General features: G+C 43.1%; 2 protein-coding genes and 1 long non-coding RNA gene across 3 annotated transcripts; 2 read left to right on the top strand and 1 right to left on the bottom strand.

Annotated features, from left to right (window-relative positions):
• Positions 1-81,971: 81,971 nt before the first annotated feature.
• On the top strand, positions 81,972-114,254 carry LOC113901110. The gene is made up of 4 exons (XR_003513306.1): positions 81,972-82,400; positions 89,540-89,682; positions 111,730-111,953; positions 113,113-114,254. It is a non-coding gene; the product is annotated as an uncharacterized LOC113901110 (long non-coding RNA).
• A 10,036-nt stretch (positions 114,255-124,290) lies between these two features.
• On the bottom strand, positions 124,291-126,851 carry LOC113900698. Its single transcript, XM_027554381.1, has 3 exons — positions 126,812-126,851; positions 125,000-125,973; positions 124,291-124,390 (listed from the first exon to the last, which is right to left on the bottom strand). Exons 1-2 carry the CDS (start codon positions 126,849-126,851, stop codon positions 125,033-125,035), a joined length of 981 nt encoding a protein of 326 aa, XP_027410182.1. The 3' UTR covers positions 124,291-124,390; positions 125,000-125,032.
• Positions 125,955-134,811, top strand: LOC113901109 (cytochrome P450 1B1). The gene is made up of 3 exons (XM_027555033.1): positions 125,955-126,687; positions 127,113-128,144; positions 130,976-134,811. The coding sequence occupies exons 2-3, from the start codon at positions 127,114-127,116 to the stop codon at positions 131,562-131,564; spliced, it is 1,620 nt and encodes a 539-aa protein (XP_027410834.1). The 5' UTR covers positions 125,955-126,687; position 127,113; the 3' UTR covers positions 131,565-134,811.
• Positions 134,812-144,179: the final 9,368 nt, after the last annotated feature.

Raw genomic sequence — 144,179 nt, 5'->3', positions numbered from 1 at the left:
GCCACCTCATGCGAAGAGTTGACTCATTGGAAAAGACTCTGATGCTGGGAGGGATTGGAGGCAGGAGGAGAAGGGGACAACAGAGGATGAGATGGCTGGATGGCATCACCGGCTCGATAGACATGAGTCTGAGTGAACTCTGGGAGTTGGTGATGGACAGGGAGGCCTGCCATGCTGCGATTCATGAGGTCGCAAAGAGTTGGACACGACTGAGTGACTGAACTGAACTGAAATGATATCTAGCAGTCTGAATTGCTATAGCTTTATAGTTAGTATTGAAATCAAGTAGAATAAATCTTCCAACTATGTTATTTGTTAAAATTGCTTTGGTTACTCTAGGTTCTTTGAATTTCCATATAAATCTTAGAATTGGCTTGTCAATTTCTGCAAAAATTTTTGTAGGAATTTTAACTGAAATTATATTGAATGGTGGGGAGAATTGGGACAGCATTGTCATTTTAACAGTATCTATTAACCTTTCATGGTGACTTGAAAGTCTCATGTCAAAGAAGTGATAGCCCAAGAATGGAAGGGGCATGGATCTCCAAGTAACATTTGAAGAATAGGAAAGCTACTCCACCAGGGGTGTTCACATTGAACTTTGTGTGATACAAAATTAAAGATTAATATGTAAATTACTGAGATTTTGGAGCTGTTTGTCCTAGAAGGTAGAATAGGTTCATAAATAACCATTTTTGTTTTTTATGATAAAGCCCTTAGAGCCAAAGAAACAGTAATAGCTTAGGCTTGTTTACTTCATAACCAAAGAGAAATAGACTAAAATTAAATGCTTGGCTTATGACCTTGAAGGTGACTCTATCTAGTGAGCCATACAGACTTTCTTGGATTTTATTCCAAAGAGTAAAAAAATACACACTTTGGTCTTTAGTAAATCTGGGCTTAGATTCTGGCTCTTCAAAGTTCTTGCTGGGTCCTAATCTCTTTGTGCACTGGCCAGTGACTTTCATTTTAGTTTTTCTACTACCCTCCTCCCCAGCATATGATTATTTTCATGCTCAGCCCATCAACTGAGCTAGTGCTGGGTTCATATTGATACCTTCCCTTTGGGCCTCTCTGTCTTTTCATGTACAAGTATCTCAAGCCTAAATGACTAATACTAACCTTATTACTTTATGTAAATATGCCTTTTTCTTGAGTTCTTGATTTCCATTATTGGGCTGAGAACATTCTATTACTATTAAAACTACATCACTAATTAGATAATCTTGACTATTTAAATGAAAGGAGAGATCTAATATGTATCGATGGTCGTTTGGATCTAGATTTTAGCTTTATATAATATATGTGGATCTATTAAATGAGCAATTTTAATAGTATTTAAATTATTACTTGTAAATAAATAACTCATTTATTACTTTTATTTAAAAGATATATGGTAGATAGTAGACTCTTGGTATGTGTGCATTTAACATTTGTGACTTTAATTCTTCACTTGTGATCCTGAGAACACACAACATAGAGTCATTTTCCAGGAATTTGAGTCTTGAATTTGTGGGTGAACCCAGCTGACTATCTACCTATTAAATCTTCGGGTTCTCTACTCATTCATGTGCATTTAATAACTCTTATGAGGTAATGAAAATTCCACTTTTCTCCTTCTTTAAAAAAAAAAAACTTGTTTTACTGAAGTATAAGCTTCACCAATGGCTCAGCAGGTAAAGAAGCTGCCTGCAATGTAGGAAACACAGGAGATGCGGGCTTGATCCCTGGGTTGGGAAGATCCCCTGGAAGAGGAAATGGTAATCCACTCCAATATTCTTACCCAAAAAATCTCATGGGTAGAGAAGCTGGAGGGCTACAGTCTAAAGGGTTGTAAAGAGTCAGGCATGACTGAGCGACTGAGCTCACACCATAGTTGATTTACCATATTGTATTAGTTTCTAATGTACAGCAGAGTGATTCTGTTATACATATAAGTTTATATTCTTTTTCAGATTATTTTCCATTATGATTTATTACAGGATTTTGAATATAATTCTCTGTGGTATACAGTAGAACTTTGTTGTATACCCCTTCTATATGTAATAGTCTGCATTTGCTAATCCCAAACTCTAAATCCATCTGTCTCCCACCCTCCCTCATCCTTGGCAACCACAAGACTGTTCGCTACGTCTGCAAGTCTGTTTTTGTTTTGTAGGTAAGTTCATTTGTATCTTAGAAAATTCTATATATATATATTTTTTTTTGATGAAACATAGCCTAGAAAAGAAGACTAACTTCTAGTGTTGATGATAGAAGTGAAATGAAACAAAAGCAGCCTGAGAAAAGTCTGATTCTTATTCAGAAAATAAGAATTAAATATAAATGAAAGAATGAAATATCTAATTTTGTGATAATACCAAATTAGGTGAACAAGTGTACCACATATTTTATAAAGACATAAATTGATTCATTTAAACTGGTTCATCAAGTGTTTAAGAATTTCTTTCATGAAATAAAATACTGATAAATTTTATAACTGAGTTTAGTTCTAATAAATATAGAACATATATAAACCTTGGTCACATTCATACTCACAAGGACTCATTTTTCCTAAATAAGTTTACCAAGTCCATTTCTCTAAAGAGATGGGTCTCTCCCTAAAATGGATTCTAGCATTAGCCAGTTTAGATTTTCTCTACTATATTACTCCTGAATTCTCCGTACATGGCAAACTGGTGAATGATTGTAGACTATTCCATAGATATCTACTGAAAACGGGCAGCTCTGAAATTTTCTAGATACTTTAGGTCGAAGATCCTGCTCTTAAGTCAAAAGTAAGTTGTTTTGCAAAAATCTTTTTTTTTTTTTTTTTTAAAAATCTAAAATCAGCTTCTGCTGAATAATCTCTTAATTCATCTCTTCATTTTGGCTTCACAGGAATAATATATAGACTTATTTTAATTAGCATGAGAAACAAAATTTTATTCAAATGGAGTATATTTTCTTCAGAAAATTTGCTGTGGATTTCTTTGTTTTTGTTTCTTTTGTAGAATTCTGGTTGAGTAGATCAACAGCCATATTGTTCATATCTTTTAATCAAACTGGAATACTTTTAATATTCTAAATATCAAGACATTACCCAAAGATTCTTGCTTCTGATAGTCACACTTATAAATAATCCCCTCCCACACTGAATTGGGCTGACCTGCATAACTACTTGGGTACTGGATATGATGGTGCTTGACTTCTGAGGCTATGTTATGAAAGTTCCCCGTTTCTCTCTCTTGGATTATTGCTCTGAGGGAAGCTACTGCCATGTCCCATGGACACTCAGTCAGCTCTACAGAGAAGCTGGTAGGCCTCTGTAACACAGTAGGCACTAATTTGGCAGACGCATGAGTGAGCCAGCTTGGAAGTGAATCTTCCATCCCCAGACAAGCCATCACATGATATCACAGCACTGGTCATCATCTTGACTACAACCTTGTGAGGTTGCCCACAGAGACTTTGTGAAATAGTAAAAGTGAATTGTTGTTTGAGCCACAGTGTTTTGTGATAATTTGTTATGAAGCAATTGATAACTAGTACAACTAGTTAGGAAAACTTGAGAAAAATTTTCCTAAGTATTCTTATAAAAACCCTTGTATCATCTTATTTAATACAGTAATAAGCTGTTTTTATGAGGTTATAAAGGACAGGAATGGTATGGACCTAAAAGAACATAAAAGAAGCAGAAGATATTAAGAAGAGGTGGCAAGAATAAACAGAAGAACTATACAAAAAAGATCTTCATGACCCAGATAACTGTGATGGTATGATCACCTAGAGCCAGACATCCTGGAATGTGAAGTCAAGTGGGCCTTAGGAAGCATCACTACAAACAAATCTAGTGGAGGTGATGGAGTTCCAGTTGAGGTATTTCAAATCGTAAAAGATGATGCTGTGAACTGCATTCAATATGCCAGCAAATTTGGAAAACTCAGCAGTGGCCACAGGACTGGAAAAGGTCAGTTTTCATTCCAATCCCAAAGAAAGGCAATGCCAAAGAATGCTCAAACTACCACACAGTTGCACTCATCTCACATGCTAGCAAAGTAATGCTCAAAATTCTCCAAGCCAGGCTTCAACAGTATGTGAACCGTGAACATCCAGATGTTCAAGCTGGATTTAGAAAAGGCAGAGGAACCAGAGATCAAATTACCAACATCTGCTGGATCATCAAGAAAGCAAGAGAGTTCCAGAAAAACATCTACTTTTGCTTTATTGACTATGCTGAAGCCTTTGACTGTGTGGATCACCACAAACTGTGGAAAATTCTTCAAGAGGTGGGAATACCAGACCACCTGACCTGCCTCCTCAGAAATCTGTTGCAGATCAAGAAGCAACAGTTAGAACTGGACATGGAACAGACTGGTTCCAAATCGGGAAAGGAGTACGTCAAGGCTGTATATTGTTACCCTGCTTATTTAACTTATATGCAGAGTACATCATGCAAAATGCCAGGCTGGATGAAGCACAAGCTGGAATCAAGACTGTTGGGAGAAATATCAGTAACCTCAGATACGCAGATGACACCACCCTTATGGCAGAAAGTGAAGAGGAACTAAAGAGCCTCTTGATGAAAGTGAAAGAGGAGAGTGAAAAAGTTGGCTTAAAACTCCACCTTCAGAAAACTAAGATCATGGCATCTGGTCCCATCACTTTATGGCAAATAGATGGGGAAACAATGGAAATGTTGAGAGACTTTATTTTTTTGGGCTCCAAAATCACTGCAGATGGTGACTGCAGCCATGAAATTAAAAGACACTTGCTCCTTGGAAGAAAAGCTATTAGCATATTAAAAAGCAGAGACATTACTTTACCAACAAAGGTCCATATAGTCAAAGTTATGGTTTTTCCAGTAGTCATGTATGACTATGGAGAGTTGGACTATATGTGAGAGTTGGACTATAAAGAATGCTGAGTGCCAAAGAATTGATGCTTTTGAATTGTGGTGTTGGAGAAGACTCTTGAGAGTCCCTTGGACTGCAAGGAGATCCAACCAGTCTATCCTAAAGGAAATCAGTCCCAATATTCATTGGAAGGACTGATGCTGAAGCTGAAACTCCAATACTTCGGCCACCTGATGTGAAGAACTGACTCATTGGAAAAGACCCTGATGCTGGGAAAGATTGAAAGTGGGAGGAGAAGGGGCCGATAGAGGATGAGATGGTTGGATGGCATCACTGACGTGATGGCCATACATTTGCATAGGCTCTGGGAGTTGGTGATGGACAGGAAAGCCTGGCGTGCTGCAGTCCATGGGTTGCAAAGGGTCAGACAAGACTGAGCGACTGAACTGAACTGAACTGAACTGATAAGGCTATATTACTATATTTGCAAGACATGGGTGATTCTTGTAATTTTAAATGAAGTGGCAAATGGACAGGTATTACTTCGGTTATGCTGGAGAAGGAGTTGAGATGAACTGTAAGAGTTTTGATCTCATCTTCATCTCTAGTACAAAATAGCGGGGCAGGGCATCCATAAAGGTGGTCTTTTTTCAAAGGTGGGTCTTTTTCCAGACATTAAATGAAGACTCAGAGAACTTTAGGGTTTCTTCTGTGAAATGTCTCTGTCTCAGTAAATGTTGGACAAAGCAAACAAAAATCTGGTTCCATTTCTCCACTGTTTCATGGATGCATTCTGATGTGGCAAAAATCCTTCCTTTGTGCCACATATCAGCACTGAGAATGATTAAGGTGTAGACCCTTGTGAGGCTTTCATTTAATTGCACATGAAGCCCCATAGAATTTTGCCCACAGAACAGTGGGGTTGTTTTGTCGAGTGTTCAAGACCTAAATTTGCCGTTGGCTCACCCCCAGCGCAGTCATGCGATTAGTCACGCAAGGAGTCACAAACCCCCTTGCCATGAAGAAATCCTAGCTGACGGCCCCACCAGTGCTCTTTTCCCAAAACATGTCTCTGGAAACTAAACTCAAACATGTGTGTCAGTTTGGACTTATTTTTCGTGTTTGTTTTGCCCAAAGCATGGACCATGTCAGAGAAGATGGAGACACCTTCACGGCCTGTTAGTCACATCTCACCAAAGCTTCTCAATGGGCTGTCAGACAAAAAAAGGAGCCTCATGTAGCTACCTTAATCAGCATCCCCCATCTGTGAGGTCATTGGGATGTTTCAAACAATTTTCAGCTCTCATTAGTTGAGCGCGTTCCACAGGCAAGTCCTTATCTTTTGTAACTTTTGCTGCCACATCCTGAGAAAGCCTCTGCTGAATGACACTTTCCCCATGGGTCAGCCCCCAGTAATGAGTCACCAATTGATGTGCCCTTTGCACTCACTAGCGGTATATGTTGATATTAACCTTTCGTGTTGTGAGATGTCGCTTTTACCCTTGGCTTCTGCCATGTAAGTCTCATTATTTCTAATAGGCTGTGGCAATTAGGGTCTTGGGGCTGTTGGTCACAGCCATTCGGAGCGGGGAAGGGGCGCTCGGGGAGAACAGTCGCTTTTTCTTTACATGAACAATGTGATGCATAACTCAGCCCGAAGCTGCACACAGTGAGGCCGTGGCGGACCTCCGGCCATGGATGGGAAACGCCTCAGTCAGTCCTATTCACGTGTTCTTCCCTCAAACCAGCTGCTGGCTATTTTCAACCCCCTTTTGTGCAGCATGACGTGCTTGGCAGATATTTCAGGGCATTGGATTTGGCCTAATAGGGAATTCATTAAACAGAATTATTTGGGAAAGAAATGGGTGCGTTCCAAGAGGCCCTTTTTGTTGGTGCTGGTGGCTGGAAAAGGAAAAGGATGGCACTGATGACCACCCGTCTTGGGTAGTTTGTGGTGGAAGAAGAGCCAGCATTGAGCCCAAAGCACCCAGGAAGGCCCCTTGGACTTGTAACTGGGAAACCGTGACTTCTTTTACACATTATTTATTCATCTAGTTTTGGCTGTGCTCTGTGTTAGTTGCCGCGCGGGCTTCCTCTAGTCCGGCGGGTGGAGGCTGCTCTCTAGTTATGGAGCGTGGGCTTCTCATCGCGGTGGCTTCCCTGCTGTGTTCAGCGCGTGTGGGCTTAAGTAGTTGTGGCACAACGCTTAATTTCCCCCTGGCATGTGGAATCTTAGTTCCCGTACCAGGGATCAAACTTGTGTCTCCAGCATTGGCAGGCAGAGTCTTAACCACTGGACCACCAGGGAAGTCCAGAAATCTTGACTCCTGATGGAACTCTACGGCTGTGAGAATCTGGTGGGCCTCTCATGACTGTAGGTAGGTTACGAAGCTATTTCTTCAAGGTCAGAACAACATTTGAGAGGAAAGGGATGAAGGGTGGGGGAAGTCCACAAGAAAGTAAGAACAGAAGGAAACCAAAAGTAACTAAGGCAATGGCACCCCACTCCAGTACTCTTGCCTGGAAAATCCCATGGACGGAGGGGCCTGGTGGGCTGCAGTCCATGGGGTCACTAGGTATCGGACACGACTGAGCGACTTCACTTTCACTTTTCACTTCCATGCACTGGAGAAGGAAATGGCAACCCACTCCAGTGTTCTTGCCTGGAGAATCCCAGGGACAGGGGAGCCTGATGGGCTGACATCTATGTGGTCGCTCAGAGTCGGACACGACTGAAGTGACTTAGCTGCAGCAAAAGTAACTAAAAATGTAATACAGTCAGCATTCACATCCTCTCTAGTTCTTTGACCTGAAATACTTTCTATATTTTGAGGAAAACAAAACAAAACTAAGCCTGCTTTTTGTGCTTTAGACAAGGGGAGATTGAAGTCTTAGGAGTAACAACTCAGAAGAAAGATTTTCCCTTCTTTGTGGGCAGTGGAGCTTGAATGTACTACATCAGGACAAGATTTTTCCAAATGAATGCAAGAAAAAGCCCCTATATTAATCTGACTGTTTATGAAAATAACACTTGGGAAAGCCCCTCTGATAAATCAAGGGCATGCAGTGTCCAGAGACCCTAATGTCTGCTGCTGAAGTAATCACTCTTGGTGGTGTAGCAGTATGGTCTATTTCTGGGAGCCTATTCCTGATTTTTTTCTTTGCTCTGAAAAATGACACAGTTAACATGTAAGTTCATTTCAGTCGGATTGGTTCACAGTATAAATGTATGGCAGTTGTGAGGTGGAGAGTTCAAAATGTATGACCAATAATCACTGAAACTTAATTCTCCCTGGAATAAGTAAGAAGTCTCCAGAAGAAAGCCATAAGAAGCTCTTTTCCTCTTTTTTCCTTCCCTCTTTCCTTCCATAAATGTTTAACTGGCTTGTGCTATGAGTAGGTGTTGGGCTGGGAGCTGTTGACAATCTGCTTAGCTAATGTAGCATAGCCGTATTCCCAGAGGACTTCAAATGGGAAAGAAGGAGAGGACACTAACCCAAGGCAACAGGAAAAGAATTATACAAAGAGTGAACAATAAGATATCAGAAGAGAGGTAAGAAAAAGCATTATTGCCAGTCTCTGAGGTCCTAGAGCTAGAACTAAGAAAGAGTACCTAGAACAGTGGCCGGCACAGAGAAGTTCTCAGTATTTATTAATGAAAAAGCATTGACAGCCTGTTACTGAAGCCTATGACTTTTAAAAATGAGTATTTTATTTATCAGAATTTATTATTATTTATTTGTTTATTTTTGGCTGTGCTGGATCTTCGTTCCTGCACGAGGTACTTTCTCTAGCTGCAGTGAGCATGGACTGTTCTTAGTTGCGGTGCTCGAGCTTCCATTGTGGTGGCTTTTCTTGCTGCAGGGCATAGGCTCTAGGGCAAGTGGGCTTCATCAGTTGTGGTGCATGGGCTTCATTGTCTCATGGCATGTGGGATCTTCACAGACCAGGGATCAAACCAGTGTCCCCTGCACTGGCAGGTAGATTTCCAACCACTGGACCACCAGGGAAGCCTGCCTATGACTTATTTGCATTCATAAAGTGCTTTCCCCAGGTTACTTTCTCTGTTCTCCATTCCCCCACCACAACTCCATTGCTGAGAAAGTGGAGTGTGACCCATATCCAGCGACAGAGTACTATTAGGGGAATTTGAAGGCACTTACATATTTATAATGTTGATTCTTTGGTTTTTCTTTCTTGCATTGTTTTCCTCCCATTTGGAATCCTACTCTCCAGGCTCTGGAGCAGTACAAAGGGCATGGAGCTGCCTCCCATTTGGGAGTGTCTGATTCTGGGAAGGCCAGACAGGAACGGATCAGGGTACAGGGGGTGATGACTTGGAGCAGCTGCTGTCAGCCTCCAGGAGAAGAGCTCTTGTTCCTGGGTTCATCCTTCCTGTTTTTCAAGTTGTTAAGACCTTAGCACCACCTTCCCCCAAACCCCCACCCCAGGTGAGAGTGTGTGCCAAGGGAAGAGGCCAGGGTAGCTCCTGTGCTGCTCTTGGTCTGGGCTGTTTAAATCTCCTGGGCAACTGAAGTCCTCCCTGTTTACATGTCTGGTCCACATCAGCTAGGACTCAGGCCCCCGGTCCAGTTGGCAACAAGGCATTTACATCATTTTGGAGTTTCCTGTTTTCATAATTCCCTTGTGAGCCTTTGGAAACAGATGATGGACTGAAAAAATAGGGATTTGGAATCCTCGTGTGACTCTCCAGCTCTTTACATTTTGAAAATGCAACCCAAGCCTTTGTAATATTTAACACAGTCACATAGAGACTATTGACTCTGCCAGGACAGCTTTACCAAAAGGGATGCTCCTTACTTGGGTTTGCTCACTTTGAGCACCAGAATCTTTAAAAAAAGCAGGTCTATCTGGGCCAGGTTATCCATCTATCTATCTGTCTATCTATTTATCTATCTATCATCAATCATCATTTATCATCTATCCTAGTTTGCTAGGGCTTCCATAGCAAATTACTATAGACCGAGAGGCTTAAATAATAGAAATTTATCTTCTCATAGTTCTGGAGGCCAGAAACCTGAGATTAAAGTTGGTTTTGTCTTAGGACTTTCTCCCTGCCTTGTGAAAGTCCACTTTCTCTCTGTGTGTTTCTGTGTACCAACCTCTTATTCTTATACAAACACTAGTCATTTTAGGTCAGGACCCACCAAGTGACCTCTTTAACCCTAATTACTCAAAGGTACTGGGGCTTAAGACTCCAACATATGAATTTGGGCAGGGGGACATAGCTCAGTTCATCATGCTTTCTATCCTCCCATCTACCCTCCCATCTCTTTCATCCATTGTCTGTCTATCTATCTATCATCTGTCTATCTATTAATCCACTCACTCAATCTATCACAATACCTAAAGGGAACTTGAAGAGATAATAAAAATGATTGCGAAGGACTGAGCACATTGAACAATTCACAGATGAGAAAACTAAAGCTCAATGAAAGCAAGCAACTTTCCAAGAGAAACAAACCCAGTATCTGGTGGAAACTGTATTCAGTCCTAAATTTTTAGTCTTTAAAGCTAGCATTTGTTACCCATAATGTTGTAAGTCCTGGAATAGCTATTAAAATTTCCCCTCTTTATCTCCAATTAGGATCCCATAAGTGACACTTATTAAGAAAAGTTTTCTAAGTTCAAGAAGAGAGGACACGTGGGAGGTGGTGAATTATGGAGCTGGATCTGGAAAGAATTCAGTGGCGTGACTGTGCTGCTTATACTTGTCAGCTATAATTCAACAACAGTTCTTACAGAGAAATTTCTTAAATTATGAGACAGAGAATTTAAAGTTCCCTCCCAGGTACTGTGTCCATAAATGGCTGGATTATATGGGACCTTTTCTTTGGTATGTTAATAGTTAGCTTATGTCAATATGTGAAGTTGGAGTATTTTTTTTTTTTTCCAGAAAATTAAATTTTGTATGTTTTGGTAAACTACTATTTGCTGCTATAGCAAATTATTATAGACTGAGTGACTTAGATAACAGAAATTTATTTCCTCACAGAGCGATGGTGAGTGAGCTTTTCCAGCCACAAGGGTACTACAGATGGCAACAGAGAGGTCACCAACCCTCTGACCTTGGAAGAACTCTGAGGAAGAATGCTGGAACCTTATAGGAGGATGTCATTTTCTCTGTAGCTTTTCCCACAATTAACATCTGTCCTTTAGGGACCATAAGACGTTTTTCAGTTTAATTTCAAGCTTCTGACAACTGTGAGAGAATTCCACCGTTTTACAACCTAATCAGTGGTCTGGACTTTTGATTATTTGATGACTAGAATATTTCATGAAGAAGGATTTTAGATAGAAGGTTCACATTCACTTGTATTTCAACTGAGTGGTTGAAAATTCAGCAAAATTCAGTGCTGCCACATCTCACAATGAACAGATTCAATTTGACAGTGGGTAAACATTTGCTCCCTGGATTTCAAGTCTTAAACTTCCAAAGTGAAAAATAAGTCTTGTATTGAAATGACTGTTATTTCATGGAATCTAAAGGACCCAGGAAAAGGCAGAGGTGAGAGAAATGAGGGTGTTTGGTGCAAGGAGGGAGGGTGTTTGGGGACAAAGAAGGTAACTTCTAAGAGGCAGGCAGAAGAATGCAGGATGCTAAGGGGTCCAGGCCAGATTTAATCCTGACTCAGTGCTTGTTGACATGGTCTGAGTCCTGGGGCAGAGGTGCACTCAGAGTTTCTTGGAAGTTAGTTGATTCCACTCTTGGGACAGGAAAAGCAGTCAGGCTGGCTTGAAACATCTTGTTAATGTGGCCGAAAAACAAGGATATTTCAAAAATGTCAAAGCAATGCTTAAAGGAGTTTCTATTAGCAAAGATGTGCAAATCAAACAATAAAACCAGTAATGGAGGATTGGTACGGGCTGAGTCTGTGAAGGCTATGAGTTCATAATAATACTCTAAAGCAATCTATGTATAAAATGTAGTTATAAAAGAAAGGTGAATATATTTTTGCTGTTTAGTTGCTAAGTCATGTCCAACTGTTTGAGACCCCATGGACTGCAACATACCAGGCTTCCCTGTCCTTCACTATCTCCCTGAGTTTGCTCAACCCCATGTTCATTGAGTTGGTGATGCCATCCAACCTCCTCATCTTCTGTTAACCCCCTTTCCCTCCTACTCTCAATCTTTCCCAGCATCAGGGTCTTTTCATAATCAGGTGGCCAAAGTATTGGGAGTTTCAGCTTCAGCATCAGTCCTTCCAATGCATATTCAGGACTGATTTCCTTTAGGATTGACTGGTTTGATCCCCTTGCAGCCCAAGGGACTCTCTAGAGTCTTCTCCAGCACCACTGTTCAAAAGCATCAATTCTTTGATGCTCTGCCTTCTTCATAAAAGAAAGGTGAATATAGTAGAAGAGTATATTAGAATATGTAGGTATTATTTTAAAAAATATTAAGCATATGTTTGTTTTAAAGTATTGACTTGTATTTTTTCCTCTCTGCCAAAGCAGGAGAGAATAAACAGAGTCCTGGGAGTCAGCAAGGTGTCCCGAACAAAGTAGAACTTGTTCTGAGAACAGAAAGACTCACCAGCATCTGTGATCATGTTTAATGATGAGGGAGGAAGGGATTAGTGAACAGAAGGAGAGCTTCAGGACGTGATACACACTGATGAATTATCTAATATCCTAGAGAGGGGAGGCAATCTTTCAGTCCTTCAGAGCTGGAATCTCAAAATGACCCGTCAATGAGAATAAACTACTAAAAAAGAAGACATTCATTTTTTAATAAAGCTAACAGACCAGGGTGATATACCACAATCATAGAGCAACACACTAATACAGCCAGTCATGCAAATTTAATGACCACTTTATTTCTGAAAATCAAGTCACATAAAAACTGAAGATCTATCTCAAAATCAGGGACATAACAGTGCCATGTTGTGATAAGGGAAGTATATTAGTTATCCACAGGCATATACCTTACCTGCCTCCTGAGAAGTCTATATGCAGGTCAAGAAGCAACAGTTAGAACCAGACATGGGACAATGGACTGGTTCAAAATTGGGAAAGGAGTGCCTCAAAGCTGTATGTTGTCACCCTGCTTATTTAACTTATATGCAGAGTACATCATGTGAAATGCTGAACTGAATGAAGCACAAGCTGGAATCAAGGTTGCCAGGTGAAATATCAACAACCTCAGATATGCAGATGACACCACCCTTATGGCAGAAAGTGAAGAGGACCTAAAGAGCCTCTTGATGAAGGTGAAAGAGGAGAGTGAAAAAGCTGGCTTACATTCAAAAAACTAAAATCATGGCATTTGGTCTCATCACTTCATGGCAAATAGATGGGGAAACAATGGAAAACAGTGAGAGACTTTATTTTCTTAGGCTCCAAAATCACTGGCAGATGGTGACTGCACTGTGAAATTAAAAGATGCTTCCTCCTTGGAAAAAAAGCTATGACAAACCTCAACAGTATGTTAAAAAACAGAGACATTACTTTACTAACAAAGGTCTGTCTAGTCAAAGCTATGGTTTTTTCCAGTAATCATATATGAATGTGAGAGTTGGGTGATAAAGAAGGCTGAATGCCAAAGAATTAATACTTTGGCATTAAAACTGTGGTGTTGGAGAAGACTCTTGAGAGTCCCTTGGACTGCAAGGAGAGCCACTTGCAGTGGCTTTCCTAAAGGAAATCAATTCAGAATATTCATTGGAAGGACTGACGCTGAAGCTGAAACTCCAATACTTGGCTACCTGCTGTAAAGAGTTTACTCATTAGAAAAGACCTTGATACTGGACAAGATTGAAGACAGGAGGAGAAGGGGATGACAGAGGAGAAGATGGTTGGGTGAGCAAGCTCCAGGAGGTGGTGAAGGACAGGGAAGCCTGGCGTGCTGCAGTCCATGATGTCACCAACAGTCAGACACAACTGAGCAACAACAACAGAAGGCACACATTGTTTTATTGCACTTTGCATTTCAAAGATACTGCATTTTTTAATGCATCAAAAATTTGTGGCAAGCTGGTGTCGAGCAAGTCTACAGGTGCCATTTTTCCAACAGCATTTGTTAACGCCATGATCTCTGTGTCAGATTTTTGCAATTCTCATGTTATTTCAAACCCTTCACCAGCAAAAACAGTATGACTCATTGAAGGCTCAGACGGTGGTTAGCATTTTTTAGCGATAAATTAAGGCATGTCCATTGTTGTCTTAGACATAATGCTATTGCACACTTAATAGACTACAGTATAGAGTAAGCAGAACTTTTCTACACACTGAGAAACCAAAACCCTTGTGAGACTCATTTTACTGTGATTGTCTGGAACCGAATCCACAATATCTCCGAGGCATATGTCTACTGCTGCGTAACAAATTTCCCGAAAACGTAGTGAAAAAGGAAGAATGAGAGGAGCCAGAGGAAGAAAATCACACGCTCAGTCTGGCAACAGGAATATTACCCAAGATCAAGATAAAAAATAAGGTCAACTACTTTGGATATTTAAAACTGGGAAAGGATTAGTGGCCCCCAGACATGAATACTTTTAGTTTTTTTTTTAACTTTTTATTTCGTATTGGATTGTAGCCTATTAATGATGTTGTGAGTTTCAGATGAACAGCGAAGGGACTCAGCCATACATAAACATATATCCATTCTCACCCAAACTTCCCTCCCATCTAGGCTGCCATATAACATTGAGCAGAGTTCCCTGTGCTATTCACTAGGTCCTTGTTGAGTATGTATTTTAAATATAGCAGTGCAGACACGACTACTTTTAAAGTCCCCAGGTGATTGTATTGTGCACCAGGGGTGGGGGAGCACTGTTGTGTATGACTTCCTACTCTGAACCTACTTGAGTTGCAGTAAACATGGTTAGTGGTGCTGGTAGCAGGCACTGGTAACATTTATTGAGGCCCAGTTACGAATCAGTTTCCAAGTGAGGAATTTCACATCTATCTTATCCTCACAGCACCTCCAGGGAGCAGACAGTGAGTCATTTTTATCACTATTTCACAGAGGAGGAAATAGAGAAAGATGGGGTAAATCAGACTGTCATAAACAAGGTTTGTCTCTTATGCCATATTGTTACCGAGAGTGGTAAATAGTGAGTCCGGATGCTTGGCAAAGAGGCCAGGTTGGTGGAAAGGAAAGTTTGCTTTATTTTGGATGCTGTCTACCAGCAGGGAGGGCGGATGCCTGTCCAAAACCTGACTCACTTCCACTGACAATGGGTGGGCAAGAACTTTTATAGGCGGAGGGACCTCCACACAGAAACAGCATAGTCAGCTCTGACAGTCATCTTGAAATTGGTCATTGGTGATCTGACCAGCATCATCTTGATTGTTTTAAATACAGTTAATGTTCAGTTCCAGGGTTGGTTTGTTTCCTTTTCTTTGAGGCCAGTTCTCAGAATTGTGGCTGCTTATGTCATGGCTGTAGTCTGCTCATCATGTAGCTAACTTCTTCTACCTGGTGGGGGTTTCAATATCTATAAGACAGCTCACAAGATATGGCTCAGAATGTTATCTATAGCCCTTGGGAAGGAACTAAAGGTCCTTGACTATGCTTAACAACTACATTATTTTTATGTGGTCTCTTTCAACTGTTTGCCTTTGTTTCTGCATGTTCTCATTTCTCTGATTAAACTTATTCATGGGCTAAACTTTTTTCACAGTCGAAAGGTAGGCTGAGGACATGGGGTAGGGTTGGGGGGCAAGGACCACAGGGTCCTGCTGCATTTCAATATCAAACTGTATTAGAAAAGGCCCCAGTGAGAAAAGGATCCTAATGAGAAAGCAGATAGAAGATAAAAGAGTTGGCTTGGTAAATTTAAACCTGAGCTTGAAGGGGATTGAGGGCTTCTCAGGTGACGCAGTTGGTAAAGAATCCACCTGCCAATGCAAGAGATACAAGAGACGTGGGTTCAATCCCTGGGTCAGGTAAGTCACCTGGAGCAGGACAGGGCAACCTGCTCCAGTACTCTTGCCTGGGCAATCTCATGGACAGAGGAGCCTGGCGGGCTACAGTCTATGGGGTCACTCAAGTCGGATATGACTGATGGACTGAGCATGCACTCACGGGATTGAAAACATGAAGCATTACTGCTGAAGTTTCTAAACTGTGTAGAGTCTGTATTTGGCTACGAAAGGAAATGGCACGTGCGGGGCGGCAGAGAGCAGGGTGTGCAGAAGGGGTTCAACCAAGGCCAGCAAGGGTTGGTGCGGGTAGGGGATGGGCAAGGTTTGGCTCACTTTCCCCTTCTTCACTCCCTGGTGGCAGTGCAGAGGGAGCCAGACAAACAAAGGGAACATGTGGTGGGAACAACCCCTGCTGGGCATTGAATAACTTTGTATGACAGAAGCAGAGAGGCTGGAAAAATAAGGCTGGTAAAGAAGGCTCAGGACATCCAGACTTCAGAGACTGGGGAGGCCAGGCCAGAGAGGGCAGGGATGAGCCCACGGAATACCTCGACTGCTGCTTAGGGGCATACAGGCCATTTCAAGGTGGGGAGAAATTAGGGGTCTGGTTTCTTAGGAGTGTCTATTGTCAGCAGTTACTAAAAAAGATTTTAATTTAAAAATAATTTTATACTGATAATTTAAATATTTTTAAATACTTCAAATCAAATAACAAACTTATGGTTAATGAAGAGGAAGGTGAGGAAGGGATAAATTAGGAGTTTGGGATTAGCAGATACCAACTACTATACATAAAACAGGTAAGTAACAAGGTCTTACTGTACAGCAGAGGGAACTGCATTGCATATCCTAGAATAAGCCATGAGGTTTATTATATACCATAAGGTATATAAATGTACATGTTGTTTGTTCTTTTAGTTGCTAAGTCATGTTTGACTCTTTGTGACCCCATGGACTGTAGCCCGCCAGGCTTCTCCATCCACGGGATTTTCCCAGGCAAGAATACTGGAGTGGATTGCCATTTCCTTCTCCAGGTGATCTTCCCGACCCAGGGATTGAACCCGGGTCTCCCCCATTGCAGGCAGACTTTTTACTGTCTGAGCCACCGTATATATATATGGTGGCCCTCCAGGGCTTGGGGCACAATTGGTTCCCAAGCTATATATATGGACTTCCTTGTAGCTCAATCGGTAAAGAATATGCCTGCAATGCAGGAGACCAGGGTTAGATCCCTGGTTTCAGGAAGGTCCTCTGGAGAAGGGAATGCAAGCCACTCCAGTATTCTTGCCTGGAGAATCTCATGGACAGAGGAGCCTGTCAGGCTACAGTCTGTGGGGCTGCAAAGAGACAGACACGACTGACTGACTAACACACACATATATATGTGTGTACAGAATCACTTTGCTGTACACCAGAAACTAACACAGCATTGTAAATCAACTACACATCAATAAAAAAATAAAACAAATATGTGCATGGCCACACATCCACACACACGTGTTCATCCTAAATACACACTGAACTTTTTTCCTGTAAAGGCAAAATACCTACAGATGGGCCTCTGCACTTCATTCACTCTGAGAATAACATAGGAGGATTCCTTCCTTGAAAGAGCTGCGTGTTTGCCTTGGAATACAAGCAGTTGATCACGCTAGACCCACACTAGCTTTCCCTTTTCTGAGCATATGGCCTCATTCAAGCTTCACTTTCAGACAATCTTGTGGCTGTGTCTCTCCTCATGGGGCTTCAAGACCATGTCTTTTGGGGGCATTTCTTCACTCAGCTAATTCACGAGGCAATCGGAGCCATACTGGAGAACAGCATGAGAAAGACATCAGGAACCACTCGTACCCAAAGCATGGTTGGAGTCAAGAACCAAGACAAACATGGAATGATGACCATGGTACCTGGTACCAGATGAAATAAATGAAAGCAAACCAACCACAGAATCAGCCTCCCATCCCTGAATAGTGCCTCAGAGCCCATGGAATAGTGGCTCTGCTTCCAAAATCAGAAACCCTTCACCCCGTAAGAGCTGCCCATGTCAGGGGCTGCAATCTGCCCTTCCCCATGTGGGGTCATTATCAGGAGTGTGAGCCTGCGGCCAGAGCACCTCCTACCTCTGTGATACTGGGCTTGGGAACCAGTTGTGCCCCAAGCCCTGGAGACCTCCACTTGGCCAGATCTTGTGGCCTCTTATTGCCTGAGCTGTTCCCAAGCACCATAGGCCTCTTGGGGAAATTAATGGAGGTAAGAGAGGAACCCAGCTCTGCAGTCAAGCTGGGGATATTCTAGAAGCCAAAGATGAGGAAATAGGGGAGGGTATGAATTAGAGACAGAAGATTGAGGATTTCCTTGGTGGTCCAGTGGTTAAGACACTGCCTGCCAAGGCAGGGGACGTGGGTTTGATCCCTAGTCCAGGAAGATCCCACATGCCATGAAACGACTAAGCCCATGTGCCGCAGCCACTGAGTCCATACGCTAGAGCCCCCAAGCCACAACAACTGAAGCCTTTGAGCCATAGATCCTGTGCTCTGCAACAAAAGAAGCCGCTACATTGAGAAGCCCTTGCACCGCCACTGGAGGGTAGCCCTCGATCACTGCAACTAGAGAAAGCCCAACGAAGCAACGAAGACCCAGCACAGTAAAAAATAAATTAAGAAAAGAGAGACTTATTGGGATTTACTGGGGTTCTGGTGACTGGAGCAGGACTCGGCCAGATCTAAACTCTATGAAACTATTATCTACTAAACGGAGAACTCTGTCCTGATCTGAAAGCTTTAACAGTTAGTACTGAAGGTAGCTTTGAACCAGCCATCTAGAGGTTCTCACCTGTGTACATTGTCAGAGTATCCATTTAGGGGAGAGCCCAGAGGGGTGGCATACGTGTCCATCTCTCAAGATGACCATTAGTGAAAAGCCTTTCCTAAGTGTCTGCCTTTGCTAATGCTGACCTGGGCTGTGCTGAGAACACCTACCTGTCCACTGACTTCATCTATCCCAGGACGAGATATTCCCTCCTTCCCTCAGTCCATGGTCTACCCACTGGGGAGCAAATGGCCAATCAAGCAGCAGGTAGGATGAACCATAGGAAACTTCCATTTTGTATAAAAAGACCATTGAAAATTATTGCTCTTCTGACCATCTTCAGACCTATAAAATGGCTCTTCCATTTGTTCTAATATTTTCTATTATTGTGTGCCAAGGTCTGTGCTTGGCACTGTAGGGGTACCGGAAATATTAAAACACCTTTTTCTGTGGAGGGGTTTATGTTGCACCAGGAGTCAGCAACTGTGACCCAGGGACCGGATCCAGTCCATCACGAGCTTTTGTATGGATCTATTGGAACACGGCCACAACCATTTGTTTACTTATTGTCTGAGATGACTTTCCTGCTACCAGAGTTGAGTAATTAAACAAAGACTGTACCATCCACAGAGCTGACACATTTACTGTCTGGCCCTTTACAGTACAGTGTGCTGACTCCCAGGTCACACGGTAGAGAGAGACAGTGATCACGCATTCAGACCACCGTTTTTCTTATTGCTGTCCAACACCTCTCCCTGTTCTGCCTTACCTTTCCTATTATTATTTTTTCTTCTTCTCTTTGAATGGCCCAAATCTCTTCTTTCTTCAGACTCCTTCACTATTCTTGCTTGTTCCTGGTCTGTTATTTCACATCCTCATTACTCCCTATTTTCTTCTTTTTAAAAATAATTTTATTTATTTTTAAAATAAACTTTAAAAAATAATTTTATGTATTTATTTTTGTTTGTAGCTTGGTCTTGGGGGCTGCATGGGCTTTTCTCTAGCTGTGGTGAGCGGGGGCTACTCTCCGGTTGGTGTGCAGGCTTCTCATTGCGGTGGCTCCTCTTGTTGATACGCTAGGTATGCATGCGTATCGGTGGTTGTGGCACGTGGCTCTAGAAAGCCCCCCTATTTTCTTCTGTTCATTTTTCTTTCCTCTCTTCCCCTGCTTCTGCTCTGCTGTCCCAGTCTCTTTCCTCCTACCTCTCACTTGTGCTTCTTTCGTGTCTTTCCTTTCTTGGTTTCATCTGTGCCTCTTCCTTGGGATTGGTTGTCCCTGTTGACTTAGGATGAGCTTGCTCCAACACCATCTTGTGTTGGTTTCCCTCTTTATTTTTACAATTTTATTCACTTATTATTGGAGTGTAATTGCTTTACAATGTTTTCTTAATTTCTGCTATATAAAAAGTGAATCATTTATATGTATATGTATATGTCCCCTCCCTTTTCAGCCTCCCTCCCACCCTTCCCCTAATTTCCCTCTTTAGATCTCAGTCCACCCAGCTGGTATTTCACTGTTAAGGAAAGGCAATCTGTAAAGACCCGTGTGTACTTGGGTTGGTTGTCCATCTGCCCTGACTGGTCAGTGTCGAATATTTTGAAAATCATTCCTGCCACGAGATCATCTTCCTCATCTTCCAGACATCTCGAAATTTAGAAATGTGGTCCAGATACCTACCTTTCTCTTAGGAACTCCAGTAGTCCATGTTTGTGGGCTCAGCCTCAGGAGTTTAAATGAGGCTTTTACTATTTTTAATAGCTTTGTGAGGCAGTGTCTAGAATTTAGAAATTAAGCCCATTCAAAATTAGGATGGGTGTGTGTGCTGGGTGGCGCCTTTCTTCCCGCAAAGTAATATGTTTTGAATCTAAGACACTTGTGGTCAAATGTTTCTCAGAAGCATGTACCAGTGGTTGCTAAAGACTTCCTTAGGCAATGGTGTAGGAAAAAAAAATAGATAGGTAGTTTAGAGTCATTCTAAAGTAATTATCAGAGCAATGGCACCCCACTCCAGTACTCTTGCCTGGAAAATCCCATGGATGGAGGAGCCTGGTAGGCTGCAGTCCATGGGGTCGCCAAGAGTCGGACGCGACTGAGCGACTTCACTTTCACTTTTCACTTTCATGCATTGGAGAAGGAAATGGCAACCCACTCCAGTGATCTTGCCTGGAGAATCCCAGGGACGGGGGAGCCTGGTGGGCTGCCGTCTCTGGGGTCGCACAGAGTTGGACACAACTGAAGCGACTTAATAGCATACCAAACCTTGCCACACCACTCATCATTGATGTCAGAGTGACAAGAGTCTTCATAATGTAGGGTCATCAGTCACCAAGCCAGCCCACAACTGAAGTGAGGGGAAAAGGCCCCAGCACACAGCACCTCCAGACATTACGTGACTTTAGAGAACACTGCCTAAGATGTTTTTCAGGGGCAAAGACTTGGTTTTATTTGCCTACAGTTTGACTCTATTCATGCTAATTACTTTTCTTCCCCTTTAAAACATGTTTGTTAAACCTGATGTATTTCTATATGATGTATTTTTGAAACTTCTGGGCAAACTATTTAATCATTGTACCTAACACAAAGGCTATAAACTTGATGTTGAAATAAAGAGATTTAGTCAAATAACATGTAATAGACATTTTCGGTTGGCCCTGCAGCTTCTGTTGTCTTTTTTCCTAATAGCCCTCATTTCAGTTTGAGGATCCATCTGACTCTAAGAAACCTGATTCCAGGAATGCAGCATGTGACCCAGATCAATATAGTTGACTTCCTGGTCATTGTGATTGCTTCTGAGTGGATGTGTGAATAATCAGATCCAATTACTAAATCTTAAGACTTTTACTTGGAATTCCAGAACAAAGATCTTCTCTCCTTCCTGCTAAATATGAATGAATAAACACACACGCAGACAGGGACATGTTCACACTCATCTTGGAAACACTAATGGTGTTGAGCAGAAACGAGACAAAAAGAAACTAGGCACTTAGTGACCTTGTTGAGTTGCTGAACCAAGCCCCACTTGAAGTCTCTGGACTTTAAAGATATATGAACCCATTATTTTCTTCATTTGCTCAAGTCAAATTGGGTTGGGTTTTCTGTCACCTGCAACCAAAAGATTTCTAGTTTTTGCACAAGACAACTGAACAACGATCATAAGGCAGAAAGAACCAAGGGACCAAGCAGTGAGTACGAGTGTATGCTTCATGTTAACTAGCTGTCAGAACTTCAACCAGTCTTTCAACCAGACCTTTGACTCTGGGCCTCAGTTTTGTCTCTGAAATACATAGAGGAAGTAGAAAGTTGGGCTTTGTGTTTTTTTTAAGACCTGTTCCAGCTTTAAGATTCTCTGGGTTCAACCCTTTACTTGATTCATTGCCAACTGGCTCCTACAACTGGTTTGCTACTTCTGTCAATGGTCTCTCAGATCTCTGGGTAGAAACCTTGCTATCATTCCTGTATCCCATTCACCTCTCTTCTTTATCCCCTATATCTGCTCAATTATCATGGCTTCTCAATTCTTCTTTCTAAGCATTGCTTCTTCCTTAATCTGCTCCCTATAGCTCTCTAGAGTGCCCACTCCTTTGAATACATCGTCCTACTCTTGCTGGATTAATGTCTTCAAGTAGACTTTTAGAACTTTACTGAATACACCATTAATGGAAAAAATTAAGTCTACATTGTAATTTTCCAGGCAGCGCTAGTGGTAAACAATCCACCTGCCAGTACAGGAGACGTGAGTTGTGGGTTCGATCCCTGGGTCAGGAAGATCCCCTGGAGGAGGAAATGGCAAACTACTCCAATATTCTTGCTTGGAGAATATTCCATGGACAGAGGGGCCTGGTGGGCTATAAGTCCATGGGGCCACAAAGAGTCGGACATGACTGAGCAACTGAACACAAAGTCTGCATCACTCAGCATGGCATTCTTCATGATCTTTTCACTGCAGCCATTCTAGTTCCTTAACATAGATTACCTACAGGTCCAACTGAAACAGAAGAATAGAAAGTCTTTTTTGAGGATGAAAACTTTATGCATGAATTGTGTTGATATTCCCTTCCAAGGACTTTTTCAAGAAGGGTTAAAATCAGAGCATAAATCTGTGGCTGGACCCAAGTTATGGGGCATCTATACTGGTGAATAACAAACCTATGAGCCTTAGAGCTAACAACCCGGGGCCTTTATAGACTCATGCAGAACAGTGTGTCCTAGGAAAATGTGAATTGGTTTCAGATGTTAAAATTATTTATTACAGCAATACATATTTTGCATGCAGTTCACTCTGAAATGGTGGCCATTTTAAACACGTGTGACTTTAGCATAACCCAAACAGGTATTGGTTAATATCTACCAGATCTACTCCTTAAAACATAATATATAATGAACATATATTAATATAAAGTCTTATACCTCATTGGGATACTCTGTAGGAGGAAGCCATAGGAAAAGAGACTATAGACTTATTGTAACCTTGGAATTAGCTGTGGATTGAGAGGAGAGAGTGTCTATTTGCCTTTTTTTTTCTTAAATAACAGAAACCCTGGCCCACGAAGGCCTGGGAATGTGCTGAGACAGCCTTGTTTTTCTCCTGTTTCCCGTGACAGGGCACTCCTCCTGATGAGTTCTTGCCAAGCCCTTATACATGTTGAGTCAAAACATTTTTAATATGAGCTCATTGCATGTGAGAAGAGTTTAAACAACAGTTCAACATGTAAATGTATTATGGGCTTTCTCAGTCCATGTTTCAGTTCAAATTTCCTGCAGCTTGGAAAACTGCATGTAGTTTATGCAACATCTCAGCATTCTCCCTGTGGACTGAAGTGAGGCAGTTGGCTTTCTGTTATAGACTAAACAAACGAATAAAGATTCATTTGAAGGAGTCATGTTGATAGAGTATATACAGCTCCAGGCATTGTCTATTTAACTGACTGACTTTGGGTGGACTCAGATATACAATAGCCCATGGTGCTGATTTGGTGGTCAAAATAAGAAAGAACCATTCCTTAAAACCACCTCATCTGGCCAGTTTTAATTTCAGCTAGAAATCAAGTCAACTTGAACATCTAAAAGAAGAACTAAATATGCTTACAGTCTTATCCTTCATTTTTGTGGAGAAAAGGGGGGAACTGGAGGTGAATTATGATTCTTCTAGGATAGCTTAGGGTTAAGGGGAAGCAGATGAGAGCATATGAAGAAGAATGGCTTGGGAAGGCTCAGTGGGAAGCTGGGTTGTGAGTGAATGAAAATGGAACTTAACTGCTTTGTCATGTTGTAGACTGGATATCAGCACCTGCTTGGGATTCTCTCTTATTGTTCTCTCTGAGGGATGTTTAGCCTAGAACCTAATGACCACCCCAGTCAGGTCATCTTGTGGTCATGTAGTTGATTCTCAAATAACTGAATTTGATTTTCTTTTTTTATTATTTATTTTGGCTCTACTGGGTCTTTGTTGCAGCACATGGGCACAAGAGCTCTGGAGCATGTGGGCTGGGTAGTTGTGGTGTATGGGCTTAGATGCCCCATGGCATGTACGATCTTAGTTCCGCCCCCCAGCCAGGGATCAAACCTGGACCCCCTGCCTTGAGAGCTCAGTCTTATCCACTGGACCACCAGGGAAGTCCTTGAATTTGATTTCCTTCTGAGCTGCTCTAACTGAAATTGTAGTGATGTTGATGGGATTGTGGAGTAGTATCCTTGGGGGTGGGGGCTTCCCCAGTGGCTTGGTGGTAAAGAATCTGCCTGCAATTCAGGACACCTGGGTTCTATCCCTGGGTCAGGAAGATCCCTTGGAGGAGGGCTTGGCAACCCACTCCAGTATTCTTGCCTGGAGAATCCCATGGACAGAGGAGCCTGGCAAGTTATAGTCCATAGGGTCGAAAAGAGTCAGACACAACTGAAGCTACTTAGCATGTGTGCATGCTTCCTTGAAAGTGACCCTTACTCCCAAGAGTTGTGAAAAGGAAAGGAAGAGGATGGTTAAAGGTGATTCAATGACCAAGGACTTATAAACTGTATTCATTTTTCTCAACTAAATTCAATTTAATTTGGTGACTATTTATTCAACATATGCTCTGTGATAAGGGATGTAACTCAGCATATTTACCAGCACAGAGTATATATACAAGAAATATTTGTTATCATTAGTTTCCCAGTGCAGAAAATTAAGAGAGAAGAATAGAGATTGGGAGGAAAGAGAGATTTAGAGAGAGGAAAAAAAAATTCAAGCCTTAAAAAAACTTAAAAAGTATTGGAGGGTAAAGGAGAGCCATATGTAATAAAACAAAGCTTACTCTACAGTCTAGCATTAAAGGGGGCATTATAGTAATTGGTGATACTAAGAAAGACGAAAGAGAGAAAGACTTGTGGGCAAAAGTTTGTGGGATAGATTCATTGTGGGAATTGAACTTGTAGTGGGGCCTTAAATGACAAACCAAATGGAAATTCCAGGCCAAGAAGTCAGCATGAATAAAAGCACAGGGATAGGAATGAGCATAAGATCATCTAGTAGGTTCTCATATCCTCTCCAGTCTCCAGGAGCCAAGAACAGACTGACCCACTCAACACAGCCTGCAGCCTGTTTATTAAACTACATTAATTTTAATAGTAGATAATACACAGAGGCCAATTTCCTCCTCTGAATCATGCTTGTATATCAGTTTTATGCAGATGTTGATGGCCTTTTCCATATCTAAAATTTTGTGCTTTTATAGTACTTCTCTTAAAAATGTCTCTCTGTCAAAGTTGAACAAGTTACTGAGTTGAAGTTAGGATAAAGAGTGGTAAGACTTGCAGAAGGCAGACGTGACCTCAGTGGAATGTAGATTCCCGGATGAAGAGTCTATGAAAATGTGAGACTCCTGGAATATGCTATATATCTTCCCTTTTTATCTTTGCCTTCTCTTTCAACTGTCTAGTTTCCAAAAGAAAAAAAAAAAAAAGCGTGTCTTCTTTCGATGACTCTGAAATGATGCTTACCACCAAGCATAGAGGCAAGAGATCTATTTCTCCTTGATAACTTGGGGTTCTCCCCCAAACCCCAATGTGTAGGGCTCTTTGGGAGTCTGATATGGCTGGTGCCTTTCCAAATACATTGGTGGGTTGAGTTTCTCTCTGGGTCATGAGAAACTTTAGGGACTTTAAATTCCCTGATGATTATGCCCAGCTTGGTAGGATAAAACTGGAATCCATGTTCTAACAGAAGACACTTTTTACACTGAGCTGGGCTTTCTAACTTCTTGGATTCTGTCTCTTTTTCCAAATTACATTTGCAATCCTTACTGACCTTAGAGACACTTGTCTTTTTATCCAGCCCTAATCTTGCTGGGCAGAATTTTGCTTGTTTTTTTTTTTTTCTCCTTTCTGGATTAAATAAGGAGAAAGAAACACCCAATTCTAGATAAACATACTTCCTATTTATATAGTTTTGTAAACTATAGTAAAACCTCGTTTCTTTAGATGTAAAATGATTGAAGGGCAAACTAGGTTAGTGAATGACATGAAATGCTGATAACTACAAAAAAGGATGCATTGTTATAATTAATATGTATATATAATGACATGAATTAGTGGCTCAGAAAGTGCCCTCAGCATTCCCAGGTTAAGATCTTTGCCGATTTGCTTTAATGCATTGAGAAATCTCATTTGCATTTAGCATGTTTCTTTTTGATATCAAATATTTACTGCTAAACTATTTGAAAACATCTTATCCTCCTGAGTAGTTTAGAATTCCTCTTTTTTACATTATTTCTAACAGTAAAGAACATGTTATAAAACCTTTGATGGTATAAACTTTAGACCACTTTGGTTAGCACATTATTGAGGACTGGATTAACTGGACTTTAGCATGGATTTTGTATTGGGAAGTTGCTAAGACTCCGCTGAGGAATGTTTAAGGAAGGAGAGAAGTAGAGTCAAAGCAGTCAACAAATGTTTGTTTAGTCTTTCTCCTTCCTGCCCAAACAGGACTTTATGTGGTAAATTGGGGTAATACGGGTACAGTAGCTAAAAACAAAAATAAACAACAGCCACATGTTCTACAAACCACAACTTAGCCACAAGCACCTCTTCACCTCCATATCTCTTAGCTGAAAGGCCAAACAATGGATAAAATACAGTGATTTGAATTTCACTTCCTCTACCTTATTCAGCCAAACTCTGGGAATCAGGAATACGCAGTAGGAGGTAGTAAGAAGCGAAACACAATCTGAACCACCACAAAAACAAATGGCTTTGGGGTGAATTCTAAAGTAGACCACAGGAAACGGAAATCATTAAAGTATTTGTGTTTAGCTGTGTGTAAGTGTGTGTGTGTGTGTGTGTGTGTGTGTGTGTGTGTGTGAACCTCTATCTGAATCCCACTTTTTCAAATACCATCCAGTCTCTTTCTGCAGGTGCTGCCCTGCTCATAATTCCTCCACGTCTTGAATGGGTCCCATGTTCTTCTCTGAACATTATTTTTGTTTGAAATTCAATTATTTTTCTTCAACTTAGTTAAATAGCAAACACTTTTGAATTTCTTTCCCTTCTCTACTCCAGTTTCAAATTTTTTTTTTTTGCCAGCTTTTGAGAAGTCAGTCATAATAAAAATTCTGAACTCCATTTTCCTTACCCCTCCAATTTCTCTTTCTCAAAGTTCAAATTTTGGTCTACTGCTCTAACTCATTCTGTGTATACAGAGGCTTTTTTTTTTTTTCCCCTTCTTTTTTCGTCATGCATCATGTGGAATCTTAGTTCCCTGACCAGGGATCAAACCCACACCCCCTGCATTGGAAGCTCAGAATCTTAACCACTGGGATGCCAGGGAATCTGAGGCTTTTTTGTTTGTTTTTGCTGTGATGGATCTTCATTGCTTTGCATCTCGGGTTTTTGTTGTTGTTTTGTTGTGGTGAGCGGGAGCTACTCTTCATTGCAGTGAGCTGGCTTCTCAGCGTGGTGGCTTCTCTTGTAGAGAGCAGACTCTAGACATGCATGCTTCAGTAGTTGCAGCACGTGGGCTCAGTGGTTGTAGTGCAGGGCTTGGTTGCTCTGTGGAATGTGGAATCTTCCTGGAGGAGGGGTCGAACCCGTGTCCTCTGCATTAGCAGGTGGATTCTTATGCACTGCACTACCATGAAAATCCCAAGGCTTTAGTTTTGATTGTTCCTCCTTAATAAGTCCTCTGACCCAAAGGCTACACTACACTCATCTGAAACCAAAGAAGAGAGGTGGTAGAACAAAGAAGTGTCAATGTGGTGTCATTTTGGGGTGAGGACAAAAGATCCTGACTCATTCACAGAGCATCAATACTACACCTGTGGATGAAAACTTGTGACTCGCCATCTTGCCTCCGTAAGGATGAAGTAGCCAGGCACTGCCATCGCTGACCTTTCACGCACCCTTATTTCAGGTTCAAGATCAGGAATGAGGCACTCTATGCTCTGGGAAAAACTGGCTGAACAGACAGGTATTTTGAGGAGAACATTTTATAAGCCCAGATTCTTGCATCTTCTCATATCTAGAAAAGCACTAAAATCATTAACAGCAACACATGCCCCTGGTGACGGGCAGCAACCTTCTGCCAAAATGTGTACTTGACTGCACATGTCCCCCCCCCGCCCCCGCCACACCAAAACCACATATATACTAACCTCCCCTCTTATCTCTTTGGAGCAATTCCTTGGACCTACTTGAGAGGCTGTCTCTCTGGCTCTAGTCCTCATAGAACTTGTTACTCTTATGTTGTAAATTTTTTTCAGTCAACCATTCCAAATGCAAATTCAGAGAATCCGGCTGGCATAAATAGCTTTCAGCATAAAGGATTCATAGATAGGGCAAGTCAAGGAGGTAAGATCTTCCCATCATGCCTCCCTAGGCCTCCTCATTGCCCCCGCCCCACCACTTTTCAAGGTCTCAGGATTCTGAGGGCCACACCTGTAATTTCTATTGTTGAGAATGCAAACAAGCTGCAGATTCCCATATTAACTTTGGTATCAGGATCAAGAATATTGCCCTGATGAGTTCCTGTTTTCTTAAGAGCTACCTCTCTGAAGCTGGGAGCTCGTGCTGATACCAATGGATGACTTGGTGGGGTGAGTGTTAAAGTCCCAATCTTTCAGTTCAGTTCAGTTCAGTCACTCAGTTGTGTCCGACTCTTTGCAACCCCATGAATCGCAGCGCACCAGGCCTCCCTGTCCATCATCAACTCCCGGAGTTCACTCAGACTCACATCCATCGAGTCAATGACGCCATCCAGCCATCTCATCCTCTCTCATCCCCTTCTCCTCCTGCCCCCAATCCCTCCCAGCATCAGAGTCTTTTCCAATGAGTCAACTCTTCGCATGAGGTGGCCAAAGTACTGGAGTTTCAGCTTTAGCATCAGTCCTTCCAAAGAAATCCCAGGGCTGATCTCCTTCAGAATGGACTGGTTGGATCTCCTTGCAGTCCAAGGGACTCTCAAGAGTCTTCTCCAACACCACAGTTCAAAAGCATCAATTCTTTGGCGCTCAGCCTTCTTCACAGTCCAACTCTCACATCCATACATGACCACAGGAAAAACCATAGCCTTGACTAGACGGACCTTTGTTGGCAAAGTAATGTCTCTGCTTTTCAATATGCTATCTAGCTTTTAAAACACCACTCACAATAAGCATGTAGCAAAGTATGTGGTCAAAATGAACACATAAAACAAAATGAACACATAGCAAATACATAAAATAATTGGCCAAGCATGTGACTAAAATATATCTCACTTGTAATTTTCAGAAGGAGGGCACTAAGGAAACGTTGTACTTTGCTGCTGCAAAAATGGATTGTTCCAAAGGAAGAACTAGCCTAGGTTTGGATTCTATCAAGTTCATTCAAGAAGCCCTGTAGGTGGATTTGTAACTGGTGGTGTTTGCTGGACAGTGGGCAGGATAGTGATCACCTCCACCAGATAAACTCAGCTGCACTTTGATTCTCCCAGCAGTTGGTTCTATGTTCCACAACCCAGGCCCATTGTCTTCCCAAGTGTCCACCAAAAAAGTAATGCAGGAGGCTGCAAGGAAGACAAGAATTTATATGGCATCCCAAGAATTGCAGTTTCAGAGACACAAATTCTAGTAACCCAGAAAGGGTGTTCCAGGGAAGACAAAGAGTCAGAGGCTTATCAGGACAAGAAACTGCAAGGTTTTAAAAGTTGCCTGGTGAGAATTGTGATCAACTCTGATGCAAGTCAGAAAAATATTTGTCCTTAATGAATCAGGAGGTTTTGTTTCTTAATGGTTAGGGTCTGATTAGTTGATAAACTGTCAGGAGTTATTTTAGAGTAAGGGTCTGATAAGTAGATAGGCTGTCATGAGTTTCTGGCAGATGTTTTGGATAACTTTGTCAAGTCCAAAGGTCAGATTCCATCTAGGCTGAGATGTGGCTAACCCACATTTCCTTAATGGCCTCCTGGTTCCATTTCAGAGCACTCTTAGCTTCCCTGATAGCTCAGCTGGTAAAGAATCTTCCTGTAATGTGGGAGACTTGGGTTTGATCCCTGGGTTGGGAAGATCCCCTGGAGAAGGGAAATGGCTACCCACTCTAGTATTCTGGCCTGGAGAATTCCATGGACTTCTGCATAGTCCATGGGGTTGCAAAGAGTTGGACTCAACTGAATGACTTTCACTTTCCCTTTCTTAGCAATACCAACTCCATTTTGCTTTTCCTGTCACACAAGCTCATCTTATTCAACAATTCTAGAGCTTCCACTGGCTGTAGATGAGCAGCATACATGGAACCAAGGCCGTGGGACACTGAGGGCAGAGAAGGACTCTGTGATGGGTGGAGTCTAAGAACTTGGGAGTCAGCTTTTATTTCTGCTGCTGCTGCTGCTGCTACTGACCGACATTTATTAGATATTTCCCATGTGCTAGGAACTTCACTTACTTCATCAACTTTGAATGGGAGTTTTTTTTTCTTTCCATTTTCTTGAGGTGAACTCAAGGAACAGACAAGTTAAAACACATAGAATATAGCACATCTAGTAAGATGTCTGACCATAAACCTGACCCCTTTATATTGTACCCATGTCTGTCTAAGGATCATGGATTGACTTGCAGTGTATAGAAACCCTTGCAATCATGAGACGGTTTATGACAAAATTTTTCCTGATTTTATGTACAATTCCATCTGATTATTCAGAGATAAACTCTCATTTCCCTTTGTGGGCACAAAAGGCCATCTGTGCAGCCCAAAACAACATTGTAAGCTCCTATCCAATTTCCTGTCCATATATTTTTTGGAGTAATTATGGCTCATTTCTCTAGGTTTTCCACTGATTTCTGTTGTGTTGATTTTTCTCCAGATGCATTGGGGGCACATGTCCAAATTAAATATCATTTATTTCCTGCCTCTTATTTTGAAGTTCCTTTTATCCTTTACTCTCTGTGGGTTTTATGTTATATTCCAATTACTATTTCACAAATCTGGACTGCAGGATATTAACTACATATTGGCATTACTAGCCAATAAACTGAAAGGACTCAATTCTACCTGTTGCTTAATCTTGGACTTCTCCAGATTAGACCCTGACCATAGATAATGCTTGAAAGAACACATCTAACTAACTTGCGCATCCAGTTCATACCACTCATCTTCCTCAGTCCCCCAGGCCACTAGGCAGGGCATAATTACCTACAGCTCATAAATAAAAGTCAAGGCCAGCAAAATTGGAAGGCTTGTCCAGGCTCATACAATGATATAACCATGAACAGGACTAAAAGCTTTTGTGTCATGACTATAAAAGATCAAAACCATTCATGCTTCACATGCATTTTCTATAAAAATGATTGACAATTATTTATTAAATTGCACTTTGTTGACATAAAAAAACAGATTTCAGGCTTTGATTTTAAGTGAGTTATGCTCACCTTGGAGTGACTCTAGGCAAAGGTCTGACATTAATGAAGCAAGTTTTCAACCTTTGCAGCTTCCACTTGAAGTTCCTTATTTCATGTCCAGTTCCCACTACCTCACTCCTCTTCTGGGTTATCCTCTGGCTGCCAACTCCATCTTCTAGGTCCCAACTTTGAAACTCTGACCCCCTGATGCTCCTCAAACCCCAGTCTGATGATGAGAGTCCTTTGCCCCTCAAGTCAGAGGTCCAGTTTTTTTTTGTGGAACCTCTGTCTGGGCCATTTAAGCTTAAAATTCCTTCAATAGAGAATAAAGCTTTTCATTCTTAAATCCTAGCTGAGATGCAGGCATGGGCTTGATTTAGAGCTATATGAAGAGGTGACTGACTAATGATATATCTGCTCTTATGCCGGTTTTAATGAGCAAAGAGAAGGGAGGGAAAAGTCATGAGTAACTGAGGGGGCTGATGCCAAAGGGATGCCCCCAGAGAATGGACAAGGGACATGGAGGGGTTGGGGAGGGGAGCTTGGGAATGTTTGTTTCAGAATGAGTGGCAACAAGTGGGTTTAAAAATGCTGCTGACTTCACCTTGATACTGAGTGGATCCCTTTGTGGAGCACCACTTCTCTCACTGATCACTCTTCCTAAGAATTCTTGGTTGTGACCAAAAAAAAAAAAAAAAAAAAAAATTCAAGTTCATTGCTCACTAAAGAGGGTGTGGCTAAATAGTAGAAATTAGTGCATCCTTCTGAAAAAAAATTGTACAGCTGGCCAAGAGTCATAAGGATGTTCATGCCCTTTAATCAGTGTTCCTTAATTCTTTTCCTGGGAACATAGCTTAATGAAAGAGTCCCCCATGTCACCTGCAAGTCTGCTCCACAGTGAGGGGGTATACGACTACACATTTCCTAGTTGTTGCTTGGACTGCTGATGCTCTATTAGCAGGAAGTTGAGAGCTGAGTTTCTGAGGGTCCACCCAAATAGTAAGTAGGTATGCTCTGCCATGTTCAACTCTTTGTGACCCCATGGACTGTAGCCTGCCAGGCTCCTCATCCACGGAATTCTCCAGGACAGAATACTGAAGTGTATTGCAATGACCTCCTCCAGGGGATCTTCCCAACCCAGGGATCGAACCCTCATCTCTTTTGTCTCCTGAATTTTCAGGCAGGTTCTTTACCACTAACCCCACCTGGGAAGCCCCTACCCTCTACTTTTATTGGTCAAGAATACTGGGAGCTTGTTTACTCTCAAAAGGGACAGAGAAGAAGAAAACTGGACTAGTCCTCAGCAGATCCTCCAGTGTCAGTCAGCCTTGCTTTTGTCCCTACCATCTGCTTCACTGTTGGAAACAATCTAGGACATCACTAATTTCACCCCCGAAGGACTGATGCTGAAGCTGAAGCTCCAATACTTTGGCCACCTGATGCAATGAGCTGACTCATTGGAAAAGACCCTGATACTGGGAAAGATTGAGGGCAAAAGGGGAAGGGAGCAGCAGAGGATGAGATGGTTGGATGGCATCACTGACTCGAAGGACATGGATTGAAGCAAACTCTGGGAGATAGTGGAGGACAGAGGAGTCTGGCGTGCTACAGTCTATAGAGTTGCAAAGTGTCAGACACGACTTAGCGACTGAACAATAACAAGGACATCCAAGGCCAGTATTGTACTAGAGTCCCATCTGTCCAGGCAAAGACTGAAGGAGTTCTCTGAAGCATGATGACCCCATGCCTCAGGGCTGAGATTATTAACAGTCTCCACAGTTTGGCTCCCAAGGTTCCAGCTCAGAGGCCCTCGCTGCCAAGTTCAGTCATCCTTCCCAGCGCATTGCAGCAGGGCAGCTGGGTCCAGAGAAGCTTCCAGCCTCAGCACCACTGAGTCAAGTCTCCAGCATGGCACACTGAGTCACTCATATCATTCTTTTTCTCATGAGACTTAGCTTCCGGGGCCTCCTTATCTTTCCTGGTCACAGGACCTTGGCAGATCACACCAGTTCACCCTTCTGGACCTCTCCACTTCTGATTGCGGGGAGTAGATTTTAGATATTAGTTTCTTCTCTGTTACAAGCTCTTGCTCGTCAGACAAATTGACTGCCTTCTCTTCAAAGATCAGCTTTGTGCCATAATTGCTGTCAGAGGGTAACAGTTTTCGAAGAGTCCTGTGATACCTGAACAACTAAGGCAACCACTCAGTAATTTTTTATTGAAAAAAAAGTCAGCTTCTCTATTTTAAAAATAAAACACCTCTGTGTGCAAGCAGATAGTCATTGCACAATTGTTTATAGAAGTCAAATACGAGAAGAATCTGGAGATGCAGCATCAGGCAGCTTGTAAAGTAAATTAGGATGTGTCTACTCCATGAGACAAGGTGCAGCTATAAAAATGGTTATTATAAGATTATGAGGGGAAAAAAGATTATAAGAAAATATGGATTTTTTTCCCCTGATTTCCCAAACTTTCTTTTTGTCAAGCTAACAAGAATAAAAAGACTCTACTAATTAGCTATTGACATGCAGCTGTTGCCAATAGGACTCGCCAATAATTCATCTGGGAAAGTGACAGCTTGCTCCTCTGCTGTTGCTTAGTAGCTAAATTGTGTCCGACTATTTGCAACCCCATGGACTAAACCCACCAGGCTCCTCCGTCGGTGGGATTCTCCAGGCAAGAATCCTGGAGTGGGTTACCATTTCCTTCACCAGGGGATCTACCCCACCCAGGGATCAAACCTGCAACTCCGGCACTGGCAGGCAGATTCTTTACCACCGAGCCACCTGGGAAGCCCCAAAAGTGAGGGACACAGGACTTAAAGATGACTTCTAAATATTTGTCTTCAACTATAGGATGACTATTGGTGCTGTTTATTGAGATGGGGGAGGCAAAGTTGGGGATTGGGAAGCCAAGAGCTTTTTTTTGTCTACTCTAAGTTTAAGATGCCTCTTAGATGTCCATGTGGTGATACAGAGCAGGCAGTGGCCTGTGGGACTTGAGCTTTAGGGAGAGATCAGCAGTATTGAGACTAGAAATTTTAAACTCAAGAGTTATCTGAACATAAGATAGTATTTAAAACATGAGATGAGGATAGGGTATTGATGGATGATAGTACAAGATCTAAGACAGAGCCTCCAGTCATTGCGACATTTAGAGAGCAGATAGAGAAGGGGTAACCAGCAAAAAAGCCCTGAGGCAATGCAGCCAGTTAGGCAGGAGGGAAAAAGAAAAACATTGCACTGCGGAGACTGGCAGAGAAGAGGATTTTAAGAAGGAGGGAGTGGTCAGCAGTGCCAGATATTATTGGGAAGTTGAGTAAGATGAACACACTGAAGGGACCTTTGGATTGGCAAAGGAGGTTGCTTATGACCTTGAAATAAGCAGATCCAGTGGCATGGAGAGGAGGAAGTCCTGCCTGGAGCTGGCTGAGCTAAGATTAGAAGATAAGGAAGAGGGCACTGACTATAGACAACGAATTTCTCAGGAAGCTGTGCCATAAAAGAGCTAGGAAATGGGATTATCCTGGAGGGCCATATGAGTTGAAGGGATTTTTATTTTTTAAAGGAAGCACTAAAACATGTCTGACTGCTCCTGGAAATGATTCAGGCAGGAGGGAGAAATTATTCATGGAGGGGAGAGAGAGGTTAATTGCAGGAGGAAAGTCTTTGGGAATGACGCAGGGATGGTTTCCAGAGCAGAAGTGGAGAGATCGGCCTTTAATGAAGTGGGCATGCACACAGAGTCCTTGGCACAGCACCTGTACACATAGGCGGAGTTCGTTCAGTACTTGCCACTGTTATTACAAGTATCTGTCTCCTTGAGTAACCAAAGAGAACAACAATTGGCTGGTCCAACTCATAGCTCATAAGTTAGGCTGTGAATAATTGGGTCAGCTGTTGATATGGCCTGGCCAAAGAGGAAAAGTATGAAAAGATGGAGCAGTCCATTCTCTTCCACAGCACTGCTTTGACAGGGTAGACTCCCACGAGAGGGGTGTTCCTGTATACTTGTACAATGGAAAGATCCTACTAACTGATGAAAAACTGATATGATTGTCTTAAAAAAATTTTTTTTACTGTCGTAAAAGTCACATAATATAAAACACTATTTTAACCAAATTTAACTCTACAGTTCAGTGGCACTAAGGGCGTTCACATTGTTGTGCAATTCTCACCATCATCCATCTCCCAAATTTTTCACCTTCCTAAACAGAAACTCTGTTTCCATTAAACATTAACTCTCCACTCTGCCACCCACTAACCCCTGGCATCTACCAATGTGTTTTCAGAGTACGAATTTGTCTATTCTAATTATCTCATGTAAGTGGAGTCAAATAGTATTTGTCTGCACCTGATGTATGGTTGGCGGCATCACTGACTCAATGGGCATGAGTTTGAGCAAAGTCTGGGAGATGATGAAGGACAGTGAAGCCTGGGGTGCTGCAGTCCACGGGCTGCAAAGAATTGGACACAGCTTAGTGACTGAACTGAATGTATATTGGAATGCATTTTTAAAAAGATTTATTTGCTTCATTTTTGGTTGAGTTGGGTCTCTATTGCTACGCCTGAGCTTTCTCTAGCTGTGGTGAGTGGGGGCTGCTCTTCGTTACGGAGCGCAGGCTCTAGGTGTGTGGGCTTCATGTTTCGGCATGTGGGTTCAGTAGTTGCTGTTCATGGGCTCTAGGACACAGGTTCAATAGTTTTGACACATGGACTTAGTTGTTCCGAGGCATGTGGGATCTACTCGGACCAGGGACTGAACCCTTGTCCCTGGCATTGGCAGGTGGATTGTTAATCACTAGCCCACCAGGGAAGCCCTAAATGCATTTTCAAGGTTAACTCAATACATGTCCTACAAACAGATGGTACCCTCTCTTTTGACTCTTCATTTTCTTTTTCACTGGTTGATGTTTACTGAGGAATAATGTTCTTCAGATTTCCTCAGAGTGATAACCAGGGCAATGGGGAATGTAGGAAAAAACCATAGCCTCAAAACCTCTGTTCTTGTGCAATCAAGACACAAACCACCCTAACTGTTGAGACACATACTCAGGAGCAGTTGTTTCACTGGTTCATGCAGAGAAAACCTCCTAACCAACTTGCATAGCAACCCAAGGGACCCCAAGTTAAAGTTGTTATTCCCGAAAATACTGTATTTAAGCCAGCAATTCAGAGCTTTATCTACACAAAATGTTGTTTTTGACCATTTGGTCTTGCTGTTGAAACAGAGTGAGTTGATGTTCATTGCCAAATAGCTGATAAAGAAAATGCCAATGTCTTCCAAAGCGTTGTTAAAAAGGAAGAATTTCTACAAAAGAACACAACTCTCTGGTTATTTTCTCACTCAGTAAAAATGTCAAATTAAAACAAAAGAGTATTAGATAGCCAGTGGAAATTTGCGGTATGATGCTGGTGCTCTGTGACAACCTAGAGGGGTAGGGTGGGGTGGGAGGTGGGAAGGAGGTTTAAGAGGGAGGGGCCATACGTGTACCTATGTCTGATTCATGTTGATGTATGGCAGAAACTAATGCAATACTGTTAATCAATTATTCTCCAATTAAAAATATATTTTTTAAAAGGAATGAGAAAAAACAAAAGAGTATTAGGCAGGATTCATCAGAAACTAGCTTTAACAGAGTTAAGCAGAAAAATAAGATATTAAAAGAGTAGTGGGAGTCACCCTGATGTCCATTTAAGTAGAATGGACAAATTAATGGTGATATAGTCAAACAATGAAAAATGAATGGATCATCAATACATAGAACTGTATGGCTGTATCTCTCAGATATAATATTGAGAAAATGAAGCCAGATATTATGTCCTGAGTATGTACATATATTTCTATTTATATAAAGACCAGAAACAGGCAAAATAAATCTATGGTGTTAGTGTCATGATAGTGGTTAATCTTTCGTGGTAGTGTAGCTGAACAGACCTCTATGGGATCTTCCTGGACAGACTCCCTCCCCATGTCCTCTGTCTGCCTCTTGTTTTGTAGAAAAACTTCAGCCCCCTTGACCTTCCTTGAACTCCAAAGAACAAATTAAGTCAGAGAAGAGATAATGCAGAAACAAAGGAAAACATTAAAGCAAGACAGGATATTAATAGTTTAAACATTAAAGTTAAGGACTTTTATTTCCTCCTCAAAGGCTATAGATAACATTCTGAGCCATATCTTAGAGCTCTTTTTGCAGATACTGAAAACCCCACGAGGTGGAAGAACTGCATATTGACCATAAGCACGTAGGCCCTAGACCAGTTGGTAGAACCATTTAGTAGAAGGTTGATGATGTTAACTTCGGATTGCCTCACCACCAACCAATCAGAAAAATGTCCATGAGCTGATCACACATCCTGCAGCCCTCTCCCTCAGCCTGTTCTTCCCTGAAAGCTATTGAGAAGTGTGAGTCTTTTGAGCATTAGCTAGCTGCCTATACTCCTTGGTACCCTGCAGTAAATGCTCCACTTTCCTTTACCAAAACCCAGTGTCAGTAGATTGGCTTTATTCCTTCTGGGGTTGGGAGGCGGGCAATGGCGAGCAGACCCAAGACCCCTGTGTGGTTCAGTAACAGTAGAAGGGCTGAACAGGGACACGAGGAGAGATTCCGAGTGCTGGTTACCCAGGTGTACTCTCAGATAGGAAGTTTATTTAGCTGTATACTTTTGATAGGTACTCTTTTCTCTGTGTATGTCTTCATGAAAGTTGCACAGGAGGAAGACAAAAGAAAGGCTCTTGGCAGGTTAAAGAAAGAAAGTGAAAGTCGCTCAGTCGTGTCCGACTCTTTGCGACCCCATAGACTACACAGTCCATGGAATTCTCCCAGGCCAGAATACTGGAGTGGGGAGTATTCCCCTTCTCCAGGGAATCTTCCCAACCCAGGGATCGAACCCAGGTCTCCCACATTGCAGGCAGATTCTTTACCAGCTGAGCCATGAGGGAAGCCCAAGAATACTGGAGTGGGTAGCCTATCCCTTCTCCAGCAGATCTTCCCAACCCAGGAATTGAACTGGGGTCTTCTGCATTGCAGGTGGATTCTTTACCAACTGAGACAATCAGGGAAGCTGGCAGGTTAAAATATCACTAGTAAAAGTTGGAGATGCAGATCCAAGTCTGTAGATCCAAGCATACTTCCTAAATCAGAACTTGACGAAGCGCATCTCTGCTGCTGTGGCCAGACACTCAACATTGTTGTTTGCTCTGAGGACCGTGTTATGTATCACTGCCTGCGATTTGATTATACATTATTTCTTTTCTGTCTCCCCAACTAGAATGTGAGCTCACTGCTGGTGCATAGTAGGTATTTATTGAATATTTATTAAATATCCAATATTTAAAAATTTAAATATTTATTGAACACAGTTCTCTTGTTGATAACTGAGCAGAAATCCCCTTCTCATGGATGCATTTTTTTTTATATTAATCTCATCAGTCAAGGTCCAGTCCAGCCTTGCTGTTCGAGGAACACATTTGCTCCTTAAAGTGGTTTCCCATACTTATTTTCTGATTCACCAGCACTGAGTTGAAAGGTTTAGTCTCAGCAGGCAATCTTATTTCCCGTAGTTCCAAGTTCATAGCGGGGGAGTCATGCCACCGTGAACCCTGTTAACCCCTAGCAGAAACATGCAATATCCTTCTGAGCATGCAACTTGATCCCAAAATTGCTGAGGCAAGTTATGAGGAAGACAGTAAACTAAGAGATGAGAAGCTGTCCACCAACAGGAGAGCAATGAGGTCTCCTGGACCTACATGGGATTTCACGGACTCCTAGGTTTATCATGGGACCCTACTGACACCAAGTCTTTCGTTTGTCAGGCTTGCTGGGGAATTCACCAGTGGAATCTTGCCCTTCCACTGCACTTTCCTTTGTTTAGGATGTTTTAGGAAAGAACTGACTCCTTAGATGGAGAATCTCAGGGGATGCAGCGCATATCCTGCCAGCTTTAAGTCTCATCTTGTCTCTTAAACAAGGCTCCCCTGAGCTGTGTGAGCCCCTCCAAGCCTGTCCCACGCAGTAATGCACAGTGGCTCCCTGGGACACCGGCCAGGACTTCAGGCCTGAAGATGGACACCCTTGTCTTATCCTGTGGGATGACAAAGTAAAGAGTGGATTGTCCCTTATAATCTTTTTTAAAAATGTGTTTATTGATTTATTTTCAGCTGTGCTGGCTCGTCATTGCTCGCAGGCTTTTCTCTAGTTGCACTGAGTGGGGCTACTCCTTACTGAGGCGTGTGGGCTTCTCACTGTGGTGGCTTCTCTTGTTATGGAGCATGGATTCTAGAGCGCGGGTTCAGTAGTTGTGGTGCATTGGCTTCATTGCGCCACGGCATGTGGAATCTCCTCAGCCCAGGGATTGAACCTGTGTTCTCTACTTTGGCAGGCAGATTCTTATCCACTCCACCACCAGGGAATTCTTCCCCTTATAATCTTATTTAGAAGCCTCATACTTCAACTAAAGCTGCCTTTATTCTTCCCAACAATGGAAAGCCATGGGGAGGTGTGGAGGTAGTTTGGGAGGGAATGGCTGACTAAACTCAAAAGGCATCTCTGTTTTCAATTTACCAGGTAGAAAAAACAAAACCAAAAGCAAAACCCTGAGATGAGTTCCTTCTGCTACCTTCTCTTACCTATTGACCTCTCCACAGCTTGGTCGTGGGGTCTCAATTTCACTTTCTACCACTGTGTACTCCTTTTAGCAACCAAACTATGTTTCCCAGTGCCCCATAGGTATTTTTATTGGTGTTTACTCATGGCATCTCAGATTCAAGAGAGCTAAAAGCAAATTAATCATCTTTTATCCCATGGCAGGTTTTTCTTCTGGTTTCCTTATTTAGATTAGTGATGGAATTACCCTTCTTTTTACCCAGGCTCTGAATCAAGTACTTTCGAAGGCTATTATTTACTAAGTCTTGTCAGTCCTGCTTCTCAGGAGTTTTATCCCTTTTCTCAGTTACTATCACCACCTTCTTAATTCAGATCCTCATCTCCTCCCATCCATTCTAGCCTTCATAAGCAAGAGTCATGCCTAGTGATTAAGAGTAGGTAAGAATACTGCTTCTATTGGACAAGGTACTTAAACACTGTAAGCCTCAATTTCTGTATCTATAAAGTGGGGTAAACTAACTTTTGCTACGATTGATTAATTGGAGTATATACGTACACAAAGTGGTACCACGGGCTTCCGAGGTGGTGCAATGGTAAAGAATCTACCTGCCAATGCAAGAGACACAGGAGGTGCAGGTGTGATCCCTGGCTCAGGAAGATCCCCTGGAGCGGGAAATGTCATCCCACTCCAGTGTTCTTGCCTGGAGAATCCCACAGACAGAGGAGCCTGGTGCGCTGCAGTCCACAGGATCACAAAGAGCTGGACATGACTAAGCACGCATGCACTAAGTGGTACCAGCAAAGTACTCGATAACAGTAGTGATTATGACCATCTGTCCTCTCAGTTCTCCGATTCAGCTTACTCATCACTGCTGGATTTACCAGCAGTGCCTCAACAAGGCAGCTCTGACCCTTTTTAAAAAGCCCTCAGTGCCCACCCTCAGTATCTACCTAATACTTCCATCCTGGTATTCCAGATTTTCCATAAGGAACTTGTTCTATCATCTGACCTCTATTCCCTTCTATTTTTCCTGTGTTCCTGTCAAATGGACCTCTTTGCCCTTTTCCATACCAATTTCTACATCACAGCCTGAGTGTATGTGCTTGTGCTATGTATTCTGTTTTATTCCTTCCCTATCCTTCCAAGTCTAACTCAAAACAACTTCTTTCTTATGTTTGAATGTCTTTTTCTCTCCTTTGGAAGTCTCATCATATAATACACCTTTCTCCAGATGGCTTACTTTCTTCCTGATCGTGTAGTTGCCTCTGTGTTCATCAACCTCTCCAGCTGGAGGAACCTCCATTCCCCTGACCTCAAGTCTCAACATTGTGAGGGCAAAAACTCGGACATTCGAGCATTCGTTTCCGCTTCTACCAACAAGATTGCGAAATAACCAGTTTGAACAAATTCTTCCCTCCATCAGTTGGCTAGATTAATGTTTGATGGACAAGGTCTTGCTCAAATAAGAGCGGAAGCTGGTAAAATAATTGTGACATTGAGAAAGGGAAAAGATTCATTTGTTCTAGCTTAAGCAAAGTCCTGCTCGCCTCATCTCGTTCCCTGTTATTTTCCTGCTTCTAAGTGCTCTGCTTTAGTGATTAAGAATGCAAAATTCCATGCAGGATGAGGGAGGTCAATTCCAATTTCTTGAATGTTTTTCAAATGAAACTTGTACTTCTAGCAACAATTGGATATAAATGTCAGTTCTCTTTAAACTCTTTTAGGACTCTCAGCAAGTTTTTTGATTTTTCCAGTGGCTGCTTCTTTCAGAATCCATGTTAGTTTCTTTAAATCCCTTAAATTTAAAATAAAACCCTTAAAATTGTAAGTAGCAATACTTTCTTCCAGGCACTGGCCACAGACTGGAGGGTGTGGAAGGAAAACTATGCATCCTGCCAGAAAGCAATTCTTTGAAAATATGAGGTTAAATTTCATTTTGAAAAGTTGTAACACAAATTCCCTTCCTCTGAGAGCACTACCTCAATCACTTCATACTATTTTTTAAATTCAATTCAAGAATGTTTTTTTTTAACTGTTTAAAATTTTAAATAAAGAAATCAAGAGGATATTGCCAGCTTTAGGAATATTTTATGAATAAGTCTAGGCCATTCAAGCTTAACAGAATTATAAATGCTTAACATGTTTATGTGTATGATTGTGCATTTATAATTTTAATAGTTGAACTGAAATATAACACAAAGCACTGTTGACTCCTGGTTCCATGACTGGCATTCAAACTTGTTAAGTTTGTTTGATGGACTTAACTGTCTACAAAATATTTCTTTTAGTATTGTTTTAATATACATGTCTTGATTTATTTTTGCCTTTGCTTATGATGTTCTGAGTGTATTTGTATTGCTTTCCTCTTTCTCTTTTTAAAAAATAATTTTCTTAGGAAAAAATTTCAAGCCTATACAAAAGCAGAGAAAACAAAAAACAACAAAAAAAGCAGAGAAAACAGAATAATGAACTTCAAATATCGATCACTCAAATTTTAGAATTATCAGTATCTCCCCCTTTTGCTTCATCTATACCTTTATCTTTTTTCTCCTTGTCTTTTGGCTGAAGTATGTTAAATCCTCAAATCACATCATTTTGTCCTTATGTATTTAAGTGTGAGTTGCAAAAATATCCGTGGTTTCTTATGTAACCACCGTATCATTATCACATCTATCAAAACCAACAAGAGTTTATTGGTATTGTCTAGCACATAGTCTGAAATAAAATTTCCCTTATTGTCTTTAAAGTATTGCATTACAGTTGGCTTGTTCATATCAGAACCTAAGTAAGGTCTGTGCATTTTACTGAGCTGTTCAAGGCTGGAGAAGAGTTTTAGAATTTGGTAAGAGGGGGCAGGTGAAGGATGGGAGAGTGTTATGAGCTGGAGAAAATGCTTTTGAATCATGACCTTCAGGAGGCACAAGTAAAGGTTGAAAGTATTCAGCTGTTAGATAGCACTTTAAATGTAACTCCCTGCAGAGGCTGAAATTTGAGGGAATCCAGGATTTGTTCTGTTCATGGATATGACTTCTGCAAGAGCAAATCTACATCCTCCATCCTTTCTTACTCTGCTGCTGCTGCTGCTGCTGCATCGCTTCAGTCGTGTCTGACTCTGTGTGACCCCATAGATGGCAGCCAACCAGGCTTCCCCTCCCTGGTATTCTCCAGGCAAGAACATTGGAGTGGGTTGCCATTTTCTTCTCCAATGCATGAAAGTGAAAAGTGAAAGTGAAGTCGCTCAGTCGTGTCCGACTCTAGCAATCCCATGAACTGCAGCCTAGGATCCTCCGTCCATGGGATTTTCTAGGCAAAAGTACTGGAGTGGGGTGCCATTGCCTTCTCCGTTTCTTACTCTACTAAATATCATAGAATACCCTTCCCAGACAGAAAAAATATTTAGCAACTCCAAGAAAAGGCATTGCCGCAGCGTTTGCTAGCCATCCATTACAAAATCTGTTGTTCCTATTCCTGAGACGTATCGTGTGTAATCTCACTCAATCTCTACCTACTACTCAGTTCTCAGTGAAATAGACATTGTGTTTGATAGGTCTGAACTTGCTCTGTGTTGATCTTAATGGTTTCTGGGTCTGCTAACCATACTCGGATATATGTCAGCACCTCTAGTGTTAACAATTTTTTTTAGTCTATAAAAGTCAATTTGAATGCAATCTTGGAGTATCGTGCAACCCACCTGTTCATGAATATTTCACCATCTGCGGATCCTAGTGAAAAATGGTTCTAACTCAAAGGGTTCACTTCAAATATATTTCCTTTGGCTCTGAAGACAAAAGTAATTGGCAATGAACAGTGGCAGGGGGAGCTTCTGTCAATGCACAGGGAAGAACTCTCAACTCCCTCCTACAGTTCTTCCCAGCAGATTTCAAACACATATTTTTCATCCAACAAGGAGCCCTCCAGGCTCCTAATCACTAACCCAGTGGGATCCCAAGTTGCTGGGAATTTCATAAAGCAAAATTCCCCAGGGAGTTTCAACAGAGGTGCTCAGGAAGCCAAAACCCCATTAGCTCTTTGGCCCAATTTAAAAGCCCAGCTGCAGAAGAGCCTCCCACACTCTAGGCTCTCAGTCACTCTCGTTCAGTAGCCCCATTGTTCTCAGTGTCAACTGCTGTTTTTCGCAGGGTAATTCTTGAAAGTGAGAGTAGTCTAGATGGGGCGGGGTTGGGGAGAAAACACCACCACACCCATTGTCATTTTCATGCCACACATTTCTGTAGTACCCTATGGTTGCAAATCATGTTCATGAACATGGTACTCTTGATCCTCATACTGAGCCTGTAAGGTAGAGAATGTAAGAGAATCTTTTAGCTGTTTTATGTGTAAGCCAACTGAGGCTCACTGAGGTCAAGGGCAATGTCCACATCCTACAAGTGGCAGAGCTAGAACCAAAGTATTGGTCTTTGGCCTCCACTCGAGTGCCTTGTTCCCCACATGTGGCCTCAGTCTAGGCTTGGCCCAGGCTTTGACTGAGCTAGGGTGGACCTAGGGTGGCACAGATCAGCAACCTCTACCTCAAATGACCTCATCCTTTTACCTTAGTGCCATAAAATTTTTATCATTTTCTGTGTGCACCACTGTAAACCATTATCTTAAAGGAAAACTTAAACCTTCCTTCTTTCTACTGAACTTTACATCTGACAGCCAATTTGTATGCCTGGCCCTGAAGAGTCAGGTTCATCAATCATAAGTAGAAAATAAAATTTACAATTTATCAGAGAATTTTTAAAATGAGCCTTTGGGAACATACACTGTGTATTGAAGTGTTATTTGAATGCTTCTTTTTGAGAACTTTATGGTCAGTTGCCATGGAAAAACTTTTTTTCCTTTTCTCTCTCTCCTCCAATGGAGTAATTAGTCTCTATCTCCCCCACCTCTGGTATATTTAGGCCAGGTTCTCTGACCTACCCTCTACTTCATGATATTTAGTTCGGAAACAAAATGAGTCAGTCCCATTGCGTGAAATAATTTCATTGTTTATACTTCAAATTGGATTAGCTCATGTCATTACTTTCACTTGGACTATTATGAAAAATTTTTTCTCCATGGGTTTTGTTTTTACTAGATTTTTCAGTTCTGCTAACTCTTGATTTGGGTCCAAAAGCCAATTAATGAAAATTTGACCTTAGACACAATTAAGATGTTCATTTTTTTAATTAAAAATTTTTTTAATTTTTAAATTTTTTATACAATTTTAAAAGGTTACCCTGGCATTTACAGTTATTATAAGATATTGGCTATATTCCCCATGTTGTGCAATACGTGGGGAGCCTGCCTTACCCCAGTCATTGTACCTCCCATTTCCTTACCCTGTGTTGCCCCCACACCCACTGGTAACCACTAGTTTGTTCTCTATACCTATGAGTCTGCCTCTTTTAAAATTTTTTATAAATTTATTTTTAATTGGAGGATAATTGCTTTACAATGTTGTATTGGTTTCTGCCATACAGCAATGTGAATCCGCCATAATTATACATATATCTCCTCCCTCCTGAGCCTCCCTCCCATCCCCCTATCCCACTCTGCCTGCTTTTTGTTTGTTTTTTTCGTTTTGTTTTTATTTGGCTGCACTGCATGGCATTCAGAATCTTTGTTCCCTGAGCAGGCATGGGACCCGTGCCTTCCACAGTAGAGTCATAGATAGATTGCATATGGACTAAAAGTGGAGTAAGAATGGTCCCCTAAAGCAGTCGAGGTGCCAGGAAGGCACAAAACACTTGTCCACTCAATTGGTAATGAGGACATTTAGATGGCCAGTCTAAGAAGGATGTGCACAGACACGCAGCTCACCTTGAGGTGGGAGGGAGTCCAAGTGTTTGGTAGACCTATCTTTTTTTAATGCTCTTGGTACCAAAAAAAAAAAAAAAGAAGTTTCTGACCCAAGCTCTAGAGAATTTGTTCTTAGTTTGTGGTTGGACAAACAAGTACAAAGAAGTGGAGGCAGAGGAGCAAAGAGGGCCGCTGTGAGAGACCTGGAAGACGGGCTTCCACATATACATGATGTCAGGGCATTTAGAAAAGACTAGAGCACAAAGACACCGTGTTTGGAACCTAGTTAGAGAACCACAGAATTGGCTGGCAAAGACCTCTCTTATCTCAGAGAGAGCTGAACCAAGGCCATGAGAGCGATAAGGGGGCTTTCCTAGTGGTTAAGAAAGTGGTTAACCACGCAGTGGTTAGGAGTCCGCCTTGAAACTCAGGGGACACATGTTCCATCTCTGGTCCAGGAATATTCCACATGCCGAGGAGCAGCTAAGCCCCTGCACCACAGCTACTGAGCCAGCTCTCTAGAGCCAGTCAGTGGCAACCACTGAAGCCTGCACACGCTACAGCCCATGCTCTGCGTCAAGAGAAGCCACTGCAGAGAGAAGCCCATGTATCACAGTGAAGACCCAGTGCAGCCAAATAAGAAATAAAGCTATGTAAATAAAAAGAGTGATAAGGTCAACCGATGTGGGGACAAATCTGATGAAAGCACAGAAAAATGGTAAGACCGGGCTCAGTGTCACAGCAAGGTCAGCCAGGACAGCAGCAGCAACCAATGATAAAGCACAGCAGCTAATGGTAAATAGTTCTGGACCCAGATGCACCTTGACTCGTATTCTAACACTTCCTGACTGTGTAAACCTGGACACGTTTCCTCCTCGGTTAAGTGGGGATAATGATATCATCAGAGAAGGCAGTGGCACCCCACTCCAGTACTCTTCCCTGGAAAATCCCATGGACCGAGGAGCCTGGTAGGCTGCAGTCCATTGGGTCGCTAAGAGACGGACATGACTGAGCGACTTCACTTTCACTTTTCACTTGCATGCATTGGAGAAGGAAATGGCAACCCACTCCAGTGTTCTTGCCTGGAGAATCCCAGGGACAGCGGAGCCTGGTGGGCTGCCGTCTCTGGGGTCGCACAGAGTCGGACACGACTGAAGTGACTTAGAAGCAATGATATCATGCCTCCCTCATTGGGTTGTGTAAGGACTAATATCTCAAATGTTAAATAGCTTAGCAAAATACTCAGTGAAGAGCAGCTGGTGGCAACTAGATGTTAAGATTTTTGAAGCTGTCATTTTAAGTTCTCAGAAGTCATTTTTGGGTGAATAATGTCAGGAATTCTGGGAAGAACTACTTGAATGGTCCATTTAGGGTTTGCGATTTTAAGGCAATTACCTATCTCTTGGAGGATATATTTTAAATTTTAACTTAATTAAAATTTTTAAATTGGAGTAATTGCTTTGCAATGTTATGTTACTTTCTGCAGTACAACAACATGAATCAGCTATAGGTATACTTATATGCTTTCCTTCTTGAGCCTCCCTCCTAACTCCCATCCCCGCATCCCACCCCTCTAGGTCATCATGGAGTACTGAGCTGAGCTCCCTGTGCTATGCAGCAGATTCCCACTAGCTATCTCTTTTACACATGGCAGTGTATATATGCCAATGTTAGTCTCTTAATTAGTCCCACTCTTTCCTTCCCCAGCCTTGTGTCCACAAGTTCATTCTCTATGTCTCTGTCTGTATCTTGGAGGACATTTTTGATTTGGGGTTTAGATGCTGTTTCTTATGTCATCAGGCTGTGCTGTTTCCTCTCCACCCCTGAATCTATTTGGTGACACCAGTTTAAAGAAGGAGAGGGATCCTTCTGAGGAAGAAGAATTTGCAGTTCTGAAAAAGAGAGGAGGGGAGCATGGACTAACAACTCTTAAGACCAGGGTCCACCTCCAATACAGATGATGTGTCTTAGAGAAGTGTGTGTGTGTGTGTGTGTGTACTGAAAGAATCTATTACTTGGAGTCAGAGCACTCCAGTCTTCCACATTTTGCTCAGAACACCTGGAACCTAGCCTGTCACAGAAGGAACAACCTTTCCTTCCAACAAGATCAGCTGGAGCTGTTGGGAATGGGGGCAGCAGCAGCCCCTGCTTTGACATGACTGTGAAACACGTCAAAGAGGAAGCAGCTCTGTCTGGAATTTCATCTTACTCTTCTGCCTTTAGCAGCTGAGGTCAGATTTAACATTGCTTTAAAAGAGGGATTCATTTGATCTTTTAATTTGCCCAAAGACAAATCTGAGAGTCATTATTCAATGATATTGAATAGGACAAAAGTCTTTTACGAGTCTCTAACTGAAGTGATGGCATATTAACAATCCTTATTGGTTATGAAATCAAACTTGAGAAGAAATGGCAGTAATTAACATTCCTGATGCTGTGCTGGCACCATTACTGGTAAATACTTTCAATCACTGATATGCCTGCTAATTAGAATAGAATGACTTCCAACTTTCCATTGCTTCTTTGACACTACATGCCACAAAAATGAAAAGTCAGAAGAGAATAAAAGTTGAAATCCCTATCCTGAAATAATATTTAGAAACCTCAGGGAAGATCAAGATTTAAAAAATCAGCTTGATGCTGGTCCAAGAGTCTTCCTCTTGGAAATATGTAACAATAGGTCTAGAAGTTTCTCCATTGCCCTTTACTCCCAGAGTGCTGGATAAGTGATGGCCAGGAATTAAGTGGTAAAGAGAACCAGGTTGAATCTTGCCCTTTATCACCTATCTAGTCTGACCTTAACCCTCACACCACAAACTCTTTTGAACTAGGAGATTAGAGGAGGAAAAAAGTCAAGAGCAGAAATCCATTCTCTACATCTGTGTCTCTATTCCTGTCCTGAAATAGGTTTATCAGTACCATTCTTCAAGATCCCACATATATGCATTAATATATGGTATCTGTTTTCTTTTTCTGACTTCACTCTGTATACCAGGCTCTAGGTTCATCCACTTCTGTTCAACTGATTTAACTTTTTATGGCTGAGTAATATTTCATTGTACCACAACTTCTTATCCATTCATCTGTCTATGGACATCTAGGTTGCTTCCATGTTCTGGCTACTGTAAACAGTGCTGCAATGAACATTGGGTACACATGTCTTTTCAAATTATGGTTTTCTCGGGGTATATGCCCAGTAGTGGAATTTCGGAGTCATATGATTGATTCATGTTGTTGTATAGCAGAAACCAACACACACTGTAAAGCAATAATGCTCCAACTGAAAAAAAAAAAAAAAAAAAACTTAAAGAAGTCAAGAGCATAGAAGTATGGGAGAAGACAGGCAAATATTCTGAATCAGTGATGCTTAAAGTTGGCTATACTTTGGAGTCATCTGGGGAGCCTTAAAAATACTAACTGCCTGAATCATATCCCCAAAAATTCTGATCTCAATGATATAGGATATGGCCTGGGCATCGGGACACATACTGGGCTGATGGGCAATTTGGCACAGGTGTGAGGGCACAGGTGGGGCACAGAGCACTTTCCTGCTGCTGCTGCTGCTACTGCTAAGTCGCTTCAGTTGTGTCTGATTCTGTGCGACTCCAGAGACGGCAGCCCACCAGGCTCCCCCATCCCTGGGATTCTCCAGGCAAGAACGCTGGAGTGGGTTGCCATTTCCTTTTCCAATGCATGAAAGTGAAAAGTGAAAGTGAAGTCGCTCAGTCATGTCTGACTCTTAGCGACCCCATAGACTGCAGCCTACCAGGCTCCTCGGTCCATGGGATTTTCCAGGCAAGAGTACTGAAGTGGGGTGCCATTGCCTTCTCTGGTGCACTTTCCTAGAGCCCCTGAAATCTCCCCTTGATGGTAACAAAATTGTTCCATGAGTTACTTTCAAGTTCCTTTAAGTCAGAGATTAAGCTGGGCAAACAGCAGGGACATAATAAGTAAATGTACAATCAAATAAATGAGACAGCAGAAACTTTTCTTTAGCTTGAATAAAGCTGTTAAGAGGGAAGCAGGGTGACAACTGGAACCCTGGAGTCCAGGTGTGGTCAGGACAAGCCTTTGGAACCCAGAAGACAGGGTGTATTTTCACATGCAGGGTTGATCCAAGCAGGGTTCACACAAACCCTTTTGTTTTGGAATCCTGAATCAAGGAGAGTCTGTCTCTACAGATCAGCAGCTTTGTCATCCTTACACCGGATCTAGGGCAAGGTAGAGAAAGCAGAAACTAACAATAAGTAGAGAAAAAAATATTTCCTGAAATCCCTTAATGATGTACTTAGAATTACAGGAAGTTAAATCTGTGAGGGAACTGAGCAGCCCCTCATTTAATGCTTCTATTTTATAGGTAAGGCCCAGAAGGGTTAACAGCCAACTCTAGAACCCAGACACAGTAGTTCAAAGACTAGGATCTGTCTAGCATTTAATGGGATGGTGCTTAGCGTGGGAGAAAAATGGCTTTTCTTATGAAACAACAATACCTGAGCAGAAGGGACGTTACACAGTGGCTGTGTGGCTTTGGTTAAACCTTTTGCAATTACTCATCTTGTACTTGAGATCTGACATTTTTGCTTCTTGATAATGCTTGCCATTAGGCATATTACAGAATTTATTCTTGTCACTTAGGGAGGCTTTCTTATCTCTCCTTGCTATTCTTTGGAACTTTGCATTCAGATAGGTATGTCTTTGCTTTTCTCCTTTGCCTGTCACTTCTCTTCTTTTCTCAGCTATTTGTAAGGCCTCCTCCAACAACCATTTTGCCTTTTTTGCATTCCTTTCTTGGGGATAGTTTTGATCACCACCTCCTGTACAATGTTATGAATCTCTGTCCATAGTTCTTCAAGCATTCTGTCTATCAGATCTAATCCCTTGAATCTATTTGTCATCTTCACTGTATAATCAAAAGGGATTTGATTTATGTTAGGTTATACCTGAACGGCCTGGTGGTTTTCCCTACTTTCTTCAGTTTAAGCCTGAATTTTGCAATAAAGAGTTCATGATCTGAGCCACAGTCAGCTCCTGTCTTGTTTTTGCCGACTGTATAGAGCTTCTCCATCTTTGGCCTCAAAGAATATAATCAATGTGATTTCAGTATTGACCATCCGGTAATGTCCATATGTAGAATAGTCTCTTGTGTTGTTGGAAGAGGGTGTTTGCTATGACCAGTGAGTTCTCTTGGCAAAATACTGTTAGCCTTTTCCCTGCTTCATTTTGTACTCCAAGGTCAAATTTGCCTGTTATTCCAGGTATCTCTTGACTTCCTTCTTTTGCATTCCAGTCTATTATGACGAAAAGGACATCTTTTTTTTTTTTGGTGTTTGTTCTAGAAGATCTTGTAGGTTTTCATAGAACTTGTAAACTTCAGCCTCTTCAGCATTAGTGGTTGGGGTATAGACTTGGATTACTGTGATATTGAATGGTTTGTCTTGGAAATGAACAGAGATCATTCCGTTGTTTGTGAGATGGCACCCAAGTACTGTATTTTGGACTCTTTTGTTGACTATGAGGGCTACTGCATTTCTTCTAAGGGAATCTTGCCCACAGTAGTAGATATAACGGTCATCTGAATTAAATTCACCCATTCTCATCCATTTTAGTTCACTGTCCTAAAATGTCGACGTTCACTCTTGCCGTCTCCTGTTTAACCACTTCCAATTTACCTTGATTCATGGACCTAACATTCCAGGTTCCTGTGCAATATTGTTTTTTACAGCATCAGACTTTACTTTCACCACCAGACATATCCACAACTGGATGTTGTTTTGACTTTGGCTCAGCCTCTTCATTCCTTCTGGAGCTGTTTCTCTGCTTTTCTCCAGTAGCACACTGGGCACCTACCGACCTGGGGAGTTCATCTTTCAGTGTCATATCTTTGTGCCTTTTCATACTGTTCATGGGATTCTCAAGGCAAGAATACTGAAGTGGTTTGCCATTCCCTTCTCCAATAGACCATGGTTTGTCAGAATTCTCCACCATGACATGTCCATCTTGTATGGCCCTACAAAGCATGGCTCATAGTTTCACTGAGTTAGACAAGGTTGTGATCCATGTGATCATTTTGATTAGTTTTCTGTGAATGTGGTTTTCATTCTGCCTGCCCTCTGATGGATGAGGATAAGAGGCTTGTGGAAGCTTCCTGATGGGAAGGAGTGGATGTGGGGAAAACTGGGTCTTGCTCTGGTGGGCAAGGCCATTCTCAGTAAATCTTTAATCAAGTTTTCGGCTGATGGGTGGAGATGTGTTCCCTCCCTGTAGTTTGGCCTTAGGCAAAACTGAGGGTAACGGCAAACTACTCCAAAAGGACTTACGCCTGCACGCCAGGCCTCCTAGCACGCTGCAGTCAGAGTCCCTGACCCTGAGGCAGGCCACTGTCAACTCACGCCTCTGCCAGAGACTCCCGAACACTCGCAGACAAATCTGGCTTGTGGGGTCACTGCTCCTTTCTCTGGGTCCTGGTACACACAAGGTTTTGTTTGCGCCCTCCAAGAATCCCTGGCAGGTATGAAATTTGATTTTACATGTGATTGCACCCCTCCTGCCATCTTGTTGCGGCTTCTCCCTTTGCCCTTAGATGTGGGATATCTTTTTTTGGTGGGATCTAGCATTCTCCTGTCGATGGCTGTTAAGCAGTTAGTTGCGATTTTGGTGTTCTTGCAGGAGAAGAGGAGTGCATGTAGAGGAAAACAATAGAATGGGAAAGACTAGAGATCTCTTCAAGAAAATTAGAGATACCAAGGGAACATGTCATGCAAAGGTGAACCCAATAAGGACAGAAATGGTACGGACCTAACAGAAGCAGAAGATATTAAGAAGAGGTGGTAAGAATACACAGAAGAACTATAATAATAGCCAAGATGACCACAATGGTGTGATCGCTCACCTAGAGCCAGACATCCTGGACTGCAAAGTTAAGTGGACCTTAGGAAGCATAACTATGAGCAAGGCTAGTGAACGTGATGGAACTCCAACTCAGTTATTTCAAATCCTGAAGGATGATGCTGTGAAACTGCTACTCTCAATATGCCAACAAATATGGAAAACTCAGCAGTGGCCACAGGACTGGAAAAGGTCAGTTTTTACTCCAATCCCAAATTAGGGCAGTGCCAAGGAATGTTCAAACTACTGCACAGTTACACTTACTAGCAAGGCCATACTCAAAATCCTCCCAGCTAGGCTTCAACAGTATGTGAACCAAGAACTTCCAGATGTTTAAGCTGGATTTAGAAAAGGCAGAGGAACCGGAGATCAAATTGCCAACGTCCATTGGATCATGGTAAAAGCAAGAGAATTCCAGAAAAACATCTACTTCTGCTTCATTGACTATGTTAAAGCCTTTGACTGTGTGGATCACAACAAACTGTGGAAAATTCTGAAAGAGATGGGAATACCAGACCACCTTACCTGCCTGCTGAGAAACCTGTATGCAGGTCAAGAAGCAACAGTTGGAACTGGACGTGGAACAACAGACTGGTTCCAAATAGGAAAAGGAGTTTGTCAAGGCTGTATATTGTCACCCTGCTTATATAACTTATATGCAGAATACATCGTATGAAATGTTGGGCTGGATGAAGCACAAGCTGGAATCAAGATTGCTGGGAAAAATATCAATAACCTCAGATGTGCAGATGACACCACCCTAATGGCAGAAAGCAAAGAGGAACTAAAAAGCTTCTTGATGAAGGTGAAAGAGGAGAGTGAAAAAGTTGGCTTAAAACTCAACATTCAAAAAACAAAGACCATGGCATCTGGGCCCATCACTTCATGGCAAATGTGATGGGGAAACAATGTAAACAATGACAGACTTTATTTTCCTGGGCTCAAGAATCACTAAGGATGGTGACTGCAGCCATGAAATTAAAAGACACTTGCTGCTTGGAAGAGAAGATATGACAAACCTAGACAGCATATTAAAAAGCAGAAACATTACTTTGCCAACAAAGGTCTGCACAGTCAAAGCTATGGTTTTTCCAGTAGTCATGTATGTATGTGAGACCATAAAGAAGACTGAGTGCCAAAGAACTGATGCTCTTGAACTGTGATGTTGGAGAAGACTCTTGAGGGTCCCTTGGACATTAAGGAGATCAAACCAGCAAATCCTAAGGAAAATCAACCCTGAATATTCATTGGAAGGAATGATGTTGAAACCGGAGCTCCAATACTTTGGCCACCTGATGCAAAGAGCTAACTAATTGGAAAAGACCCTGCTGCTGGGTAAGATTGAAGGCAGGAGGAGAAGGGGTCGACGGGATGAGATAGTTGGATGGCATCACTGACTCAATGGACATGAGTTTGAGCAAGCTCTGAGAGATAGTGAAGAACAGGGAAACCTGGCGTGCTGCAGTCCATGGGGTAGCAAAGAGTCGGACAAGACTAACTGAGTGACTGAGGAACAGCAGTCTCATGTCAGGCTAATGATGGCTTCAAAATCAGGGGAGGCAGAAACAGCTCAAAGTGCCTGAAGAAAACAGTGTCAGAAGAGAGCAGTGTTGCCAAATGCTCGTGAGGCCATCACCAGGGGAAGCTGTATGTTCATATCTGCACTTGTTTTATTGTAGAAAGATGCACTGGGTTTGTCCTGTAGCCTTGTATTCCCTCTGGCTGCAAATTTCCCAGAGAAACTATATCTCAGTCCAAGCTGTGAGACCTTAGAGTAAGTAAAAGCATGTTCCTCTAAAAATATCTTAACACTGATCCTCATAGAAAAAAGAAGATGAGTTATTTTTTGAACTACCCCACCTTTCCTTCAGAACTAAAGATGGGCTGCAATGTTCCTGCATTGGACTTTGAAAGAATAGACTTCAGTGGATTGTGAGATATGACGTAGCAAATCATAAAGTTATAACAAAATAACTCAGGCATGAAAGACTTGTGACTTACAGGTACAAGGACAGGAAGTGTGAAAAATATACTCAGTTTTCCATATCCTGAATGCCATGAATGAAAACTGAAATGACTTAAATCCTGTTTCCAAGCAAAAGTTTTATGAGTACAGTAGCTCAAAGTCCCCGGTAGCTCTCCAGCACTTCCTTGGCAGTTCAGGGGTTAAGATTCTGTGCTTTTACTGCAGGGGGCATAGGTTCGATCCCTGGTCAGGGAACTAAGATCCCATATGCCATGTGGTGCAACACCACTGCCCAAAAAAAAGGGGGGTGTCTGTTAGAATTGCTGAGAAGAGACAATCTCAAGCTTGGGCAGGGCAGAGAAAACAGTACAAACATGCCCAGGAAGGAGCATCACACAATGCCATGCTTTACCAAAAAGTTCACTACCCCTACTTCCTAACTTCGAGGGGTCTTTCTCTACAGCATTTTCCTACTATGAGAAGCCCTCCTGGCATTTCCAGTTTATATAGCTGGATGGCTCATGGGGCAAGCTAAATCTTAGGGCAATCATATTAAATCACAACATGAAAATTTCAGCAGTATTCCACCTAGCTGTTATTTTTCTTGTAGGGCACAGATGAGAAATTGCTCCCAGACTTGAGTCATTCTCCACCTTGGTTTTTCAATTTATCAGCTTTACCGATGGTGGGGCATTTTAGCCCCCATCCCTAACTTCTATGTCTCTCTAAGTGTTATTCAAGACCACCTCAACTGTCCCAGGATGAGCCCCGAGGAACCCTATTGGCTCCTTCGTCAAATGTGTCTTCACATAGATTGCTCTGGCACATGTGGTCTACTTAAAAATCTGTGCCTTCCATCCTGAACCCCTCTCCCACCTCCCTCCACACCCCATCCCACACCCATGTCTGATTCATGTCGATGTATGGCAAAAACCACCTCAATATTATAAAGTAATTAGCCTCCAATTAAAATAAATTAATTAATTTTAAAAAGTCTGCGCCTTGATTTAAAACAAAAAGGGAAGTAGTCAATGAATGCTTTCAACTCCATCATATCACCTTTGTGTCCACAAGAGAATACTCTGGGTTTGAAACCAGAGACAAACGGGATTCAATTTACTTTACACTTCATCTCCACAGCCAACTCAGTTTTAGTATAAATAGCCTAGAGTTGATGGTCTAGTCTGGGTCAGGTTTAGAGCATGAGGCTCTCTTCCCGGAGATCATCTCTCACAAAAACCGTGCATTAAACTCCATACTTTCTCCTCTCGTCTATTTTATTTTCTGCTTCACTCTCATTGCTTAGGACTCAGCCCCCCTCATGAGTCGTGGGACCACCTGCCTTGGCCAAAGTCACAGCTAGTTTCTTTTTTACAGTTTTCTTCAGAGATAGACCACTTAGCAAAACACAGGATGTTTTTTCAGCAAGGGTCACTTCTAAGAAAGGGCTAGTCTTCACAGCTGGTATTTGGCTTGCATCATTGCCAATAAAATGGGGTTGGAGTGAGTAGTGTCTGGCAGTCTTATCTAGGTCCTATTAACTTTTATATATATATAAAAAGACTTCTTTATTTTCAGCCCTACTGAATCTTTGGTTTTTCCCACACCCCAACATCTCCCCGCCTCTGAATGATTTTTCGGGTCTGCCCACCATCCTGTGAAAAGAGTGATCAAAAGCAAAGTTGGAGTGACTGTCTCCCTACATCCCAATTCCTATTCTTAGCTTTTGCTCCACACTCTAGGCTTTCCACCTCCCAGGGTTCACTCGGCCCTTCAAACAATGAGCCTCCAATATCGTGATGGGCATGTTTGTATTGGGGCCTTCTAAGCCCTTGCTGGAGTTAATACAATATAAAAGCATCTCTGGATTTATAGCTGCATTTGGCTTGGTCAGTGAAATCATTCTCAGCCAAGGGAAATATCAGCAGGGGAGAGAGACTAGGGAGAGAATCAAACAAACAGGAGTTTACTCCTTACCAAACGAGAAAGCAAACCCGCCATCTGTGTCCACATAGCCTTCTGCAGGAGGCCTGGAAGCAAGTTCTCTTGACTTTAAGTTGGCAACTCCATACGCTTGGCAGAGGTTCCTGTAGCCTGCTTTGAGTAAGAAGCTCTCTGAAACCTTGCAGAATTAGAAGTTACCCTCTGAATAACCTATGCATTCTCTCCAACTCTCAGTGCTTTAGGAGAAATTCATTATAATTAATTCCCCATTCCCTCTTCTTTCTTCCTGCAAAAGTTCGTTGTGTGACTGGCTTGGCTCCACTCCCTAACATCCTCTTCATCTCAGGCTCTTTTGCGCAAAGTTCTCTTTATCGGGCGCTGCTTCCTGGGCCAGCTGTGGTTGCTGAAGCTTTTATGTCAGCTTTTCTCTCACTCCTGAACTTTGCTTCACTTGGCTTCATTTTCTTAATACATTTTTGTCTGAGACAGAATGAGAGGGGGCTTGGAGGAGGAAAGCTGCTCTCCTAAAGCTGTGCCCATTCCTGAAAAATTGACCGGTGAGCCCAGATCCTTAGGCCTAAAAGCAGCTTTTATCTCCAAATAATGAAAAACTGAACACAATATATGATTGCAAGGAGACTGTGTCCATTTGCCTTTTTCCTTGTCATCTGGAATAACAAAGAAATACTCCTCCAAACGGTTCTCCATCTGAACTCCTTTTTTAAAAAACATTTTTTTCTTCTAATTTGGCTGCATTGGGTTCTCACTGTATCGTGTGGAATCTTTTGCTGCGGCTCACAGACTCTCTAGTTGTGGCGCATGAGCTTAGCTGCTCCACGGCATGTGGGATCTTAGTTCCCCGACCAGGGATCGAACTCACATTCTCTATATTGCAAGTGCAACACTGCACTGCACTAAGTCCAGTGGTTTTAACTGCTGGACCACCAGGGAAGTCCCTGAACTCCTTTATACACAACTTTTGTTCAGTATTTGGGGAATTTCAAGGGGAGGCTGTGGCACCCCCACAGTGAAACCCATGAAGCTTCATGAAGACACTGTGCTTTTCTTCCTGATAAAGATCCTATAATATCTTGCCACATAAACCAAAAGATTGCACCAATCCTCTGCTCACGAAGCTTACACCATTTCTCTGAGAGACAGAAGCTTCCTTCCCCAGGAAGTGGCAAAACCTATGCAGGTGGGTCCTGGTCTGTGTAAAGGTCACACAGTTTTTCCACTTTGGCAAATCCCTGACCTGTGTTTGGATCTCCAAGCAGCCAGATTCCTGTGAATCTTCTTTAGTGTGTTATTGGTATCCATGGCTTCCTTCTGGTAGAACTTCTTAGAGGTCTCCATGTTAAAAAATGCTGCGTTCTTCACTGTTTACAAAGGCCAAGACATGGCAGCAACCTAAATGTCCATCGACAGAGGAATGAATAAAGAATTGGTACATATATAATGGAATATTACTCACCCATGAAAAAGAACAAAATAAGACCATTTGCAGCAACATGGATGGACCTAGAGAGTGTTATACTGAATGAAGTAAGTCAGACAGAGAAGGAGAAATATCATATGACTTTCCTTATATGTGGAATCCAAAAAGGAATGATACAAATGAACTTACTTACAAAACAGAAACAGACTCTCAGACTTGGAGAACAAACTTATGGTTTCCAGGGGAAAGGATGGGGGCGGGGGAGGGATAATTAGGGAGTTTGGGATGGATGTGTACACACTGCTATGTCTGAAACAGATAACCAGCAAGAGACTTCCTGTATGGCACAGGGAACTCTGCTCAATGTTATGTGGCAGCCTGGATGGGAGGGGAGTTTGGAGGAGAATGGATACATATGTGTGTATGACTGAGTCCCTTCCATGTTCACCCGAAACTATCACAACACTGTTTGTTAATTGGCTAGATCCCAATACAAAAAAAAGTTTAAACTGAAAAAAAAAAAAATAGAGTTTAACCTGTTTTTTGTTTTTTTTTTTACTTCTTTATCTTTGGAAAAATAATTTATAGAGACAAAGAATAAATTTTAAAAAGTAGAATGCTTCCTCTCAAAAAAAAACCAAAAAACAACTCTGCTGCACTCTTGGGAACATCACCACAGAAGCCGAGGGATATGGTCTCATATTTCTTCCCTCTACTGTCACTGACAACAATGTTATACCTTCCCCTACCAAGAGACAGCCTTCCTCCCTGGTGGGCAGATGGTACCATCCAGCTTTGGTACCCACTTTATAGGGTATATTGCCCGTGGTAAGTGGCTCTACGGAATTCAGTAAATGGCCACTTTTGGCCCTTGAATAGCCAACACAAAAAGAACTAGACACAAGCATGATTTATTCTCATTCCTACCCAGCTCTATTTTAGTTTTCTTCTGAATTCCTTGCAAGGGCCAGGACTCTCAAACAGTTTCTTATTGGGACTTATGTAGTCTCTAGAATTGTCTCTCCTTCCTCATGCTGCAATTCATCACCAGAGAGATGCTTCCCTCAGAGCTGATGTGTTCATGACTGATGGTGGTTTAATTCTAGTAAAGCAGTTGCCTTATATGTAGGCATTGCATCGCATGCCTATGAAGACAGAAATAATGAGGAAAGTTTAGGTCCCACTAGGAGCCACTGAGAAAGTTCCTTTTGACCCATGGTGTGTGTTAGTTGCTCAGTTGTGTCCGACTGTCTGCAACCCCATGGACTGTAGCCCATCAGGCTCCTCTGTCCATGAAATTCTCTAGGCAAGAATGCTGGAGTGGGTTGCCATTTCCTTCTCCAGGTGACCAAAGGTAGTCATCACCAAAAATGTCAGTATTATCCCTTGGGATAACAGTATCTCCTCAGCTTGCACACAGCTGGATGACTCAGTACTCTCTGATGTTTGCACATCAGTATTCCAGGAGCTCTGTCTACATGGATCAAATTTATCCAAACTGTTGCCCCCATGCACAAAAACCAGTCAAACTAGGAAGCTGAGCAAACCGACTAGATGGTAGCAGCTCTGAGGCAAACTGTGTTGTTGATAATGAGCCAGTCAGGGGCAGACCACAATCCAGGACTTGCTACGGGCAGCAGAGAGGCAGTCACCCCCTCTTCCTGGGAATGCCGTCTTCACTCAGCTTCAGGGACCCTAACTCTCAGCCTTCTCTTTTTTCACCCCATTCCCCTCCTGTGTCTGTGAAAACTGCTCTTATCTGAACAGTCTATACTCATCTCCAAGGACTGCCATAACAAATCACCACAGCTCAGTGGCTTAAATCAGCAAAATTAATTTTCTTACAATTCTGGAGGCCGGAAGTTCAAAATCCAGGTGCCAGCAAGGTTGGATCCTTATGGAGGCTCTGAGGAGGGATCCATTTCTTACCTTTCTCCTAGCTTCTGAGGGCTGTTGGCAATTCTTGGCATTCCTTAGCTTCAGTTCAGTTCAGTTGCTCAGCCGTGACCAACTCTTTGCGACCCCATGGACTGCAGCACACCAGGCCTCCCTGTCCATCACCAACTCCCGGGGTTCACTCAAACTCATGTCCATAGAGTCGGTGATGCCATCCAGCCATCTCATACTCTGTCGTCCCCTTCTCCTGCCCCCAATCCACCCCAGCATCAGAGTCTTTTCCAGTGAGTCAACTCTTCGCATGAGGCGGCCAAAGTGTTGGAGTTTCAGCTTCAGCATCAGTCCTTCCAAAGAACACCCAGGACTGATCTCCTTTAGAATAGACTGGTTGGATCTCCTTCCTTAGCTTAGAACTGCATTAATTCCAATCTGCACTTTTTTGTGTGTACAGGGTATGTGCCTTTTGCCTTTTTGTTGTTGCAGTGCACTCTCTTTAAAAGTTACCGTAAGTCTAGGCTATGCACTGGCTTCCCCAATGGCTCATCAGGTAAAGAAGCCACCTATAATGCACGAAACACAGGAGATGTGGGTTCAATCCCTGGGTCAGGAAGATCCCCTGGAGGAGGAAATGGCTACCCACTCCAGTATTCTTGCCTGGGGAATCCCATGGACACAGAAGCCTGGTGGGCTATAGTCCATAGGATTGCAAAGAGTCAGGCATGACAGAAGCAACTGAGCATGCACGCACGGGCTATGGAGACCATGACGTCATCCTATGGTCCCAGGTGTCTCCAGCAAACTGCTTGGGCTGCCCTCAATAAAGAATGTCAGTTGAAAAAAAAAAGAATGTCAGTTGATTAGATAAATGTTGGTTGCCTTTGTCCAGGTCATGCAGATTTAGTCATGTCAGGTTCACACTGCACCAGCATCTTTCTCTTGGTCCCCAAATCCTGGTGAAGCAATGGACACCATTCATATTCATGGGTATGTTGCAGCCAGCTTGCGTTCTCTCTTGAGAGCCAATTGTGCACATCCCTTCTAAACTCTGCATTCAGTGGCGCCACATTAATAGCTTGACATCAGCCATGTCAGGAGTATTTTCAACATGGAAATTGGCAAACTCTACAGATCCGGGTTCCACCCACCCCTAACCCCCCTCCCATGCCACCAGAGAGCCAGTTGGTAAACATTTACCAGCACATTACTGTTGTGTTGTTAAATTAGAGTCAATTCTCAGTCCTTATCCTCCCCGACATCTGTGCATGATGGCACAGTTGCTCGCTCTCCCTTTTGGGGAGCTCTGTCTTCACTCAGCTTCCCGGAGACCATACTTCTTTTCTGCCTGGCTGCCTCCTTCTCTTTTCTCTGATCTCTTAACACTGAATGACCCAGGGATCTCAATCTTGGACCACTTCTCTTCTCTTCCCTACCTTCACTCATTCTTTGGTGATCTCGTGCAGTTTCTAAATTCCAACTGTATGTTGAGGACTTCAAAATGTTATTATTACTAATTTGGACTTCTCTAAATTATAGACCTGCACACCTAGTTGCCTACACTGTATTTCTACTTGGATATCTCAATAGATATCTCAAATGGGTAGAATTTAATCCCTCCAAAACCGGTTCCATCTATAGTTTTTTTCTCCTCTTAGTCAATGGCAACTTCATCCTTGCAGCTGCTCAGGCCAAAACCTTTGAAGTCCCATTTAACTTCACCATGTCTTTCACAACCTTATGTCTAGCCCACTAGCAAATCCAGATGGCTCTGCTTTCACAATCCAAATACCTGGAATCTGACTACTCAGTCTCAAAACTGACCACTCTTTAAGTCTAGATTTCTGCAAATTTCTTCTAATTGCTCTCTTCTTTCCCCCTTGGCTGCTCACAGTCTCTTGGGCAGAATGAAAGTTCCATTCATTACAAGGGGCTTCAAGGCTTACTGATCTGGTCCTTCCAACTTCTCTGACTTCACCTCCTCTTGACCCCACTGCAGGCATATGGGCCCCCTCCTGGTTTCTATCACCAGGGATATTTCCAACATCAGCCTATGCACTGTTGTCCTTTTTGTTCTCCTTACGAAGTTGCTAAGCTTGCTCCCTCATCTCTTTCACGAACATTTTCAAGCATCATTTCATTCTTAGCTAGGTCTACACTGATCATTGCATTTTGCAGATAAACAACCCCTGCCCCCAAAACAGTTCTACCCTGGACACTCCATCTCCCATTCCCTGCTTTATTTTTTCCATTGTGCTTATCATCTTCTAACATACTGGATCATTGACATTTATTTATGTCCTCTTCTCACTTCTAGAATGTAAACTCAACAAAGGCAGGGATTTTTGCTCATTCAGTTCACACAGACAAATGTGTTTAGTTGCATCTCCAGGGCTTACCACAGGGATGTACCACCACAGTACAATTGATTGTCAAAAAAAAAAAAAAAAAAACACAAAAAACAAATAAAAATAACTTATGCCAACCAGTCCATTCTGAAGGAGATCAGCCCTGGGATTTCTGTGGAAGGAATGATGCTGAAGCTGAAACTCCAGTACTTTGGCCACCTCATGCAAAGAGTTGACTCATTGGAAAAGACTCTGATGCTGGGAGGGATTGGGGGCAGGAGGAGAAGGGGACGACAGAGGATGAGATGGCTGGATGGCATCACTGACTCGATGGACGTGAGTCTGAGTGAACTCCGGGAGTTGGTGATGGACAGGGAGGCCTGGCCTGCTGCGATTCATGGGGTCGAAAAGAGTCGGACATGACTGAGCGACTGATCTGATCTGATCTGATGCTAGTTCAATTCAGTTCAGTCGCTCAGTCATGTCTGACTCTTTGTGACCCCATGGACTGCAACACACAGGCCTCCCTGTCCATCACCAACTCCCGGAGTTTACTCAGACTCATGTCCATCTAGTTGGTGATACCATCCAACCATCTCATCGTCTGTCAGCCCCTTCTCCTGCCTTCAATCTTTCCCAGAATCAGGGTCTTTTCAAATGAGACCGCTCTTCGCATCAGGTGGCCAAAGTATTGGAGTTTCAGCTTCAACATTAGTCCTTCCAATAAATATTCAGGACTGATTTCCTTTAGGATGGACTGATTGGATCTCCTTGCAGTCCAAGGGACTCTCAAGAGTCTTCTCCAACACCACACTTCAAAAGCATCAATTCTTCAGTGCTCAGCTTTGTTTATAGTCCAACTCTCACATCCGTACATGACTACTGGAAAAACCATAGCCTTGATTAGACGGACCTTTGTTGGCAAAGTAATGTCTCTGCTTTTTAATATGCTGTCTGTGTTGGTCATAACTTTCCTTCCAAGGAGTAAGCGTCTTTTTATTTTATGGCTGCAGTCACCATCTGCAGTGATTTGGGAGCCCAAAAATATAATGTCTGCCACTGTTTCTACTGTTTCCCCATCTATTTGCCATGGAGTGATGGGACCAGATGTCATGATCTTAGTTTTCTGAATGTTGAGCTTTAAGCCAACTTTTTGACTCTCCTCTTTCACTTTCATCAAGAGGCTCTTTAGTTCTTCTTCACTTTTTGCCATAAGGGTGGTGTCATCTCCATATCTGAGGTTATTGATATTTCTCCGGCAATCTTGATCCCAGCTTGTGCTTCCTCCAGCCCAGCGTTTCTCATGATGTACTCTGCATAGAAGTTAAATAAGCAGGGTGACAATATACAGCCTTGACGGACTCCTTTTCCTATTTGGAACCAGTCTGTTGTTCCATGTCCAGTTCTACCTGTTGCTTCCTGACCTGCATACAGATTTCTCAAGAGGCAGGTCAGGTGGTCTGGTATTCCCATCTCTTTCAGAATTTTCCACAGTTTATTGTGATCCACACAGTCAAAGGCTTTGGCCTAGTCAATAAAGCAGAAACAGATGTTTTTCTGGAACTCTCTTGCTTTTTCCATGATCCAGCAGATGTTGGCAATTTGATCATTGGTTCCCCTGCCTTTTCTAAATCCAGCTTGAACATCTGGAAGTTCATGGTTCACGTATTGTTGAAGCCTGGCTTGGAGAATTTTGAGCATTACTTTGCTAGCGTGTGAGATGAGTGCAATTGTGTGGTAGTTTGAGCATTCTTTGGCACTGCCTTTCTTAGGGATTGGAGTGAAAACTGACCTTTTCCAGTCCTATGGCCACTGCTGAGTTTTCCAAATTTGCTGGCATTTTGAGTGCAGCACTTTCACAGCATCATCTTTTAGGATTTGAAATAGCTCACCTGCAATTCCATCACCTCCACTAGCTCTGTTCATAGTGATACTTCCTAAGGCCCACTTGACTTCACATTCCAGGATGTCTGGTTCTAGGTGAGTGATCACACCATTGTGATTATCTGGGTCATGAAGATCTTTTTTGTACAGTTCTTCTGTGTATTCTTGCCACCTCTTCTTAATATCTTCTGCTTCTGTTAGGTCCATACCATTTCTGACCTTTATTGAGCCCATCTTTGCATGAAAGTTACATTATGATAGTTACATTCTATAAAGCTGCTGCAAACTCTGAATCCAGTCAGTTCAGTTCAGTTCAGGCGCTGAATTAGCAAGTCCTAAATGATTGTTTCTAAAAGAAAGATGGAGTTAGGATTCTGTGAGCCTCTGGTCACAACTTTTGCCAGCTGATAATGTATAACCTAGTCTTGTGTGTGTCTGTTAAAAGGCAGCTTATTGAACATATACCATTGATTCATGAGCTTCGCACAACAGCACTCTAACTCATGCTCAAAGAAAGCTGAAGTAACACAAGTATTTTCTCTGTACTGAGAGACATCACAGCCTCATCACTCTTAGGAACACTAGACAGTGCTTCAGCACTACACTTTTGGGGCCATTTTAAAGAGTGAAATCGTCCACAAAAAGTAAAAAAATGTGAAAATGTGGCACTAAATGTACCCTGAAAGGACACTTGTTTACAGTAGCGAAAGTGAAAGAAAGTGAAGTCGCTCAGTCGTGTCTGACTCTTTGCGACCCCATGGACTGTAGCCCACCTGGCTCCTCCATCCATGGAATTTTCTAGGCAAGAGTACTGCAGTGGGTTACCATTTCCTTCTCCAGGGGATCTTCCTAACCCAGGGATCGAACCTGGGTCTCCCTCATTGTGGGCAGATGCTTTACTGTCTGAGCCACCAGGGAGTGGATGCAAAAAATGAGGAAAGTAATGTATTGCCTTGTTCGACCTCAGCTGTTAATGTGCAAATCAAATGACTCAAAATTTTCACTGCTCTGTGTATGTCTATAAATGACTGAGAAAGCAATGCGAGTATGGATTTGGGGGTTAGAAGCACAGTTTAGTGAGTAGGCAAGTTTGCAAATATAGAATTCATGAATTATGAGGTTGGCTGTATATGCTTGACATGTATTTTTTGAGAGTATAAACTTGACCTTCTGACATCATCATACATGTGATCTCTAGAAATCTTGGGCTTAAAGATCTGTAGGGCCTCTACTGGGTGTATTTTGGGTAGTTCCTTAGACTTGTGCATCTTTACATCTTTCCCCACCTATTTCTTTTTAGCCCGATTTGAAAAGTCCACCAGAGGATCACTCCCTGGGGATTCAAAACATCTTTGTTTTATTGAACATGTGTTATAAACGATTAGGACCAGGAATACAGGGAGGCAGAGAGAGCTAAGGAGGAGAGAAGAGCAAAGAGCACTTCCTCATTTGTACATTGGCATGTGTTGGGAGGCAGACTGTGTTTCCCAAAGATGGCTCATGGCTCCTTTCCATGTGTGTGACCTTGCCTCTCTCTCGTCAAGACAGAGCCTATATTCCTTTCCCTTGAATTTGATTATTTAAACAGTAGAGTAGGCAAAAAATGATGCTGCTTGAATTCTGGATCATAAATTCTGGATCAAATGTTTGTTAGAATGTTAGCTACTGAGTCTGACTACCCTAAGGCCACCATACAGTGAGCCAGCCACCCCATGCAGAGAGGACATAGGAAAGGGCTTTGTCACCAGCCCTAGTCTTTGAGTCATATTTGTTTAGAACCAGACATGTGAGGGTAAGGAGCCAAGAGATGATTTGAACTCCCAGCCATTGAGTAATCCTCAGCCTTTGAATCTTTTCAGCTGAATTCTGAAGCATTATAGAATAGAGACAAACCATTGGCCACTGTGTCCTGGTTGAATATACCTAACCCACAGGATATCTGATCATGATAAAATGGTTGTTTTAAAGCCACTGTATGTTTTGGGAGTAGTTTGTTTTATAGCAAATGACCAGAACATATAGCTATTGAATTCACTGATATTGCTAAGCCAGACCTTGAGAGAAGGGAACACAGGACACGCATATTTTGATTGAGGACATAGTTTGGCATCCGAGAATTAACTATACAGTTCTGCATACTAAGTCAGCCACTAGAACAATTCAAGTTGCTACAAGATTGCTGCTTCTCTGTAGTTTGCAGTTTTCATCAATACTTGTTTGATAAATTTTTATTGAGCACCTACTGTTGGACAATTTTAAGAACAGAACTTACAGCATTAAACAAGAAAGTCTAGTGGGCAAGAAAGGTGATAAATGCTATACAAAACAAACAAATCTTGTCATGTTTAAGGCCATAGAATCTGAATCTGGTGGAAGGGAATGTGGTGATGAGATGAGGCTGAAGAGATGACCAGAAGCAAGATTGTGAACGGTCTTTAGGCTGTGAGAAGAAGATTGGACTTTGCTTAATTCAGTGGGAATCCATTGAAAAGATGATGTGATCATCCACCTTTTGATAAAGTTCTCTGGGTGAACTGGATGGGGCAGCCTGCCATGGGCCCTATTCATGACAGCCTTGCTAAAACTTGTCTACCCAGCAGAGTGTATAGAGTCATCATAGAAGGAGCCACCCCCAGCCTCGGACCAGAGTCCATTGTGCGTGCATGCTTAGTTGCTTAGTCGTGTCCGACTCTTTGTGACCCCATGGACAATAACCTGTCAGGCCCATCTGTCCATGGGGATTCTTCAGGCAAAGAATACTAGAGTGGGTGGCCATCCCCTCCTCCAGAGGATCTCCCCAACCCAGGGATTGAACCAAGGTCTCCTGCATTGCAGACAGATTCTTTACCAGCTGAGCTACCAGGGAAGCCCCTCAGAGTTGACTGTACCACTGGTTCAAACCTGTCAATATGCACAAGAATGTCATTCATGCCTCTGGTTTGATAGCTACTGGCCACCTGTTCTGAAATCAACCCCAATCTATTTGTTTAGAATTTCCCGATGGACTGTTACCTCCAGTTTTGCCTGATTCTTTGGATTCCCAACTGTTAAGAAGGCATTCTTCCTGCCAGGCCATACATCTGTTCCCAGAGTATTATTTTTTAAACTCCATCCTTTAGTCTGTACTCTGCTTTGAGAACTGCTGGACCCCTTGACCGGTTCAACTCCTGGGCCTGTGCTAAGTGGGTTTTGAAAAGCAAAGTGAGAAATTGAGGGAAACTCTTTGCTCACCAGAAGCCTTTCTTGGAAGTGGGATTCGTTATCTAATCTGTAACAAAGTAGATGGTGTTCTATCATACTCGATAATGACTCAGCAAACTACTAAAATATGGCCACTCCTCTCCAATCTGCTTGTACAGTTTTTAAGGACTAGATGGCTTGTTTTCTCTTGCTCTGCATACTGAATGTTAGAAAAGCCCAGATCAAGAGCAAGAATGGAAGATAAACTGAAATTCACTCAATATCTGTTTATTGTTCTATGGTCTCCTTTGCATCTGAAAAGTCAATTTTTCTTGTTGCTGTTGTTCTTGAACAAGGAGATTTGATTCAGGGACTTTTGGATGACTGGACATTTCATTCATCAAGCCCATTAGTAACAAGGATGCCAAGCTGTCTGTTGTCCACTTTCTTCCCTGAATTCCAGTCTGCCTGATTAGAGTTCTGAGTGATTAGCCTTCAAGAGAAACAGCCTGAATGTAGCTGGTGACATCACCCTTCATCGATCAACTTTTCTCCATAAACAATCTTACTGGTCTGGGGGAGGGCTGGGGAAGGACAAAGAGTTTCTCAGGCAAAGACTTTCTGGGAAATTCCCAGAGCAGTCAGTCTAGCTGAGAAAAATCCGGGCCAAAGCCACCTGGCGCTGGTTCTAGGTCAATGTCAGGAGTCTGTGTCTGGGCCAGGGACCTGCACAGACCAGGGTGGCTTTGCTGGTCACAGCAGGCCTCTAAAGAGGCTGAAGCAGACCACAGCTTACCCAGAGGTATGAGTCCAGGGGACCTCTAGTCCTTTCCTGGCATCTCAGAGGGAACCACCTCTTGTTGGCTCAACTTAGACCTACACATGGGTCCATTGGATCAGCTCTGGATCTGACAGGCTCGGGAAGCAGGGGTCTTTGGGAACTGGAAGTGATCAGGACCCTGGCCAGGCTAGCCAAGTCCTCTTTAGTAAGCTAAGTGGAAAAAAATTTTTTTCTTTTGTTTATTTTTGCCTTGATGTGACACATAATTAGGCCAAAGGTCTTCAGAGGTATATATTGCCAAGTCACGTAAAAATTCTCTTTTTTATAAACTTTAATCATGATTTGGATGCAAGATGAGATAGTCCACTCTACAGTAGCAAAGAAAAACAAGGGAAGAGATTGGAATCCAGTATGAGATTGAGTTGCTGTGGGGACTGACTCCAGAGGGGCAGCTGGGATGGCTCTTAAGGGAAAGACCATTCAGTTTAAGGAGCAGACAGGAGTCCATGGGTTCCTATCAGCTGATACTGGGAGAGGGTTTCAGAGGAAGTACAGCCTGCGGCTTCACCGGGCTACAGCAAAGGGGAGGAGGTCCCAGTCGGCAAGGCAGAAGGCTTCTCTAGACGTCAGGCTGAGGGGCAGCTCAGGGCTACCATCCTGAAGCAGATGGGGAGTAGTCTGGGTTCACAGTTCAGGCTCATGGGCCAGAACAAAAGACCAAATGCCCAGGCAGAAGTTAACATGCGTTTGGGTAATGGGAGAGAAAATATCACCAATAGTTCATTTAACATGGATTTAGAAACTTCCTTGGTGGCCCAGTGGTTAAGAATCTGCCTCTCAGTGCAGGTGAAGTGGGTTCAATCCCTGGTCTTGGAACTAAGATCCCATGTGCCATGCATGTGGCAACCAAGTCCACGTGCTGCAAAGAAGAACCAGCAAAGACAAAAAAAAAAAAAAAAAACCACAAAACAACACAGAAATGGATTTAATGAAAAATCAAGATATTTCTTTGCCATCCAGAGTAAATTATCCCAGGTACAGGGAGCAGATGAACGGAAATATTTCGCTTGGTGCCTCCTGTGTCTACCTTTATAGACTACATTTAGCTCCCCAACCACACCAGTCACTCCCTCTTCCTCCCTCTCTCTTACCCCTTCCCTCTCCTTCCTTCCCTTCCTTCCTTCCTCAAATGTCTATTGAACTCCCACTATGCACCAAGGGTACAGCAAAGTCTCCTGTGGATCTTTTATGCCAGTCAGGTGAGCTGTATTACACACAGATGTGTAACCATTAAGCATGTGTAATCAGTTGCTTAGTCATGCCCAACTCTTTGTGACCCCATGGACTGTAGCCCACCAGGCTCCTCTGTTCATGGGATTATCCAGGCAAGAATACTGGAGTGGGTTGCCATGCCCTTCTCCAAGGGATCTTCCCAACCCAGGGATTGAACCCATGTCTCTTGTGCCTCCTGCATTGGCAGGCAAGATCTTTACCACTGAGCCATCTGGGAAGCCCAACCATTAAGCATATCAGTTCAGTTCAGTTCAGTCGCTCAGTAGTGTCCAACTCTTTGAGACCCCATGAATCGCAGCACACCAGGCCTCCCTGTCCATCACCAACTCCCAGAGTTCACTCAGACTCACGTCCATTGAGTCAGTGATGCCATCCAGCCATCTCATCCTCTGTCGTCCCCTTCTCCTCCTGCCCCCAATCCCTCCCAGCATCAGAGTCTTTTCCAATGAGTCAACTCTTCGAATGAGGTGGCCAAAGGACTGGAGTTTCAGCTTTAGCATCAGTCCTTCCAAAGAAACCCTAGGGCTGATCTCCTTCAGAATGGACTGGTTGGATCTCCTTGCAGTCCAAGGGACTCTCAAGAGTCTTCTCCAACACCACAATTCAAAAGCATCAGTTCTTTGGCACTCAGCTTTCTTCACAGTCCAACTCTCACATCCATACATGACCACAGCAAAAACCTTAGCCTTGACTAGACGGACCTTTGTTGGCAAAGTAATGTCTCTGCTTTTCAATATGCTATCTAGGTTGGCCATAATTTTCCTTCCAAGGAGTAAGCGTCTTTTAATTTCATGGCTGCAGTCACCATCTGCAGTGATTTTGGAGCCCCCAGAAATAAAGTCTGACACTGTTTCCACTGTTTCCCCATCTATTTCCTATGAAGTGATGGGACCAGATGCCATGATCTTCGTTTTCTGAATGTTGAGCTTTAAGCCAACTTTTTCACTCTCCACTTTCACTTTCATCAAGAGGCTTTTTAGTTCCTCTTCACTTTTTGCCATAAGGGTGGTGTCATCTGCATATCTGAGGTTATTGATATTTCTCCTGGCAATCTTGATCCCAGCTTGTGCTTCTTCCAGCCCAGCGTTTCTCATGATGTACTCTGCATATAAGTTAAATAAGCAGGGTGGTAATATACAGCCTTGACATACTGTTTCCTATTTGGAACCAGTCTGTTGTTCCATGTCCAGTTCTACCTGTTGCTTCCTGACCTGCATACAGATTTCTCAAGAGGCAGGTCAGGTGGTCTGGTATTCCCATCTCTTGAAGAATTTTCCACAGTTCATTGTGATCCACACAGTCAAAGGCTTTGGCCTAGTCAATAAAGCAGAAATAGATGTTTTTCTGGAACTTTCTTGCTTTTTCGATGATCCAGCGGATATTGGCAATTTGGTCTCTGGTTCCTCTGCCTTTTCTAAAACCAGCTTGAACATCTGGAAGTTCATGGTTCACGTATTGCTGAAGCCTGGCTTGGAGAATTTTGAGCATTACTTTACTAGCGTGTGAGATGAGTGCAATTGTGCGGTAGTTTGAGCATTCTTTGACATTCTTTTCTTTGGGATTGGAATGAAAACTGACCTTTTCCAGTCCTGTGGCCACTATCCTATGAAGAAAAATAAAGTAGGATAAAGATTGAGGGCAAGATGAGAAAGCGGTGACAGAGGATGAGATGGTTGGATGGCAGCATCGACTCAATAGACATGAGTTTGAGCAAACTGTGGGAGATGGTGAAGGACAGGGAAGCCTGGTGTGCTGCAGTCCATGGACTCTCAAAGGATCGGACACAACTGAGTGACTGAACAACAACAGCAAAGGGTATGAGCGCAGCAGCCAGGAAAGACCTGTCTGCCAAGCTGACCTATGAGCAGAGCCTCAGATGAAGCAAGGGGAGGAGCCAATAGATATGTAGGCAAGACCAGGATGGGCGAAGGCTATGAGGCAGGCCCATGTTTGACTGTTCGACCATCAGTTAGAAGGCCTGTGCAGAGGCAGCCGAGTCAGGCAGAGACAAGTGTAAGAAGTGGAGTCAGGTACCTAATGCCAGTTCGTGTGGTAATAGCAAGCTGCATGCTTTCAGCTTCGGGAATTTGTCTTTCCAGGGTAAATTTGCTTAGTGCCTTCTCACATACTGAAGAAATAGCAAAGCTAAAATGAATGACTCTACAGTATCCTTTCACGGTCCAGGGAGAAATGCTTTCAACCACATCACGAATACTGAGCTGGCACAGCCTTGCTCCCCTTCTACTCCTTAAGGGTTGTTTCCAGGCTGAGGATGTGGGGGTGGTGGGGAAAGGGGACTTCCTGCAGCAGGAACAGAAAACATCAGACTGTGTTCTCTGGCAAGGGGCCTCCTCCCACCCAGTGGATGTCTCCGCCGAGCAGGGGAGGGCCGCGGGGCAGGCAGGAGGTGGGGGACCGGCCAAATAAAGCCTGGCCCAGCTGCCCCTGCCCTCCTCATGGTGGGCCTTCCTCATCTTTGAGCGGCTCAAAGTCTCTTAGGTGTCAACTGGCTATTCTTTCCCAAAAAGGCCGAGTGATTCTGCAAGCTTTGAATAAAGCCATAGACTTGGTAAACTCAGGGCTCCCACTTACTCTCTGGAACTCTTTCACCTTACATCTGTGGGGCTGAATCATCAAGAGTTTTTCAGCAAAATTTGAATGTTGAAATGAGTTATTGACCATTTTGCTTTTCTTATGAGAACAGGGGAATCAAGGGGCCAAATGGCATTTAAAAAATATGCTTTGACATGTGGGAAGAGAGGAAGTTTCCAGTTCTAAATAGTGTCAGTTGGCAGTATTTAGTCAAAAAAGGGATAGAGTTCATGCTTGCATTTCTGGTTTTGTTCTGTTTTTTCTTTTGCTAAAGGACCAAATCCTTGACTACGAGTTCCACTTTAATGAAGAGTGCAGGTCGTGAAAACAAAGATCAATTTTTTCTAGTTCTTTACTAATAAGTTATCTTAGAACTTACTTCTATGTCTTTCTACTTAAATGTGTTTAAGATGACAAGGGTCACAGAAGAATCACGAAGAGCAATCACATACGGAGCAAGCATGGATTTAAGTTGGCTATCAATCAAGTTCAAATCTGTCTAGTTTAATACTCAACAAAACCAACTTACCACTGTCTCATGTTTCAGATTAGCACATGTTGGCCTTACTTGCCCCATGATACCTTTCTGCTAATATCCATCAGGTCGACATCATCTAATTGTGGATCATCCCTTACATTTTCCCTCACCTCTAGTTTTTTTTATACCTGAACCATGTACTGAGTTTCCACTTTTAGAAGCTACCACCATCTCTATAGTAATCGTTGACGTCAACTCATTTCTGGCCATCAATCATTGTTTCATACTTGACTTAATAATCACCTTCACTTCCCCAGGATTACTGTCTTCAATATAATTCCAAACCACATCCTGCTCTTGCAACCACTGACCCTGTTCCTCCAAGACAACTATAGCCCAGCCCAACCAGAGGCTTGACACTATAGTAAGGAATCCCTTGGAGAGGAAACTTCTCATGCTTTAAGTATGGCATTAAAGACCAGGTGAAGATTTGGGGCTTGTGATCCCCTTAATGATAGAGACTTTTTAAAGACTTTTCATGACTTGGAGGTAGGAATGTCAAAGTGAGTCAAGAGTCCCAACAATAGACTTTTTTTGGGTCTATGTCATATGGCTTATGGGGTCTTAGTTCCCTGACCAGAGACTGAAGCTAGGGCAAGGAAAGTATCAAGTCCTAATCACTGGACTACCAGGGAACTTCCAACAATAGACACTTTTAAAAAATACTTATTTATATTGATTTTCTTTTTTTGCTATACCATGCATCATGCAGATCTTAGCTCCATGACCAGAGGTCGAACCTACAACCCCCCTGCAGTGGAAACTCAGGATCCTAACCACTGGACTGCCAGGGAAGTCCCATGATAGATATTTTTGATGATGATTTGTAGCTTATCTTCCTGGGGCCAAAATATAAATTTTAATTTTCCAGTTTCATCTTCCAGGAAGAAGCAAAGAATTCTTCTTAGAAGAAGCCTAATTGCAATGAATCAATTTAGAAGCATAAGCTGGAATCAAGATTACCAGGAGAAATATCAGTAACCTCAGATATGCAGATGAAACCACCCTTATGGAAGAAAGTGAAGAGGAACTAAAAAGCCTCTTGATGAAAGTGAAAGTGGAGAGTGAAAAAGTTGGGTTAAAGCTCAACATTCAGAAAACAAAGATCATGGCATCTGGTCCCATCACTTCATAGGAAATAGATGGGGAAACAGTGGAAACAGTGTCAGACTTTATTTTTGGGGGCTCCAAAATCACTGCAGATGGTGATTGCAACCATGAAATTAAAAGATGCTTACTCCTTGGAAGGAAAGTTATGACTAACCTAGATAGCATATTGAAAAGCAGAGACATTACTTTGCCAACAGAGATCCGTCTAGTCAAGCCTATGGTTTTTCCAGTGGTCATGTATGGATGTGAGAGTTGGACTGTGAAGAAAGCTGAGCACTGAAGAATTGATGCTTTTGAACTATGGTGTTGGATAAGACTCTTGGGAGTCCCTTGGACTGCAAGCAGATCCAACCAGTCCATTCTAAAGGAGATCAGTCCTGGGTGTTCTTTGGAAGGAATGATGCTAAAGCTGAAACTCCAATACTTTGGCCACCTCATGCGAAGAGTTGACTCATTGGAAAAGACTCTGATGCTGGGAGGGATTGGGGGCAGGAGGAGAAGGAGACGACAGAGGATGAGATGGCTGGATGGCATCACCAACTTGGTGGACAGGAGTGAACTCCGGGAGTTGGTGATGGACAGGGAGGCCTGGTGTGCTGCGATCCATGGGGTCGCAAAGAGTCAGACACAACTGAGCGACTGAACTGAACTGAACTACTTTGTGTCTGTGTAATTGATTTCTTGCTGCCTTACCATTCCCTTCTGCATCCATCTCTGCTTAGACAATTTGCTAGAAAGGTAGAGATAGGTTTAAGCATGATTATAAAAGAGAAGCATGGAAGGGTAATTTTTACTGATTTATTCACTTTAATAAATTTGTATTAGCATCTACACTATGCGTGATGCTAGAGATGTAAGAGTCAGAAAAAACAGACACAAGTTTTTATTTCTGGAGCTTAAAATTTGGCAGAGGTATCTTGTGTGTGTGTGTGTGTGTATTAAGTCACTCAGTTGTGTCTGACTCTTTGTGACCCTAAAACTTTGGTCACCTGATGTGAAGAGCTGACTCATTAGAAAAGGCCCTGATGCTGGGAAAGATTGAAGGCAGGATGAGAAGGGGACAATAGAGGATGAGATGGTTGGATGGCATCATTGACTCAGTGGACATGAGACTGAGCAAGCTTCAGGAGATAGTGAAGGAGAGGGATTCTTGGGGTTGCAAAGAGTCATAACCGAGTGACTGAACAGCAATGGATTGTAGCCTGCCAGGCTTCTCAGTCCATGGAATTCTCCAGGAAAGAATACTGGAGCAGGTTGTCATTTCCTTCTCAAGAGAGGTATCATACATGGATGAAATAATCATGGAAACTACTGTAAAATTACAACTGGTCAAAGGGTTCAGGGAAGGTTTCCTCCAGAAAAGAACAACTGATCTCAAATCTGGAGGAAGAAAAGAAGTTAGCCAGGTAACTGGAAGAGAGAAAAGCGTTTAGTGCCAATGGAAGAGCACAGGGAGGGACCAGAGGCAGGATGAAAGCCAAAGGACTGAGACAGGACCAAGATGGTGGAAAAGTATAGAGCAAAAAAGCATGGTAAGGCAAGTCAAATAAGGGCCAGTCCATGCTGATAATTTTTTTTTTATACCCTAAAGGCAATGGAAAGTAGTTGAAGCCTTCTGTAAAACTCATGTGTGTGTATGTGTGGGTGTGTGTGTGTATGTGTGAGAGAGAGAGAGAGAGAGAGAGAGAGAGAGGGAGACAGAATGAGAGGAAGAGAATGAAATCTGCATTATTACATTTGCAGATTCATATTTCAGAAACCTCATCCTGGCCACGGTGTGAAGAATGGATTCTTTCAGGGACAGACTAAATGTGCACAGATGAGTTTTGAGCTATTTCAGTAATGCAGGTAAGAGGAGATGGGAGCTAAAAGCTGGGTGTGGAGGCAGGAATGGTAACAGAGGGCAGGGGGAGGATAGTATCACCAAAACTTGGAGATGGGATGTATATAGGAGGTGAGGAGCAGAGAGACGCTGTGAGTGAAAGTCGCTCAGTCGTGTCCAACTTTTTGTGACCCCAAGGACTGTCCATGGAATTCTCTAGGCCAGAATACTGGAGTGGGTAGCCTTTCCCTTCTCCAGGGTATCTTCCCAACCCAGGGATCAAACCCAGGTCTCCCTAATTGCAGGTGGATTCTTTACCTTCTGAGCCACAAGGGAAGCCCAAGAATACTGGAGTGGGTAGCATATCCCTTCTCCAGCGGATCTTCCCTACCCAGGAATCTAACCAATGATGAGGTGCCTATACTTCAGATGTGCAGAATTGAATTGATGGTGGTATCAGTCATTTAAATTTATATGAGGTTGGTTCTGGGCATATTGAGTTTGATGTGCCATAGAAAGAGGCAATAACTACTGTGGTGCTCAGAGGATCTGGGTTAGATCTCTGGGTTGGGAAGATCCCCTGGAGGAAAAAATGGCAACTCACTCCAGTATTCTTGCCTGGGAAATCCCATGGACAGAGAAGCCTACAGTCCAAAGGGTCACCAAGAGTTGGACGTGACTGAGCACGCACACATAGAGAATAATGAGTGTTAAAGAAGATAGACAGGGTGTCCAAGAAATACAAGAAAACCCCAGAGATGATTGTGCCGCAGAGGCCAAGAGAAGAAAGCTTTTTTCTTCCACTCTCATTGAGATATAATCGACATGTAGCACTGTGTGTGCTTACGGTGCACAGCATGATGATTTGATTTACATACATCATGAAACGATCATCACAGAGAGTTTAGTGAACATTCAACATCTCACATAGATACAAAATTAAGAAAATAGGAAAAAAAATTTTTTTGTGATAAAAATTCTTAGGTTTTACTCTTTTAACAACTTTCATGTGTAACATACAACAGTGTTAATTATATTTACCGTGTTTTCATTACATCCCTGGGACTTACTTTTTAATTGGATATGATTGCTTTACAATGTTGTGTTAGATTCTGCTGTACCATGAAGTGAATCAGCTATATGCATACATATAGCCCCTCCCTCTGGACCTCCAACCCACCCCTTGCCCATACCCCCATTTAGGTCATCACAGAGCTCTGAGCTGAGGTTTGTGCCTTTGACTAAAGAAAAAAAAAAAAGGACAGTTAGTTAGTTGCTGAGTCATGTCCGACTCTTTGTGACTTCATGGACTGTAGCCCGCCAGGCTCCTCTGTCCATGGAATTCTCCAGGCAAGATCATTGGTGTGGGTAGCTATTCCCTTTTCTAGAAGATCTACCTGACTGAGGGATCGAACCTGGGTGTCCTGCATTGCAGGCCGATTCTTTACCATCTGAGCCACCAGAGGAGCCCCCCACCTTTGAATATCTTTATTCAATTACCTCCCTGCTGGCTATGGTCATGTATGGATGTGAGAGTTGGACTGTGAAGAAAGCTGAGCACTGAAGAATTGATGCTTTTGAACTGTGGTGCTGGAGAAGACTCTTGAGAGTCCCTTGGACTGCAAGGAGATCCAACCAGTCCATTCTGAAGGAGATCAGCCCTAGGATTTCTTTGGAAGGAATGATGCTGAAGCTGAAACTCCAGTACTTTGGCCACCTCATGCAAAGAGTTGACTCATTGGAAAAGACCCTGATGCTGGGAGGGATTGGGGGCAGGAGGAGAAGGGGACGACAGAGGATGAGATGGCTGGATGGCATCACTGACTCGATGGACGTGAGTCTGAGTGAACTCCAGGAGTTGGTGATGTACAGGGAGGCCTGGTGTGCTGCAATGGGGTTGCAAAGAGTCGGACACGACTGAGCGACTGAACTGAACTGAACTGAACCTGCCTCTGGTAACCACAAATTTGGTCTCTTTTTCTATGAGTCTGTTTGGTTTTGAAGGATAATTGACCTACAACACTATGTTGGTTCCTGGTGCACAACCATGATTTGATATTTTTATACATTTCAAAATGATCATCATGAGTCTAGTTATCATCTGTCACCAAAGATAATAAACAGTTATTGAGTATATTCCCCACACTATACATTTCTTACCTGTGACTCATCTATTTTGTAACTGAAAATTTGTACCTCTTGATCTCCCTCACTTATTTCTCTCTGCCCCTCTCCTCTCCCCTTTGGCAACCAGCTATGACTCTGTTTCTATTTTGCCATGTTGGGGGCATTTGTCTTATTTTTTAGACTATGCTGCTGCTGCTGCTAAGTCACGTCAGTCGTGTCCGACTCTGTGCAACCCCATAGACGGCAGCCCACCAGGCTCCCCCGTCCCTGGGATTCTTCAGGCAAGAACACTGTAGTGGGTTGCCATTTCCTTCTCCAATCCATGAAAGTGAAAAATGAAAGTGAAGTCACTCAGTCGTCTGACTCCTAGAGACCCCATGGACTGCAGCCTACCAGGCTCCTCCGTCCATGGGATTTTCCAGGCAAGAGTGCTAGAGCGGGGTGCCATTGCCTTCTCCTTTTTAGACTAAAATCTAAATAAATCTAAGTAAAATCATACAACACTTGTCTTTCTCTATCTGACTTACTTTGCTTAGCATAATATCCTTTAGGTCCATCAATGTTGTCAAAAGTGGCAAGATTTCATCTTTTTTTTATGGATGAGTAATATATATATTCTCTATCCATTCATCTACTGATAGGTGCTCAAGTTGGTTCCATATCTTGACTATTGTAAATAATTCTACAATGAATATAGGGATATATATAGCTTTGGGGGGTTTTCATTGTTGTTGTTTTGTAACTTGAATTTTTTTTTTTTTCTTGATAAAGGCTTGAGAATGAACATCAAAAAAAAAAAAAAAAAAAAGGAAGCCCCCTGTATATGGTTTTTTGAATTACTGTTTTCATATTCCTTGGATTAAATGCCCAGGAGTGAAATTGCTGGATTGAATGGTAGTTCTATTTTTGATTTTTGAGACACCTCCATACTGTTTTCCATAGTGACCACGAATTTACATTCCCACCAGTAGCTCACAAGGGTTTCTTTTTCTTCATATCTTTATCAACACTTGTTATTTGCTATTTTTTTGTAAAAGCCATTCTGACAGGTTTTACACTATAGTGATCTCAATGTGGTTTTAATTTGCATTTTCTTGCTGATCACTCATACTGAGCATCATTTCATGTTCCTGTTAGCTATCTACAAATCTTGGGAAAATGTATATTCAGGCCCTCTGCCCATGTTTTAATTAATTGGGTTGTTTGGTTTTTTATGTTGTTACATGAGTTCTTTGTATATTTTGGATATTAACCCCTTTTCAAATACATCACTTGCAAATATCTTTTCCCATTTAATAGGTGGCCTTTTTGTTCTGATGATGGTTTCCTTCACTATGCAAAATCTTTTTACTTTGATATAGTCCCATTTATTTATTTTTGCTTTTGTTTCACTTGCCTGAGGACACATTCAAAAAAATATTGCTAAGACCAAGGTCAAAGAGCACATGGCTTATACATTCTTCTAAAAGTTTCATCATTTCAGGTCTTACGTTTAATTTTTAAAACCATTTTGAGTTTATTTATTTAGTTTTTTAAATCGCTTATTTCTTCATTTATTTATTTTTGGCTTCCCTGGGTCTTCGTTGCTGTTGGCAAGGTTTCTCTAATCGCCGTGAGTGGGGGCTAGTCTGTAGTGGTGGAGCAGGGGCTTCTCATGGTAGTGACTTTTGTCACAGACCACGGGCTCAGTTGTTGCGCCACATGGGCTTAGTCGCTCTGTGGCATGTGCAATCTTTCTGGACCGGGGACTCAAACGGTGTCTCCTGCATTAGCAGGGGGATTCTTAACCACTGGACCGCCAGAGAAGTTCTGATTTTATTTTCTTCTATGGTGTGAGAAAATAGCCCAACTTGATTATTTTGCATGTAGCTGTCCAGTTTTCCCAACATCATTATTAAAGAAGTATATTCTAGACTCTGTCATGGATTAGTTAACCATACAAATGCGGGTTCATTTCTTAGCTCTCTGTTCCCTTGATCTACGTGTGCCTGTTTCTGTGCCCATACCATACTGCTTCAGTTACTGTCTTAGTAGTACAGTTTGAAATCCAGAAGTATGATACCTCCAGCTTTGCTCTTTCTCAAGATTTCTTTGACTATTCAGGCTCTTTAGTGTTTCCATAGAAATTTTAGACCTATTTGTTCTAGTTCTTTGAAAAATGCCACTGGTGTTTGGATACAGATTGCACTGAATCTGTAGATTACCTTGGGCGGTACAGTCATTTTAACAATGTTAATTCTGATAGCAGGTACTTTTCACCGATCACCTACTATGTCTGGCTGCCCGCTGGTTATTTTATGTAAAACTTCATGGCAGCTCAGCAGCAGGCACTGTTTTATATATTTATTGATTAAAAATGTACTTATTTGTTTTTGGCTGCACTGGGTCTTTGTCACTGCATGCAGGCTTTCTCTAGTTGTGGTGTGAGGGCTTCTCATTGCGGTGATTTCTCCTGTTGTGGAGCATGGGCTCTGGGGTATGTGGGCTCAGTAGCTGTGGCGCACAGGCTTAGTTGCCCCTCAGCATGTGAGATCTTCCTAGACCAGGGATTGAACCCATGTCCTCAGTGCGGTTAACAGTTAGTACAAGATCACTTCAATATAAGAGGCAGAACCAAGCTTTAAGTCTAAGTTTGACAGACACCAACACAGTGTATCTTTGCTACTCAGTTCAGTTCAGTTCAATCATTCAGTTGTGTCTGACTCTCTGTGACCCCATGGACTGCAGCATGCCAGGCCTCCCTGTCCATCACCAACTCCCAGAGTTTACTCAGACTCATGTCCATTGAGTCGGTGATGCCATCTGACCATCTCATCCTCTGTTGTCCCTTCTCTGTGGTGTGCTACTCTGTGGTGCTACACAATTTTCCTTCATCCTCTCTTTCTTGCATTAGCTTATATAGCCCAGAATAGTGGCCATTTTTGAGCTACTCAACTCCACAGATATTCATTGCATTGAGTGAGATTGTGAATTTGCCTGTATAGAACTTTCTGGAAGAGTTTAGTCAATCCACGCTGAGGAAATAAAGATTCCCAGAAGAGCTAAAGCTCTCTTGCCTCCAACTTCCCCAGATACCCATCAGATAAGACTCTCACTAGAGAAATCAGGAAGGGCAGAGGTAGAACTCTTTGAAATCCCGGGTCAGTAACTCCAGGCTTCAACATCTGTACCTAACGAGGGACAGCAAAGGACACCCTAGACCTCTGACTGTCCCCTACTGCATCTTCACACCATGGTTAATCAGATGCAGTTAATTTACGGTAGTGCAATCTGAAAGGGGCTCTTCTGCCACAACTTGGGGAGTGGAGATAAGGAAGAGCATTGGACCCCCTGGTGGGAAGACCACACATCCTGAGTCACAGAATCCAGCTCCAGTCCACCTTCCAAATGTTTCTAGGGTGTCAGATCTATGGCAGAATCAAAGGCATATTTTTGGAGCCATTTTCCCTCCCAGTAATCTCTGATTTCTTCAGTGGTTCTTGCTGATATTATACTGAGAATATGAGCATTCCCTTAAAGTCAATGCTGCAGTTCTAAAAAAGTTCACCTATAAGACCCTGTTGCCTTGAAAACCAAGTGTAGGGAACAGGAGAAGGCATTAAAAGGCAGGTTTCCAAAGAGGTTTGACAATCACACCATTAAAATTGGACTTCAGGGAAGTCTTATGTCATGTTGATTCTCAAACAAGGTATCTGAATACGTACTATAATGAACTGCATTATTCTTGGAGCCCCTTGCCTAAAATCTTGAGAGCCTCAGCCTAGGAAAACCTGTAGAAACTTGCAAGAAGAATGGCCTTCTTGAGCCCTCTTTGCTTACATCACCGCGATTTTGGGGAACTCTAGCCCTCCAGCCCTCAGCTGGAGGACTCTCAACTCTGACACAGCACTGCTCTGTAGGCAATGTTCTGCTGAAAGAACTCCGAATCCCTGTGGAATTCTGTCTTGTCCCCCCAAGTCCCAGGCCAGTGGTCCTGCCCCGGCCTCCACCCAGCCTTATGGAGGCCCCAACATGTGTGCCACAGACCAGACAGGCCCTCAGTTTGGTGGAGTGTCGGTACACACCATCTAGTGCGTCAGTGGCGCCCGCCCACGCCCCCCACGCTCAGCATCTGCAGCGTCTGGGAACTCACTAACGACCTAATGTATCTTGCATATTCATGATCCTGGCACACTCACGGTCTCGAGGAAGCTTATTTTTTTGTCTTTTCCAATTTGTGCTTCCACTAGGCGGTTTACCAGTACCCCGGGCGTTTACATTTACCGTCAGCAGGAGGGCAGCCGGCCAGAGGAAGGATGGGTCAGTATGTTCCTGTCCTTGGGTTCCACACAAACAGTACTTTAAAAGTAAATAATGAGCTTTAACAAATGAACTTAGAGGGTAATTTCCACCCTCTCTCATCTCTGCTCTGATGCTGCAGAGGTTCGCTGTGTGTTTTGCATCCCTGGACATGTTCATATACTATCTGCCTGGACTCTTGTGTTTTCAACTTGTTGGAAAAGGAGACCCGTGAAAGGAAGCCTCTTTCTGAGTTCCTTTGTACCCCCAGATTTACTTTCCAGGCCCTCTCTGCTGCAACATTTAAAACGATTTAATGAAAACTTGCTGAAAATGTTTTGAAACATGGAAGCTTCAAGGACATTCTTTAAAAGGGTATCTGCCAAACTGGTCTATATACTGGTTTTTGTTGCTTTTCTGAACTGAGTGGGAATGTGAGTCCCTGAAGAGAGGTCCCAAAGAGGGGGTGCTCCCCCAGCCCATGGAGGAAGAAGGAAGGGGCAGCCTGAGTGCAGGTCCTGGGCAGAGACAAGAGGACAGGTCATGGGTCTCCTGAAGGTAAGTGATCAGGGGAGCAGCTGGGCAGGGCCAGGGTTAAGAAGGTTGAAAGAGAGATACCAAAAAAGATGGCTGCTAGGATGCCACAGTGCCAAGGGCGTGCGCCTGAAAGCTTCTGTCTTCTCGGTCAGGAATAGGCTCAGTCTGCTTCTTTTTAAGAGAGGACAATAATACGTATCTGGTGACACACTGAAGAGACACGATATTTGAAAGTTGCTGATTGAGTGCTACTTTGCACTTCTTTCCCTGTCCTAGACCCAATTTGCAACCACAGGGCATACACACCACTCACTGCTACTGCAGCCCCACGCCACAGCCGGGGCCCCAGCCTGGGAGAATATCAGCAGTTGCCATGCTTAAGTCAGAGAAGTTAGGGGACTGTGATCCCTTGTGCCTGAAGGGTGAGGGCTCTGGAGCGCTAGGTACCCAGCCTCTGACTGTCATTCCAAAGCCCTTTGATTCTTGGACAGATTATGTAGCTTATGTCTGAGACCTTCCTGGGGACTAGCAGTGACACACAAGTCTCCAGTTGATTCTGATGAGAAAACCAGAGTGGTCCAACCAGGATGCCGTAGCCTCTACTCTTCGGGGCAAGCGTCTCCATCTTCCCCCACCTAATTATCCGTGGAGCTGGAATAGACAGTCCTCACAGTAAGGAGTCTTTACTTGGGGATCACACTAAAACAAAAATAAAAAGAACAAGGGATTCATGTCTGTTTCATGTGAAATGAATCACTGCTCAGTGATAACCAGTCACTTTGAGGTGGATGCAGCTATGATTACATTTGGGCAAACGTGATTTAGAACTTCCCTGATGGGGACTTCCCTGGTGGTCCAGCGGTTAAGAATCTGCCTTCCAGGGCAGGGGACTTGGGTTCTGTCCCTGCTCAGGGAACTAAGATCCCACAAGTCACGTGGCAACTAAGCCCAAGAGCCTCAACTAGAGAGAAGCCCGATGGCCACAATGAGGAGCCCATGCACTGTAACAAAGACCCGACATAGCCAAAAATAATAAATGTAAAAGAACTTCTGTGAAACAGACCTGTGCCTTCAATCAGAGGTGGCCCAAACGACAACACTGCAAACTCTTTCCATCTACAGTGGCTCAGGACATGACGTGTGTGATGTTAAGTTGCTGCAGTCATGTCTGACTCTTTGTGACCCCATGGACTGTAGCCCACCAGGTTCCTCTGTCCATGGGATTCTCCAGGCAATAATACTGAAGTGGGTTGCCATGCCCTCCTTCAGGGGATCTTCCCAACCCAGGGATTGAATCCGTATCTCCTGTGTCTTCTGTGTTGGCAGGCAGGATCTTTATGACTAGTGCCACCTGGGCCATAGCAAACAACCTTGAATTCTGTTAAGCTTCTGTTTATCTACCATGCCTACACCTTGAGGCCAAAATCTAAATCCAAACCGTTTCAGGTGATTGGCATTGCTGTGTCGTACTTTTCCAAAGGAGGATGATTAATTTCTCAAAATCCATCAGTGCTGATTCCTTTGTTAGCAACAGCAGTCTGGGTCAATACTTAAAACTGGCATGGGAAAGATGCTTTCAAATCCAGCTCTGTGCTTTGTGGTGGTTCTATACCAGCTCCCGTGTGAAGAATCATTACAAATGTATGCATTTCTCTCATGCTGAGGCAGCATTTTATACTCCAGGGGACTATTCTGGAGGAAGGTGGTTGGTTAAAGACAGACAAAGTAGAAAGGAGAGACATTTTAACAACATTTTTATATTGTTTTGGTCTCAACATGTAGCCTTAGTATTTTTTTTTTGTCCACAGAGCATTTTAGCAATGAGTATCTTTTGGTGTGCTAAAAAGTGGTATGCTAATTAAATTATGCATACATTATAAATCACACTAATATAACAACATGATTTTGGAGTTTAGTGAGATCTCAAAAGATCCTCCATCACCAGGCAGATTATTTTCTCACAGATAAGGAAATAGAGCTGTGAAGTCAATCAAGGCCCCTCCATATCCTCTTCTTCTAGGTAGCCCCCAATCTTTAGTCTGGTTGTAGAAAATGAAAAGACTTCTTTTCTCAGGAGTCAACTTCTTTGGACTATACTGACTCTCCGAAGAGAATTCCAGAAGCAGCTCCTAGATTCAACTTTTTCTGTGTATTGCCATCATCACATCCACTTGCCACATGACAAGAGTAACGAGCGGTAGGCAGAAAACCAGGACGTGGACAGCAACAGCCTTTCCATACCTTCCTCCCCTCGCACACTGTGTTAGCCTGGGGGGTGGTGTGTGGCCACACAGAACAATCCTCCTGTGGCCAAGGTGGCTGGCATTACTGATCCCGCTCCATCTGCAGCCCAGGCCTTTTCCCTTTCCCAGCATCCATGAGAATGCAACTGTAGATGAGAACTTCCTCTATGAACAGAAACACAGTCCATTCCCAAAAGGTCCTGGATCCGGTGTCAATCCTGCCATAGGCAAGACTAGAATCCACTTAGAGATGATCAGGGGCATGGATGATCAGAGACAATCAGATGATCAGCCGTGACTACTTAGTGAAGAGGGACAGAAGTCTCAGAGCAACATGGGGATGGGAACTGGACTAGTTAACACCAGTCACTTTCTCCCTGCCACATTCCCTTCTTCAAGAACCTTACCTTGCCTGCTGTCGCTGAGGGACAACCACATGACAGATGCCCCTGCCATCAGTAACTGAACTAGGAGCAGACATCGGGCCCACTTGGAACCAATCAGACTGTCTTCTATAGTTTTTGGAGTTGGGACACTGAGAGTCTGGGGTTGCTAGTTTTCTGTGGGTGCTGGATCCATACAATCCTGTCGCAGGATCCTGTGAAGCATGTAGCTCTCTTAGGTCATGTGCAAATAAGGAAGCTGGATTAGAGGGAGGAGATGGAGACGATGCTCAGAGACAAAGAAAACTGAGAGAAAGGGAGGAGGAACAGTAGCTGCCTGGGACTCTTCAGTGCTCCAAGAGTAATTCTCAAAACTGGGTTTCATAATAGTGCCTTATACATGTACAAGAAATCCCCATTTCCTTAAGTTAGTCTGAGTGGGTTTCTGATTCTAAGCAACTGAATGCTCCCTCACCCAAAGATGAGATGGCTGTAGTGTAAGTGGGAGGCGGGGGATGAAGTGAAAGAAGGATCGAGGAGGAAAGGTAAATCTGGCATTTTTCTGGAGAGAATAAATCTCAGAGTCCAAGTGCATGCACAATATCCATATATTCCAAGTTTTATGAGACAGCCCTATTTCCAGCATGTCAGCTTCCCCAAATTTCTGTTGAGAGAAATATGATGTATCTGTTTAAATATATAATCTTAGCATTAGGCAGGTCTTTCTACATAAGACACAAACCTGAAAACCATTAAAGAAAAGATTGACAGATGAGACTACCCATTCTTCAAATTCTAAATGGACTTTGACAAGAGACGTCGGTGACAAAATTCAAAGTGAAGGGTCTACATGAGATCTGAGGACCCCATTGTCATTCCAGACTCCCTCCCACTGAAGACCAGATGCTCCCTCAAGGCTGCTAGACAGGGCCCAACCCTGGCTTCCTGGCAGCCATGACTATGGAGGGTGTTGCAACCATTGGCAGCAAGACTGTGACCTCTCACTGTTCCAAAATGAGGAAATGAAAGGGAAAAAAGAGGAAATGGGATGGAATGAAAAATGGATGACCACAACAGAGAGGGAGCAAGAAACAGTAAGAAGGATAAAAGAAATAAGCTGTTTATCTTGACTCTGTTTCTAGGCCTTCTCCTTGTTGATATCCCAGTGATACATCAGCTTGAACTGTTGTTACTCAGTCACGGATTCCTGCAGAAAGGGAGGTGTGGGACCCAAACTTGACCGTGTGGCCACAGTCATGGTTTAGGAATTCAACCCACTCCATCTAACCACCAACCTGTGGTCAGACAAATTAAGTCCATGGATTAGCCAAAAGGCTTCTGAATAAAAGTTTTAGGTTGACCATTTTCTCCTCGTTCTTATCATTTCCTCTTCTCCTAAACTAAATTCCCTTTATTCTTACCACCCACCAGAATGGAGAATTGAAATTAGGTTCTTTTACTTAATAGCTTGCCAAAATATAAACAACTCTCTCAAACTAAGCCACATCTCGTCTAGGGAGAGGGCAATAAAAATAATGATCTATGTGGTCAAGAGCCCAGTGAGACATTTTTATAGCATCACAGATGGTTTTCCAAATTGTGGAGTGGCTTTGTTTCTGTGTATCTCAGTTTCTCAGTCCATAATTTGAAGATAATACTAGCTGTCCACCGCTGACTTTTTGGGTGAGTTGGTTGGATCATGAGAGTCTCTGTGTAAAAGCACTTTGAATCTTAGAAGGTGGAAAGACCATATGGGAACAGCACATAATGAGAAGGTTAGGCATATTGCAGTGTTTGGAGGGGGGGAAATGATTTGGGCCAAGAACACTTGACCCCACGCAATATTAAGCTGTTTAAGAGGACTCAAATCTAAACAGAGCACCATTATTCCAGATATGTCTCTGGTAGTTCTAGAGCTATGGAAGCTACTGAAAGTGCCTAAGAGGTGGCATGGTAAGAGAAACAAGGTTTGCATTGACACCTTACTCCTCTTATCAATTTTAAAGTCAAAATTACCCAACTTTGGCTTTTGTCATGGTCTCTATTCAGCTTTGGCCTCAACCCTGACTCTGAACAAAGACTCTGTTTCAACTTCAGTCATTGTTGTTCAGTTGCTAAATCATGTCCGACTCTTTGCAACCCCATGGACTGCGGCACACCCAGCTTCCCTGTCCTTCATCATCTCCCAGAGTTTGTTCAAACTCATGTCCACTGAGCCAGTGATGCCATCCAACCATCTCATCCTCTGTTGTCCTCTTTCCCTCCTGCCTTTAGTCTTTCTCAGCATCAAGGTCTTTTCCAGTGAGTCAGCTCTTCACATTAGGTGGCCAAAGTATTGGAGCTTCAGCTTCAGCATCAGTCCTTCAAATGAATATTCAGAGTTGATTTCTTTTAGGATTGACTGGCTTAATCTCCTTGCTGTCCAAGGGACTCTCAAGAATCTTCTGCAACACCACAATTTGAAAGCATCAATTCAGCCAAAGGTGTGCATTAGATTTTTTTCAGTACATCACCTTTCCCTTCTACCCAAACCAGGGCACTAGGTCCCTGAGATTTGACAACCCAGATCAGAGGCAGCACCTGCAGTGATGAGAAACTGGTCCTGGGACAAGACTGATATGGCAGGAATCCTATTGACTTTCTCTGACCTGGACAATCTCTTCATCTGTTAAATGGGCACAACACTAATATACCTACTTGCAGGTAGGTATACTTATATTTATACTTATATTATACATATATACATATACAAACATATAATATACTTATATGAGACTGGGCTCAAAAAGCACTTAGCACACTGCTTGATGTATAAATGGAGACTCTACTTTTTCTAGTGAGTGAGTGAAAGTCGGGCAGTTGTGTCTGATTCTTTATGACCCCATGGACTATACAGTCCATGGAATTCTCCAGGCTGGAATACTGGAGTGGGTAGCCTTTCCCTTCTCCAGGGGATCTTCCCAACCCAGGGAAAGAACCTGGATCTCCCGCGTTGCAGGTGGGTTCTTTACCAGCTGAGCCACAAGGGAAGCCCACTTTTGTGAAAAACAATGGCAATGAGCAGGATTAAAAACAATTGGATTGGCCACTTTAGAAAACAGTGTGGTGGTTCCTCAAAAATTTAAAAGTAGAGTTGTAAAATGATCCAGCAATTCCTCTTCTGTGTATATACTCAGAAGAATTGAAAGCAGGGTCTCGATTAGATATTTGTCCGTATGTGTTCAGGGCAGCGTGATTCATGATAGCTTAGAAGCAGCACAGATGAACAAAATGTGGTATGTGAATACTATGGATATTATCCAGCATTAAGAAGGAAGGAAATTCTGACACATAACATGAATGAACCTTAGGATATTATGTTAAGTGAAATAAACCAGCCACAAAAACAGAAACACTGTTTGATTTCACTTATGTGGGATCCTTAGAGTGGTCAAAATCAGAGAGAGAAAGCGAATGCTGATTGCCCAGGGACAGAGTGGGTGGCGAGGAGCAGATAGGTAGTTACTGTTTAAAGGGTACAAAATTTCTTTGTCAGTTTTGAGAGATGAAAAGAGTTCTAAAGTTGGATGGTGGTGACGGTTGCATAACAATATGAATGCATTTAATACCACTGAACTGTACACACAAAAAAGGGTTAACATGGTAAATTTTAGGTTTATGTGTATTTTACCACAATAAGAAGATTTTGAAAAAATATTGAATTGGTGGTTCTTCCACAGATGGCATTCAGTGTTTTTCTTTGCTTTTATTAATTTTTTTTCTTTCAGGACTTTTTTTTTAATTGAGGTCAAACAAATAGAACTATTACTCATGTTTTTATTTGCGTAGCTCAGTGAAAATAATTTTGATGTTTCTAGCATGTTCCTATAACAAAAAGTTCTTTCCTTTGTCTTCTGCAGTTCAGTGTGTTACACTAGAAAATAGGTACTAAGTTGATATGAGACAGGGGCATGGAATAGATCCTCTAAAACTCATCTCCTTCATATTCTTATATTGTGTTTCCATTAACCCATATCCTTGAACTTGGGACCAATCTAAGATCCTATATCCTGTGGCTCCATTCATATATATTCATATATTCGTTGTTAATAAATATGTTTTGACCATTGCCCGTGGGCATGCTGTGCCCTGCTAAGTCGCTTCAGTTGTATCCAACTCTTTGCAACCCTGTAGACTGTAACCCACGAGGCTCCTCTGTCTATGGGATTCTCCAGGCAAGAATAGTGGAGTGGGTTGCTCTACCCTCCTCCAGGGGATCTTCCTGACCCAAGGGATCAAACCAACATCTCTTACATCTCCTGCATGGGGAGGTGGATTCTTTACCACTAGTGCCATCTTGAAAGCCCATGGGCTAAATACTTTTCATGAACTAGCTCATTAAATCCTCCACCCTTTAAGGCAGAAGTAGAAACTGAGCCCTTGAGAAGTAACTGCCATAGGTCACACCTAGGGGATGACAGAGTCAAATCTGAACCCAGGGCATCTGGACCCAGAGCTCATGTTTTAGCAACTTGTCGCGGCTTTAATGTTTCAGAATGTGGCGGCCGCAAGCCTGTGTGGACTAGCCTGGTACTTGGAGTTGCTCTGCCCTCCCACAGTGGCGAACAGGTTCGTGTGAGGCCACTGGCAGCTGGTGCCAAACTGCCAGGTGCAGTATCTACGCTGAGTCGGAAGCTGGTAAGAAAATCAATGACACACGGAAGAGATGAAGACATACCAGATGGAATGTGTGTGTCAAAATATATCTATATATTTTAAAGCATGAAATACCTAGTTTTTAAACAGACTTGACATGCAGGGAAATGCACATGCATTTCTTGATGTGGAAATATGTTAGTTAATACATTCCTACTGCTTGATAAAAATGGTCCAAATTTGCTTAGAAATGCCTTTTCGTTTTTAAATTTATTTGTTTACTTTTGGCTGCACTGGATCCTCATTGCTATGTGTGGGCTTTCTCTACTTGCAGTGAGCAGGGGCCTCTCTAGTGCAAGGACTTCTCATGGTGGTGGCTTCTCTTGTTGCAGAGCACAGGCTCTAGAGGGTACAGGCTTTAGTAGAAATGCGTTTTATCATAAAATAGAAATTATCAGCGCTAACCTCATTCACTACCTACAATTTCTCTTGTTCCTTAAATTCTCCCCCATCCCCTACCTCTCTTTGTCTCCTCTTTCATTCTACCCCTTCATAAGAATTTAAGCCATTCATTTCAATCGTGTTGAGTCAGATGTTCTTCCTCTTGGATAAATCACTTTCCTTGTTTCCCATGGCTGGCTGGGTGAGCCTGGAACCTTTGGGTAACAATTTTGCCAGAGGTGTTGGAGAAAAAAAAGATGCATTTCTTCCCAGACATTTACCATCTTGTGTTGGTTTTATAAGGCCATACTGGACCTCCAGTATAGAGGCCAACGCAGCTAAACTTTATTGAGTGCTCACTGAGGACTGAGCATGGAGAGCTTGTTTGCCCAGAGTCATTGGTATGGGGCAGACTCAGGGTTCCACCCAGGTCTGTCTATCTCTGGAGCCCATGCTTTTAACCACTATACTGTACCGCCTTTCCTGCCAAGGTCAAGTGTAATAGGTCCATCCAAGGTAACTTTCCCTAGCAGTGTGGACATTCATGGTAGAGGTAACATTAGACTATGGTTAGGCTTTCTATTCTAGACAAAGAGAAATGGGGTGACATGGAAGGTTCCATTTGAATAGGCCGGAATAGACAGAAATAACCAAGATTCAGGGAGAAGATTCAGGATGAAGTATGTGATATCTGGTCACAGTATCTTAGAGCTGAGCTGGACTTTAAAGATGGTCTCCTCTAATTCCTTATTTGTAGTGAGGAAGTTGAAGATCTGAGAGGTTAAGTGAATTGTCTAAGGACACACAGTCAATTAGGTAGATGCAGTGCCAAGACCTAATTTTTCTTGATTCAGAATAAATTGATTTTCCACTCCACCCTCACTCTGCTTGGGGTTTACTTGTTATTAAGATGTCTCAAAGATCAGAAAATTAAATTGTTTTTAGCAATATAATTTCATGTTGTCCAGTTCTGCTGAATGTAATTATAACAAAATGCAAACAGATCTCCTAAATCCAGGGATTCCAAAATGTTCCTGCCTTTTGCTAAGCTAATATATAGAATTTCAAGGGCATATTTCATACCACATGAAGTTTCCAAAGAACTGGGCGATTTCTTATAAAAACTCACTTGTGTACGAATTGCCAAGTTGGAAAACTTGGGGTTTCCTGGCAACTCCTACTTTCCTCGTGCTCCAGGGAATTCAAACTCCTTGGCAGACAAGTACTCCCGACCTCCTCCTCCACAATGGCCATGACCCAGCTCTGACCGACAGGCACTTTCTGGTGTTCCCTTCTCCAGTGCTTACCTTTTGCAAGAACCTACAATCTTGCCTCCAACCCTCATCAGCTGAATAAACTTAAACAGTAAATTCCTGGCACAGAGGGTCCACATTTTTTTAACATTAGAAAGAAAACTGGATTTAGAACTCCGGCGAACTGACTTCTGGTTCTGGTTCAAATGCTAAGAAGTTCTTTAAATTAGTTCTTGATTTCTTCTTCTTTCTGGTCCTTAGTTTCTTCGTGGGTAACATAGACACAGTAATCCCTGTCTACTTACTTTTCAGGGATGTTTTGGAGATTTTCAAAGTTAGAAATCCACAGAATCTTGGAGATGAACTGTCTACTGAGTCCACCCTCCCCCATGTTAGACTTGAGAAAACAGAGACCCAAAGGTTCTGTGTCTCCGCCCCCACCTTTGCCTTTGAAGTTACAGAGGTTCTTGTTAATTTCAAAATCGAGACCAAGCTTCAGGTCTTCCTCAAATGCTCTTTCCCCACTCAGTGCTGCCTATGATGATAAATGTGAAAGCATGCTGAACATTATAAATCATGAAACTGGCAACAGGGAATTATTTAAGTATTAATTGACTGTATCCAACCAGTCCATTCTGAAGGAGATCAGCCCTGGGATTTCTTTGGAAGGAATGATGCTAAAGCTGAAACTCCAGTACTTTGGCCACCTCATGCAAAGAGTTGACTCGTTGGAAAAGACTCTGATGCTGGGAGGGATTGGGGGCAGGAGGAGAAGGGGACGACAGAGGATGAGATGGCTGGATGGCATCACTGACTCGATGGACGTGAGTCTGAGTGAACTCCAGGAGTCGGTGATGGACAGGGAGGCCTGGCGTGCTGCAATTCATGGGGTCGCAAAGAGTCGGACACGACTGAGCGACTGAACTGAACTGAACTGACTGTTTATAGAGTCAGCACTAATCAAGTTTTTTTCATGCCTTTGCAGGGCTGTCAATTCTTAGGAATGTCTAAAGATGGCAAAGATACTCTGTCTAAAGACAAATCCTTTCCCTTCCAGTAAATACAGGGAAAGCAGGAAGTTTAACCAGAGATATTTAGCTCAGTCTGCCTCCAGCAGCCATCTCTTGTTGCTAGAAAAAAAATAGTATTGAGTACAAGTCACATACCATAGAATTCACCATTTTATTCATTTATGTATTTGGCTGCACCTCAAGGCATGGGGGACCTTACTTTTCTGACCAGGGGTCAAACCTCTGCCCCCTGCAGTGGAAGCACAGGTCTTAACCACTGGACTGTCAGAGAAGTCCCAAACTCACCATTTTAAGGTGTACACGTTACCATGTGACAAGCCTGTGTTCACAAGCCTGTGACTATCACCACTATCTACTTCCAGAACATTTTCATCATCCTGCTGCTTTTCAGGTGTCATTCTGGTCAGGCTGTATGTCGTGTCAGGAAGGCATGGCTGTTGATTCAGGCACAGGACATCTGGCCCACGTGTAGTGTTCACATTGGCAGAAATGACCAGGTATCCTAAGTCTGCCCTCTATTTGGAGAGCTCCATGTCTACTAAAGGCTCAACTTCCTCAAAGATGGGCTGGGAGGAGGAATGAGATAAGCACCAAGCCTCATAATAAATCCTAACGATGAAAATCAGAAACTAAAAAGCAAAACTCAACCACCAAGGCTAAAATAGGAGGAAATGCCCCAGGCCACGAGTGAATAGAGCTACAAGTGGGAAGTATGACTGGTTTAAAATTGCAGGGTTGGAAACCATATGAGGGTTACAAGTTTCTAAGCAGGAGCTGCTGGTCCTGCAATAAACCTTTCTCTGCTCAAAAAAAAAAAAAAAAAAAAAGATGCAGGGTTCAGCTGAGCAGCAGACCCTCCTGAGGCCATTCTCCTGTCCCTTGGACCTTTATGCATGCTGAATCACATGATCCCCTCACTACCACTCGGATCTAAACTTCCTGGGTCCCTGGGCACCTCCTGCTCTAGGTGCCTGAACCTACCGTCATACTTCTCACCTTGTGGTTCTGTGACGACCTGCTTAATTGTCTGCAGTCCTGAATAAACTATAAGCTTCTAAAGGGAAGAAGTCCTGCCTTTTTAACCTACCCACCCTGCCTTTGGCATCGTCTGGCACCACACACAACAAAGATTTCATGATCAAGATATTAAGTTGGTCATAAGCCCAAATTTCTCTTTCTATATCCCTAAAATGCTCAACTTAAAATTGAGTATCAGGACTGTACCCAAACATCCTATACTTCTTCAAAGTAGATAGACAAATCAATAATGATGCTGGGTCAAAACTGCCTTCCTGCAGTTTTCACAAAGTCACTCTAGTTCTGGTCCAAAGAAGTTCAGTTCGGTTCAGTCACTCAGTCGTTTCCGACTCTTTGCGACCCCATGAACCGCAGCATGCCAGGCCTCCCTGTTCATCACCAACTCCTGGAGTCTACCCAAACCCATGTCCATCGAGTCAGTGATGCCATCCAGCCATCTCATCCTCTGTCGTCCCCTTCTTCTCCTTCTCTCAATCTTTCCCAGCATCAGGGTCTTTTCCAATGAGTCAGCTCTTTGCATCAGGTATCCAAAGTATTGGAGTTTAAGCTTCAACATCAGTCCCTCCAATGAACACCCAGACTGATCTCCTTTAGGATGGACTGATTGGATCTCCTTGCAGTCCAAGGGACTCTAAAGAGTCTTCTCCAACACCACAGTTCAAAAGCATCAACTCTTTGGCACTCAGCTTCTTTATAGTCCAACTCTCACATCCATACATGACCACTGGAAAAACCATAGCCTTGACTAGATGGACCTTTGTTGACAAAGTAATGTCTCTGCTTTTTAATATGCTGTCTAAGTTGGTCATAACTTTCCTTCCAAGAAGTAAGCGTCTTAAGAAGAAGAGAGAACAAATCTCTGCCCCATTCTCTATGAGAACGCTTCAGGTATTTGAAATGAGCCGTTAAGTCTTCATGGCTTTTAATTTCTAGGCTAAGCATATACACTTTCTTCAAAAATTAAGCATAAAATATGGCTGCATTTACTCTTTCATTCATTCATTCAGCACACATTTTTGAGGATGTTCTCTGTATAAGACACTGTGCCAAGGGACAGTGGGCAGAAGAGAGGGTATGAACCAGACTCTGCTCTAAGGAAGCCTGAAGACCATGCTAGTTGGGCTAATCTCTTTAGAGTTTCTCTAATCTGTTAGTTGTCATTAGTCACCCAGTTGCGTCCGGATTCTTTTGCAATCCCATGGATTGGGGTTTTCCAGGCAAGAATACTGGAGTGGGTTGCCACTTCCTTTCTCCAGGGGATCTTCCCAACCCAGGGACTGAACTTATATCTCCTGTCTGCATTTCCTGCATTGCAGGCAGATTCTTTACTGCTGAGCTACTGGGGAAGCCCTCCTTTCCAAATATGGTTTCCAGAACTTGACTTTATATTCCCCAGTGGTCTGACCAGTACAGAGTTCAAAACTATTACTTCATCGTATGGACCCTGTGCTTCCCAGAACTTCTGATTGTTCATCTTTTTCTTAGGAAGTGCTCAGGATATATAATGTAGTATGTGTCTGTGTATGCACATGCGTGCACATGCTCGTGTATGTGATATAAGAAGATATTTGGCTAAATTTTTCTAAGACTGTCTGGTCTTTGTGATTAAACCAGATATGTGGTTTTGGTATTTCTGGTGATATTAATAAAAGTTCAAGTCAAAAAGATTCTTATCCTGCCAAAAAAAAAAAAACCAACCCAACCCTTAGGAATAAACAGATTGTAATCTTCATATCAGACTAAACTCATAAGGTTGGATAGCTTTTTTTTTTTTTAAAAAAGGACATTTCACACTGTCACTAATGATTCTTTATGATGTTTCTGAAAATAATTGGAAGAGAAGCACGGACCATCTGGCATGTGACTAAAGCTGTTTCTAATTATGAGGGGCTGTTGTCTTTAAAGCAGAGTAGACAGTGGGCTACCCTTGATGGCTCTTCTGTAATGATGCTTGCTCAGGACCTGGCAACCTCCAACCTTCACCTATTTAAAGAATGTGGGGTGGGCCACCTCATTTTAGCTTCTGACCTGAATAACTTTGGTCCTTAAAATCCATCAGGCTTTGGGCTTTTTTTTTTTTTTCCTTTTGGGGCTTTACTTTGAGACTGAAAATGTGACTTTTTTGCTCATGCTGTTTCCTGGGTACTTTCCGTATATGCAGGAGACAGACTCACCAGAGCGTGGAAGGTCAACCGAAGAGAAAGCGCTTCTCCTCTGTGACAACAGGGATAAATGTGGGAGAGCTCCATAAGACTTGGGTGGTCAGAAGAGCCAGGAATGATTCCAGAAAAAGCAGAGTGTGTGAGACTCATTCTGTCCTCTACCAAAAATAATTTGTAGAAAGCGTTGTGCTGAGCATTCATAAATTGGTAATTTCACTGTTTAATATTTTCCAATCATTTTTCATGGCCTAACTGGTCTGTACTTGCACAGTATTTATTAGGCACTGACTCTGTGCCAGAAACTTCAATTTTCAGAAATAACTAATATCCTAAGTGCTAAGAAGGATCTGCAGCTTTTTGTTCTCCCCCATAAGCCCCAATGCACCTATGGTGCTTCACTCATTGGCTATGGGTACAGTGACCACAGTGACCACCAGTGCTCTGGTGAAAGACAATTAAATGAAAATATTTTTAAAACTAACAAACACTTTTTTTTCTGATTATAATGTTCCCACCAAAGAAATCCTTTATTATATATTCTCACTAAATAAATTTAGCAAATAAAGATAAGTACAAAGTAGGAAATGAAAATCATCCTTTCTCCACTATGCAAAGATAAGCACTGATAAAAATGTGGGTGTCTGCTGCTGCTGCTGCTAAGTCACTTCAGTCGTGTCTGACTCTGTGTGACCCCACAGACGGCAGCCCACCAGGCTTCCCCCATCCCTGGGATTCTCCAGGCAAGAACACTGGAGTGGGTTGCCATTTCCTTCTCCAATGCATGAAAGTGAAAAGTGAAAGTGAAGTTGCTTCAGTCGTGTCTGACTCTTAGCGACCCCATGGACTGCAGCCCACCATGCTCCTCCATCCATGGGATTTTCCAGGGAAGAGTACTGGAGTGGGGTGCCACTGCCTTCTCTGGTGGGTGTGTACACCTCTGCATTTATCTAGATCTGATTTTCCTTTACAACAGTTTTCTAGCCTGCTTTTTAAATTACTTAATTATTTTATTTTTAAAATTTTTGATTGCAATTGGTCTTTGTTGCTGCACTCAGGCTTTCTCTAGTTACAGTGAGCGGGGCCTGCTCTCTAGTCATGATGCTTCTCTTGTTGTGAGGAGCATCTTGGCGCGTGGGCTTCAGTAGTTGCTATCATGGGTTCTAGAGTGCCAGGATAGCCTGCTTTTTAATGTAACAGTATATTGTGAACATTACTGCGAGCCACGGCTTTTTTTTTAACACAATAAAACTGTAATAGCTGCATGATATTCCATTGTATCTATGTACCAAAATTGATCTAACTAGCTGTATATTATTGGGCTTTTGGAATGTTTGTCTTTTTCACACACAAACACACATGATAAATATTGTTATCTCTAACTCTTTATTCCTTCTTGCCCCATTCATAAGTTTCCCATTTAATCCCTAGAAAAGACTGTCTGGATAAAAGAATAAGCCCCAAATTTAAACCTTTTGGAACATACTTGCTTGCGTGCTAAGTAGTGTTTAACTCTTTGTGACCCCATGGACTGTAGCCTGGCCAGGCTCCTCTGTCCATGGGTTTCTCCAGGCAAGAACATTGAGGTGGGTTGCCATGCCCTCCTCCAGGCATCTTCCTGACTGAGGGATTGAACCAGCATCTCCCATTTCTCCTGCATTGGCAGGCAGGTTCTTTACCACCAGCACCACCTAGGAAGGCTGGAACATACATAGAGAAATTTTGGATTCTAATGAGTAAGGCCTTTGTTGCCAGCTCTAACCCAATTGTGTGACGTCGAGCTTAATTACCGTGTCTATAAAATAGCGAACATGATCCTATACCCCATTGTTTGCTGGGGCTTCTGGAAAATTCCCCATCCTTAGGAGAGCCGGAGGAAGGGACAGTCTCTCTCCCTGGACATAGTTATGGGCAAATGTCAGGCTTGACCATGTTGCTGCAGTAGACACCCCTACCCTAGCCTGAGAATTAAAACTGAACACAGATGAGGCCATGCTGTGCATAATGGGGAAGTGGGGCTGCAGCCCCTGAAGGGTCCGTCTTGAAGACCACTTGCCCTGCCCACTGAGACCCAGTTCCAGTCGTGTACGCTCTTGTAATCAGTCAACTTGAACTATAACCCTAATCCTGATTATCGTCTTTTTATTTTCTTTCTTATAGAAAATGTTTTTTAATAATCTCTTATAGGTTTCTTTTCAGCTTCTTGTATCCTCCCTTTCCCAACTTTCCAAAATAATCAAGTCCCAAGGGAATATGTGACTGAAGAGGATAGTGGCTAGGCCAGCAATTCAGAAATGACTCATTTAAATCTGCTGAGCTGAAACAGCCCAACTCTGGCTTTCTGATTGGTTACAGAGTCAGATTTTTTTTGCATTGGAAAGAAACATAGTGCTCAATAGGTCCTGATCCTGTGATCCCATTTTGTAGATGAGAAAACCAAGGTTTAGGCAGATTTATAATAATCTGTTATAAAGTCCACGAGTGCTCCCCGGGCAGCAGCTGCGAGAGTCTTAACTGGAGTGTCCGTTTGACTCGTGCCACGTTTCAGTTGGGAATTTAAGCAAAAACGGACCATAATTAATTCTTCACACCCTTTGTGTCCTGCCAAATCAAACCATCCCATTGGTAGTAAGAGCCCAAAGAGCACTGCTCCTATCCACTACACTGGAAGTCCAGTCTTCTTTTAGTCCCTTACTAGTGATGTTTTCTAGAAATTCCCAAGGAGGGATCTCACAAATAATCCAGGCTTCTTTCTGCAGCTCTACAATGCCTCGTTCTTGGTCTACACCTATCGTTGCCCATCAGCAACTTTGACTACTATTTCTCTGTACTCCTGGGTCACAGTCCATGCTCCTTCCCAGCTGCCCCCAATATCATCTCTATTCAGTCCATGGGTCACATCCATGCTCTTCTGACTGTCCCAGGATGGCCAACTACTTGTGTTCTTCCTCCTCAGTCTTGTTTCTCATGGCTGCTCATTCTGACTGTGTTCCCCCATCAGAGCTGGAGCTCCAAGGGGCGGCTGTTACTGTCTTACTCAGCCTGATCCTCCATAGAGAACATGTGCAGTCCGGGCCTGGGTTTTACCAGGGCTAGTTCTGACACAGTATCAAGCTGCATGGGATTTCATCTCTCTCCAGGATCCAGCTCGGCTAGGCTGCTTCTTCACATGTGGTGTTTCTCAGAAACCTCGTTTCCAAATTACAGGGTGGGACTAGAGCAGGAATTCTCAATGTATGAAGAAAAGTTAAGGGTGGAGATTGGGCATCCATGAACTCTTGAAAATTGTAAGTTTCTTGCACTCTTGAAAATTACAAGAACTCTTGTAAATTGTAAGTCAAAATTTTGTATAAAATCACATAGGATCAAAATCCTCTAATTTTTGTCAGAGTGTCAAAGAGGTCTGTGACCCCATAATGGTTGAAAAGCATTGGTCTCTAAACCAGCTGGTCTCTAAAGTTGTTTAGGTTTTAGTTTTCTCTGACCCCATGATTTACCAAAAACAAAATCATCCAGTGACTCTCACAAACTGCTCTATTACATTCCTAAGTGGGTACATGAGTTTATGCAAGAATTTTTAGCCTTAATTGCACTGTTGATGTTATATTTTTTAAGAGAATAACAAAGGATTAGGAGTTGAAGCTTTTATTAGCAAGATATTAGTGCTCTATCTCATAAAAAGATTATTTATTCTAACCTCAAGTATTGTAAATATTGGGAGATCTTTCTTTTCATAGAAAAAAGGTCTCTGAAACTATTCTGACTGGAAGAATGGTAGGAAAAGGATGGTACCTAGAATTGCCTCCCTTTCCAACTGCTCTACCAAGAAGTAGAAGGCCTCAGGGACAGGGTCTTTCTTCTTCTTCTAGGTATAGCTGCTCGTTCCCCAGTCAGCCTCTAGACTGCATTTTCACATTAGTGAGGGGGCACAGTCACCACTTTTATGGGAAGTTGTGGTGACCTGTGGCTGACATTGTCAATTGGTCAAATGATAAGGGGTGAAATATAGATGATTATTTAACCACAACTGGAAGACAGAAGTGGAAAAGTGACACAGAAATCTTCCTATACCACTAATAGTAAAAACTAGAAACATTAGCATTAGCCCAGCCATTGAAAACACGATTTAAGTGTGACATTTAGAGGAACCTGTCAATTTCTCTTCAACTGTGGTAAAATACACATAACATCTATCATCTTAACCATTTCCAAGTGTTCAGGAGTTTTAAGTCCATTCACGTCGTTGTGCAACCAATCTCCAGAAATCTTTGCATCTTGCAAAACTGAAACTATACATGACATCCCCATGACTTATTATTTTACAGCTGGAAATTTGTACCTTTTGACCCCCTTCGTTCATATGACTTGGACTGTTGACTCATGCAGACAGCTTCACAGGCAAATGCTCTTGTTCACTGCAAGTCAAAACCCCACCTGCAGAGCCCACCAGGAGCTCTTCTTCTAAGCCTCTTCTAGACATGCCGACTCACAAGACTGCCATGTCACATGGGGTACCATCTGACTCAGAAGGTAGCATGGGCCAGGATGCACAGTGAGCTAGCTGGACACGTCTGGCATTCCTCTCCTGCAGGACCTAGCAGCTGACCACAAAACCATCCGTCTATTTCCGCCAGTTATTCTCCTGGGCCCCAGGTGAGACTCAGATGTAAAGCAGTGAGACTCACATCAGGAGGATATGGAAGCCACCCTGAATTGGAAGACTTGTGCTCCATAGCACTCAATATCTTTTGGAAGAGCCCCATGGGCATAGCTTCTATGGTCCCCAGAGTGTCATGCCAGTGATAAAAGTCACTGCCCTTAGGGGAAACCAGAAAAAGAGCTTCCAACCTGGTACTTACATTGTCCCAGTCCAGATACAGTTTACCAATCAGGGCCATTTTTTTACTTTCTTTTATCAGGTCTCCAGGGAAACAGTGCTAGGAAGTTTACCAAAAATTGAATGTTCAGGCTAAAGGGGAAACAATTTTAACATGCTTTTAGTCATAGTCCTTCAAATGGTTAAATGATAATTTCTGGCAAAACATCTGGTTAAATTGAAAGGAGTCAGAATGACACACTGATATGAAGAACTAAATTACACAATGAAATCTGCCATCTCTTATCGGCTACAGTTCTGTTCCCCAACTCACAGGTTGGTAATGAAAGAGCTATAATTAGAAGCTCAGATGCCTGACAACACGCCCATCAAACCTCACAGTCTTTCCTAAGAGAAGGAAGAGGTAGCACGTGGGAAGGGAAGAAAAGGGATGTTGATCTAGGAAGGAGGTAACAGAGAAAGGGGAAGGCACCAGGCATGTTTTCCTGGCAGTGGCTGCTCCCCAGCAGCAAAGAGTAGCTCTTTGAGATGCTGGATGAGATTCCACAGGGGTAGGAAGGGGAATTAGGACAGTAATTTGTGAATTCTCTGCTCTTGCTAAAGAAGAGTCTCTTGTCTTCAAAAGAGGAAAGTAATTAACCGGACTGTCATTCTGCAGGGGCTTTGAATTGCAAATAGACAAACTGTGGACCTCCTACGAGGTAGCGGTTCTGGGCTAGAACCTTACCCTAACTGCTTCTCCCCCCTGTTGCTTGTAAGGTCAGCATTTGTGGGCAAAGTGGACCAGACACAGGTCTCTATACCTCTTGCTCTTTTGCTGAAGACAGGAATTCCTCTTTCTGCATATTAATACAGAAAGCTTTTCTGGATCTTCAATTATGACAGGGAGGTCATGACAAGAAAAACCTGAAAGATGGTTACAAAGTCACTGTTATGCTGGGAACAATTAGATGAAGAAGAGGTTCTTGATAAGCAGCTGATCCATGAATGAGGGAAGAGCTGGTTTGACGGATGGAAGTGGGAGGTTTGGCCTGACTTGAGGAAGGTCCTCTGTGAACACTGAAGCCAGGAGAGGTTTCCCATTGGGCTGAACTCAAGAGTAGGGTCTGGAGAAAGTAAGCAAATGGCCTCCTTCTCTGGCAGAAGGAACTCAGAGCAAGACCGCCAGTCTCTACTGAGATAAGGAGAAAGAAATAAGAAGGGACTTCCCTGGTGGTCCAGTGGTTAAAAATCTGCCTGCCAATGTAGAGGACATGGGTTTGATCCCTGGTCTGGGAAACTTCCACATGCCTCGAGGCTACTAAACCTGTGCGCCACGACTGCTGAAGCCTGCGATCTAGAGTCTGTGCTCTGCCACAAAAGAAGCCACCACAATGAAAACCCATGCACCTCAGCTAGAGAGTAGACGGCACTCGCTGCAACTAGAGAAAGTCTGCTCACAGCAACGGAGACCCAGCACAGCCAAAAATAAATAAATATTTTAAAAAAAACATTAAAAAGGAAGAAATAAGAAGTGATGTCTGTGTTGGGGAGGGATTGAATGGAGGAGGGGTGGGCATCAGCTGTGACAATAGCCAAGCAAGGTCAAACATTTGCTTGGAACTTGAATAAGCCAGAATAGAGCGCCCATCCATAGTGTCTTCATAAAGGAGCAAAGTTTCAGGAGGACAGCTTTCTTCTCTGTAACTCCAGGCTCTGGAAGCACTTAGAGAGTGAGTAAGTTTTTCAATAGCACTGAACAACTATGGCCATAAGGAAGGCTGCTGGATGCCTCACTATTGAGAAACCTATTTTCCCCAACTTTTCCAGACCATTCTGAATTTCTGACTCATGGCCAACCAATGAACACTGATTTTTAGCTCAGAAAATGTGCTCACTCTAGGGATGGGAAGAATCATAATGCATGAGATGGACCCACAGGATCTTGGGAGGCAACAATAGATATGACGTTGAAAAGAGCAGGAATCTCCTTCCGTGTGTGTGTGGAGCGGGGGGGCGGGGTGTGCACACGTGCACATATCCTCCAGGGTTCTCTCTCAGGACCCAGATATGTTTATTTTTTTTTCAGCTTGGTGACATCTGGCAGCATTCAGTCTCTCCTCCAAGCTAACGCTCCAAAAAACTAAGGTGACCCTGTGTCACTAAATCGTCACCAGCTGTGTCGTGCTTGAAGAAGTCTGTTATTAATATCAGACCTGAATGTTATTTATTAACCAAACACTGCTTACTAATCATTTACAGGTATGTGGTGAAGCTTAGAGTTAAACCCCCAAAGACAACGCCCTGGCAGCACAGAATTTATGCGCTGTAACAAAGAGAATAACAATAGAATGGGAGCAGTGCCACCAGGACACAGAGGGAACAGGCACAGGAGAATGTAAACATACAAGCCCTGGCCTAGTTCCATTTAAGCCTTTTAAGATGTTGAGACAAAAGGGCTGGCAGGAACCTTCGAGGAAAGGAAGCAGTTAATGTCAGAAGAAATCCAGATCTCTGAAAGTAAGGATGAAATCTAAGTCTGCAGAATCAGGCAGTTGGTCCCTGTTTCTACCCTCAGCTAACAGCCAGAGGGAACTTGGCTGGCAGGCCTCTCCTCGCTCCTATCCCTGGAGCTCATCAGGGGTTGGGTCAAGCTCACTGGAGGTGTTCTCTCTAACTGCTACAGAATGTCACACCACCTGTGAGCCTTCTGCCAAAGGGCATTTGAGAAGAGCTGTAGGTCAGCAAACCATCCTGCTCCTTCCCTTCACTCCTTTCTCCGCATTCCGAGAGTGATGGTGGAGAGCAAGGGAAGGGTCCCTGGTGGTCTTATTTGAGGGAGAGGAACTGGGAGGGGCCGCTTTTCAGAAACCTTGGTGGAAGGTACTAGCTACTTTGGTAGCAGTATTAGGAGACTGTCTCCCCAGAAATGTGGACTGAAGTTACACTGGGTTTGAGAACTCACCAGTGACAAAAGGAATCCTGGTTGAAATAGAAGGAGGAGCCTAGAGCTTTGAAACACACACAAATTCATTCATACTGTGTATGTGTGTGCGTGTACATTTGTGAACAGGTGCTCACAATCATGAAACCAGCTCATCTCACCAAACTATTCTTGCTTTTTATTTCTCAAATTGCAGTAGAAACATTTGATCAGGGCAGGGAAAGCAGACAGAAAACATAGAAACGCATAAAGAAAAAAACAATCCCATCACAGAGAGAAACATTTGGTATTTTACATCTGGCATTCCGGTCTTGGCAGATTGAAAGTTCCTTATGCTGTTTTTCAAAATTGGGATCCTACTTAATGTGCTGTTTTCTTTATCTTAACAATGTACTGTGGACTATTTTAAGTTAAGGATGTGTTGTGAATGGGCCCCCACGTTCCCATGATTTTCAGTGCTGCTCTAGTGTTCCCTGTCTGTGTGGACCCAGTCAGACATTCAGGATAAATGCACTTACTCATAACCTTGGCTCAAGATATAAGGAGAACTGTTTAGATCTTGACTTGTGCCCTACGACCCCCCAAATCCCAAGACACGAGTATTTTACTGAGCACTGTGGGGGGCAGTGCAAGGCTGCCTGTGTGCTCTCTTTCTTGTGAGTGTTTCTGGGAGGAGTGACCATTTTCTCCTTTCTTGTAACTGGATTTGTTTTCCCTCTCTCTCTGCTCATTTGTAGTCTATTATTTGCCAGGAACCCCCATGTGTGTTGTTTTAGCATTTCTGAGTGGTTCAGAACCATAATGGTGGGGCGGGGAACGATGGGGGTGCTTTCCCCTTTAGGAAAACTACAAATGTCTCCTTCTTGGTGTCAGCCTGCAGGCATTCCCTGGGTCTGAAAGCTACCCACACTGTTCCAGAAAAAGCTTGACTGTGGGGGTGGGGGTGGGGAAGCTGTGGGGGAGTGAGCCCTCCTCTTACCGGCTACCATTTAAAACCATCTGGAGGCAGGGAGGCAATTTGCTCAACCCTTCAACTCTGTGACCACACACATTCTCTAGAGATGTTAATTGGCTGCATAGGAGGGATAAATCTTCTTAGAAGAGTTAAAAAGATATTCTTAGTTTTCTTTGCTTTCCCTCCACTGATTCTCCACAAGAAGGTGTTTGTGGTCTCTGTAAACCGTGTCTCAGAATTTCCCTTGGGCTTCAACTTTTTCCTCACAATCTCCCCTTGCTAATAAGAAATGCAGTTGCCCGAGGTGGCTTTTCTTTTCTTCCCTGGTCTAATTCCCGAGATAATCTGTGGGCCTCTGTCTCATGGGGGAGGAAGAGAGGAAGAGAGGAAGAGATGGCTCAAGTCCTTCATGGGGTCATTCTTCTGACCCAGACAGTCCAGCCTACTCAGCCCTGGCGCTGGGGCGGTGGAGAAGGGGAGGCCCAAACTCCTGACAAGACCTGCTGAGAATTGTACATACACAGGACAGAAAACCAGAGGACCTTTTCTTTTTCAGAATATTTCCCTGTTTTTTCTTCTTATTTTTTCCTCTGGTCCATAAACATAAGAAAGAGAAAATGAGATTGTTTAAGCCTAGGGAAAGTGAGGAAAAGCAGGATGGGAACCCATAACATAATAATGACCAACAACACATCACAGTTGATGGTGCTCTATGGCTTACAAAGCAATTTCATATCCTTTACCTCAGCTTCTCACAGCCTGAAGACAACAGTGAACAGGTGTTCTGGCGATTTCGGTAACCACGGACCAGGAACTGCAGGCCCTGGTGGACGCTGCGGTCTGTTACTCAGATGTACCTGCAGGATGGAGGAACTCATTCCCCTGGCTGTGGAGAGTGCTGGCCACTGCTGGCCACAACTGAATCCCTCAGTGGGAATTGTCCTCTGTGGGCGCGATCTGCCTCACCCAAGATTTCATTCCCTTCCCGGGCCCTTGCTTTGATTCTGAACAATTTCAAAGGGCCATTCCAGCTCCAGGATACCCTATAGGATCAGTTGCATTTGAGTTCAACAAATGGGATTTTATTTTTGTACTGCTTTATTGACTATGCCAAAGCCTTTGACTGTGTGGATCACAACAAACTGTGGAAAATTTTTCAAGAGATGGGAATACCAGACCACCTGATCTGCCTCCTCTGAAATCTGTATGCAGGTCAAGAACCAACAGAACTGGACATGGAACAACAGATTGGTTCCAAATTGGGAAAGGAGTACATCAAGGCTGTATATTGTCACCCTGCTTATTTAACTTCTATGCAGACTACATCATGAGAAATGCTGGGCTGGAGGAAGCACAGACTGAAATCAAGATTGCCGGGAGAAATATCAATAACCTCAGATATGCAGATGACACCACTCTTATAGCAGAAAGTGAAGAGGAACTAAAGAGCCTCTTGATGAAAGTGAAAGAGGAGAGTGAAAAAGTTGGCTTAAAGCTCAACATTCAGAAAACTAAGATCATGCCATCTGGTCCCATCACTTCATGGCAAATAGATGGGGAAACAATGGAAACAGTGTCAGATTTTATTTTTTGGGGCTCCAAAATCACTACAGATGGTGACTGCAGCCATGAAATTAAAAGACGTTTGCTTCTTGGAAGAAAAGCTATGACCAACCTAGACAGCATATTAAAAAGCAGAGACATTATTTTACCAACAAAGGTCCATCTAGTCAAACCTATGGTTTTTGTAATAGTCATGTATGGAATATATGTTGGAATATAAAGAAGGCTGAGTGCCGAAGAATTGATGCTTTTGAACTGTGGTGTTGGAGAAGACTCTTGAGTCCCTTGGACTGCAGGAGATCCAACAAGTCCATCCTAAAGGAGATCAGTCCTGAATATTCATTGGAAGGACTGATGCTGAAGCTGAAACTCCAACACTTTGGCCACCTGATGTAAAGAATGGACTCATTGTAAGAGATCCTGATGCTGGGAAAGATTGAAGGTGGGAGGAGAAGGGGACAACAGAGGATGAAATGGTTGGAGGGCATCACCAACGTGATGGACAGGAGTTTGAGTAGGCTCCAGGAGTTGGTGATGGACAGGGAAGCCTGGTGTGCTGCGGTACATGGGGTCACAGAGTCGGACATGACTGAGCAACTGAACTGAACTAAACTGAAAACTGCATTTTCTTCACTCAATAACTCATCATGGTTATCTCCCCATATCATTGAATATAGACATACAGTCTTTAACAGCTGCAAAATATCCCATTGTACAGATATCTCTATTTATCCAACCTCCTATTGCTGACATTTAGATATTTTCCAGTTATTTGCTATCGATTATAAAGTTTTTGTTGAACATCTTTGTATATACATCTTCTCAAAAGATGTCCAGCTATCTTTAGGATGAATTCGTAGAATGGCTCAATCAAAGGACACTGCCCTCCAGAAAACTGGTAACAATTACATTCCCACTTCAAGTATTGAGAAAATCCCCACAGCCAGCTGTCTCAGTTCAAACTCATGATGATCAAACTCTAATGGACAGGAAGCGCTACAATCCTTCTACACATCCCTACATAGTTTGCTCTTCTGCTTTTTTAAGATAATTTTTTGAAATCTCATGTCTCCTTAACCTTTCCACATCCCTTTCCTCTCTCACATGACCAGCTGTTGTCCTGTTTTATGTATGTCCAATTCTAAAAAATTAGAAGCTAGGGCAATGGACTTTCCTGGTGGCTCAGATAGTAAAGAATCTGCCTGCAATGCGGGAGACCTGGGGTTGATCCCTGGGTTGGGAAGATGCCCTGGAGAAAGGAATGGCTACCCACTCCAATATTCTTGCCTGGAGAATTCCATGGACAGAGGAGCTTGGTAGGCTACAGTCATGACACATGAGATCACAAACGTCAGACATGACTGAGCAATTTATACACACTAGGGCAACAATCCCCCCGTTTTTTTTTTGAGCCACCCTGTGCAGCTTGACGGATCTTAGTTCCCCAGTCAGGGATCCAGATATTGAACTCAGGCCCATAGCAGCAGAAGTGCAGAGTCCTAGCCACTGGACTGCCAGGGAATTCCTGAGGGCAGCAAGCTTATCTGTCTACCCCAAATCAATACAAGCGTGCGTGCGTGTGCACACACACACACACACACACACACCATGCACTGTAAACTGGAACTTGCTTTCTCTGTCTTCCTCCTTCACTGTGGCAAAGGCTCTACGTGTCTAGCAATGGTTAGCACTTTCCTTGAACCACATCAGCATAACTGCTCAAGGACCTCTTTCCTGCAATATTTTCTTTCTCTGCTACATCCTCGTTATCATCTCTTTCTTTCTCTCTCCTGGATCATTCTCAAAAGCATAAAAAAATCTTCTCATCTCCTATCTTAAAATACAAACAAATAAAAAATAATAAAATGAAGGAAAAAACTCTCTGTTGAGCCCAGCCTTCACTCCATTCTCTCGGGTTCCCTTCACAACAACCCAGAAAGAAAAATAGATACAGATCAATGTCTTATCACTCATCTACTCATTCAGTAAGTATTTACTGAACATCTACTATTTGCCGGGCACTGACAGAAGAGAAAGGTGCATGAGATAGACAAAGTCTCTATTCCCAAGAAACTTGAAATCCAGTGGCAGAAACAGATATAACCAGGCAGACTGCAATGGAGGCCAGTTAGAACAGAGAGACAGTGATGGGCTTGAGAGCAAGGGAGCTCGGATGGGCCCCTGCTCTAGAGAGGGGGTCAAAGAATGATGCTCTAACACAACATATCTGATGCAGCCAACCATGCAAAGACCAAGGAGGAACTTTCCAGGCAGAAAAGAATAGTAAGCCCTGAAACCGTGAGGCAAGAAAGAACTCTGACATTTGAGGCACAGCAAGGGGACCACAGAGTAAGAGCAGAGCGTGAAGAAAGGTGAGAAGGGTCCAGATGGGCAGGGTGGCAGTTTGGGGGTGGGAATGTATTATAGATTCTTTGGGAAAACACTAAAGAGTTTCAAGCAACATGCTTAGAACTTAGTGTTTTTTTTTTTTTTTTTTATTTTATTGAGCTAACCTGTGGAAATCGAGTTTTATGGGAATTCAAACAACTGGCTGGAAAATCATCTTTTTTTAAATTGAGTCAATTTGAAACTCCAAAAATACAATGGTGTATTCATTAAAAAAAGATCCATCTCAAAAATGCAAAAATTCCATACTCATAGCAGAGGTGAGTCCATCATCAAAGTCCTTGAATGGGTTATTGCATGCGAAGCCCACATTTTTTTAAAAACACTTTAACTTTATGAGAGTTTTTTTTTTTTTTTTTTTTTAAGGAAAAGGGAAAATCAGGTTTGTGCCTCTGGAAAAAAAATTTGGCCTGGGTTCTAAACAAACACACGAAAGATTCTCTAATCTTCTTAGATTCGTAAATGAGCTATTTCCTCAAGCACAATTAGGAATGGCTTATTTTCTCAATTTTAAGTGAGTTTCTGAAATATATCACGTGACACAGAGGATAAGTGGAAACTAGAAGCTGCTCTTTCTAGGTCATGAATCATACCATCTTGCTTTTCTTCTATAATTTGCTGCTATTAATGTCTGAAATCTAAGACCACTGCCACAAATTAACTTACAATTCCTTACACATGAAAAGGGCACATGATGACTCAGTACTACAGGTGACTGTTTACATCATTCACATGGTGATCAGTTGGGAAATGCTTTGTGTATTTAAGATTCTCCTTTCAGAACTTTTGGATATCCATGTAATATGCCTTTAGGATAAAAAAGGCTGGGGGTGGGAGCTGATCTGGATTTGTTTGCAGATAGCTCAGTCAGTAAAGTGTCCGCAATGCAGGAGACCTGGATTCGATTCCTGGGTTGGGAAGATCCCCTGGAGAAGGAAATGGCAATCCACTCCAGTATTCTTGCCTGGAAAATCCCATGGACAGAGGAGGCTGGCTGGCTACAGTCCAAGGGGTCGCAAGAGTCGGACATGACTTAGCAACTAAACCACCACCACCACAGCTTAAAACACATTTGTAAATGTGTAAAAATATGTCACATAGACACACACATAGATGATTGCACCCCGCCCCCCAAACAACCACAGGTGAGGAACGTTTTTCACATATACACACACATTCTACTGGCCTTGTGGTTCATCTTTCCCTTCCCTTCAGATTTTGTAGAGCTGTTTTGACTCCTGCATTTTCTAGGCTAATTATTCCAGAGGATTTAAACCTTTGGCCATTGAGGTTGTGGCTGGTGCTATTATGACTCCAAGATTAACATTTTCTCTCATTTCACAATGCTCAAGAGTTTCAAGGAAAAGTTTTAAGTCCAAAGAAGTGTCACCAGGGCCCTCGGAACTCAGGGAAGACACTGCTTCTCCCTGTGTCACAAACACCTTGCAAGTCATGGAATTCTGCCACCAAATTCTCCTCGTGCTGATGAACAGACATCTTTAGAGCAGAGGTGAAGGGGTACCTATGTACTTGGTGTCACAATCATTACAGAAATTGTTGGGGGAGTTTGGGGAGAATGGATACATGTTTACATATGGCAGAGTCCCCTTGCTGTCCCCCTGAAACTATCACAACATTGTTAATCAGTTATACTCCAATATAAAATAAAAACTTTTTTTTAAAAAGAAATTGTTTGGGGGAGATTATGAGGTCAGATATCATATAGCTTCCCCACATTTCTGGCTCTTTCCTCTCCTTCATCCCTACCCTTCCTAGACTTGAAATGTCCCTTCTCAATTCAGAAAGGAAAACGACTGGCTGGCTTTTCCCCAAAGATGTTCTTATTGCACTTTGATTTCTCTGCTCTGGTCTATTGACCTAACGCTGGAGACACTTTCCTCTACCACCCACCAGCTTCTAACCACCACTAACTACCTTCCTCGGTCCCTGGCTTATCTGTGAGAATCAGCTTTGCCTTGTTCGTGGTCATTTCTGAGATGTTTTATTAAAAAGTAAAACCCCCTCAACCCTTCCTTTTTCTCTAAGCCAGCATTCCAACTGGGCTGGGAGGGGAAAGGCCAGCATTCAGCCGCCTCTCCCCTCTGAGAGCTGAGGTTTCATTCACTTCCCCTCTGGTTCAGGAATGCTGCTCCCCCACGGCACTTGTGGCAGCAAACAGGTTTTATCTGCTTCGTTTCTCAAGTGTTTATTTAACTTGTCTCAGCCTTCTCTCTCTTCTTACTCAGTGAGAATGCTTTGTGAATTTGCATGTGTCATGCTCATCCCAATGTTAAAGATAAAGGACACTAACTACCCTCCAGTGAATTCCCAACCTACTGCCCTCTTGGTCACCAGAAATGACCTCTCCTCCTCTTCTGGGCTTTTAGTGAGCTGGGGCCCACTAAAAGTGACTGTGTGCACCAACCACGCAGATTTTTCAAATATCTTTGGTGAGATAATTCACATATTTTAAGAAAAAGGTACCTCTGAGAACACAGTTATCTTGACCTTTGGTTCTTTCAATAGTTATATATTTTTAGCAAGATGGTGAGCCTTTTCAATGAACTTGATCCTTTTCTGAAGAAATTGCTCAAAATGTGCAGAATCCTTCCCCGGAAGCACTAAAATCAAAGGTGAATCTCAGAATCTGTTTCTTTGTTATGTCACTCTTCATGACAAATTTTCTCTATTTTGATTGTAAAACCTCTGTTGAATTTAAAATCACCTTTCCAACAACATGGCTTTTCCATTTCTCTACCAAATGCTTAGGGCTTCTCTGGTGGCTCAGCAATAAAGAATCTGCCTGCCAATGCAGGAGATGCAGATTTGATCCCTGATCCAGGAAAATCCCCTGGAGAAGGAAATGGCAACCCACTCCAGTATTCTTGCCTGGGAAATCCCAAGAACAGAAGAGCCTGGAGGGCTACAGTCCATGGAGTCGCAAACAGTTGGACATGACTTAGCGAATTAACAACCACCACCACTGTGTGTAAAGGCTCTGAACCTAAACTTTTTTTCATTAGGCTAACTTTTTGAATCCTCATTCATTTAAAAATGAGAATTTGGTTTTCTGCAAAATCTCTACCTAGTAAAGAGTAAGGAATTTGTTTTAAATTAGAATTCATGTTTAGTGAGAAAAAACAAATCACACAGAACTTGATGTCTTCAAACAAGACTTTACACCAAAGGCAGAAAAGACCTAGATGTATTCCTGGGTAGGGCAAGTGGAAATGTTCAAAGGAAGTTACGGGGACCTCCCTGGTGGTCCAGTGGTTAAGATTCTGTGCTTCCAATTCAGGGGCATGGGTATTGAGCCCTGGTCAGAGAACTAAGATCCCACATGCTGTGCAGCATGGCCACAAAATTAAATAAGTAAGTAAACTGGGGAGAAAAGTAAATTAAAAAAAATAGGAAGCTACCATATACTGGAAGAAGGAGGAGTATAAGCAAATATAGCTAAATAGCAATTTTTGTTTTTTAAAGTTTCAGAAAAGCTCCCAAGTGACCTGAGTTGGGTCCTATTTACAAAACACGCAGACAGGAGGGTCATTCAGCTGGTTCTAAGCCTGGCGAAGGATAAGGGCATATGTGGCCCCTTTTACCAAGTGAGGCTAGACCAACTTTGCCTACCACCCAAAAGCCAGCTTTCTCCTGGGACCTCCAAGCATCACCTTCAGTCCACAGCCTCCTTCTTATCACCAGCCTATGTAAGTTTTCATGGGGGGAGGGTGGGGATCTGCACTGCTCAACCCTGACTGGCTGTGAACTTCTAACCCAAGGAGCATTCTTATCCCATTAGGATGAAATCCACAGGGTTCAACAACTTAATTCCTCTATGAACACTGAATGTATACCAGGTGCCAGGGGAAGGGAGAGGACAGCGGGGAGGCTGGGCTATACACGTGACCAAGTCCCCGATGATTTCCAGGTCCTGAGGGTCTAGCTGAGCAAAGATATGCTGGATAGGAAACCAAAAATAACACCAGATAGAATAAAATCAATGCAATCACAGTGCAAATTGCTCAAGGGATCCAGAGGGGAAAACATTCATTTCATGATGGGGAGTGGAGGAAAAGGAAAGAGAATTTTCATAGTAGTGAATGGGAGGGGGCACTTTTGGCTGAGTGAACAGTCTTGAAATGGAGCCTGTGTTTAGAGACCACTTTTTAATAGTCTGGCATGGCTGTGGGGGAAATTCGAGAATTCAATGGAGAATGAGACAGACGCAGAGCCTCCACATGAAATCCTATAGTCAGGAGAGAGGGCAGTAAAGTATCCTCCATATAAGTTAGGCAAATAAAAGTATTTAAAAAAAAAAAAAAGTAAAACAAGATTTTCCTGGCTAGTGAAATCTTTGGAATTATAGAAGGGAATCAGATACTACTAATAATTATAATAATAATGGTGATTATTTTGTCAAGCTGGAAGTGGTTTAGGACATACATAATCTTTTAGAGCTGAAGGAACTTTAAAGACCATCCCTGCCAATTCCCTTATTTTAAAAAACAGATGAGGAGATTGATGACCAGAGCAAAGTGCGTGCATGCTCAGTTGTGTCTGACTCTGCGGCACCATGGACTGCTGTCTACCAGGCTTCTCTGTCCATGTTATTTTCCAGGCAAGAAACCTGGAGTGGATTGACATTTCCTACTCCGTGAGATCGAACCTGCATCTCTTGTGTCTTCTGCATTGGCAGGCAGATTCTTTAACCACTACACCACCCGAGAAGCCTACAGAAAAGTCCCTTGTCTCAAATTCACAGCTGCTTAGGGGCAAAGCAGGGTTGGAACACAGATCTCTTTCTTTCTAGACCTGGTCACTTTCCACTAAAACGTGTCAACCTGCACCCTCCTGGCTTTTTTTCAGAGAAGGGAAAACAGTGAAACAGCAGTTGGAGTTTAAGAGGTTTGCCTGAAGTCCCATAGCCAGTGGTGGCTCAGAGGGAACTCAGACCGAAGACATCAGAGACATCAAGCCAACACTCTCCTGTAAACATTCTTACTAAAATTAAACCCATTCACGAGGGGTGAAGCACGAGACAGAAGAGTGAGTGTGGTGATTAAAGCCCAAGAATGCATGTTTCTCCAATCGTGACCTGGGTAAGAAACACAGGGGCTGCAGGAGTCTGCTTTGCCTCAGCTGCCATCCGGCCCCACCATGCACAAGCCAAGCTGCAGGGAGCTCTCTTTCTCCACTGAGGGCTTAGCTGCAATATGGTTTAAATTAGACATTTCTTGCCTGAGTAGAACAAATCACTTAGGTTATACGCTGACAAAAAAGGAACAGTCTGCATGCTTGGAAAGCTTAGGGGGAATTAAATTATGTGCTGTCACTTCAGAGTTGTTCCTCTGTCCTCTCCACCACCACCTCTCAATTGCCTGCAGGAGTCCTAGCCTTGCGTGCAAGCCGAGCCCTAACCCAGGGCTTAACATAAACTTCGGGCTCTCAGGTCATTGGGAAATAACAGGTATATCCGGTTGGGTCTTTTGTGCTTGTCTGCACGCAAATTAAAAGCTCGTGCAAAGCTGAACTCCTTGGAGCCTCTGGTTAGGGAGAAGGTATGATGCCTTGGAAGAGAATTCTCACACGATCTCTGTTTGCTTTTTCAGGGAATGGGGGTGGAGGGTTGAGCTTGCTTATGGGAAATTCACACCTCTGGGCAGCTGAGCTCAGAAGGGGCGGGATGTGGAGGTGGCTTTGTGCCAGCTGGTCTGCTGGGAGCAGGAGTCTGCAGGACCTCATGTCGGAGCTTTGAAAGGGGGTACATCTTGTAGATTTCCGTGGGGGGAGTAGAGGTGGGTGGGCCAATGCCTGTGCTTCCTGGCTGGTGTCAACAGTGGCAGGACCCTTGGAAGGCCAGAGTTGTGTGGGGAGGGGCACAGGTGGGGCCCTATAACTAAGGGAAGGACCCATGCACCAAAAGCTGTCACCTCAGCACCCCACCTCCCTCACTGTTGAAGACCCCATTATGATTCAGCTTTTTTAAAAAGAAAAAAAAAGATTTTAAAAATGTGGGCCATTTTTCAAGTCTTGATTGAATTTGTTATAACATTGCTTCTGTTCTATGTTTTGTTTTTTTGCTGTTGTTGTTGTTTTTGACTGAGAGGCATGTGGGATCCCATCTCCTTGACCAGGGAATGAACCCCTGAATTGGAAGGTAAAGTCTTAACCACTGGACCACCAGGAAATCCCTACAATTCAACTCCGAAGCCTCCAAAAGGCTGGTTGGAGTGGGAGAAGGTGTCCACTCTGTCCCTGTGCTTCATCTAATAGGAAGCAGTGATGTTCATGTCTCCTGCTCTTACGGTTTTGCTTACCCGGCCTGGAGCAGAGGTTGCAGGGTACCTCCAGGATCTGGTAGACCGGAATTCACATTTTAGCTCAGCTACCACAGGAGCTGCGTGGCCTTGGTTGATAACGCCAACTCTTCCTGTCTTGCTTTATTTGTCTGTAGGAAAGGGATTATGGTTAATAGTTACCTTAGAGAGTTGGTTGTGAAGGATTAATAAAATGATTCATGTCAAGTGCTTGGCACTCCGCCCGGCTCAGAGTGCTCAATAAATGGTAGTTCTTCCATTATTAGTAGTACATTATTACTATTACCATTGTTATTACTGGCACAGCTGCTAATGAAAGAGCCGCTGTGATCTCAGGATGTGGCTCAGATGCCCTTCTGGCCCCACACCTGAGCAGGAGCTCCCCACCCCCTTCATCTAAGCCACGCTCTCCCGGTCGCTGACTCAGACATCACCTGGGCTCCAGGCAGCAGAGATGTGGGTACCACTCTGCCTCTTCCTTCTGGCCCTGCTTGGGGGTTAAACTGCACCATCCCCACTAGACCCATCATCTGGGAGTGGTACCTCTGTGATAGCCCAGCTGTTTAGAAGTGCCCACACGTGTCTCAGGGGCTTTCCTCCAAAAATCAGTCACTGGGACATGTTTGCCTCTGAAATCTACCCTCACTGCCACCAAGTTCCTATATCAAGACCATAGATATTATGGTCTTTATATTCTTTAGATATTAATACTTCTGGGTGGATTTTTCTCACAAGAAAAATCATACATTTGAACTGAGACGGTGATTCTCAATGGCAACCCACTTCAGTGTTCTTGCCTGGAGAATCCCAGGGATGGAGGAGCCTGGTGGGCTTCCATCTATGGGGTTGCACAGAGTCGGACGTGACTGAAGCAACTCAGCAGCAGCAGGTGATTCTCAAAGTGTGGCCCGGGGACTTCTTGGGAGGGTAGGTGGTCCCTGAGATGCTTTCAGGAAGTCCATAAGGTTAAAACTATGGTCATAAAGTAGTCTTTGCCCTTCTCCCCATTCTTCTCTCACAAGATCACCAGGGATCTTTCAGGGGCTACCTGACATTCAATATCACTACAGATTGGTTACAGCATCAGATATGAGTATTCATCTGTCTTCTATTAAATCAGAAATTAAAGGGATTTGTAAAATATGTAAAACAATGCCACTCCTACTAAATATTTTTTGTTTTGGAAAACAGAGATATTTTCTAATATGCTATTTATGTAAACATGTTTTAGGTTTATTGTGTTTTAATGGATAAATTTCATTTCTAAAATTGTAAATGCGTGCATGCATGCTCAGATCCTCAGACATGTCCGACTCTTTGCAACCCCACGGACTATAGCCTGCCAGGCTCCACTGTCCATGGAATTTAGATAAAACTTAGAGGAAGCAATAGCTCTTTGGTTTCTGTAACATTTTTTAAGAGTAGAAAGAGGTCCTGAACACAAAACATTTGAGAAACACTGAGCTAAGATTTTGGCATTGGGACCAATGAAGTCATCACTTTGCTCACTTACTTCTAAATAAAACTGTCATTTCTGGGAGTCTGGAATAGTGTGAATTTTATAGTAAGTTCAATATAATGCATTTGAATGTAGCAGATCTAGTCATGAAGGCCATGTGGAGGCTGCATTCCAGCCACTGTTTTAAAGGAAAATTTTTCAAAACCCTCCCAAGACTGGATTGTAAATTACAGAGCCTGAACTGTGCAGGACAGATAGCAATTTTCTCCACTAGGAGAGGAGAGGGCAGGTCTGAATTGCATCTCACACGGGAACCAAGATGGCTTTTCCTGTTGGGGTCCTGGCCTCCAGGAGGATGTCAGCTCTCCTGGGGGAGTGGGGAGAGGCTTGGGATCACCCAGGTCGTTCACAGGCATGTGGGTGCCGGGGAAGTGTATACACACAGTGTGGAGTCAGAAGGGAGGGGCTGCTGGACAGTTTATGACACTGGCAGTCAGTTCACGTGTGTTGATCGCTATGGTCTGGGTGGGCTTTGGAGCCTGTAGACCCGAGTACAGATCTTGACCCCCAGAGATTGTCATACTGAGTGAGTAAGTGAGACAGAGAAAGAGAAATATCATATGATATCCCTTATATGTGGAATCTAAAAAAAAAAATGATACAAATGAACTTATTTACAAAATAGACTCATAGAGAATGAACTTACGGTTACCAGCGAGGAAGAATCGGGGAAGGGATACTTACGGAGTTTCGGATGGACAGGTACACACTGCTATATTCAAAATGGATAACTAACAAGGACTTACTGTATGGCACAGGGAACTCTGCTCAATGTTATGTGGCAGCCTGGATAGGAGGGGAGTCTGGGGGAGAATGGATACATGTACATGTATGGTTGAGTCCGTTTCCTGCTCACCCGAAACTATCACAGCATTGTTAACTGGCTATACTCCAATATAAAATTAAAAATTAAAAAATCACTTGCAACCTGTAAGACTTTTGGCAAATAGTCCATCGTGTCTGAACCTTAATCCTCCTATATGTAAAGCAGGCTAATGATGGCTATACATTTAGGATGATCGGGAGAAGTAAATGAAGTTGTCAAGCACTGAATACAGTGCCCGGCATTTGGAGGGAAAATTAACTCCTTTCCTCTCTGTGTCCTGACTTGCTTTGTGGTGTTCAGCACTCTAACAGACCAGAGGAGAGTGAGCCCTGGCCTGACCTCACAACTACAACATCGGAGAGGAGGATCATCCTCTCGTTTCACTGGGCACAGAGTTCTGCATGTGGCACTCAAAATTGTTGTAGTTATTCCATGTTAAATGAAATGACACTTGTAATCTGATTTTCACCTCTCTGAGCTGCCTCCGGGAGCTGCAGGTATGATACCCAGAGCCCAGCAGGAGAAAGGCACAAGGATTGCCACTGGTTCAGAGCCCGTCATGTGTTCTTAAATGGGATGGAGATTTCCATTTTACCCCAGAGCCCCAGGTATTCCATGAGGTAACCCCGCGATCTGGGAGCTCAGGTGAGTGTATCAGATGCTCCCTGAAACCGCGGACAGTGCCCTGGGGGCCTGGTAAGAGGCACCAGCTGCACCTGAACACAGGTGTAGGTGCTGCTACCAAGGCTCAGAACTTGAGAAGTCCTGACTTCCTTCTGCAATCCAACCCGTAAAACAAATAAGCCACAGGCTGACTCGGCACAATAGTTCAAGGAAAGAAGGTTAGTCACCACCACAGTACAGATGGCTGAATTCGACTTTCCACTGTGGCCAGGGGAGCGTTTCCTCCCTGGCAGTTAACAAGGAAGGGCAGAGAGACTCCTCGCCCAGCCTTCTGGTCCGGGCTGCCAGACGGCCTGAGCTTCTTCAGTGCAGCTGCTCAGTGTTCTGGGTGCTGCAGGTCTGAGCCACAGCCCACTTTCATCCAGACCTGTACTGGGAGGAAAGTAGGCGGTCTCTTCTGGGGAGCCAGGGAGCATGGCTTCATTCATGCCAACCCCTGGAGGTCCCAGGACAGCACTTCCTGGGGCCTTCTCCTGTTTGCACCGCGTGGACTGTCGTTTTCTTAACTCTCCCTGGCAGCGATGGCCCGAGTGCTGTCCCAGAGCCTCTGCTCTGTGGGAGGGACTGGCCCAGAGCCTGGCTTGGAGGAAGGCACCCGGCTCGGCCTCCTCCGGGACCTTTTGGGAGCGTGGCATCCTCCTGCCTAAAGAGCTGCCTCTGCTCTGAGGGTCCTGAAGTGGAGCGTGTCCATCTGGGTGAGCTGAAACAAGGTGAGAAAGAAGTACTGCATGGCTCCATCTGGGAGCTGGAGGAAAACGCAAATTGGCTGTTGATGCTGAGCCCTTCTGCCAAGAGCAGATGGCTCTGAGGTTGGCCTTTTCAGGCAGCGGCAAATGGCTTCCCTCAGAGTAATGATCATAACTGATGCGTCTGAGCCCCTCCCTGGTACCAGGCACTGTTCTTCTAAAGCTGTACATGTATTAGCTCGTTTAGTCCTGAAGTAGGTACTGGCGTGGTCTCTGTTTTACCCAAATGTGAACTGGACCCAGAAAGCTATTTGCAGCAGCTAGAGTCACTCGGTTATGAGTGGTAGAGGCAGAACCCTGCGGGCTCTGGAGTTGGGCGCTACTGACCACTCATGTGCTGCCTCAGAAAGAAAAGGAGGCTGTGGCTGTTGTCACCTTAGGCTTCCAGGAGGTTGCAGGCGGTTGGGTGAGGGTGTGTCACCCCAAAGCGTCACACTGAACCAAGCAGGCTATGTTTATCTCTGTGAGGTCCAAGTCCTTGCGTGACTCTGATTTTATTGGACAGGAATAAGGGCGTAGTACTAGTGGTAACAATAATAAATAACAGCTAGCTTTTATTGAGAACTCACTCTTTGCCATCAACTGTGCTAATTGGTATCCTCATAATATCTCATTTAATCCTCACAGTGACCCCCTGTGGCTGGGATATTATGATCCCTTTTGTACAAATGAGGATACTTGGGCTAAGAAGAGTTAACTACCATGGCCAAGGTCACTGCTTATAAGTCAGAGAGCTGGGCCTTACACCCAAGAGTGCCTGGCTCCAGAAGCCAAATTCCTAATGATGTGTTATGCTGGCTTTACTGCTTTTAATCTCCTCTGGAAGACTGGACAAACCTAGAAGGCTTTTTGGGCCTGTGCCCAGGGGCCTGTCATCATCTCGGAGGGGACATTGAGGCACGCTGAGGTCACTCTCCTACCCTGGATTCTGTGATGTCTTCCATAGAGATATGGAAATCCGGAATGCTCCCCCCACTAATGTCTTATCAGCTTTAATCTGGGGATTTCCCTCACCTGTCAAGAAGAGGAGATGATCTGAGCACAAGCATACCAATTCTTTAAAGGAAAGAACAGATCTGAAAGACAAGTAATCCCTTTGTTTTCTTTTCATTCTATATTTGCAAAGCTAAATTAAAGCAATCATTCTTTATAGAAGGAAAAGTTTGTTGGTACATGCTACTGGGTACAAAATCCCAGGTTCCAGATGCAAACTGGCCGTCTTTGTGGAAGACAAGGAGGTGTTAGCAAGACCCTTTAAAATGCATACCCCTTTGATTCAAGATTCTCCACTGGGAAAACATTTGCAAATGTATACAGAATTGCACAGAAAAGTGAAGTCACCACAATGGAGTCTCAAATAAGTTGGAAAGAACACAAACGGTCTTCAAAGAGAAATGGCTAAATAAATTATGTTACAGTCATACTACGCCGTAGTTTAAAAGCATGTGGTAGGTAGATCTATACCTTCTGTTGAAGTTGCCAAGACAATTGTTAAGTTGAAAAAAATCACTGAACAGTAATTTTAGTATGATCTCATTTGTATTAAAAATATATACATATGCACAAGCATATGCTATACATAAGTGGAAGACACATGATTCTTGTGGCTGCACATGAGAAGGGGTAGGAGCATGGGCTTTCCTAATTCTCTGCATATTCTTATATACTGATTGAATCTTTTGCAACAAGAGCATGTTTGTATACTATGCGTGGGTGTGTTTTAAGAATTTATATCTGGTCAAAACTGAAAAATAATATATACAAATTGTATAATATTATAACATGCCTGAGTGCTAAGTCGCTTCAGGCGTGTCTGACTCTGTGTGACCCTATGGACGGCACTGGGCCAGGCTCCTCTGTCCATGGAATATTCCAGGCAAGAATACTGGAATGGGTTGCCATTTCCTACTCCAGGAGATCTTCCCAACCCAGAGATTGAACCTGCATCTCTTAAGTCTCCTACATTGGCAGGTAGGTTCTTTACCAATAGCGCCACTTGGGAAGCCCTAATATTGTATGCTCAAAATTCTCCAAGCCAGACTTCAGCAATACGTGAACCGTAAACTTCCAAATGTTCAAGCTGGTTTTAGAAAAGGCAGAGGAACCAGAGACCAAATTGCCAACATCCGCTGGATCATCAAAAAAGCAAGAGAGTTCCAGAAAAACATCTATTTCTGCTTTATTGACTATGCCAAAGCCTTTGACTGTGTGGATCACAATAAACTGTGGAAAATTCTGAAAGAGATGGGAATACCAGACCATCTGACCTGCCTCTTGAGAAATTTGTATGCAGGTCAGGAAGCAACAGTTAGAACTGGACATGGAACAGCAGACTGGTTCCAGATAGGAAAAGGAGTACGTCAAGGCTGTATATTGTCACCCTGCTTATTTAACTTATATGCAGAGTACATCATGAGAAATGCTGGGCTGGAAGAAGCACAAGCTGGAATCAAGATTGCTGGGAGAAATATCAATAACGTCAGATATGCAAATGACACCACCCTTATGGCAGAAAGTGAAGAGGAACTTAAAAGCCTCTTGATGAAGGTGAAAGAGGAGAGTGAAAAAGTTGGCTTAAAACTCAACATTCAGAAAACTAAGATCATGGCATTTGGTTCCATCACTTCATGAGAAATAGATGGGGAAACAGTGGAAACAGTGTCAGACTTTATTTTTGGGGGCTTCAAAATCACTGCAGATGGTGACTGCAGCCATGAAATTAAAAGACGCTTACTCCTTGGAAGAAAAGTTATGACCAACCTGGATAGCATATTCAAATGCAGAGACATTACTTTGCCAACAAAGGTCCGTCTAGTCAAGGCTATGGTTTTTCCAGTGGTCATGTATGGATGTGAGAGTTGGACTGTGAAGAAAGCTGAGCGCCAAAGAATTGATGCTTTTGAACTGTGGTGTTGGAGAAGACTCTTGAGAGTCCAAGGGACTCTGCAAAGAGATCCAACCAGTCCATTCTGAAGGAGATCAGCCCTGGGATTTCTTTGGAAGTAATGATGCTAAAGCTGAAACTCCAGTACTTTGGCCACCTCACGCGAAGAGTTGACTCATTGGAAAAGACCCTGATGCTGGGAGGGACTGGGGGCAGGAGGAGAAGGGGACGACAGAGGATGAGATGGCTGGATGGCATCACTGACTCGATGGATGTGAGTCTGAGTGAACTCCGGGAGTTGGTGATGGACAGGGAGGCCTAGTGTGCTGCGATTCATGGGGTCACAAAGAGTCGGACACAACTGAGCAACTGAACTGAACTGAATATTGTAACATGATATATTAAATATTTATATATATATAAAATATTGTGTATGCATAATAATGTAGATATATAATATAAACCAAAGTCCAAAGATTTTTGTCATAGAAGTAGTCCAGAGTGGGCCAGTGGTCACCTGGCCACTAGACTTGTTTTCCCCATATTACTTTCCAGCTTCTGTTGTGATCTTGGCCTCAGAGGCCATAAGAGTATCAACATGGCCTCCATGGGCTGGAAGCTTCAAAATGTATTTAATGGAAATAAATGGAAAATCTCATATTTTTTTTTAAATCAATTGTACAAGTGCAATGAAAGACTCAGAATGGTATTAAGTCTCAAGATAAAAGATAAAGACCTTAATTTATCACAAGCTTAGATACTTTAAAATAGCCCTAAAACTTAGTTTGCATTAAAAAGAAACACTGCATGATTGGTGGGAAGTAACCACAGCTCTCGGGGTTGGACAAGATCTCATCTTTGGGGTATTGTGTTTAGTTTTAGGTACATACGTAGCCATATTGAAGAGCTGCTAAAGCAAAATCCCATGAAGAAAACCAACTTCTATACTGATGACTTAAGGGCTGAGCTTTCTTGGCTATGGGTTCCAGGCAAAAAGCATCTATCTTGGGGCTTCCCTGGTGGCTCAGTGGTAAAGAATCTGCCTGCTAGTGTGGGAGACACAGGTTTGATCCCTGACCCAGGAAGATCCCACATGCCTTGGAGCAACCAAGCCTGTGCGCCAGCCACAACTACTGAGCCTGTGCTCTGGAGCCTGGGAGCCACAACTTCTGATCCACGTGCTGTAACTTCTGAAGCCTAGAGCCAGTGCTCTGCAACAAGTCTAGAACCAGTTCTCTGCAATAAGAGAAGCCACAGCAATGAGAAGCCTGCGCATTGCAAGTAGAGAGTAGCCCCTACTTGTTGCAACTAGAGAAAGCGCATGTAGCAGTGAAGACCCAGCACTGCAAAAAATAAATAATTTTTTAAAAAAGCATCTATCTCAGTTGCTGATTTATTATTATTATTATTTTGGGTTATCCTTCAACCCAAAATGAAGGACAGAAGCAGGATACCTGAGGACAGAGGGGCCTCTTACCTTTTGTTTCCCAGCAGAGTCTGGACACGACTGAGCGACTTCACTTTCACTTTTCACTTTCATGCATTGGAGAAGGAAATGGCAACCCACTGCAGTGTTCTTGCCTGGAGAATCCCAGGGATGGGGGAGCCTGGTGGGCTGCCATCTATGGGGTTGCACAGAGTTGGACACAACTGAAGTGACTTAGCAGCAGCATGTTCTCCCTACCTCCATCTCTCTTTTTCTGAAAACAGACTTAGCCCTTTGGCCACAGGGGTGGCCTGATGCCAAGCTGGCACAATGGAATCCTTCCAGGGGCTTGAAAAATGACCCTGAAAAGGACATGTTCTCTTTTTTGGGGGGTGGTGGTTAATTTGAGGCTGCCCATGGCCAGCTTTCCTGCTACATGAAGAGAGTATATGGGATGAAACCCAAGCAGAGACTAGCATGCTAGACAGTGGGAGAGCAGCCCCAGGTCCTTCCATCCTGTGAGGTACCACCTTTATCCTTTCCTTCATGTGAGCCAGTGCATTTCTGTCCTGCTTAAACACGCTTAAGCTGGATTTCTCTTCTATGGAATCAATACAACACAAGGTATTTTAAATCTCTTCCTTGAACTATCTCTCTAGCTTCGCTGTTCTTTTGAAAGTTATCTGTACCAAACAATTCAAATGTTGAGTTTAGGGGTGGGCAAAATCCCCATATTGTGTGTTATTGACTGAAAAGAGATCCCTGGGCCTTAGACACTGGCTTTGAGCAACTGATAACTTAGAGTCTGGTATGGATATTCACTAGAGTGAGGGCTCCACCATGAGCTACGTCAAGGGTACCCGCAGGCCTCTCTGGATTTATCCTGAGTCTTCATCAGGTATTGGATGGGCCTTCCAACAGAGGTCTACACCAAAAAGCCCGGGAGAAGCCAAAGCCCAGTGTTACCACAGCCAGTCTTTTTGGCTTGTCCTAACTGATAAAGCCTATCTTTCTGACAGCATTTACCTAACTGGTTTCTCTGCCTTTTAAAGCCTTGTCCTGCAACAAGAGCTGAATCCAGGGCATCATGGCTTGAAAGGTACGTTGAACTATTTGCTGTGGCAGGCAGGTATGTATCTAGTTTATCTAAAAGCTATATAGGAGGTCTTAGAAACAGCTCTGTTTTGTAGTTTTTAAGATAGGTATTTACTTGGTTTAAAAGCACCTCCATTCCTCTGATTCTGGTAGAAATACTGTGATAAAAGCTTTCAGGAACGTTGCCAGCTCAAAATTGGTAGTAGCCCATACACAATTCTTGTCTACTAAATTCAAGTCTGATGAGAGACTGATACCTGCAGCAATCTTCAATTATTAGACAAGGGTCTTGCTAAACTTAGATATTATAAGGTTGCTATGAAATTCATTTCAAATGATATATATGCCAGCGGAGCCCTGGGAAACCAATTCCTATTTACTCAGTTGCTCAAAAACTAACTTTATTACAGAACTGAGTACGCCATAATAAAGTATGAATTCATTTCCAGAGAACCTCTCAAAAGCTACTGAAGGCAGAATTTTACAAAAAGGCATTTTCTTATCAAGTAAGATATTTTAATGTTGGTTTCAACCTTTCAAAAAGTCAAACTCTTAAGAAGTTTATTTTTCTTTAGAATTTAACCAGTTATTTCAAAGTCAGCTATGAAGCACAGTCCACAGGCCTCCTTCATTCAAAACCAATTTACCTGCAAAAGATGAGCATATTATTTCTTTAGAATTCTCAAGATTCAATTCTCTAAAACAAATCTCCCTGTCCCACCCCCGCCAAAAACCCCAGAAATTATTTTAAAAAATTCTTCCAGCTGATTTTTTTTTTTTTTTTTTTTTTTTAGGCAGGCAGGAAAGAATGCATTTGTGCCTATATTTATCTGAGGCTTTTCTTCAGCATAAACGAGTATGATGGAGCTGGAGTGCAACTTCGTGGGTTCAAATCCTGGGTCCACCTCTTATTAGCTAATAAAAGGTAGAGTGGGGGAGTACAGAACCACCTCACTTTGCCGAGGGAAGCATTTCAATCATTTACTCGGAAAAAGAAATCATTTAAGGTTATATCATATGATTGTAAATGTATGCGTGTGAACTTGGGTAAATCATATAACCTTTCTGAACCCGTTTCCTCATCTGTAAACTGGCAAACAGTAGAGATTGGCCGCGCCGGTAAACCTCAAAGCACACGGCTGGTACTTGGTAAGCGCCCAACTTCTTTACTTATTCTTGATAACCCCCGAGGCTCGGAAGCACACTTCCTACCTGAATAACTACCATTCATCCCCCGGGCTCGCCCTTTCCCCAACCTTTCGGAAAAGATCTTTTTTTCTCCAGGGTCTTTAAAATACTTTGTACCAGCCGGCAGGAAAGGGTGCTGCGCCTTGGGGCTTCCACTTGGGCAGGAGAGTCCCGTTCAGAGCGCGCGCGCGCGCGCCCAGACCCGGCCTTGGAGCGGTGGCCGGGAGGGCGCGGCTGTGCGTGCGCCGCGCAGGGTGGTGGCGGTCGGCATCCCGCCCTCGGCCGCCGCCCCCGCCGCCGCCTCGGCGTGTCAGGTGCCGTGAGAAGCGCCGAGGGATATGACTAGAGCCGACTTTCCAGAAGCAGCGCACGCAAGGCACAGCTCCGCACGCAAGGGGGAGGCGACAGCAGAAGAAACTTTTCAACCCAATAAAGTTCGCAGGCTCTCGGAGATTGGCCTCCTCCTTCTCACCCCGCTCCCGCCCCACCCCCTCCACTCCTCCAGGAATCTTCAGAGCGCCCTCCCTCCCCTGCTCTCCGCAGGGTTCGTCCCAGCTCGGCTCTCCGCCGGGCGCCCCCGGTCTCCGACGCGGCCAGCTTTGCTCCGCGTTCTCCAGTGGGCGGCGCCACCTGGAGGAGTTTCTACGCGGGAAACCTCCAGGCAGCTGTGGCGCGCCAGCTCTGGCCTTTGTATGCCAAGGAAGTCGGGGTCCCGGGGCGGGGGAGCTGTGTCCTTCAGGGCTTCTTGATCTCTCCGCCCAAGGTGGAAGGAGAACTTTGCGCGCCAAAGGGCCTGACCTGATGGGTCGATATGCTTGCGAGAACGTTAAACTACAAATAAAGCAACTCGGGATGCAGTAAGGCAAACCTTCACCACAACCGAGTTTTCTTTTCCAAGCTGACAGGTTTGCTTTCCCGGTTAGGGCGCCCGAGGATCTCGAGCGATTTTCTCTCGGGGAAGGAAGCCCAGGCCACGGAAAGGGTAGAGAGGTTGTGCGCTCGGGGCGTGGAGCGCGCTCCCACCGAAAGCGCAGGAGTGGTGCTCAGGTGGTGTCCCGAGCGAGCGTCCAGAGAAACTGCGGCCTCGATCGGAAGTGGCTGTGAGGAAGGGTGATTTGGGGGAAACGCAAAGTTCTCGCCGCCGCTTCCAGGAAAGCCACCAGCTACTGCTCCAAGGCCGTCGGGGCGCGCAGGGACTGCCTCGCGTGACCACCAGCGCGCGGTGACCCCAGTCGTAGTCCGAGAGGCCTGTTCCAGAGCGCCCCGCCTTCCCTCTGCAAGCCCCGCCCCTGCCAGGTCCGGTTGCCTCCTCCCCACTCACAGACCTTAAAAAAGAGAGGCGGGATGGCGCGCTTTACTCTCCAGAGTGACTGTGCAAACCGACCACGCCTCTGCGACGCCAGCTGTCAGAGCCTTGCAGGGGGTTGTGAGGGCTGGCAGTTGACTCCATTCATCGACCCTCAATCGCAACTCTCACGCGGTGAGAAAACCCTGACTTTGCCGAGGCTCAGGTGCAGCGAGGCTCGGCAAAGCAAACTCCTTTCTGCGTCCCTATCCCAGACCGAGCGCCCCCGGCTCTGACGACCCCTAGAGACTCCAGAGTGGGCGCTGAAGTTCCCAGAGCTGGCAACAGGTGTCCAGGGTCGGCTTCTGATTTTCTGGAGACATTGAGATTGCGGTCTTGAACCCCACAAGGGCCCCAGTCCGTTCTCCCAGCCGGCCGTCTGGCGCTGCTGGAAACCGCGCCTCCTCGCAGGTCAGTGTGTCAGCTGAGCCGCCTTCCTGCGGCCTCTTGTGATGCGTGGGTTCTCACACATCAGAAGTGGCGGGGGTCGCAGGGGCCGGGGTGGTAGGCATTTAGAGGGAACTGAGCGCCACACCTTGATGCCCGCTGTGTTGTCCTTGAATTGCAGGAACCATTACGCGGCTGAGGCGGGGTCGGGGGAATCGGGTCATAGAGAGGCGGAAACACGACCCTTCCCCTCGCTTTTGGGCAATGGGTTTGGGATGGCAAGAGGCGTGTTCAACTGCTTCTTCAGTGAGCTAGCCCTGATCTGACCTACGCGCTACCTCCTGCCTACCCAACAGTGCACGGTAGCCCGAGGCAGGTGGATAGGAGCTTGGGGCGCCCTTTCTTTCTCTGCCTACCTGAGTGTCACGCCTTCGCCCTTCTCTCCCCAGCATGGCCACTGGCCTCAGCACGGACGATCACCTGTCGCCGACCCTTCTGTCGGTCCAGCAGACCATGCTCCTTCTGCTGCTCTCGGTGCTGGCCGCAGTGCACGTGGGCCAGTGGCTGTTGAGGCAGCGGCGGCGGCAGCCGGGCTCCGCGCCCCCCGGTCCCTTTGCTTGGCCGCTGATCGGAAATGCGGCGTCAATGGGCTCGGCGCCGCACCTCTTGTTCGCACGTCTGGCGCGGCGCTACGGCGACGTCTTCCAGATCCATCTCGGCAGCTGCCGGGTGGTGGTGCTGAACGGCGAGCGCGCCATCCGCCAGGCGCTGGTGCACCAGAGCGCGGCCTTCGCCGACCGGCCGCCTTTCGCCTCTTTCCGCTTGGTGTCCGGTGGCCGCAGCCTGGCTTTCGGCCAGTACTCGGAGAGCTGGAAGGCGCAGCGGCGCGCGGCGCACAGCACGATGCGAGCCTTCTCCACGCGCCAGCCGCGCGGCCGCCGGGTCCTCGAGGGCCACGTGGTAGGCGAGGTGCGGGAGTTGGTAGAGCTGCTGGTGCGCCGCAGCGCGGGCGGCGCCTTCCTAGACCCGCGGCCACTGACCCTGGTGGCCGTGGCCAACGTCATGAGCGCTCTGTGCTTCGGCTGCCGCTACAGCCACGACGACGCCGAGTTCCTCGAATTGCTCAGCCACAACGAGGAGTTTGGGCGCACTGTGGGCGCGGGCAGCCTGGTGGACGTGCTGCCCTGGCTGCAGCGCTTCCCTAACCCCGTGCGCACTGCCTTCCGTGAATTCGAGCAGCTCAATCGCAACTTCAGCAACTTCGTTCTAGACAAGTTCCTGAGGCACCGCGAAAGCCTCCGGCCCGGGGCCGCCCCCCGCGACATGATGGACGCTTTCATCCACTCGGCGGGGGCTGACTCTGGCGATGGTGGCCCGCGCCTGGACGTAGACTACGTGCCGGCCACGGTCACAGACATCTTCGGCGCCAGCCAGGATACTCTCTCCACCGCGCTGCAGTGGCTGCTCGTTCTCTTCACCAGGTAAAGCCTCCAGGAGGCTTGGGTCGGTCCGTAAAAGGTGGAGTGGAATTAGAATATGCTGAGGTCGCGACTAGCGCTCAAGGAGGGTTTGGGGTTTCGCTGCGGGTCCCCACCTGCCAAAGCTGAGACCGAGTCCAGAAAGCGCGTCTCTGGAAGGCACCGTGCGTTTTGCACCGTGCGTTTTGCACGCTCCACCCAACCGCGCCGGGACGGCTCGGCATCGCTGATCTTGGAGCTCACCGCTCCGAGAGGGGATAAATTTGTGTGAAACCACTTGGAATAGCAAGATTAAGTGCCCAAGATCATCCCCCGATCTCCCACATTGGCACGGAGAAGCAAAATTGGAAATGTTCGAAAGGAAAGGGCAGCGTAGTAAAAAATATGTTAAGTAAGCACGCCTAATCGGCTCGGCTGGTCTTCAGCGCTGACTGGAGGCCGTCTGGCCTCGGAGCCAAAAGCCAACCGCCCTTCAAGGCTTTGTATCGCGATACAGCTAGTGTTCGGCGGCGGAGCCTCAAGGACCGATAATCCAAAGCTTTAGGAAAGCAACCAGAAACCAGCGGATTGTGCTGGGCGTATAAAACCGCCGCTCTAGGCGTATAAAACCGCCTTTCTAGGCGTAGAGGTGTCGGTGTAAAGAATAGGAGAAGCCATAACTTTAGCTAACGCTGAGCTGCATCTATTATAGAAAGGGAAGCTGAGTATCTGGGTGGCACCTGCTAACCTCTCGGATCCCTGGGCTCGGCTGGGTTAAGTTGATCCTCAACCGCGGACCTCTGCTAAATTTGTACACGCACGAATTAAACATGTCTCCGGTATCCCCAGATCAAGCAAATATAACATAAATTTTACATAGGTTATAGTTATATTAAAAGACGAGCCGTTGATTTACATGGGCGGCCGGTATTTTATCTGGCATCCTTACCCCAGGGGCAAATGTCTCATTCAAGGCAAGTCTTGATTGCTTTGAGAGACCAGAAATCCTGGTTATGCAATCTGGCGCACAGGTAGGGGAAGCTGGAAAGTAAAAACTTCTTTTGTTAGAATCCACTGCATCAGAATCCTGTATTTCCTTAGATACTGCTTTCACAATTTGGGGGGGGGGGGTGTATATTTAAAATCACTTTTCAGTATTAATATCATGGAAACACATATGGAGGAGGGGCAGAAATCGCATAATAAGAGTCAATAATAGATCAGGAAGAGGACAATTCCAAAATGGGATCAATAAATCCTTTGCTTCCCCAGATAAGCGTGTTATCTTTTGAAACTGCCTGTCTTTCTTTTTTTCACCAGAAACCGAATTGTAAATCGTTTTCCGTGTACTCCAATTGGGCAGCAAAAGGGAATAAAACAATTTGGGGGTCACTTTCAATTCACTATAGCTGATGAAAAGTTCTTCTTTTAGTGAAAAGACAATATGATGGGGTTGGCAAATTGCATTTCCTATTTTTTATGTAACTTATGGAAATGCAGCTATGCCCATTAATTTATGTATTGTCTGTAGCTGCTTCTACCCCATAGCACAAGCTGGGAGGTAAGAGGGCTTGATCCACAAAGCCTAAAATATTTACTCTCTGGCCCTCTATGAAAAAAGTTTGCAAATCTCTGAAAAATCACCCATAATGTCATCACAGGCACACTTAAATTTTTTTTCAAAGTTGCAGTAATTATACATTTTTTTACTTCTGACATTTCCACTTACTATAGTGGCCATTTCCCTGTCTTTTATTTATTTATTTTTTTCCCTGTCTTTTAAACTTTAGTAATTTTTTACTACACAATTTTAGTAATTTTTATGGCTGTATAATATTTTGCCATAGTAACAGATCATTATATACAATCATTTATCATGTTTGTCTAAATATTTTTTTAAAGAGTGAGCTATTTTAATGTTTCTGCTATATTTTAATGTTTCAGCTGTATTTAAAATTTTAGCTATCATGGTTACTTTTTTTATACCTGCTAAGTTATTTCCTGAAAATAAATTTCCAGACATGGATCACTGGCTTTTAAAAGAGTGGGGAGAAATTACCCTTACAGATCTTGCTTTGTAATAAGATTTTGTTTTCCAATAGGATTGTACTAGTTTTATCGGCAACAGTGAATAAATGTTACAGTCTACCATAATCTCATGAACATTAGGGATTTGCTTTTAAAGTTAGAAGATATGTACCTTTATCTATCAGGATACCAATGATCTTTGTATAAAATGAGAACATTGTGTTCTCTGGAATTGTCTAGGGAGATGAAGAAAAAAAGAATTCACTTTCAGGGTTACATTTTAATTTTTGTGGGCCCCAAGTGCTTTTGCCTTTGAGGACACCTTACTCCATAAAATTTTTTTAAATTAAACTTTATGACTATATTGGTATAAAGATTAGCATGTTAAAATTATAAAACATTTTCATTGGCCTAAAAGCTTTTATTCTTCTGATTTTAAAAGAAATGAGTTTTCATGAGTTCCTAAAAAGTATTGTATGTCCCCGGCACTTTCTGCTGTATCCAGTGGAGAGAAGTCATCCTTACCCTTGTCATGCTTTTTCAGGCTGAGAAAACTTAGACCCTTTTTTAACTTATGATGGGGAAGAGAGTTAGAGCTGTGTGAGACTTATTATAGGAAATATAACTGTTATACTCCATCTTGTAATAAAGTGATAAATTAGGAAACTGTTTTGGATTTTTTTTTCTGGAAATGTTAATTCAATTACTGATTCAGATAGCCAGTTTAAAGAATGGTGGTATAAAAATATATTGTAATGGGCTTTCTAGATGAAAGAAGGATCAGTGTTCCTCATTGACTTTCTCTCTCTGCCCTTAACACCAAACAGGTATTCGGAAGTGCAGGCGCGGGTACAGGCAGAACTGGATCAAGTGGTGGGTAGGCACCGGCTGCCCACCCTGGAGGACCAGCCCCGCTTGCCCTACGTCATGGCCTTTCTTTATGAAGCCATGCGCTTCTCCAGCTTTGTGCCTGTCACCATTCCGCACGCCACCACGGCTAACGCTTCCGTCTTGGGCTACCACATCCCCAAGGACACGGTGGTGTTTGTTAACCAGTGGTCCGTGAATCATGATCCGGTGAAGTGGTCGAACCCAGAGGACTTTGACCCAACCCGATTCTTGGACAAGGATGGCCTCATCAACAAGGACTTGACAGGCAGCGTGATGGTTTTTTCTGTGGGCAAACGGCGGTGCATCGGGGAAGAGATTTCTAAGATGCAGCTGTTTCTCTTCATCTCCATCCTTGCTCACCAGTGCAATTTCAAGGCCAATCCAGACGAGCCTTCGAAAATGGATTTTAATTACGGCCTGACCATTAAACCCAAGTCATTTAAAATCAATGTGACTCTCAGAGAGTCTATGGAGCTCCTTGATAGTGCTGTCCAAAAGTTACAAGTGGAGAAAGAGTGCCAGTGAGAAGCCAGAGGCAAGCAGAAATTTTATAAGTATGCAAGTCGGGAGATGGGAGTAAAATTACAGTTTTTTTTCCCCCCTAGCTCCTCTGTGCCACTTTCTCAATTAGTCTCTAAAATGAGCGTAAACCAACTGACCCACAGATGATGTGCTTTGCACACGTGTCTTCAAAATAGTACCTCACGAGCCCTGGGCTGTGTAGGGGCTCCAGGAGACGTTTTGAGTGAAAGAGCTAAAGGGCCCAAAGAATTTTTTTACATATATTGAATGTTGCCAATAGTAATTTCTTGAGGGAGCTTTCTTTGGAGTTAAAACACACATATACATATACACAGAACTACCTAATAAAGAGGCATTTCAGTAACCATGCCTTGCTTGGTGGGGTCCAAGGTTATGTTCTGTATGCTCTATAGAAAATTGTATTAAGCAGTTTTAGGAAATATTGTTGAATATGCAAAGATGAATAATTTCAGTGTAAGATTGGATGTGATCTGGGCTAATAAGGGAAAAAATAAAGACCAGAAATTCTCTTCTCACTTTTTCAATAAAATAGCTTAGTTAGGCTCTAATATCTATGGGTGGATTTATCTTTTTTGCCCACTGATGTGCTTCCTCTTACTTTATGGGATGAGTCATAAAGTTATTTGCTCAGAAGGAAATCAACTGTAGTTGATTTAGTGGGGTTCAGTGATTTCATGAATTTTAAACTATAAATTGTTAAATCGTAAAAAATTCCAAGCTGAAGACATACCTCGTTTGGTTATTAAAGTACAGAATTTCAATTATGAAGAAAAAAAATTTATCAGCTCAGCTAAACTTTAAGTTTTGTGATTATAACATACTGACTTCAATAAATCTCATAGGTTAAAAAAAAAATCACCAAATAGTGTTCAAGATGTATGTATATATTATATAATTATTCAGTACCAATATGTATTAGTTATTTTATCACTAAATGGTATTAGTTATTTTGGTCAAGGAAAGGTTGAACAATGTCTTTTATAATATCACAGCATATACAAAAGTACAACCAATTTATCCAATTTTAATTCAAATACATAGTATGAGCTTGATTAAATCAAATACCTGTTTTTGACATCATGAAAACCAAGTTGAAGCAAAGTCTCTTCTCTCATTGGAAATTTGAATTGAAAAATCTTAAAATTGGATCCGAAAGATGTGTTCCTTATCACTTTACAGCATGTTTATTAAACTTATATTCGCAGTACAGAATATCTTCCAAACTGATTTAGTTCATATGTTATATTTCTAAACTCTTGTTGTGCTTAAAATTTTAATTTAGTTTTAAAGCCATTCTGATTATTGAGTTCCAGGAAGTTACTGGAAATCTGGCTATTAGCCTGTGGAAGGCAGGGAGACTGAATCTGTGTCTGCCTGGTGAACAGTGAAAAATGCCACGAACTATCTTGATGTTCTTTATTAAATAATATGGTGGGGAAGTCCCATTATAATGGACCTAGTTTTCCTTTTAAATAATTTTTTAGATAGCAGCGGTGTTTGTGTTTTGGAAAGTCAGAATTAGTCTTGGGAGATTGTTTTGAGGATGGCATTGGATTTCAGTGGTACCAATCAGATCGGCTGTGCTGTTTAAGACGGCCTATTGATCTTAAGCAGGCGGTCACTTTGGTAACTGTGAAGACCTAAAGCTTGAACAAAATATATATGTTCAGTTTATGTAAATAACTTGAAAACCTTTTTTCAAAAAGTGATGGAAGGTTGCAAAAGTACAAAGTGAAGTTTGGAGTTTTAACTTTCATTGCTCATAAATGTACAAAGGAAGTTGTGAAGTGTCCTAAAAGCTTACTGCTTGTTACATTTCATTAAGCTTTTTGGAATCTCTGTATCAAAATTATAAAAGAAAGAGTGTATGATTGTGGTGTGTGTTGGGACGGGCAGTGCAGGGGTAAGAGAAAGGAGTGAAAAATATGAAAAGAAAGAAAGATGGCTAAACATTCTCCCACTCATTCAGAATTAATTAATTTGTAGTATGAATATTTAGAAAAAAAAGTGTTTCATGGGCTAGTGTTGAATCCCAGGCAGATTTTTAAAAATCCACAGCATAGCAGCACTATTATAATGTGGAATTCTTATTAATAAACACTTTATACAATTTTAATTAAGAAAATCTCACAGATGTACCTCTTGAATATGAAAAAATCTGTGCCAGTATTTTTAAAGGCCCCAAAGTCAACAGTAGAAATCAGGCTTACCCAATATGTTTCAATTTTTTTGGCACTGGCTATTCCAAAACATTGTTATCTACCCTTCCCTGTGCCCTGAACAGGGCTGAGACTGTAATTTGGGGCTGCCCTAGCCTACTTACTCTGAGAGACTTGTGGCAGCAAAAGTAATCGTGTACCAATCTGGATGCCTCATTAAGTCAACCAGATCCAGATGCTCTGTAATCTGTTTCTATGTACGTAGGCTCAATTCTTCTGGCACTTTCAGTGATGAGAGAGCCGGGTTTACGAAGAAGACAATGAGGTGAGTACTGGGAGATTTCCTGGTTTATTTAATATGTTTGTAACCCAGTTCAAGGAAGGAAAGAAAAACCAAAAACAGACAAAAAAAAAAAAACAAAACCAAATTTGAGGGCTGCTGCAATCAGGTTACAGGCTCAATCAGAAAATCTAATTTTATTTCTGCCAGAGAAAGAATGTATTTGGTGGTCACCATTTTAGTCAGAATGTCTACTCCAGGTTATTGCAGTAGTTAAATATATTGTTTATGAAATGCTTCATTGATATATTAAAGCTTTGACTCAGTAAGAAAATTGCTTTTCTTTTTTTTTTTCCAAAACAAGAGGAAGATGTCTCAGGTTTGTTTTATGGATTATCTGAAAGCTTTCATGTCTCAGAACTTAGCCTTTACCTGTGAAATGCTATTACTGCCTTAACACTTCCATGTTAGATCTATATTAGATCAAATAGTTGCCTAGCATTATGTATGGATTTGTATGCTTTTTAGCCTTGACACAACTGTATAATACAAAGGTATACTTTAGTAGACGTTTATAATTCAAGGATAACCTCTTATTTAACCTTTTCTTGCTTTTGTATTTTATCATGTATGCTTTCCATCTGTACACAGCAACTATAATACTTGGTTGTAACGAAATAGATTTGTGGGGACATAGCATTGGTTTGATATACCAAATTTTAAAAATTCTATATCTGTAATTACCTATAATAGGACACCACTGCCAAAATAATAAAAATCACTTTCATAATCTTGTCAGGAAGTTTTTCTTTATGTTGTAGCAAATACAATCTAATGTGTTTATTCATTTTAACTACTATTTATAAGTGCTTGACTTAAAATATTGCATTGTGAATATTTTCTTTGGCCTTTTTACATTTTAGGCAGCTTGCCTTTTTCTTTTTAATAGGTTTTCAACATCCAGTTCTCTACCAAATTCTTGTTCTGTCTCTATTTTTTAGTTGAAATACAGTCGATTTACAATAAGTTTCAGGAATATAGCATAGTTCATAGACTCAATGTTTTTATAGATTCTGCTCCATTTTAAGTTATTACAAAATAATAGCTATATTCCCTGTGTTGTACAATATATCCTTGTAGCTTATTTATTTTATACACAGTAATTTGTACCTCAATCCCCAACCCCTATTTTGGACCCTGTTCCCACTTCCCACTGGTAACCACTAGTTTGTTCTCTGTATCTATCAGTCTGTTTCTATTTTGTTACAATATTCACTTGTTTTATTTTTTCAAATCCTACATAGATGATAAAAATTTTGAATTTATAAGAACCAACTCGGCAATTAAATTTTAATGGCAAACACCTGGTAAAGTAGGAATTAGTTTCTGATTTTGAGAGGTTGAATAGATTGAGATTTTAAGACTCTGACCTTGTAGTTCTGCTTCATCTAAAAAATATAGGATGTTTTTCCCCTTTAACAGCATACCGGTCCTTTTCCTTGAGTATTTCATTCATTCATTTTGTTTTCTTTTGTCATGAAAACTTTTGTTTTTAATTTAGATGATAAACATTCATTCATTTTGTAAGGGACATGTGCCTTATTTAATATGTGTAATTAATGTCCAATAAAATGGAACAGATGAGAGTTTTCTGTAATATACTATGTGGAAATATTTTTCTGCCGACTCTTTTACCTGGTAAAGATTTGACTTCCCAGGGTCCTGCTGGGGTTCTCCAGGCTTTCCCTACCCCACCCTCACAGATGGCAGGGTCATGCAATGCCAAGGCCCCTTATTTCTTTCAGACTTTAACTCCCATTATTGTGAAATCAGGAAAAGTAATTATGAGGTATAATTGCACACAATGTCATTGAGCCTTTGACTTGAGAACATCACTTTAGCAGCCCAAAGATACGGTTAGAAATTGGTTTAAGAGAATACTTGCTTGTTTTCCAGATGTATTAATCTAGGATCATGAAAATTGTCCTAAAGGTTCAGGACAAGTGAAATAAATATTTTCGTAGAAAAAAAATGTCTTTAACGAAGTTGTAATTGGGGTCAGGTGTTTGCAGCAATGTCGAGCAGAGTTGTATTCCACCTAATCAACCTGGTAGCATATACGACTAGAATGCAGGGTGGAAAATGAATACAGTTTTGGACATAAAGCAGGCATGGTTCTTGCAAACTCATAAAGATTGTTTCTATGACTTCAAAGTCAGTTTTTCTGCACAAGTGCTACAGCAGTTCTGGCTGTTACCTCGCCCTTATTTTGGTTTAGTGACTCACATACTCTCTGCTCTCAAGTTTTGATCTATTATAATTCTCAGAGAAGGAAAGAGAAAGAAAAGAAATTAATATATTCAAAAATATTTGGAAGCAATTCTTTTTAACGGTTTTTTTTTTTTTGGCTGCACTGGGTCTCCATCGTGGCGCACGGGCTCTCTCTAGTTGAGGTGCGCTGGCTTCTCTTGTCATGGTACACCGGCTTAGTTGCCCGGCAGCATGTAGAGTCTGAGTTCCCCAACCAGGGATCGAACCAGCGTCCCTTGCATTGGAAGGTGGGTTCGTAACCACTGGTCCACTATGGAAGCCCCTGGAAGCAGTTATTTTTAATGGGAATGATCAGAGGAAAATAATCTAGTTTAAACAGGTAGACACAAGCTGTAGGTAAATAGCAGCTTTGTTTGTTGAGCCTTGATTCACTCACACACAGGCTATGTGGTCTTCAGTAACACTTTTCAACCAGAGCCAAGAATAAGGAGAAAAAATGAAGCTAAAATATGGTGTGAGGGAGACAGTAATATCATGGGCCAAAATTCTATGTTGAAAAGTGTCAGATTGCAGATGTTCCCTGGAGATGAACTGACCCAAGAGCTCACTGTCTTTCAACAGGCGGGCTTGTCACTTTCCAGCGCCCCCATGTTTGGGCACACAAGCCAGTCTGTTCATTTTTCTGTCCCTGTGATCCTGGGTTTTCACCAGCCCTGCTCCTCCTTTGTCTCAGCCACATGCCACACTGACAGTATCCTGTGCCAAGAAGACTCACAACAATCCTCCTTTCGAAGAGAAGCTTCCGCAAGCAAGAAAACTTTAAAAAGAGAAAGGGGGAGGTCATATTTTGTTTTGTAATATTAAAACTTCTTTCCCATAATCTGTGGTCAGGAATTTTTGCCTGAAGTTCATCCATAGGTTGGCCTGTGAAGTGGCCTGATTTGAGAACTCTCCCTGATAGGAGTGGAAGAGTGCAGCACACTCCACATTGGCTCTTATGACCAATCAGAACCTTTCCTGCTCTCAGAGACATTGAATAGGATTCAATAGGATAGCGAGACTCTCCAGCCAGAGAAAGTGTGCAAAACTGAGGCATGAATGAGACAGGCATGTTAACAGGAAGCCTGCTTTTGAAGAGTGTGGCTGGAGTGAATGGAATTGGTTTTGGACTGCTTGAGATCCCTTTAAGTGATAAAAAGGCTAAATAAACTAAATATATTATGCTAAATAAACAACACGATATTATACAAATTATGCAATATTCCCCCACACACCTAACAGCCCCTGAGAGGCGGGCTGGTCAGGGCTCAGAGTCTCTACACCAGATTGAAAAATCTTCCAGCCTCTTTAAAAAATGTTTAATTCTGCTTTTATTCCTAGGTGCCTACTTTTGTTTCTTTCCCTTTCCATCTCAGTACTGTTTAATATGCATTTTTTTTGTTTGTATGTGTTCCAACAAAATGTGTATGATTATTTTGTACACGTGTGTGCATGTTAAATCGCTTCAGTAGTGTCCAACTCTGTGCGATCCTATGGACTGTAGCCCGCCAGGCTCCTCTGCCCATGGAATTTCCCAGGCAAGAGTACTGGAGTGATTCTCAGGGAATCTTCCTGATCCAGGGATCGAACTTGAGTCTTTTAAGTCTCCTGCATTGGCAGGCAGGTTCTTTACCACCAATGCCATCTGGGAAGTATACATGTGTTTTAAGGTATACATGTGTTTGTGTGAATGCTGTTCCTATCTTATCCTGTTGCTCAATCTTCTCTTATCACATCATTTTAAAGACCCATCTCTGTCTGATCTTATGGTTTAACTGCTACCTAAAATTCCGTGGTATTCATCCATCACGTTTTCTCTAGCCACTTTCTTGAGAATGGGCACCTAGGTGGCCCCCAAACCCATGCATCCCCAACTAAAGCTTCAAGGAACATCCTTGTATGTGTTCCCTTGTCAACTTATAAAAAATTTGCAGTGCACACCATACCCATGATTAGAGGTGCTGGACAAGCAGATCTATGTCTACATAATGTAAGTGCTGTAAGCATGTTCTGTAGAATGCCAGCCCACACTCCCATTAGCTGCGTACAAGGGTTCCTTATACCTGTATCCACATTGACACATGGCATGATCTCATTATTTCTATTTTCTTTTAATAGAAGAGTATGTTTACTTCTTTAGGTAGGAGAAGATTTCCTAAGTAAGACATGAAAAACATAAACAAATAAAGAATTAATAATTCAACTGGACTAAAAATATCTTTTCATCAAAAAACATTTTAAGGTGAGTTAAAATACAAGCTATTGACTTCCCCCCCGCCCCCCGCCCCACCCCTTGCTGACCAGTGATTAAGATTTCATGCTCCCAATGCAGGGGCCCGGGTTCACCATTTGGTCATATGACCAGAAAAAAAGAAGTCTAAGCATCTCATTATTTTTGAATGAAATATATACCTTTTAGGAAGGGGTAATGCAGTAAATAGATTTTTTTAAAAGAAACATCAACAATCATTTTCCCTACGGATATATTTGTGCTCATATCGCATCTCTTCTCGGAGATGCCACATTTGTTGAAGGCAGGACAGGGTCCCTGGTCCTTGTTACTGAAAGATCTTATGCATATGGAAGTAGGCGTGAGCAGAGGGTGAGTTCTGTTACCCCTGTTTCTCTTCGGGAATGAGGTACTCTTTCCCTGACTCAGTTTTCATTTGGTGACCTTGAAGTCCATCTCAGTTTCTTCTCCTTGCTGTAGTGTTGAGCTAATTTAAGGTTTCTAAGTTTCCTATGATTCCTTGGTGGGAAGTTTCCTATAACTTACTGTGAAACAAGTAAAATTGTCATCCCTGGGGTTTCTACCCTTTGGTATGAATAGTGGCTTTCAAACTTTTTTTTTTTTTTTTTTACCATAACCCACAGTATAAAATGTGCATTTAGCTCTCAAACATACACGTTTGAGAGCGTGTATATTTACATACATATATACTTATATAGGGGCTTCCCTGGTGGCTCAAATGGTAAAGAATCCACCTGCATTGTGGGAGACCTGAGTTTGATCCCTGTGTTGGGAAGATCTCCTGGAAGAAGTCATGGCAACTCGTTCCAGTATTCTTGCCTGAAGAATCCCCATGGATAGAGGAGCCTGGTGGGCTACAGTCCATGGGACTGCAAAGAGTTGGACACAACTGAGTGACTAAGCACAGCATATAGGGCTTCCCAGGTGGTACTAGTGGTAGAGAACCAACCTGCCAGTGCAGGTAGATGTAAGAGATGCAAGTTCAGGCCCTGGGTTGGGAAGATCTCCTGGAGATCAGGGACGACAACCCATTCCAGCATTCTTGCCTAGAGAATCCCATGGACAGAGGAGCCTGGCAGGCTGTAGTCCATAGGGTCGCACAGAGTCAGACATGACTGAAGCAACTTAGCATGCATACTTATATATAAGATCAGTTTCTAACACTGCTTGCTGTGATGCAGTCTGTTTTCAAATCTATTTTCTTATTTTTCCTTAAAAAATGCACCACAATGAGATACCACTATAAACCTTTTAGAATGGCTAAGTTAAATAAGTGCTGGAGAAAATGTGTAGCTACCGGAACTTTCAAACATTGCTGGGGATTGGTAAGGGTGGGGAATACAAAATGGTACAGAATGACCCAACAATACCAGTCTTAGATAGTCATCCCAGGGAAATGAAAACTTGTTCACATAAAAGCTTTACATAAATATTTGTAGCAATTCTATTCATAATTACTGAAAACTGGAAACAACCTAAATGTTCTTCAACAAGTGATTGGCTAAACACATCACAAATATCTCGCATGATTGGCTAAAAACATGCATATCCATGCAATGGAATGATACTCAGCAGTAAAAGGAATGACATGTTGATCCATGTAGCAACTGAGATGAATCTCAGGAAAGTAATACTGAGTGAAAAAAAAAAAAAAAAAAAAAACAACCTTGAACAGTTATATGCTATATGAATTCAGTTATATGACAGTCTCAAAAAGTCAAGATTAAAGCAGTTAGAGCAAAAAGTCAAGATTAAAGGCAGATTACTGGTTGCCAAGGGTTAAGGGTGGGAGGAGGGAAGCATGATGGAATTTTGGGGGGTTTTCTGATTGTGATGGTGGTTAGAGGGATGTATACTGAGTTAATATTTATAAAACTTTTTGTTAAAATAGATTGAAAAAATGCTTTTAAAGGATAGTTGGTGCAAGTGAGCTTAAATGAAGTTGAATTGAGGTTGACAAATAGCACCGAAACTGCTGGCAGACAAAGAAGTACTGAACCAATCAGCTCAAGACCAGATGTGTGAACCAGGATGATGGCTGAGGTTGAGTTCCTGTAGGCTGGGAGAGAAGGATGGTACTAGGTTCTCAGGGCAGGACAGGAAAGTAGAATACCAGCCTGTGGGATAACAACAGCAACAAAAGCCATGGGCTGAAAGCTGCCCCGCAGGGGAATTTCAATTCAATGCCACAAGTGTTAATTGAGCACCTCCTAAATGGAAGGCACTGTAATTAGCACTGGGGATATGACAATAAAGACACCCAGTCCCTGAGCTCTTAGAGCTGATATTCTAGTAAGGTGTTGTTTTATTTTAGTTGCTAAGTCATGTCCTCTTCTGTTCATGGGATTATCGAGGTAAAAATACTGGAGTGGGTTGCCATTTCCTTCTCTGGGGGATCTTCCTGACCCAGGGATGGAAACTGAGCCTTCTGCATTGGCAGGTGGATTCTTTACCACTGAGTCACCAGGGAAGCCCCTAGAAGGGTGAGTAGAAGGGAAATAAAGATGTAAGATTGAGTTAATTGTAAGTGCTGTAAACAACAGAAGAGAGAGAGAGAATATGTGTGTGTGTGTGTTGGGGAAACACTTTAGAATGAGTAGTTAGGGAAGCCTTTTTGAAGGAGGTACCATGTAGGGGTAGGCATTTTGGTCAAGCACCCTATACGCCAATAAAAATTAAAAAAAAAAAGGCCTGAGTGTAGTATAGACTATTTCCTGCCTCAGACTCTCAGGCTCACGCTCAATCATGTTCCCCTGGGAGCACTAAAACAATTCCTGAGGAATTTAGCAGAGAGCAGGCTCTCTGTGTATGTAAGTATGTTGGAACTCACAGAGTTGACAGTGATGCTTTGAACAATACAAGTTATGATGGCCTGCTGATTCTTCAACTTTATGGTCACCAAAGGACTTCCAATTGATTCTTTGGAGCACTTAATGGATCTTCTTCTGAGATACTTCGACCTCTGACCTTTGAGTGAAATTTCTGTTGTATCTGATCGAGGAGGATTTCCACCCTAATCTCAGTGGACTTGCTGAGAAAAGTGAGAAGCCTCAGGTTGCGTTTTCCAGGATCTCATAATCTGATGTTGTTCGGCACACCCGGTGGTGCTTTCTCTGCTGTGCCTGGCTTCACTGTTTAACAACTCTGGCTCATGTCTAAGGCCTAGGAACACCAGGGCTCAGGTCACACCCTGCTTTGAGAGTTCCATGCGGTTCCCTCCCCACACTTGGAGAAAGTGGCCAGTGTTCCTTGGGTCTGGCAGGCTCTGTACTGGCCCTGCTGATGTCTCCACTGGTGCTCACCTCGCTGTTCACATTTCACTGATGTTCCCCTTCTGTAGGTACCTCGGGGCTCCCACTGCCCTTCCCCGCAATCACTACTTCAATCTTAAGCCTCTGCTGTTTCCACAGCCCCCAAGCAGATCCAGCTGGCATTCTGGTTTCCTAGCACTTGACCTTGACATTGAGGGTAAAAGTGGGAAAACACAGGCTGGACAAAGAGGTGAAAGAACAAGGCTGAATTTTTACTGCTGCGTTTTCCAATATGGTTTCCAGAAACTTGTTGCAATGAAGAGCAGAATAAGCCTGCCTACCACTTAGTTTTAATTCCTTTGGTTCTGGAAACTTCTATGGAGGCTTGGTTAAAACAAATCAACAACAAAAAAACCTTGTTTTCCTTCCTCTTTGCCCCACTAGGCTCATTTTCTTTGTGACAACGTGTTCAGTTCATAATATAGATCTGCTGTTTGCTCTGCAGAGTTTAGTACCTTTTTCACTTTTTTTTTTGGCTCGAACCTCCCATCGTCTCCCTGTAGTCAGAGCTCAGATTTCATCTTAATGAAGCCTGTCTGGGCCTCTCTGTTTAATACTCAGTCTGGCCCAGGCACTCAATTCCCTAACTTTGCTCTGCCTTTTTCTGCTTTTCTTTTTCATAGGACTTATTTCCTGTTAACAGAACATAAAATTAGTCTTTTAATTTCTTTCCTGGTTCATGTTTTATTGCCTCTCTTCACCAGACCCCACTCTCTAGGATGTAAATGCCACAGAGCTGGGCATCTTTATGTTGCTTGAAAAGTGGAATATTCAATCATTCTGCTGCATTCCTTACACAATATTCCCAACGAATGATTTGCATTATATTTTAAATTCAGATGGTGTGATCACTGCCTAAATAATCCACTCACAAAAAGAAAGTACTTTTTGTTGTGTAGACCTGTGCTACCCAATTAGGTAAACATTAGTCACATCTGGCAATTTAAATTAAGATTAAATAAAATTAAAAGTTCAGTTCCTTGTTTACAGCAGCCATATTTCTGGAGCTCAGTAGTCACATGTAGGAAGTGGCTAGTTGTGGACAGCACAGATGAAAAACACGCCCATCAGCAGAAAGTTCTATTGGACTTTCTACTCCTCTATCGCAGTGCTGTGGAGGAATCAATTTGCCAACTTATTTGATTTTTACTTTCATGTAGTTTGTAACTATATATTTAATATTTAATACTGACTTGTAGTAAGGCACCATGATAACTGCATAGGAACGATTCAGAGACCTTGCTTCTTTCAGCAAGTGGGTCTGAAGATAAATATAATATGCAGATATGTATCAAGAGCCTTGAGAAGACACAGATGAAGTGCTGCAGAAATTCAAAAGAGGGAGAGATCTGTATTTTCCAGCTGAGGGTAGAAAATCAAGGAAAGCTTCTTGGAGGAAGTGGGTCTAAAACAGAAAAGTGCCTATTACCTCAGTCCTGAAGCACAGCACACTCAACACCTCAAGATAGCTAGAGGATACCAAGTAACATTCTGGTGGGAAAATTAACACCAAAAAGGAGATTTTTTTAAAGTTTTATTTATTTTATTTATTGCCTGCACTGGGTTTTCGATGCTGGGCATAGGCTTTCGCTAACACTGGTGCACGGTCTTCTCACTGTGGTGCCTTCTCTTGTGGCGACACAGAGGCTCTGGGCTTCCATAGCTGCAGCACAGGGCTCAGTAGTTGCAGCTCGCAGGCCCTACAGCATGGCTCACAGCTGTGACACATGGACTTAGTTGCCCCAAAGCATGTGGAATCTTCCCAAACCAGGGGTTGAACCCGTGTCCCCTGCAGTTGCAGGCAGATTCTTAACTGCTGGACCATCAGGGAAGTCCCAAACGAGGAGATTAATGACTATGGCTCCAAGACTTTGGAACTCCATTTTTACTTCTCCCTCACCTCCACCTTGGAACAACAAGCCCGCACATTTACAGAAACCTCGACTTCTGGTCCTGATGTCCTCTGCTTGTGCAGGGCTGAGACTAGCTGGTGAGAACTAAACAATTTGGATGGCTGCTTCTCTAATTTTCCCTTCTGTCTGGTCATTGCAATCCAAAGAGAATCTCCTAAAGCTGCTTCTCCTTGTAGGATAAAGTTTGATGTCTTGATCTAAAGAGCTATATTAAGGGGTGATGAATGGTTGATGTGATTTTCACATACCTGAGATTCTCCACTTGGGCTCATGTATCCCTCTCTCTGAACCATTGGAGCTGACTTGTATTAACCTGACTTTCACCCATAGTTGGAGAACCCAATACTCCCAGTGGAAAATAAACTCGGATCAA

Source organism: Bos indicus x Bos taurus, chromosome 11, assembly GCF_003369695.1.
Source record: "Bos indicus x Bos taurus breed Angus x Brahman F1 hybrid chromosome 11, Bos_hybrid_MaternalHap_v2.0, whole genome shotgun sequence".
NCBI classification, from domain to species: Eukaryota; Metazoa; Chordata; class Mammalia; order Artiodactyla; family Bovidae; genus Bos; species Bos indicus x Bos taurus.
Note: the sequence above shows the minus strand (reverse complement) of the source record. Positions and strands in the feature narration are given on the sequence as shown.

Coding starts and splice junctions, on each gene's coding strand:
- LOC113900698 (XM_027554381.1), bottom strand. CDS start 126,851: ATGGTTCCTGCAATTCAAGGACAACACAGCGGGCATCAAG. Junction 125,974..126,811: donor ACAACACAGCGGGCATCAAG/GTGTGGCGCTCA, acceptor ACACCACCTGAG/CACCACTCCTGCGCTTTCGG.
- LOC113901109 (XM_027555033.1), top strand. CDS start 127,114: ATGGCCACTGGCCTCAGCACGGACGATCACCTGTCGCCGACCCTTCTG. Junction 128,145..130,975: donor CTGCTCGTTCTCTTCACCAG/GTAAAGCCTCCA, acceptor AACACCAAACAG/GTATTCGGAAGTGCAGGCGC.